The sequence below is a fragment of the Adiantum capillus-veneris genome, chromosome 16 (genome assembly GCF_014529385.1).
Source record: "Adiantum capillus-veneris isolate H3 chromosome 16, ASM1452938v2, whole genome shotgun sequence".
NCBI classification, from domain to species: Eukaryota; Viridiplantae; Streptophyta; class Polypodiopsida; order Polypodiales; family Pteridaceae; genus Adiantum; species Adiantum capillus-veneris.
In genome coordinates this window covers 22519098-22663276 of record NC_140946.1, presented here as the reverse complement: position 1 = coordinate 22663276, position 144179 = coordinate 22519098, and the positions used below count along the sequence as shown (strand labels likewise).

General features: G+C 42.0%; 3 protein-coding genes and 1 pseudogene across 3 annotated transcripts; 3 read left to right on the top strand and 1 right to left on the bottom strand.

Moving 5' to 3' along the window:
- Positions 1-70828: 70828 nt before the first annotated feature.
- On the bottom strand, positions 70829-72217 carry LOC147438712 (serine/threonine-protein kinase-like protein ACR4; annotated as a pseudogene).
- Positions 72218-74063: 1846 nt separating this feature from the next.
- LOC147438711 (uncharacterized) lies at positions 74064-76271 on the top strand. The gene is made up of 4 exons (XM_086483921.1): positions 74064-74118; positions 74580-74754; positions 75431-75637; positions 75859-76271. The coding sequence occupies exons 1-4, from the start codon at positions 74064-74066 to the stop codon at positions 76082-76084; spliced, it is 663 nt and encodes a 220-aa protein (XP_086340047.1). The 3' UTR covers positions 76085-76271.
- Positions 76272-76417: 146 nt separating this feature from the next.
- On the top strand, positions 76418-117657 carry LOC147438709 (uncharacterized). The gene is made up of 2 exons (XM_086484710.1): positions 76418-77106; positions 113223-117657. The coding sequence occupies exons 1-2, from the start codon at positions 76598-76600 to the stop codon at positions 113242-113244; spliced, it is 531 nt and encodes a 176-aa protein (XP_086340836.1). The 5' UTR covers positions 76418-76597; the 3' UTR covers positions 113245-117657.
- LOC147438710 (pentatricopeptide repeat-containing protein At4g18520, chloroplastic-like) lies at positions 113339-116517 on the top strand. Its single transcript, XM_086483920.1, has 4 exons — positions 113339-113476; positions 114270-114335; positions 114404-114549; positions 116244-116517. The coding sequence occupies exons 1-4, from the start codon at positions 113339-113341 to the stop codon at positions 116515-116517; spliced, it is 624 nt and encodes a 207-aa protein (XP_086340046.1).
- Positions 117658-144179: the final 26522 nt, after the last annotated feature.

Below are 144179 nucleotides of genomic sequence, written 5' to 3'. Positions count from 1 at the left end.
GATCTATTGTTACGCCTATGGGAATGCTAAAGGATCTCAGGATCAAAGTCTTGGGACACAAGGTAAGGCAGACTTTCATTGTTATGGATTTTTCCAAGCATCCTATGTCATTTGAGATTATCTTAGGGCTTCCATTCATGAGGGAAGCAAAAATGGTGCATGACTGGTCCAAAAACCACGTCTACTTACAGTTCCAAGACTCTGTCATTCGAGTTGATCTTTTAAGTGGTCGAACGCATCCTCTAGGAAATAAATTCATCATTGATAATCGATCAGACACAACAATTCACTCAGCTCCATTACAGTATTGTTACACGTGTAACGAAGACACGGATATTGGGGAGAACTCTCCTTATATGGATATCCTACCCGGAATGGCTGAGTCAGACAATGTCGATTGGGTACACCTAGCGGCAACTATAGATACATGGGGAGCTAGAGGAACAACCTGGGTAACACCAGATGGGGAAGAGATACCACACATTGCACCAGTAAACATGTTAGGTGTAGCGCATGTAACATCCGATGATAAGAAAGAGGCACACCTACCTGAGAGTGAAACCGATGATTCCTCAAAGGCTTCAGGCCAATACACATCAGAAACGGAATCTCAAAGAGAAATGGATTCAGAACCTGAGGAAACATCGAGTGAGCCAAGTATAGAAACTGAACACTCAAGATCTAGTACGACCATCTATGGTAATTTATATGAGAGTGAACAAGATACAAGAGAAGACCTATCAAGCGAGTCGAGTTCAAACATTTACCAAAATCAAAACCTTAACAAGAAACAAAGGTCATATAAGAGACGACGATATCGAGCAAATGTGAGAGCTAGGATAAACAAGGAAAGATCTACTGCAGAATGGCTTAGCTATCTAGGGGCATGTGATGCTCATCAAAAGCTAGTAGACAATTGGGGTGAACATCTCCAGAGTGTCATGTGGTGCAGCCCGCGACCCATTGACCTCGCTCAATTGGAGGTTACAGAGCCGAAATTGAGTCGAACTATAAGAAGACGTCAAAACCGAGAGTTAGCACAACAACAAAAGGAGGCAGAACTAAAAGAAAGGTCTCCGTCAGGACAAGAGCCTGTTGACTTACATACGGCTCCTGAACATTTTAAATCTTATACCATGGGGGAGCGAAAGGTTGTGTATGCCAAGGCCCAATGAACACCTACCAATGGAAGCAGTGGAGTCTATGATGGTCCAGCGGTAGTTAAAGAGATAGAATTAGCAGAACCAGGTGAGGAGTCTAAACCAGTCTTTATTGCTCAAGACCTTACCGAAACTGAAGAGGCTGTACTTAAGGAGCTCCTCAAGGAATACAAGGATATCTTTGCTTGGACATATCATGACATGAAGGGCGTTCCACCTTCTGTGGTGCAACATACAATTCCCATGATCAACACTGCTAAACCCGTCCAGCAACGACCCTATCCAATGAATCCTAAGTTGTGAAGCTTTCCTAGACGACCTTTGTGTTTATTCTTCTTGGGAGAAGCATTTGTTATATCTACGAAAAGTATTTGAAAGGTGCAGATTTTATCGCATCTCATTGAACCCTTTCAAATGCCAATTTTGGGTTAAGCATGGAGTCATTCTAGGGCATATAGTGTCCAAGAACGGGATATCCACAGATGAGAGTAAGATTAAATCCATTGCCGATTTGCCACCACCTACTAACTATAAAGGAGTTCAAAGATTTATGGGCCATGTTGGTTATTATCGAAGGTTTATTTTAAACTTTGCCGAGATAGCATATTGATGTGCATATTGATGCATCAAATTTTGCTATTGGGTGTGTTCTAACTCAACCAGGAGAACATAAATTGGACTACCCTATTAGCTTTGCAAGTCGCCAATTAAATGATGCCGAGATGAACTACACTACTACAGAGCGCGAAGGTCTAGCTATGATTTACGCAGTAAAGAAATTTCGCTATTACCTTCTTGCTACCAAGTTTGTGTTTTATGTTGATCATCAAGCATTGCTATATTTGGTAAACAAGCCGTGTTCCACAGGTCGAATTACACAATGGTTGTTAATTCTTCTTGAGTTTGACTTCACCGTTGTTGTGAGGCCTAGGAGAAAACATGTCATGGCGGATCATTTATCTCGTATCCCTAATGGCGAAGCTCCTACGGGGGTTGATGATGAATTTCCTGATACTCCTTTGTTCATTGTTGAGACAATGCCTGAATGGAGTGAAAAGATTGTTAACTTCTTAGTTAATGGTTTTCCACCCAAAGAGCTGCGAAAAGATATAGCTCAAAAATTAATCAAGGAATGCGAACCCTATTGCTTACTGGCTAGAACTCTCTATAAGAGAGGAAAAGATGATGTTCTTAGACGCTGTGCCCGCGAGGATGAGTATTTATATATTCTACAAGAGGCACACATGGGCGTAGCTGGTGGTCACTTTTCAGGAAAGTTGACTGCCCGAAAGATCTTACAGTCAGGCTATTGGTGGCCCACTCTGTTTAAGGATGCATCACTTTTTGCAAAGGGATGTGATGAATTTCAACACTTCAAGAAGCCACAAAGAAGTGATAGGATGCCTCTACATCCCATCAAGGTAACCCAACCATTTGAAAAGTGGGGCTTAGACTTTGTAGGACCAATTAGTCCGGCTGCACGTAACACGCAATCACGATATATCATTGTGGCTACTGACTATGTAACCAAATGGGCTGAAGCAAAAGCAACACGAAAGGCGGATGCAAAAACAACAGCTAAGTTCCTCTTTGAGAACATTATCACACGTTTTGGATGCCCCTTTGAACTTGTGAGTGACAATGGAACTCATTTTATAAATGAAGTAATAAAAGAACTCACATCAAACTTCATGATATCTCACCACAAGTCTACACCCTATTATCCCCAAGCAAATGGCCAAGCTGAGAGTACCAACAAAACTCTCATCTCCATTTTGACAAAAACAGTCGAGGCTCGTCGCAGTGATTGGGACCTAAAGCTTACATCAGCTTTATGGGCTTATCGTACTGCGTATAAAGTTGTTATTAATTGCACACCGTTTAAGATGGTGTATGGCCAAGAAGCAGTTATGCCATGGGAGTTTGTCATTCCTAGTCTTCGAGTAGCTTCTCAAGAAGGTTGGGATGGTAACCCCTTAGTGGAGCGATTATATATCCTGGAAAGGCTAGATGAAGAGAGGCAATTAGCTGTGCGAAATGCTCTAGTGGAAAAGGATAGGAGAAAGAAGTGGTTTGATAGCCATTTAAAGGATAAAGACATCAAGGTTGGTGATAAAGTTCTTATGTACGGGGTACGTAATGAAAAGAAGAAATCGAAATACGCTGGTAAGGGACCATATCGAGTGTGTGAAATTACCCCGCAAGGTACCATTCGTGTGGAGACTCTAGATGGAGTTGAAACCATTGGATTCCTTAATGGGATTAAATTCAAAAGATATTATGATCCTCTAAGCCAGGAAGAGTTGCAAGCCATCCATCAAAAGAAGGCTGCCAAGGAACAAGCAGAGCTTTAAAAAATCCAAGCAAGAGTTGAGGCTCGAGAACGACAACAACGTCTTAGACGCCAACGAGAGGCTAATCTGGGAATCACGCAAGCATTTTTCGAGGACACAGATGACTACTCATTAGAATCTGAGCCACCCCTACGATACCCAATTGAGGTAAATAGCCCCTATGGGAAAGTACTAAACAATGCCTTATTAGATACGGGAGCTAAACACAATTTGTTATCCTATGGAGTTTGGTGTCAATTACGGAAATCGACCCTATCCCCGAGTACGATGCAAGTCAAGGGCATTAATAAAAAGAAAACTGCTATTCTTGGAGTCCTTCAGACCCCTATTGTCTATGACAATGGAAGCATAGTGCAGAGGTTTCTAGTCATGCCCGCGGGAGCTATGGAAGGCAACGTAAACCTGGGACGCACGTGGATGTTGGCAACCAAATGCACTATTGATTGGGATGCTGGTAGTGTCACGACGCGACCACCGACTCTTACCCCTATCATTCAAGCAAAGTCACCTACGTTGCAAACTCTAGCAAAGTTGAAGGATGGCCAACATTCACAAGCCAAGGTGGTTAACTCGTCTTTGCCGGCTACCCATGAACCTAGCACTTCAACACTTGTAGTTGCAGCAAGCAATAATATTGCAAGTACTCAACCTGCACGACCTAAGAGTACATATCAATGGGTTCCCAAGGCCTTACTTCCAACTACCTCAACCCTCCATCCATTCCAAGAAAAAATTCCCCTGGAAAACCAAGAGCGCGCTGTAGGAGAGCCAAGACCAAATCACGATGGATTCCAAAATGACTATTAGAAGCCCAAGGCTACTATGATGGAAATGAGCAAATCTGGGTACCTAAATGTAAAATGTGTCCTTCCCTATCGACAACAAACCCATATGAGTCAAACAGTGTAACGCTAAAGCCAATGGCAGACCGTGGGAAGGGAAAGATCACAAAATACTACACACCTAGTCCAGAGCTAGTTTGGGCTCCAAGGAAAAACCAATTTATTCCACATAACTCAGGAAGGGGGGAGTTCCATGAAGCTTCTAGCTCCTCATGTAATACATCCATAGAGGTAAAAGCTTCTACACAGCCTCCATCTATAGTAGAGGACCTCCATGAAGCTACAAAAGAATCCACACCTCCCAGTGTTCAAGAATCACCTGATGAACCACTTCAAGTTCGATCCTGGGAGAGTACCTTACCACCCTTGCAACTTGATGAGGCACCTAGGGTAATAGAAAACTACTGGCAAAAATCCTCACCTATTACCAACTGGAACAATTGGTTTCAAAGGGTGACGACATCATTTCAAACGGTATGATCTACCCAAGGAAGGGGGGAGTGTTTGTGGACATCCATCATTCACTTGCTTCCCTCTCAACCTTTCTCCCTGACCTCTTAATCTCCAATCTTAGGGAATGTATATATAAAGCCTTATACTCACAAAAACAAGATAAAAAAGTAAAAGAGCAAGAGCCATAACACAAATCATAAAAACAAATTATGCACAAGAACACGACCCTTGTAATATTTTCACTCTAACCATCATCTATTTGCGTGTACAGATATGACTAGTACGCTAAAGTCATCCACTCTTGCCTTGGGTGAGAGGTACCCTCGTTACTTTTCACAAATATTTCACATGGTCTTTCCAGTGCTTGCATGTGAATGGGATTTGATAGGTACGCTAGCATGTGAGAGGAATTTTGAGGAGTTAGAATGGCTGATACGTCTCTTGACCACATCTGATCCATACTTAGTAGAGAGCGTTTCTCCCATTGCACAAGCGTACCCTTTTGACCAAGATGACTATAGGCGTCTAGTGACCTTCTTAGTAAACATGGGCACCTATGATGAAGAAGAAAATTTACACGACTACACGGATGGCACATATGGTCTCATGGATGATGACTTTGTTTATCTCGACGACGAGGATAGGGGTTTAGCCTTAGGGTTTCCCCCCAACCTCTACAATATCCTATTCCCTTGACTCTCTAGGGGGAGTGCAAATAATTAGGTTAGGGTTCCTTATGTTTTTTGTTGTGTTCAATAAGTGTTGGTACCTTTTTCCACTAATGCCATGCCTCCTGGAGGTATTCCTTTTGTTTCCTAGTGTGTACAGGAGCGTGTTGCTATTGGTAGGATTTGGACCTTCATGGAATCTTTATCTCGACTCACTCTTCAAATCAAGCGCGACCATCGACACAAACAGGTGTTTCTTGTCCATTAGCATTGCCCCTTATCTTTTTTGCATCTATGATTGTCTGCTTTAATTGTGATTGGTAGCCTAATATTCACCGCATTTGCTTAGTATCAAACATTTAATTCAATGTAATTTTTTGTCATAATCACTTGTCTAGGTTTAAAAATCAAGCAGTCCGACAAACTAGTTTGACCAAGTTAGGTGTTAGAAATCTTCTCTTAATACCATGGGGAATGCCTTCCTAATAATCAATGGTAAATTAGGTTCTTAATCCGATTTAGGTAGCATTGTGTGAAATGTACTAGGGCTTTCTAGTGGGCTTGACCCTATTGACCTTTCGCTTAAGTATTATAAAGGGAGTTTACTAGTGTGATGAGCCTGGGGAGGTGTATCAGTGTTATATGACCCCCAAAGTTACAAAATTAAAATGCTGAAAATGAACAAACAAAAAATCAAAGTGCCACACTGTAAAATCTTAAGCTGGAAGAGAAATCTCAGCTTGATTTGGTACTTCACTCACATGTATTGCCTATGGTACTAGAGAACTAGAGGTTCCCAGTGTGGGCGCTTTTCCTTGAAAAGCAAAAAACCCAAGGCATACAAAATAAGCACACACATCAAATTGAATCATTGTGAAAAGACTTTGGGGGGTCAAAGAAAAAGTAATCAGTCAGGCGATGATTTCATGAGAAATTCCTTTTATGGTAGCTTAACTAAAAGGTCTTCTAGATATAGCCTCTAGTCAGCCCTCGAACATGAATACTTGGCTCTCACGATTAAACAACTTAATTGACCTCAGAAAATTAAAAAGCTTACCCATGGTATTAATATTCGATCTCTAGTGCCTTTCGACCGTTAAATTAGCGACCCCAGACTTGTTTAATTTTTTACCTTTACATCTGTTTATGCATTTGATTACATTGCAATTTAATGCTTATTGCTGACAAATTGTTTAAAATTCTGTTACCAATCAATTGTCTACCTAAAATTGCATATGCTTTTTAATCTCTTATGAAAATGCAATTACTGTGCAATGTTGTTTGATTTTGCAGTGACTAATGAAGGCTAAGGACATTCATCTCAAATGCTCTTCCACCTCGACCAACGAGCTTCAACTCAATAGCTTCCGAGGAAGGAATCTACATCAGGAAGGGGGGCATGTTAACCCTCACGGCTCACGGACACCCCATCACCTACGACGGACGTGTATTATGTATTTGGTAGAGTCAGGTACCGGGCTTGTCGGACCAATAGGAAAAGGGTAAGAGTGATCGCCGATGAGAGGCGCACTCTAACTGGGACATTCAAGGGATTAGTTGGCTAAGCATGGGCGCCCAAGTGTGAATGGGGTGAGCTCATATAAAAGCCAACTAAACCTAAAATTCACTCATTCTCTCATTTGTGCAATAGAAGAGTGCTCTTGCTCCATCTCCATCTCCATCTTCTTCTTCTTCACCTCCTCATGTGTGTGTATGTGTGAGAGAGAGAGAGAGAGAGAGAGATTTCGATCGAGCATTGCGGCGGCACGACGGCGGTGAAGCGGTTGAGCGCGATGTAGTGGCGTCTCCTTCTTCTTCGCGGTGAGGAATCCTCCACGGCAGGAGCATAGAGCGGTGAGTGACACACCATTGCCCTCTTTTGAGCTTACTAGTTAAGCTAGTTGTGTGCTTGGAGCCGTGTATGGCTCGCACATAGTGTTAGGCAAGCCCCTTGCTTCGACAGTGCGGCAAGGAGCGCACAGAGGTGTATTTGTAGGTCAATTGATTATCTAGCCACAACCTCAGACTCTAGTGCCTCCCATTCTCCCATTGTGAGCTTTCATCTTCTATAGGGAAAGACCATCGACAAGATTTGCTTTGCAATATGGTATCTCAACACACTTTGTTAGCAGCTACAGAGCACTTGATTATATCTCCCTGGTGTTTGACCATCTTAATTTCCCATCCAGCTGCAAGAAATCCGTTGACGGCACTTCCCCCTTCTCATGTCCACATTTTTGGTGTCATTTGAACACTCTTAAGTTAAAATATAAACACAAACACATGAAGAGACATCAACCATGCTACCGTGGCTTTGTGGAACCATAGGTGCACTTCATTACTGCTTGCACATCCACCTTGATTCTCCTTTTGGGTGATGCAATCAAGGCACTGTCTGGCTTACGCCATTCCAAACTCTCCACGGTTGGCGAGTGAACCGGAGAAAGATTAACATATCCATTTTGCCTAGGTGTGACATAAGTATGATTATTGAAAAAATGTCACGTGAGGAAAGCTGAGAGGATGGACAGCTAGCACAAAGCAACTTGCCAAGCTCACTGTGGATGGCCTCAAAATTTCCTCTGAAGGACTCTATTGGCGTCCACTCTACAAAATCGGATGGAAAAACATCTACAAACATGAAAGAGAAATGGAAATCTTACAGTCATCAAAAGCAACACACAAGGAAAAAATACTAAATAGACGACCAAAAAACTCGAAAGAGGAGTAAAATTACACTTTGCTGGGAACCTCGATGGAGCCGCTGTTGTCTCTAGCTGCAGTTGTGAAGCAACATACACATGTTGCACCTTCGCAAGCCTCTTTCCATCTTGTGTTTTCTTGAACTCCATAATTCTTCCCTTCCAATGGTGTTCTCAAGAATCCATGTGTCTCCTTGAGACCTTGTGCGCACCTCTTGAGTTGGGATGCATTGTCCCCCACATCATTCATTTTAACTCCATCGTCACCCAATATCCATTGTCGTCTTGTACATTCCTTCATGAAATGGAGTCAATGTCACTCCTAGGTCGTCGAGTGCTTGATGATGCCATGGGGAATAGTGGCACAACAGTAGACAAACACTTATGATTAGACATTGCACATCCATGTTCTCAGCTGTATAAAGAGCAAGATTCTTGATGGCACACAAAGGTGAAGGATGCCTCTTACTGCTATAATGCTCCACTTGCTTGTTGGCTTAATGGGGAAGATAATGTTGCAAATCTTGAGAGGGAAGTAGATCCTCTCTAGAGATCTTAATGGAGATGGAACAAGAAACCTGTTGAGGAAAGAAAGAGGGATGATCTACCAGAAGTACATGTTGCAGATCTTTAGCTTTAGCTAGAGGTGTTTAGTGACTCCCATGGAGATATGGAGAACTTCATCTTGAGGAGATTGAAACCCTCAAGAATGCAGTAAGCTTGAGGAGGGAAAGGAGGTTCAAACTTCTGTTGCAGAGCTTTTGGGAGGGAAAACTCAAAGGACGGAAAGAGAAACAACTTGCAAGGTGAAGTGAAGAGAAGTGAGAGATGGTACAGTAGAGAGAGGGCGGGAATGATCAACACATTTTTGGAGGGACCCCCTTTTAGGAGAGAGGGGGGGAGAAACTAGCAGCCACTAGAGAGAGAAAGGATTGGTTTTTACTCAACTATTTAGAGAAAATTTTAGTTTTTTGAATTTAAAAGAGATTTTCTCTTTATATTTTATAAAAATGTACAAGTTTGACCACTTACTTTTAGGCCCTACCCTACCCACCATTTTAATCCACATGGCATCCACCCATTTGTCCCTTCCATAATCTCCTTTTTAATCACATGGCAAATAAAGAGGCCCCCTTAGACACTATTCCCTTCCTAACGAGAATTGAAATTGGTGGGGGATTTGTTAGAGGTGTGCGGTTGGCATGATTTAGTGGTGCGAGATCACCAAAAATTTATCGCATGTTGGTTTGATCATCTAGATTCGATGGTTGGGGAGGTTGTTGGGTGTCGGGAGTGGGTTGTGGTGTTGGGTTATCCACATGTGGCTAAGAATGTGCATTTGAACCCATAGATTTTGCATGAGGTGCTGGCTGCGGATTATCAGTGGTGTGAGTGGTTGTGGTGGCATTGATGTGCATAGTGGTATGCTCGTATGAATCGTCCATGTGGTGAAAGATATGAGTGTGTGCTCATTTGTGCTCTAGATAATCTTCTATAATGTGCAAACAAGAAATGACTTCAACTTAGGATTTTTGACTTATATAGTACTTATTTTTATAAAAAAAAACTTAAAAACTCAGTAATACTAATAACAATTTAAAAAAACTCCAAAATAGACAAAACTTGACCCACAGGACGACTAATTGGGGCGTCAACAAATCACTTGGCATTACAATGTATGTTTACAATAGAAGTGGTTAGTGCCAAAAATTTATTTTTTTTCCACCCAACGCCTGCCATTTCGTAGCCTTGTCTCCAACCATCATCAAAATCGATCTTTTGCACTCGAAGCATGATATGATTGTGATTGCCTCACGTTAACCACTTTCTCTATTTTGTGTTTTAAACTTCTTTGCACTATAGTATTTTTCCTTTCTCTCCCCGCTAAAACTCTATAGAACCAATTGAACATCTAGTATAGGCGATTGCTCTTTTTTCTTCCACCTCCATGCCGTGTATTTCTAAAATACACTACGTTTTCTTGATAGTGTGAATGCTCCATTCCTTGGCTACTCCAAATTCCCAATGAATCGTACGTGTTGAGAAAATATGAACTATGTGTAAAAAGAATGTGCAAAAAAAACAATTAAACTTTAATTCAAACACATCTGTTTTTTTACTGCAAAAATGAAGTGTTCAATCCACCATTTAATGTGTTATGTGTTTCTCCCACCACACATCCATCATTTTTGTTGTGAGACTATTGATTACAAACATTAAGGTGGGTATATCAGCACAAGTTAGCTTTGCCTTCTCAAGAAGACGAAAAATATCATCTACAAACTGTCACACACGAGTATGCTTAATTCCTAGGGCTGCTTTGTTACCAAATTCCAATCCATCATTTGCACCAATTCTAATCCATGAATTGTCTGTCCTGATACTAAGTCAGAATTCTCCAATTCTACCTCTTCTTCTTTCTGTAAGATACTTTCAACATCAACTTCAAAAATTGGTACAATGGTTGGATTGGCTCTTAAAAATGATTCTTCTTGATCAGGCTACCACTTTTTCTGTCAAATTAATTGTTTGAGCATACAATGGTCTTTCTTGAAAAGGAATATTCTTTCTCCCCAACATAGGGATTGCAATTGCCTGCTTCCCTTTCCTAATAACAACTTCATTCTCTCGCGAATCCTGCTTGACTTTAGCCAATCTGAACCAAGGCCTTCCCAACAACATATCATAGGAGGTATTATCCTTCTCCATCTTCAACACAACAAAATTCACGTGAAATCTAATACCTGCAATATAAAGAGGTTGATGCCTCAGAATTCCTAAGGGTTGAACTCTCCTTTGATCTGCCATCTTCACCTGAAATGGTGATGGTCCAATTTACCCAACTTCATTTTATAATAGATAGACTCATCCAATATGTTAACTCCAGATCCACCATCCAACAATACTTCTTCAAACAAGGTGCTTTGAAATACCACCTTAATAACTGTAACCACAAAGTCCACATCTACTGGATCAACATTTTTCACAACAATCTCAAGCACATGATTTGTTGGAATTGGAGACTCGCTTGATAACAATTTATTCAATAACTTTTCTTTGAAGGCTGGAACCAGACATAATAATTGATCCAAAGATATTTGTAAAGGAGAGTTTATTAAGACCTCAAACCAATTCTTATCATCCTTTGATACTAAAGGTCTCTCATAGTGCTGCTGCAATTTATCCTCTTCAATATCTGAAGTAATGTCACCCACCTTCTAATTCTGTTGGTCCTTCAGAACCTGTTTCTGAACTCGATCTCTGATGCCTTTTTTCTCCTTCCAGTCAATAAGACCTTTTTCCTTAGACCTAGTAACAACCATGACATCTATCTCCTAATCCTCCCAAGCTTGATGACAATCACAAGACCATTCATCACAATGCTCTTGAGGTTGTTGCTTCCTATTTTCTTCAAGTAACTCCCTTGCTGGTTGTTGCTCATCAGTATCAATGATGACTACATTGGCTTGAACTGGTGGTTGATTTTGCTATTGTTGTTGTGGGTTAACTTGCTAATTATCCTGATTGTAAGGTACCACTGGCGTTCCTCTTTCCTCTGGATGTTTAACCCACAAGGCACAATTTAGACCAACGCAATGGTCTGGTGCAGCACAATACACACATGGCATAATATTTGGTGGTCGTCTTTGATTATTTTCCTAATTCCTCCAAGGTGGTCTTGGAGGTTGAGGAGGTCTTTGAAATGGTGGTTTCCCTCTAAAAGGAGCTATTTGATTGGTTTCAACATCATTTCTCCCTCTTCCTATAGTAGGAGTGGATCTACCTCTATTATTGGGATTGTACCAACACTGAGCTGTGTTATGTCCTTCCCTTTCACAAATCTAATAGTATTACTTTTCCTTGGGGGCTACAATGGAATATCCAATTTTCTTCAGCTGATTAATCAATTCCTCTTCTTTACCCTTCTTATCCTTTCTCTTCTTACTACCATGCTTCTTCTTCTTGTGCTTCCCTTTGCTACTTTTAGCCTCACCGTCTACTGATGACCCCTCAGAATCATTTTCTGTATCAACTTCAGACTTAGTATTGGACCCATCCTCAAACTTAAAACTATCCTTGCTTCTGGTTTTTGTCTTGGTCATACCAAGTCTTTTTTCAACTCTCGCTGCAGCTGGAACCAAATTATTGAAGCCACCTACAATGTCAATATTGGCCACAACAATCTTTAATCCTTTTCTCAAACCTTTCAAGAAATAACCTGCCAACATCTCATTTGTGGGTCTCTCATTTCCATGCAATCTCTCCACCAAAATTCTGAATTTTTGAGCATAATCTTCCACCAACATATTCCCTTGTTTGCTGTCCCCGATTTTATTTGAAATATCAGTCAGAGTCTTCTCCTTTTTGAATCTTTACAAAAATGCCACTTTCAGCAACATAGGTTGCAAAAATGTGCTATTCCATATTGGCTAAACCAAATCATGGTGTTGCCCTCTAGTGTTGCTACAAATTGCTACAGTTTTATATCATCACTATATACAGTCTGATGTCCACTTGCTTGCCACTTGGTCTCAAATTAAACTAAGCCACATGACAATCTACATCCTCACCAGACTTTCATCTGACCTTTGTTGCCTTAACCTTGGGATTAGGAGGTGGTTGAGCCATAAGGGGGGGCTGAGATACTCTCCTAGGTCTTTGCCTAGTAGATACCTGTAATGGGTCAAAGTGTAGTCTTCTTCTACTTCTTGAAGATCTTGCTGTCAAGAGTAAGAGTCATATTTTTCTCCTTGTTCCTCTATGATTGGACCATTGTTGGACGGGAGAGACTCACACACCCATGAAGTGCATGCAAACACTACCTAGATCAACATAATGTCAATCGAGGACACAGATGACACGATAGGCACACGGAGGAAATCTCTTAAGCTTGTCAGGTTGAGACCATCCTACACATACAACACTCAGGAAGGCCAACTAAACCACAATCAAGAACCTCACTACTCTCAACTACACCACCTAGCCACATACACACATACGGAAGGTAACTCACCTAATCATGCCAGATTCATACGAAACTTAAGGAACACCATCCCCTCACTAGGATACACCTGTCCCTAAGCTTCTACACTCAAAACCCTCACTCTAAACCCATCTGCGGAAAACGCGTAGGATGAAAGAGCACAATTTTGAAAGTGCCCGAAACTGAAATTTATGAGTACCTATGCGTAGCTTATATCGCCACAATTCTATAGACTACTAGCACGCAGAAAACGGACATCGTTTGATACACTTACGGCCACAAATAGCTCGTAGATGCGTCGACGTGTGTGCTTTGTCTCGCGTGGAATGCTTGGCGTTGTCGCGTAGCTCTCCTCTAGCCTATAGCAATGGTGCAATCGGATCTCCAATGTGTTGAGCAAGCCGGGCGTAGCGAGAGGATGAAGCTCACGCTCACTCTCTTTCTCTCTCACACACAGTAGACAGCAGTGCTAAGTTTTGATTATGAAAAATTCTTCTTTACAAAATGACCTAGGTACCTTATATACTAAGGCTACCGTAGGTTTAACCAAAAATGGGGTTGTAAGGGTCAAATGGTTTTGTATTTACAATCTAGAAGTGCCATTGCACCCCGGCTTCTGAAACTAGAATAACTACTCATTACAAATGACATTTATAGCCATAATCCGCAGCATTTCATAACTCGCAAAAGATAAGACTTTGGGACGAAACTTGAGTTATGTTGTGTTGTTGACCCAACGGTCAACATTCCCCCCTTCCGCGTTCATGTCGTCCCCGACATGACCTGATTGTCGATGGCGATGTGGTCTTTGCTGTCATTTTTTTGTTGGAAAGAAAGTATAGACTATAGCCTTTGCAATAGCTTGTCTTGTTCGTCCAATCCGATGTACATAGTCTTCACATGATTCAGGAAAATCATAATTGATGACGAACTTTATGTCTTTCACATCCACGCTCCGAGCTGCAGCATCTATTTCGATCATTATAGGTCTACTGCCAGATCTAAATTCAAAAAGAACCCAATGTCGTTTAACTTGACTCTTATCATCATGGATAGAGAAAGCTCCATCCATCATTTGCTCAAGCAAATCTGTGAATTCGGAGTATTTGTGATTCTCAGAAACAACTTCTACAATCTGTAGAATTGAGTGATTGGCTTTCTGATCTTGTGAGCCAATGACAACTTTGTAAGGATTTTATAGAAATTGTATGGCTAAACCCTTAACTTCTTTAGGCCAAGTTGCACTCCAATGCAAAGTCTGTCTGTTAGGCCGAATCCAGGACTTAATTATTCTAATTTGAGGTTCAAAACCCTGCCAAGCATTCGATGCGCATTATCAAGGACAAGCTTTTGAGATCCTCTGATTACTTTTATGTCTGCTCTTCTTCATTGGGGACTTCTTTGTTCCTGTGCAATCATGTTGTTAGTGTTGTCTGCAGCTTTGTCATTGTAGGCCATTCTTCGACTCGCCATTGAGGAGAAGTATGCTATGATCTGAAATTGGTGCTCCAATTCATTTGTCAATTGATTTGAGTAGCATTTCCTTATTGTTGATGTAGAAGGAATATGTACAAGAGGATGGTGATAGGTGTCTTTAGATTAGGGTCTAAAACCTAGAATACCAAAGGGAAAAAAACCCAGTGGGTAAAAAAATGCCTTTGGTATACGCTCTTATTGGAGTTGAGCAGTTGAACGTGAAGTACATGTTCATGAAAGGTGAGTGCTTGGGTGAAACACGAAAAGAGTGCCTGATGCAAGTGCCATTTATGGGACACTCTATATGCATATGAGAAATTTGTCAACAAAAGCATGCAATGTGAAAGAAGGAGATGATGGGTGTTTCGAGGAATAAATGTAGTACATATAACATCAAAAGATGTCTCAATAGCTTCCACCTTTCCAAGAAGGGTTGTCGATGTAGAAGTTTCTCCACTTGTATCTCACTGTGCTCAGTACGTGAGTGTCTTTTGGACCTTCTCTTTAACTTCACCAGACTTAAGTACTTAAACTTCGACTCTTTTGCTCATCTATACCAACATGAGCGACACAACGTAAATATGCTCAACTCTTCCAGCTTGAGCAGTACCTAGAATAGCTAAGACGCGTAGACCACAAAGAATATTACTTGAAGCTTTGGGATTAACAACTCACTCATTTTGTGGCTTAGCTACTCGACTCTGACTTTTATGACTTGTCGGTTGACTGTTGACACTGCTTTGTGACAAGTTCTTCGGCTGTTGTAGTGGCTGCTGAGACATACTTCGTGAAGTTTCATCGTTTCCCTGTACCTTCTTCTCTTTGTATTGCTCAGGCCTCTCGTCAGTCTTTTCTTCATGTGGATTATGGATTTTTTTTTCTTAATAATAAACAAAGAAAATCTTAAAAAAACTTAACAAAAGAAAAATCATTCAAATAGAAATCTAAATGCTATGTACACTATACACATGTCCCTAGGGGCTCATATATGGATTTTGTCCCCATACTCCTCTGTAACACTACTATGAGGGCATATACTCTAAATTTCGTCAAAAAATTATCACAATAAAACGCAAAAATTCAATGCATCTCACAAAACATTGCCCTCTAATAGTCATAATGTTAGGTCCGCATTCAGAATGCCTCCCCCCTTCCTATTTGGAGTCATCCTTATGACAGGGTATCGCAAAGGGTATGTGTTGTGCTTGGAATTTAAAAGTTGTGCCTATGCAGGCCTTGTAATGTAGCCCTATTATGCATACACAGTCAATGCATGGAAAAGATTTATGTTGTGCAAGATGTGGGTATAAGCAATTTGCTTATTGGCATTTGTTGGTGAGTCTTCCTATTCTAAGCAATGTAATGGTCTTTGAAGCTCCTGTATCGTTGCTTGATTGAAGCAACTTTCTCTCTTCTAACTGTACTGTAATCGTAGGAAGAATTGTAAGAATTCAAGCGGCGATGCACTGACAGCAGTTTTGTTGTTCTTCTTTGGGACCCATTTCTTTGCGATTATTGGCTGTTTTGTTGTTGGCTCTCGTTTGGGAACCCATACTTGCCCGTGCTTCGTTTGTGTTTGAAGAGACTTCTTTGGGATCCACCTTTTTGTTGTGTGAGTCGACAGTGGTCTTTGCTTCAGCCCTTGTACGCTTGGTTGGGGACGGGATTCAGGCTTTGAAAGTTGATACTGTGGTTGTTTTGGAATGCAAATGAATTCCTGACTTTTTTGTGCTTGAATAAACTTCTTTGGAGCCCAAACCTGAGTTGTGAAAGCTTGCGACTTTGTGATATTCTTACCCGTTCGTGCACGCTTTCCTTGTTTTGGTGTTGGATCTTGGGATTTGTCATTAGAGATCTTTGTCTTCTTGATCCATATCTGTTTTTGGCCGATCTGGCTTTTTGGTATCCAGATTTGTCGAGCTTATTGGCTTTGACTTGTTGTCCTGTTCTTTTGACCTGTCATGGTTGTTGTTGAAGGGGTTGGTGATAGTGATAGCATGAGTTGATGATAGGGGATGTCGTAAGATTCATCACTATCACTACTATCCTCAGCAAGGTTGACTTCTTGTACTTTCCCTTTAATTTTTTGGCTGGTAGTGGAAAGTTGATGTCTGTTTGCTCGTGGGTGTCAGTTTCTTGGAGGACTTTTCTAGCCCATTGATTAGAGCATTATTAGCTCGTTGCTCTGGTCATATTCCTCCTAGCTCAGTCTTTGCATCCTTATTAGGAGCCATGGATGAGGATGCTTGTGGTGGTTGTGTCTTCACCGAGGACTTTGGAATCCACTTTTGATGCACTTTATTCGTGTAGCGATGACATTGATTCCCAGGTCGTTGATCTTCTTGAAGCTCGAAGTGTTCTACAGAGTCATAGAACTCGTCGTCTTCTTCATCTTTTGATTCTCCACATTTCTTTGTTTTCTCCTTATTTCGAGAGCTTGTTGATGTCTGGATCTCTTCGTTTTCCTGGATTACACTCACTGCAAAATAAGGAACGACATCATAGCCATTTTCATCACAAAACTTTGTTGTGGGAGCATCCTCCACGACTCACACGTCCAGAGTAGCCAAGATGTGTTCCCATCCAAAAGGCTCTAACTCTTCTTCAGGAAATGGTTTTGGAATATAGTCCATATCCTCTATAACTCGCTCTAGGATACATTCCTCACGTTTCAAGCTACCACATTGTGAAGCTCCACACATCCACAGTTCTTTAGGCTTACCCAACCAAGCTGGAAGTTCTGATCCTGCTACTGTGGCGGAATCAAACTCCTCAACCGGTGTTCTCGTCACATCCCTATAGATATGGTCCCTCAAGTTTACCTTTGTTATGGTTTCCATATGTCTCGGGTATATATGGTCAAATCCCCAATCTTGAACCATTTTCAATTGTCGCATGAATGGTCTTCCCAGAATGATGTCATAGTTGTTCTTCTTGCCAAAGTCAACAACAGCAAAAGTGTGTTCATATTCAATGCCACAAGAAGTAACAAGTACTTTTTCTAGCAGTACTAGGGGCTTTTCCTTATGTCCATCTGCAAGCTGCAGGGTCATTCGTGTGGATATCAAGGCAGGTTTTCCCCATTTTTTCCAAACCTCTTTGGTTGCAATGGCCACACCAGCTCCACTGTCAAGGATTGCCATGGTTTTTACATTATTGAATTCCACAGGAAGGGTGGTGTTTCCATCTTCTCCCTCGTAATACTTGCCTACCTTGTTTAATGGCACTGGCCTAGTATTTTGTTGAGGCATTTCAAGCTCCTTGATGCCTTCCTCGATTTGAGTCATTGGGATTTTTACACCAAATTTCTCTAGACATTTACCCACATTAGCCCACATGTTTGGTCTTATTCTGAGCAACTCGGCTAACATTATTGTACAGGTGACTGGGTTAGATAGAATATATACTAGCCCCTTTAAATCGATGGCCTTGTTGGGAGACAGTCTCTGTGATGGGACTGCAACCACATCTGACTTGGTTTCGTACTCTCCCATGTAGGATGGTAGTGTTCTTAACGAATGGGGTTGACTATCCATAGATTGTACAGATCCTTTGTCGCCCCAATACAATCACACATCTAGATTCGTTTGAGATCTAGTCTCAAATTCCTCTATTGGTGGTAGAAACACTCCTCGTTCATCACCAGTCTTGTCTACTCGTCTTCTTAGGTCATCGGCTTCATTGGCCTCTCTGACTTGTTTCCACAATTCGTCAAGACCATCTATCTCTTTACAATCCTCAGGTATAGCTTGGTGAAATCCATCGGAAGAGTTATCCATGGTATTCAGTACTATCCTTGGTTCTAACGCAGGGTCTTTGAGGTTTGGTCTGTGCTCATGACTAGAATCTGGCTCTTTTAGTTCCTGGTTTGGTGGGATTACTTGTGTAGGCATGACACGGATCACATCCTCAGGTTTTGCAACTTGTGGGTCTAGTAAAGCTTGGGTTGTTTGAATCATTTTCTGGCATATTTCAAACCTTTTCTTTTCTAGTTCCGCATCGGGATATGTCATCCACATGTGTTCTTGGGTTTGGTTGTTTTTGAGCCTTTCATCATAGGCTTCCAAGAGGGCATCTAATGTCTCATTAACCTTCTCTGCCAACACAGATCCTCCTGAACTAGCACTTCTCGGTTTCTCATCCGTGGATGGTTCTTCTAGAGGTTTAACCATCTGTGTAAGAGAAGGTGCCTCCTTTTCCTCATGTTGTTTTATCTTCTCCTCAGATTCGGTAAGCTTCTCAGCTAGGGATTTTTGCTCTTGTTCCCTGCGTGCTTTTATCCTAGTCTTTCTAGCTTTCCAACTATTTCATTTGCTCTTGGTTTTTTGACTAGGTGCGTCTGTCTTTGGTCCATCAGCTGTCTTTGGACTCGTGTCACTTTCCGTGTTCTTTGTCTCTGGATTCTCGTCAGCTTTCTTTTGAGCTTGTGCTCCCGTAACTACTTGAACTGGTATGACATTTTCATTTTCTGAGCTACTAGGGAGCTAAACAATCCCTGATACATTTGTCGTGATTTTCCTGATTTGGTTTGGGTTTTTCGGACAATCGGGGATCAAGTGAGTGATGCCACACTCAAGACAATAGGCATTTACTTCAGTGATCTCCGTATGAGGACATTGTTTGACCAAGTGGTTGTCACGACTTTTGTGACAATCTGTCTCTAGTTGAGGAGATTCTTTTAGCATTTCCTCTTGGCTATAAGCAAGCTTTGACCTAGATAAGCCGCTATTTGCAATGAATTGCAATGTCCTTTCGTCCATTTCATACCTTCTTTCTTTCGCCTGAAACCCAGGAGGTGGAGGTTGTACCGGCCTCACCACTCCATGTGTTTCTCTCACATTTTGTTGCTCCGAAGGGTAGTACCCACTTTGGTTGCTATACCACATTGTGGCTGGTACTGGCGTTGGTTTATTTTATGCTTCCATCATTGGCATGTATCTCATGTCTACCGGCATTCTAGCACCTGGCAGCGGAGGTTGTTGTCCTAAGACAAGCTGTGGCCTTAAAACTCCTACTGGTCCTGGCGCATTCCCCGTAATGTATCTAGGTGGAGTAGGTGCTTCTGGAATAGGTTGTACATACCTCTCCCTAGCATTTTCCATGCTATAATAGCACTCTTCCCCCGTATGGTTCGTCCATTTTCTCTCAATTTCACACCACTTCGGCTCTCCCGAATCAGACCTTACAAGAGGAATCAACCTCTTGACCAAGTCGTCGATAAGCTTTTCTTCATCAATAGGTGTCGTTGGCTTGTCAATAGACTCACTTATCTGTGAAACACTGTGCTGAGAGAATGTGTCATCTCCTTGACTCTTTAAGTCCTTTTCTTTGTATGCCTCACAGTTATCCACTAGATAAAGAGCTTCTTTGATCAACTCGTTTAGCGTCATCCTCCTTATCATATGCAGATCCTTCTAAAGGCCCACATGTCTCATTCCCTGGATAAAGATTAGTATCAGTCGTGCTTGCGTAGGTAATTCCGCTCTCGGACAGAGCTTAACATATCTCTTGAGCCGTAATGATGCTTTGCGTACTGATTCATTCTCTTTCTATTTGAATCTATGGATTTGCGAGACCGTGTTGTGAGCAATGCCTTTTGGCGAGAATTCTTCAATAAAATCCTCAAACAGCTCATCTAGGGTCTCAAAATCCCATTTTTCCACCGAGTCGAACCATGTAGCTGCATCATCTTCTAGAGTCAATCCAAATCCCGCAAACTGTGTTGCAAAATCTGAAACTTCCTCTGCTCTAATCACTCTTCTAAAAGCCGTTACGTGATCTCTCGGATCTTTATCTCCGGAGTATTTTCTGTTTACCCATTTCTGGACTTGGGATGGTCTAACTCGTCGATTGTCTACAAGTCTATCCAGAGACTCTCCCAAGCCTTCTCTCGTTATCGCTCTTGAAGGGAATCCTGGTGGCTCTCTTCTTGGAATTCCTATAGGAATTCTCGTGTTTGGTGGAGGCATTTGTGGTCCCTTATTGACCAAATATCCACCTCTTTCTAGTACAGTCTGTGGATTTGTGCTTTGTACAACTCTGTATTCTCGTCCATACTTGTCGACAACTATAGATCCCCATTGACACTCGACTCTGTATGTGTAGACATAAAAAGAGCTTGTAATCCGTTATCTCTTCTAGGTATGGATCTGAGCACCTATAAAGATTGACCTCATTGTCGTCAATGTATCTATATAATCCTTCACTCTCATGATCAATCATCCAAACTCTCTCAACAAGATGGGTCTTTATCAATTACAAGTTTGGAAGATCCATTGTGGGAGGATATTCCTCTATCGTCGGGATCTCCAAGCTTGTGTAAGCTGCGTTTGAATCTAGGGTAGACATGATTTCTAGGCTTAAGAGCTTTTGCTTGGTTCAAGTAGACTTAGTCCACTGTGTTCAAGTTCTTTGGTTAGGGAAAAGTCGAAACTATGTCCAAAACCGCAACCGTTTCGTCACAATTCTCGCAAATTGTCTCTTTTAGACACCCCTAACTTGCGGATGTATTTTGAGGCCTCAAACGACGTTTTTTTCAAAGTTAAACTACGTTTTGATATAAAAACTTTTCCAATCCGATACCGTTTGTGAAAGTTATGGCCAAAATAGTGAAATGCACTTTAGAATGGTCAAAATGAGTCCAAATTCAATTTTGAAAAAAGATTTGGGATCTCTGTGACTCTGTGAACACTCCTGTATGGTCAAAAGTACAGCTGGACCCTAAAACTGGCCTAGAGACATCCTATGCGTAGGATGTCTATATGCTCAGAATTTAACAAAATTTGGTCCAGATACTCCCCTTAAGTCCAGCAACACAATGGTATGCTCAGAATTTTATTTGGGCCTGAAAATGGCCTTGAGACATCCTACGCGTAGGATGTCTTTTTGCTCAGAATGACTTGAAATTTTCACCCCAGCTTCTCCTTGATGTGCTGATCACAATGGTGTGCTCATAGGTTGGTTTGGAGTCCTAAATCAAGCTGGAGACATCCTACGCGTAGGATGTCTAACTGCTCAGGTTTTGTCCAAACTTGATCCCAAGATTCTCCTAGTGCTCAGCAACCCAATGGTATACTCAAAATTGAATTTGGATGCCAATAGGTCAAGATTTAGGCTGCAAGAGCTTCTAGTGCACTCCAAGAGTAGGATGTCTGACAATTCTTGTCTTTGCTTGGTAAATAGGCCAAACAAGGTCCAAATTCACTTTTGAAAAAAGTTATGGAATCCTTGAGACACTTAGAACCTCTCTATATGGCCAAAGTAGAATTTTGACCACTTTATGACCCTGGAGACATCCTACGCGTAGGATGTATTTTTGCCCTGTTTCAGCTCAAATTTGCATTGTAGCTTCCCCTTGATGTGCTTAACTCACAGCTATTTTTACTTTTTGATTCTGACACCTATAGGTTGGTCAAATGCTCAAGAATCTGTTCCAAAAGCCTGATGTCTGTTCTGATGAATTCCTAAGTCAAATCAACTCCAAATTGGACCAAATTTGCCTAGGAGGCTTATCTAAGGCTATATTACAGCATGGTATGATCACAAGAGAATTTTGGTCTCAAAATCATGCCTTAGACATACTACGCGTAGGATGTCTAACTGCTCAGAATTGCCCAAATTTGAACCACAGACTCTCCTTAAGGTGTTGATCACAGTGGTATGCTCATAATTTTGTTTAGAGTCCAAAATCACACAGAAGACATCCTACGTGTAGGATGTCTTTTTGGCCTGTTGGACCCCAGACTTGTCCCACAGCTTCCCCTTGATGTCAGTAACCCAATGCTATGCTTAGATTTCTATTTGGATGTCAAAAGACCCCAAAACTAGCTGTTCTTGCCTTTTTTAATCAAAAATGCTAAAGTCTGTTCAATCTTCCCTTTCACTGACCCAAATGAGTTGAAATTTATCACATGCACTCAATACAACATTTAGAACATGCCTATGGAGTCATCCTATGGTTTGGTCTCAAAATTAAGCCTTGGACACAATTTGGGTAGGATGTCTAGAAGTTCTCGTCTTTTGGCTTTGATCTGTCAAAATTTGGTCAAATTTCCAGTTTCCAGGTGAAAATAGGGTAAATCCTACCTTCTAAACACACTAGTCAACTCAGAATTTCAAAATTTCCACCAGATCACCCTGTAGACATTCTACGCGTAGGATGTCTACTGCTGATTTTTTGAGACTGAAGTGTCCCTGATGCTTCCTTATGCTCTCAGCAAGTGCAAGTATGCTTCACAATTGCAAAAACATGCAAAAATCACTCAATTTAAGCCTTTTCTGAAATTTTACGTTTTCTGACTCCGTCTTTTGGCTTTTGGTCAACAAAATTAGGGAAAAACACCCAAGTCAATATGTTACTAGGGTAAAACCTACCCTCTGAACCCACTGGTGCAGTCAGAATTTTCAAATTTGGTCTCGAGAACCCCCTTGAGACATCCTACGCGTAGGATGTCTATGTTTACAGAATTGCAGGTTTTCTTCACAGAACCCTTGCAAATGCTCTTTTATATGCACAGCATCAGTCAGTCATACAAAAATATCCACAAAAGCTTGTTTAATGCATTTTTACCCTCAAAAGCACACTTTTCTGTGATTTCAAATGCAATCAAGCACTTTAGAAAATAATTCAGTGTTGAATAGCTCTAGATCAGAATCGGATCACTTACCTAAAGCTACTCCTACAAATCATATGGGGTTTTGCATCTATGAGTAGAAAAACGCTTCACTGCCACACACGGACTAGTAAACGCTTTTATCACCTCACAAACCACTCGACCACCAACAACTACTCTAATCCACAAATCCTAACTAAACCTATCTAGTCGTAGACCCTCGGCAAGACACACACTTCCTGGCTATCCACTTGATCGCGGAATATCCTCTTCCGGATCCACTTAAGAAAAACGCTTTCTTTAGCCGAAACTAAATCAAGAAACCATCACATGAGTGTTAGTAGGAAACCTACTTAGGTCCTTGTGTCCCCAGCAGCGGCGCCAATGTTGGACGGGAGAGACTCACACACCCATAAAGTGCATGCAAACACTACCTAGATCAACATAATGTCAATCGAGGACACAGATGACACGATAGGCACACGGAGGAAATCTCTTAAGCTTGTTAGGCTGAGACCATCCTACACATACAACACTCAGGAAGGCCAACTAAACCACAATCAAGAACCTCACTGCTCTCAACTACACCACCTAGCCACATACACACATACGGAAGGTAACTCACCTAATCATGCCAGATTCATACAAAACTTAAGGAACACCATCCCCTCACTAGGATACACCTGTCCCTAAGCTTCTACACTCAAAACCCTCACTCTAAACCCATCTGCGAAAAACGCGTAGGATGACAGAGCAGAATTTTGAAAGTGCCCGAAGCTGAAATTTACGAGTATCTATGCGTAGCTTATGTCGCCACGATTCTATAGACTACTAGCACGCAGAAAACAGACATCGTTTGATACACTTACGGCCACAAATAGCTCGTAGATGTGTCGGCGTGTGCGCTTCGTCTCGCGTGGAATGCTTGGCGTTGTCGCGTAGCTCTCCTCCAGCCTACAACAATGGTGCAGTCGAATCTCCAATGTGTTGAGCGAGTCGAGCGTAGCGAGAGGATGAAGCTCACGCTCACTCTCTTTCTCTCTCACACACAGTAGACGGCAGCGCTATGTTTTGATTATGAAAAAGTCTTCTTTACAAAATGACCTAGGTACCTTATATACTAAGGCTACCTTAGGTTTAACCAAAAATGGGGTTGTAAGGGTCAAATGGTTTTGTATTTACAATCTGGAAGTGCCATTGCACCTCGGCTTCTGAAACTAGAATAACTACTCATTACAAATGACATTAATAGCCATAATCCGTAGCATTTCATAACTCGCAAAAGATAAGACTTTGGTACAAAACTTGAGTTATGTTGTGTTGTTGACCCAGCGGTCAACAACCATGTTGAAAAGGATCATTATTTCCTACTTGGGCATGAACCCTCGTGTAATACACTCGAGATGCCCTTCTCTATCCCTCCGACATACATCATCATTTAATGACACCACAAACCAACCCTGAATGTTATCGGAGAAGATAATCGGACTCAGCAGGATCACCAAATGTGTCGGGGTTCATGAACACAAGAAACTATACTCACACACATACTTTCACACAGAGAAATGGACACTCAAGTCATGATCAGATTACTATATAAGATAGTATAAGCAACTTCAGAGACTAAGTAAAAACAGAGACAAGACGAGTTCAAACATCAAAGTACTTCATTTCTGAAAGCTTGTACATCCCTTTTCTCTTGTACCCCCAACTACTTATATCTTCAGTGAGTTGTAACTACTCTAACTAAAACCTTCTTGACATGAACATCCGACTTACCAGAATCCGACTTACAACATCTGACCAGACAGAAGTCCCACTGAACAAACAAAAGTGCAACTAGCAAAATCCGATTCAGATCCGATTCAACACAAATCCAAGTGAGCATCATTTTACTTAAGTAATTACCCTTTCAACATTGAGATTCACACACACTTGTAAATTACCGTTCTTTTTGGGTATTGGCGACACCCATTTTGTGTGCTCAATCTTGTAGATAAACTCTCTTTCCTTGTGTTTGTCTATCTCTTCTTTGAATTTTTTTGTAAATGTTTCATTGTAAGTATAGAGACATTGGCTTCACAGCTTAGCATCACTCTTAAGGGGTATTGTATGTTGACATATGCTCGGGTCAACTCCCTTAAGATCTTTGTACGACCAAGCAAATACTTCTCTATTTTGTTTGAGGGTAGCTATCAAAAGTTGCTCTTTCTCTTTCATAAGATCCATGGCTATATAGGTCAGTCTCGGTTTTTCACGTGATTTAGCTAGGTCAATTTCTTTGCATTCTTAGGCCCATCATACGATGTACCTAGCTCCTTAAGTTTCCTCCTTGGTTGTTGAATTGTGATTTGTCTGTCATCATGGATGTTATACTTTTTATAGTAAGAGGGTGTGTCAAATTTCTCAGTGTTGGGTTCCTCTTTACTTTCCATCTCACTTGTCCAAACTTCTTTTAGTATATGTTTTGAATTTTGGTATTTGTATTTTTGTTCAGTTTTGGACATTTTTGTTGATGTTTTTACCGTGTCCTTGGGTTCCCTTTTGTTTCGCTTCTTGGGATTCGTCTACAAAGAAACTTGTTTCAGTAATTTTCTTGTGATTTTTCTAAGGCACAGTCATCTGCTCCCACGAGCATAAGATACTGTATTTTGCTCATTAATTTTGGCATTGGATTCTAAAATTGGTTGCATTGGTTCTCACCCTTTTCCTTGATATCTCCTTTGTCTCCCCGATTTTTGGTTGGAAAACTCATAGAAGATTGGCTCATCTTGTTTTTGTACGTTGGTGCAACCAAGGCATGTCGACCATAGCAGAGGATATATGCAATGATATGTATGCTTACAAATGTAGGCATGGGTGATAAAGCAAATACGAAGGCCCATTACAAGCAAGGAGATCTAGGAAGTGTATGTTTTATGTGGTTGTGAAGGCCTAAGCGTAGAGATTCCATGCTTGAAGAAAAGTGTTTTACATGTGAAAAGGCACTTACGACATGCAAGGAAACCTGGATAGAGGAAGACATGTGGTCAATTTTGGTGAAAAGGAACGTGTGTGAGAGACTTTACACCTCTGCATGAGGGAGGCCAAAAATTTCTTAGTCTATTTATTTTTTTTGTAAATTTGGTTTTTCCTAAAGACAGGACGCATAGGGCAAGGAAAATGCCATTTTGAGCATTTTTGTGTCTCACATATAGAGGCTAGTTTCACACCGATTAGGAGATATTTAAGTTTTTGTACTCTGCTGTGTTAGGGAGGGCTACAGATAGAATAGAGAAGGAGAGATCTCTGAGAGAGCTTTGGTTATTGTATGCTCCACCATAGCCCATCAATTGAAGAAGAAGCAAGCTCTGATTGCATTACTTTTGGTATTGTTTCCCCTCCCTTTTCTTCTCTTATGCTCTGTTGCGTGGTGTTTTTGGGTGTGTAGGCAAGTGACCTCCCCCCCCCCCCCCCCCCCCCCCAAGGGTGTGATGTGCAAAGAGAGAGAGAGAGAGAGAGAGAGAGAGAGAGAGAGAGAGAGAGAGAGAGAGACAGAGAGAAAATGAGACAGAGAGAAAGAGAGAGAGGTGATTGTGTACAAGGGCCTTGAGCACATGCTCTTGTGGTTTTTGGCCTTGTTTCAAAGACAACTAGTTTATGCGTCCTAGGGGTGACATAGTATTGGTGGACTGGCCCTCCAAAGTACGTATATCCCTTGAGCTTTTTACCATCTAGGATAGATTATCTCCGGCCTTACTTGTCCAGCATGATCACTTGAGCATCTCTCTCTACTTTGTACGTGAATACATATAAGCATTTCTGCTCTGTTAACTCCCACACATTGGGTTTATCACATCTTTAATAGAGCATTTGTTCTTTGTTATTGTACTTGTACAAATCCACGTGCATGTTGTCTGTGTTGACGTGAGTAGCTACATTCATTCACCTAAGCTTTGCATTGGGAATGTCCAGCTTCGACGGCTTTTCCTTAGGCTCAACATCAACTTTATGTTTAGTTCCTATCAATCCCCACTTGTCCACAATAAATGGATTTTGCATAACTAAATACATGTTTCCTTTCTCATCAAAGTATCAATTGCTGTTATAATCTACACACACTATGAGCTTGAGCTCACTAGGTCTCTCTTCTATTTTAACACATTAATGATCCATACCATCTCTGTAGCTTTTTAAAACTTGTTCATTTTCAAATTGGTATTTGTAATGGAAATGGCATATGAACATTGAGAATAGCAGAATTAAGAGAATTCATTAGGAAGAGGATGGGGTCTAGGAGGCCCTCTTTATTTACCATGAGATATAGAGGTGATTAACTTTTTGACGAAGAGATGCATGCCATGTGTGCAAGAATGATGGGGTCTAGGAGGCCCTCTTTATTTACCATGAGATATAGAGGTGATTAACTTTTTGACGAAGAGATGCATGCCATGTGTGCAAGAATGATGGGTGTGTAAGAGATGTGTAAGAGTGGTCAAAAGATGCACTTTTCCCCCCAAAAAGAAGTAGACAAACTTATGAATTTTGGCCTTCCATAACTCTTATGTATGATCTCCAATTTGAGTGGAGGTTATAGATCTTTAATCTACGCACTGAGGTCTTTCCATAGATATGTTACATGATATACTTTTGCTCGCTAGATTTTAAATTTCATTTTTGGGGGAAATTTGAATTCAAATAAACTAGCCATTTTACCCATTTGAATTCAAAAGATGTCCTTTGATTGCTTCTTAATACTTAAGGTTTGACTCCCTTAAATTGCCAAATAAAGAGGCCCTTCTAGACTCCATTCTCTTCCTAATGTATAGTGAGAATTTTTATGAGATTACTTTGAGAACATAGAGGGTGAGCTTAATTAGTGGTAGCAACACAACCATTCTACTTAATTAACTTGGCATGAACAATACTTTTGCGAGAGAGAGAATTAAAGAACATGATGACAACAATTGAGGACCGGATTTATGTGGATCTGGTCCCCCCTCCAATAGGCTTTTGTATTATAGTTGTAAAAGCATGAACCATCCTCAACCTCAGTCCCAAGGCCTCAAACACCTTCACAGGTGGAGAGAGCTAGCGGGAAATTAGGGTACATAAGAGAAAGAAGAAACATTCATACGAAATAGAAATAGTTCCTCAGTTATCATCATTCTTCTTGCTTAGCATAGCATAATAGAATAGTAATGAATTTGGAGAAGATGGCAAGATTAAGCATTGAAGCATAGCTCTTGGTTGGATTTTCATTCCATAGCCAAGAGTGTTGGTGTAGGCTCTCCACTTCTCAACAAGCTTGGAGAATGAGATGGAGTTGTTGCACTTTACCCAAGTGAGAATGAGCTTGTGAGAGTGTTTTTGAGAGAGTATACCCCCCAAGCACACCCCTAGCTTCTCTTGGTCGACCCCTTCTTGTAGCTCAAGCTGAAATTTGATTGGACCCCTACAAGCCTAGCCAATCACGTGCTTTAGTCATATCAAGCAACCATGCTAGCATTAGGAAAAGTGTCCTAATGCTAGCATTAGGACAAGTGTCCTTCTTACCCCTTTGAGAGAGAGGGCGTGATGAATGCTTTAGATAGTTAATTAAATAACTAAATGCTTATTGGACCCCTCTTTAGCCTAGCCAATAGGATTCAAGCACCCCATGTGGCTAAGCATAGGGATAATTTGAAATGTGTCCTTGTGCCCCTTGAGGAAGGGGTGTTCTTTGGGTGAGTGAGGGGTTGGTCAAATCATTCCCCTAGGTTTGGGGCTCACTCCCTCCTTTGTAGGGCACCTTTTTGACTCAAGCCCCTCAAGCACCTTACCCTCCAAGCATGGGAAGCTTCTCAAGCACCTTATTCAGCAAGTACAAGCTTAGAAAGAGTATGCTCTCTCTCTCTCTCTCTCTCTCTCTCTCTCTCTCTCTCTCTCTCTCTCTCTCTCTCTCTCTCTCTCATGCCCCTAGCTTCAAGGTCTTTCCCCCTCCTTGTAGGGATTGATTTGAATTTTCAAGCTCATGCCTAGCTTAAGCATGCACCTTAGTTATCAAGCATCTCATGCACTTTAATCATCAAGCACCTCAAGCATAGGCGTAGCTTAACCTAAGGTCTAAGTACTTTTACACAAACCTTTGGACATATTTAATGAAGCTAACCCTAAGGTCTTTTAAGCCCCATTAACTAGCATCTCGCATTTGGACCTATTACCTTTGGTCTCAAAGCCTTGGTCATTAGTCAATGTTTCGTAGCGGGTAGAGGATCCCTTTTTACCCTATGACATGGTTCCAAGATGGATGACTAATCCATTTGGGGTTTGGGAGGTTTAGCTTGTCTGTTCTTTAGTCCATATCATAGTTCCAAAGTAGAGTGACAATTTCTACTTGGTGTTTGAGAGACGTCGTCAACACAAATATGATTCTAAGCATGCATACTACTTAAATTTGTACACAAAAAAAAGAGCATTAGTCTTATAAGACAAAAACATGATCATTTAAAAGAAACTTGTACATTTGCTTACTCTAATGTAGCATTGTAAGCATTGACAAGGTTCATACTATCCTTAAGCTGTATGCATTGCATCCATCTAGTATTTTCAAAAGATAGTTTTTGAGCTTAATAAGATACCGTCGGATAATCTTACCATGTCATAGTACCTTGTCTTCATGCCGAAGGGTAGCTTTGGATTGTAGCACCTCTTTTTGGTCTTTGATTTTTGGGGGGTCTTCAATAATTGGTTCACTTGGTGGCTCTCCTTTGTAGGGCTTAAGTAGGCTCACATGAAACTTGAGTTGATAATCCATGTCACTGATTGGCTTCATGATTTGAAAAGGACCGTAGTAGCTTTTTGCTAGTTTAGCATAATACTTTTGATGGCCCATAAGATTTTTTCTCATCGTTTTCCTCAATCGAGCCTCGGGAAACTTAGGTAAGACCTAATCAGTTTTCTTGAACGTTAAGGCCCTTTTGTGCTTATCAACAACAACCTTTTGCCTTTGTCACCTACAAGAATCTTTTGGAAATATTCTTGTAGGTCACCGATATACTCATCACCAGCAAAGATCTTCCCATGTACTTTAAGTAGCAAGGGACTTTTAGGTCTTCCATCTATGATCTCATAAGGTTCCTTTTTCGTAGTAGTATGGACATTATTATTGTACACATACTCTACAAGGGGTAGGTACTTTTCCCATTGTGAGCGTTGATCTACTTCTGTAACATAAATCTTTAGTAGATCGAGTATCGTAAGATTGGCTATCTCACTTTGGCCATCCGTTTGTGGGTGATAGGCCAAAGAGAAATTCAATATTGTACCTAGATTTTTAAAGAGACCTTTTAAAAAATTATTGTTCATTCTAGGATCTCTATCTGACACGATGGATGTTGGGAATCCATGGTGTTTGAAAATCTGAGATATAAAGAGAGTTGCCATTTAATAGTCTTTTTGACAGGAATAAAGTGTGCTTGCTTGCTAAACTTGTCACCTAATGTCTATATTCTTGTATTCCCATGGATACTTGGGTAATCCATGGATATACTCTCCGATCGTGAATTAGGAATTGGCAATGGCTAGAGTAATCCTGGTTGCTTACCTCTATCATACTTGGTCTTTTGGCATACCACACATTTTGAAACATACTCTGTATTTCTACTTTCATGGTAATCCAATAGAAGTACCTCCTTTAGAACTCGCGTTATATGTTAACTTGCTTACATAGTGCACCCCCGAGTACTCCTCAAAGAGTAGGTTGAATGCCCCACATAGGGAGGAGCGTGGGATTCGTACAGGAATTTCTCACAAAGGGAGTGGGTAACACATAGCTTATTTCCATGGAGAAGATAACCATCCTGCAAGGTGAATGGTCTTCTTTCTTCCCCAATGCAAGGGCTAACATTATATCTTTAAAGTCAGGGCTATTAGAATGCCCATCTATCATAGAAGATAGGTACTTGTGAGTTGCTATAGACACCACATTGACTCTTGGTCATTGTGAAAGTGTATCAGCCACTTGATTTTGCTTACCAGCAACGTGAGCAATATGAAAATAAAATTGCAAAATAAAATATTCCTACCTCATTTGTTTGTCGAAAAGCTTGGTTTGAGTCATGAAGTACTTGAGACTCTTGTGGTCCGTTCATAAAATAAATGGAGTCCCCAATAGATAGTGCTTCCATGTATCTAGGGCATTTAGAACAACATATATGCCCAAGACCCCTTCATCCGTATTAAGCCTTTGCATGTCATATGCTATGGCATGCCCTTTTTGAAGCAAGACTGCTCCAAGGCAATCACCACAAGCATCACATTGGACCTCAAATGGATTTGAGAGATCCAAAAGCATAAGCATTGGTTGGGAGGTAAGCTTCTCTTTGAGCTTGTCAAAATAATTTTTCTCTTTAGCAATCCATGAGTACTTAATGTTCTTCTTTGTTAAGTCATGTAATGGTCCTGCTATTTGAGAGAATTTTTCTATGAAGCATCTATAGTATGCACATATATCAATAAAGCTTTGTAGCTCATGTAGAGTCCTTGTGGATTAGGCCATGCTTTTAATACCTCCAGCTTTGATGGGTCTATACGGATACCATCTTGAGAGATAATATGACCTAAGTATTGAATCTCTTGAAGGAAAAATTCACTCTCCTTTTGATTGTTGATAAAAAGCTTCTTCTGCCTCAAAGCTTGAAAAATTACCTAGAGATGTTGCTTGTGCTCCTCCAAGGACTTGCCAGTGAATTTGCGGTAGGGTCTAAAGATTTTCTCCATTGAACAATCGAATGTGGCGGGTGCATTATTCAAGCCAAAAGGCATGACTAGATATTTATAAAGACCAAACATTGTACGAAACACGGTCTTTAGGATATCTTCATTCACTATCCTTATTTGATGATAGCTACTTTTAATGTCAATCCTACTGAAGTAGGTCAAATCTTGTAGCTTATCAAACAAATCTTCTACCCATGGTACGGGAAATCTATTTTTGATAGTGATATGGTTTAGTGCTCAATAGTCCACACACATGCGGTATGTACTATCTTTCTTTTGCACACTAAAAGGACTCGAGAACAAAAGGGGAGAGGAGCTAGGCCTCATCATCTCTTTGTCTACCAATTCTTGTACTTGCCTCATGATCTCCTCTTGTTTGGCTTGGGAAACTCGATAAGGATGCTTGTTAGGCGGTGAGCTTCCTGGTAGGAGCTCAATTCAATGGTCATCATCCCGTCGTTTTGGAGGTAAGTCCATAGGGATATCATTGATAGAACATATTGGAATCTATATAGAAAATTAGACAAGTCTAGCTCTACTTGATTCCTACCATTTTGTTTTGTTAGAACATTAGCATCATTAAGAGAATCTTTGACAAAAATCATATACCAAAAAATTGAGCTTTTTATTGAGTTATCAAAAGCAGGTGAATTTACAAGTGGTATAGTATGACCGGACTCATTAGCATCTATACACATGCTCTTTTTCCTGAAGGTGAAGTAGATTCTCCTTTCAGGGAGCTTCATGGTTGCAGCCATGAGATTGAACCATGGTGCCCCTAGGATAACGTCCTCATGTTGGAGAGGAGAGATGATTTTTTTTTCTTTCTCGACCTAGATTTGGAAATGAAGCCTCGACTTCCCAATCAAGGGAGTAACGGAAGCTTTCTATCCCTTGAAAGCTCCATTGGTAGTTACAGTATCTCCCATCTCAAAAGCTTGAATGCCAAGCTTAGTGTCCAACTCCGTTGATTTGAAGTTGTGAGTAGAGCCAGGGTCAAATAGGATGAAGGCATCATGCTCCCTTACATTTTCCCAAGCATAGGAAAAAGGTGATCCTTTGCAATGAGCATCCTCTTTTGGAGCTTTGATCATGGAATCTCTAGGAGTCTCATTGCAGGCATTTCTTTTGGGGTAATAACGGTAGCCATGTCCTTGCTCCCCACACTTGAATCAGTTGTGGTCCTTACAAAAAGATTCTAGCTCTTGAGGGGAGAGTTTATTTTTACCTTTGTAAATTCCCTTCTCCTTGGACCAACTTTTGTTGTTGTTGTTGTTGGAATTGTCTTGGGAAGAGTTTTGGCATTGTTTTTCCCCTTTGTATTATTTCGATATTTGTTTTCCATGGGATTGGGATTCCTTTTAGCCCCTTGTTGGAAATTGATACACAAAGCAACCATAGTGTGGTGGATTACTTTGGTGATAGAACTAGTCCGTTAGAAGTTGACATACTCGACCATTTATTCAGGTAATCCTGCACATAATTGTTGTTTTTTCTCGGTGAAATCTATCGTTTGAAAGACAATAGCCTTGAGATGTAAATCCCAAATCTTGTCCACATATTTGTGGATAGACTCGTTGGAGAGCACCTTCAAACTCTTCCATTTGGTAAGGACTTTGTCCTTTGCATCGCTTGCAAGGAATTGCTTCATGATGGAAACTCGTAGAGTTTTCCATGTCATTAGGGCTTTGCCGTTCCCATGAAGGCTAGCCCACCATTGACTAGCAGATTTTTGGAAGTTCATAAATACATGATGTAGCTTGGAAGACTCTATGAAGCCCTCATCTCCAAAGGCAGCATCAAATTGCTGGATGAAGGCCAATACTTTGTCGATAGCACCAAAGGTGCCATCATAGGCGAGAAAAGAGATACTCTTTCCTCCCTCTTTGAATTTCTTGATATTTTGAAACCTTTGCCATGTAGGGTAAGATTTGTGATGTCCTCTCCTCTTGTATTCTCTAGGAGAATAGCTGTTGCTTTCGTCAGAAGAGGAGGAAGGTGACCTCTTTCTTGCCCTTTTCTTCCTTTGTTTCCTCTCTTCTCTTTTGGAGTGACAAGGAGAAGGACTAAGGGTTGACCGTTTCCTCTTGGGAGGAGTTGGCGACCATTTAGACCACTGTCTTTGTGGAGCTACATCTTCAGAGGAATTTAGGGATTCACTTCTTTCTTGTTCTTTGGATTCCGCCTCTCTTATGGAGAGAGTCGTCTTTTGGGAGTCTCATCAAGAGGCCTCCTACTCTCTCTTCTCTTGGAGAGGAAGGGAAATCCCATAAGCACAAAGTTGTTAACTTCGGCTTGCAACATAGGGTTGTCCATAGCTTGTTGCAACCTAGTAACAAGATAATTAACAAACATGGGGGCATCATCATTAGCACCTTCATGTGAAAAATCAAAGTTGTTAATATTCATTCTACTCTCTTGGTTATTGTCAGCCATGCTTATTAAACTTATGTATAGATTATTTTGTGCATTGGTACCCTAAAAAACCTTAGTCGCTACTCTTCTTTACCCTTGAAAATTAGTTCTCAAGGAGCCACACCCATAGTTTAGACATCGTTGATTGCAAAGACAAGTAGACATTGCTTGGTTGATTATGGTTCCTCTTGAGCTTGCTAGGAGCTCAATAATGGTTATGCCAAAGGCAAGCCCTGAGAGATTCCATTATTAAGACTATAGTTTGTAACGATGTACCTCAAACTAAGTGCTTTTCAACCAAGATAATAGATCCCTGTCCCACTTACCCTATTGCAATGAACATGTCCAACCTTTTATGAACAACTTAAGGACCTCTCTTCTTAAGTAAGAAAAGAGAAACCAATAGCTCTGATACAAATGCAATGGAAATGGCATATGGACATTGAGAATAGCGGAATTAAGAGAATTATAGTGAGCATTTTTATGAGACTACTTTGAGAACATAGAGGGTGAACTTAATTAGCGTTAGCAACACAACCATTATAATTAATTAACTTGACATGAACACTACTTTTTTAAGAGAGAGAATTATAGAACATGACAACAATTGAGAGCCAGATTTATGTGGAGTCGGGGCCTCCTCCAATAGGATTTTGTATTATAGATTCTCCCATAAAGAGAGACTTGGTACAATACAATATTTGTGTTCCTTGTGACCTAGGTGATGCAATGAAGATGGAAAGATTCATGCATCACGAGCATAACATAAACTTTGTGAAAGAATTAACCATCCTCACACTCAGTCCCAAGGCCACAAACACCTTCAAAGGTGGAGAGAGCTAGAGGAGAATGAGGGTAGGGAAGAGAAAGAAGAAACATTCATAGGAGAAAGAAATAGTTCCTCACTTATCATCACTCTTCTTGCTTAGCATAGCATAGTAGCATAGTAATGAAGATGGCAACCTTAAGCATTGAAGCATAGCTCTTGGTTGGATTTGCATTCCATAGCCAAGAGTGCTGGTGTAGGCTCTCAACTTCTCAACAATCTTGGAGGAGGGGATGGAGTTCTTGCACTTTGCCCAAGTGAGAATGAGCTTGTGAGAGTGGTTGTGAGAGAGTATACCCCCCAAGCACACCCCTAGCTTCTCTTGGTCGACCCCTCCTTGTAGCTCAAGCTGAAATCTGATTGGTTCCCTACAAGCCTAGCCAATCACATGCTTTAGTCATATCAAGCAACCATGCTAGCATTAGGACAAGTGTCCTTCTTACCCCTTTGAGAGAGAGGGCTTGATGAATTCTTTAGACAACTTGACATGTGTCCTTGTGCCCCTTGAGGAAGGGGTGTCCTTTGGGTGAGTGAGGGGTTGTTCAAATCATTCCCCTAGATTTGGGGCTCGCCCCCTCCTTTGTAGGGAACCTTTTTGACTCAAGCCACTCAACCACCTTACCCTCCAAGCGAGGGAATCTTCTTAATCACCTTAGCCAGCAACAAGTACAAGCTTAGCAAGAGTATGGGATCTCTCTCTCTCTCTCTCATGCCCCTAGCTTGAAGGTCTCACGCACCTCAAGCAGATGCCGAGCTTAACCTAAGGTCTAAGGACTTTTACACAAACCTTTGGAGGTCTTTAATGAAGCTAACCCTAAGGAATTTTAATCCCCATTAACTGGCATTTCTCTTTGATAGACCATCTCACATTTGGAGCCATTACCTTTGGTCCTATGCTGAAATACATCTAAACTCACATGTCTATATTCTAACTCTTGTTCCCGTTTATTCTCCCACATTGAATGATCAGTTTAATATGAAAAAATCATTTGGGTATAGCTAGATATTAGATCTTATGACAGTATTGCAGGTACAAAAATTTCATGTTTGGTGCTATTTGTAATGGCCTCGCTCTCATATTGGTTTACTCCTTGAAACTCACATTCTTGAATCCTTCAGCCATATAGGTATAGGATCTCTCTCAAGAAGTATTAGAAAGTCTCTCCTTTAAGATTGGCTCTAGAGTTGGCAACAGTCCCTCATTGACACTTTCTTCAGTTGAAATACGACTAGCTTGGTCTCTAACGTTAGGGTTTCTACTGGGGTATAATCTACCTTATCGCAAATACATCAAGAATTCACTTGGAAAAACCCTAGCCTATTACCCTTACGATGCATCCGTGTACTCCAATTGAAATCACTTTGAGCTGCATACTCTAGTTCTTGCAATCTATACAAAAAACACTTGGCGGCTATGAGCTTACATCCGCTCTGTTAGTCAAAATCCAAAACCAGCAAAATTTTATCGCACTTGTGGTAGAAATCCTTGTTTTGCTTGTAAAAGCCATATTAAAATTCCATATTGAATTATTAAAAAGACCACTATGATCCTAGGGACTAGTGCTAGCTATGGTATCAATCAGAGCTCAATGTGTGACAAAGGAACATGGATCACGATCCCATGTACCTTTGTATCAGATTCCACTAAAACTTGGCACACAGTTGTCCCTTAGTCCATTGATTCTTGCTACATGGTTTTTATGTGATCTGGATCAATTTAGGTCACCCAAAAGTCAAACTTTAGGTCCGTCGATGGTTTTTGGACTTGAATTATTTTTGTCCTTTTTTGACCCACTTTGTAAGGTTTCCAGTTTCTGAAACCTTAAAGATTGTATAAAGTTTAATTCAACTGATAGGATTATTGAAAAAGCAATGTAGAATTGCCCGACCGTGGCAAATATTGGTATTTTTGAAATCTGAAGCACAGCAAACCCCGGGCTAGAAATTTTCAGAATCAGATTCCGATAAAATCTGGAAAAGTTATGGGCCCTAAAAGGTTACACTAGGAATTCAATTAGTTAAGTAAAATTGGATGGTTTCAGTAATTATTATTAACAAAAACTTTTTTATCCTAAGGCCAGAATTTACTGATATTTCCAATTTTCATCCATTAAAAGTCAGTGAAAATAGTAAAAATCGATTCTGGAAGCTAGGGGGGCTATGTGGAGCTATGGGGAACCTGCCCGGGACTAGATTTAGCAGCAGGGGACGTTTTTGGACTTGTAGGGTTGCTTGGGATGCAAGTTATTGCCATTTTCCAGCCTGTGAGTGCCCAGAAACCTATAAATATGACCCTTGCTTCATAATTTTGGACAGACTCGGAGCCTTGACACACTCTATCTCATCTAGAGACACCGCTACGCAGAAATCACTAGAGATTAATCTCTAGTTGGTTAAATTAAACGGTAATTAGCCTAATCCTTCTTAATTAGCAAAGCTAGGTTAACCTATTTTCTTAATAAATTATAGATTAATCTTATATATACTCAAAAATCCTCTCTTGATTAAATATTCTCTTCTGATTGTTGTAATTAAACTTAGGGATATTAAGCTAATTAATTATTATATCATATTAGGGCTGAAATTGTCCATATTAACCATAAATTAATGGAAATTATATTAATTAAGTTTAGATTATGTTGAGATAATTATCAGAGATGCATTGGACTGTCATTAAACTAGGAAAATTATCTTATAATTTTTTGAGTAATTCTCATAATTAATTTAGCAGAATTACACTGTTTTTTAGAGAAACATTAAGGGGAAAATAATCAAATTCATTCAAAATGCTTTGAGTTATTTATCAAAGGTTAATTACATGTTAGGAAACCCATGATAATTATTTTAACCTTAAATAATTAATTTTCCTAATTATTTTAGAAGAATTACACTATTTTTAAGACAAATTAAAAGGAGAAATAAGCCAATTGATTCAAAATGCTTTGATCTATTTATCAGAGCTTAATTACATGTTTGGGAACCTATGATAATTATTTTAATCTCAGATAATTAATTTATCTAATTATTTTGGCAGAATTACTCTGGTGTTAAGACAAATTAAAAGGGGGAAATTAGCAAATTGATTCAAAATGCTTTGAATTATTCATCAAAGGTTAAATACATGTTAGGAAATCCATGATAATTATTTTAACCTCAGATAATTAATTTACCTAATTATTATAGGCGAATTACTTTGTTTTTAGGACAAATTAAAAGAGAGAAATTAACAAATATATTCTAAATGCTTTGATTTATTTATCAGAGGTTAATTACATGTTAGGAAACCCGTGATAATTATGTTAATCTCTAATAATTATTTTTTTTTAATTATTTTAAAAGAATGACTCTGTTTTTAGGAGAAATTAAAAGGGGAAAATTGGCAAATTGATTCAAAATGGTTTGAGCTATTTATTAGAGGTTAAATACATGTTAAAAAACCCATGATAATTATCTTAAATTTAAATAATAAATTTACTTAATTATTTTAGCAAAAATACTCTATTTTTAGGACAAATTAAAAAGGAGAAATTAGCAAATTGTTTCAAAATGATTTAATTTATTTATCAGAGGTTAATTACATCTTAGGAAACTCGGGATAATTATGTTAACTTCAGATAATTAATTTACCTAATTATCTTAGCAGAATTACTTTGTTTTTAGAACAAATTAAAAGGGAGAAATTAGCAAATTGATTCAAAATGCTTTGAGTTATTTATCAAAGGTTAATCACATCTTAGAAAACTTGTGATAATTATGTTAACCTCAGATAATTAGTTTGTCTAATTATATTAGCAGAATCACACTGTTTTTAGGACAAATTAAAAGGAGAAAATATAAAATTTATTTAAAATGCCTAAAGATAATTATCAAAGGTTAATTACTTCTTAGGGAACTCGTGATAATTATGTTAACTTCAGATAATTAGTTTACATATTTATCTTAGAATAATTACACTGTTTTCAAGACAAATTAAAAGAGAGAAAATTGCAAATTGATTCAAAATACTTTAAGATAATTATCATAGGTTAATAACATTTTACTCAATCTATGAGAATTATCTTAGCCACAGATAATTATTTTAGGTAACTATCCTAGTAGAAAACCACTATTATTGAGGGTAAATTAAAGGGGGGAATTAGTAAATCATGTGCTATGATTACATGCTATTTATCAGAGCTATATTATAGGATAAAAAGGCCGTGATAATTATGTCAAGGTTAAAAAAGTAGTATAGATATTTATCTAGGTCAAATTATACTAATTCTAGCTAAAAACTAAAGAGGGAAATTAGTCAATCATGCTATATGATTACATGTTATTTATCAAAACTAGATTACATGAGGAAAAGGCCATGATAATTATTTCAAGGTTAGAAACTTAGTATAGATACTTATCTAAGTCAAAATATACTAATTCTGGTTGAAATTTCAAGAGGGAAATTAGTAAATCATGTTATATGATTACATTCTATTTATTACACTTAGCTTACATAATCAAAAGGTCGTGATAAATATTTTAAGGCTAAAAAAGTAATATAAATATTTATTTAAGTCAAATTATCCTAATTTTAGCTAAAAATTGAAGATGGAAATTATATATTTAAGTTGAAAAATAATAAGATAATTACCATAGGTCAAAAATATCCTTATCTACTTGTGATAATTATACCATAGTTAATTAGTGAGGTTAGGAAATTATAATTGACCAAAAGTCCTATTTTTAGCAAATGATTAATTAAAATAAATAGACTTTGTGGTCAAAAGTTTTTAGGAAAATTATGGTAAGTGTAAACCTATGATATCAAGTTGAGGAAATGAAATCTTTAAGATAAAATAAATAGAATAAACATTAAGCCTAAAATAAGTAGATTCCAAGCTTAAAAGTCAATGGGAAAATTAGAAAAAAGATATAGACAATTATAAAAAAATTAGGAGAGCTTAGAAAACCCTCATGGAAGCGGTGGAAAAAGTTATCATGCCTATGTAGACAAATAAGAAATTACTAGGTCAAGAATTAACCCATTAAGACTATAAATTTAACCTTGAATGGGTTACGGTTGAATACAAAGCTTAAGTCTAGATTTCAAATAATTTACCTAATGATTAGACTTCCTTTTTATAAGGATAATAAATTATGGCACCTAAAAGGACCCGAGAAAATCCTACATCTGATGATGAGGACATAGCTCCAAAGCGAACTAGAGCGTCGCACGACGACGAAGCCGGGCCTAGTAGTAAGCCTACAGAGGAGCGTCTTCAGGCGGCAGCGCAGCAGCAGATGGCCGATCAATCTCAAGTGGGTTTCCCATTATTCAATTAAGTCTTTAAATAGTTTATGTTGTTTTATAAGTTAACATTGCATACGTAAGAAATGAATAAGAATAAGAAAAGGAATAATTGACCAAAAATGGAGGGTAACTTCAAACGTGCACTGTTTATAATGTAGGAAAGAATTGTTTGGGTTTAACTTGGTTGAATTAGGAAAGATATGATTGATCATCCTTAAAACAACTTGTCTCAAGACACCTCCGACTCCTTGGTATATTTTGATGAATAATGATGGCTTTCTAGCGACGGATAAGTCGGTTACCCCCATGAACGTTGAGTTTCTACTCCGTGTCATGTCTTGATGTTTCTACATAAGTTAAGATACCGTCTTTTATCCTAGGAGAGCCGCCCGGTTGTATGGGAAATTGGTTTGGTGTATGGGCACCCGGAATCTTGGGTGGGGGTTTATCCACTCCAGATTGTGAATAAGGAAGGGGCGCCGTTTTTTCACCCTTAGGTGGTCTTGAGACAAGAAGAGTACCGGTCATGGTTATTATAGACAATGTTTTGATTGACAGTACCTTGTCTTGAGTTTAAAGATGTCTGTCCAATTAGCCAGTCCAATTGCACTTTTGACCACATAGGGGATTGAGAAATGATGTGTTAAGGTTGCTTGCAAAGTTTCAACTCATTTGGTCACCTACTTTGGCATTTAAAGAGAATTTTGTAATTACAAGAAGGCAAAGGTGAAAAAGTAGTGATTTTGAGCAATTTTGACATCCAAAATTTGTCATGATCACATATTCTTCTTGTATGCATCAGGAGCACCTTGGGTAGAAATATAAGCATAATTTGGGCCAAAAGACATCATACGTGTATGATGTCTTAGGGATCAAATTTGGTTCAAATCAGACATTTGAGTATAAGTTAGTGTCCTAGAGCATAAAAGAAGTCCCTATCCAAAATTTCATTGCATTTGGAGCTCATTTGACCATAACTTGCACAAAAAGTGTTCAAATTGAATTTTGAATGTCGCTGAGAGTTGCTTGAGTAATAACGAGCCTATGGGACAAAACTCACTTCATATTGCCACAAAAAGGCATCATATGCTTATGATGTCTCAAGTGCCAAATTTGAAGTCAAAACATGCATATGAGCTCATAGAGATGTTTGCCATCACAAAATAGGCCTAGAGACCAAGTTTCATTCAATTTGGATCACTTTTGGCGTAGTAAACCTTCTCGAGAAGTTGCAGGAAATAAATAGAAAAAGGATTGATAGACCTGTCTAAAAGTGTTAGAATCACAAATTGAGACTTGGAGTGGTTAGAGTACATTAAGGAGAGTCTAAACTTGAAGTTTGGAGCAGTTCTGAGTTAGAAGACATCATATGTGTATGAAATCTCCCGGCACATATTGACTGTTTTGGCCATAACTTGAGCTATCGATATAGGATCCAAAAACCTTTTTTATCAAAACAAAGCTCCATAGTAGCTCTACAAGTTTTAGTGTCAACCTTGAACAAAACTTAAGGACTCTTTGGGTCCAACATGGTTGGTTAGCGTCCAAAAAAATGTCATTTAAGGCCTCAAAATTCATTCGAAAGTTAGGGTGTCTAAAACTAACAATTTGAGAAAATTGTGAGAAAACAGTCGCAGTTTTGGACATAGTTTTGAATTTTTCCTAACCAAAGTACTTGAACACTTTGGAATAATCCTTCTTAGATCAAGCTAGAGCTGTTAAGCCCAAAGATCATGTCCTCTTTAGAGTCAAACTCAGCTTACATAAGCTTCAGGATCCCAACAATAAAGGAGCATCCACCCACAATGGATCTTCCAAACTTGCAGTCAATAAAGACCCATTTTTTTGAGAGAGTTTGGATGACAAATCATGAGAGTGAAGGACTATATAGATATGTTGACAATAGTGAGGTCAACCTTTATAGGTGCTCAGAGCCATACCCAGAAGAGCTGATATATTACAAGCTCTTATATGTTTATATATACAGAGTCGACTATCAATGGAAGTCTATAGTTTTTGACAAGTATGGACAAGAATACAAAGCTACAGAAAGCACAAATCCATGGATTGCATTAGATATAGGTGGATATTTGGTCAATGAAGGACCACAGATACCTCCACCAAAAATGAGAATTACTACACGAATGCCAAAAAGGGAGCCACCTAGATTTTCTTCTAGAGCAATAACAAGATATGAAATGATCACAAAGATGGCAGACATGCCTTCTCCAAGACCATTCTCCAACAAAATGACCAATCCCTTTAAAGAAGAACCTAACCATAGTAAAAGAACTAAAGCGAGAGAAAGATTGGGAGAGTCTATGGTTAGACTTGTAGACAATCGACGAGTTAGAACATCCCAAAACCAGAAATGGGTAAACAAAAAATATGCCAGAGATAAAGATACAAGAGATCACGTAGCTTCTTTCAGAAGAGTAATTTATAGCAGAGAAAGTTTTGGAATTTTCAACTCAGTTTGCGAGATTTGGACTAACTATGGAAGATGACACTGCTACATGTGGTTCGACTCAGTGGAAAGGCGGGATTTTGAGACTCTAGATGAGATGTTTGAGAAATTCATTGAAGAATTATTGCAAAACGGATCTACATATAATAAGGATCTTGAAACTAAAGGAATTGAGCAAAGAAGCTCTTTGTCTGGTGGATAACTGTGAGGAATATAAAAAAAGGATTGGAATAGTCAAGAGAATGACACATCATTTCAGCACAATGTTTCACAGATGAGTGATTCTATTGCAAAACCAATGACACCTATCGATCACAGGAAATTTTATCAACAAAATGGTCAAGAGGTTAGCTCCTCTTGTAAATGCCCAAGGGAGCTTAAGTGGTGTAAAATTGAGAGGAAATGGACAAACCATACGAGGGAAGAGTGTTACTATAAGATGGAATATGCTAGGGAGAGGTATGTACAATATATTCTAGTAGCACATCCTCCACTTAGATACACTATGGGGAATGCGGCAAGTCCAATACAAGTTGCAAGACCACAGTCTCTGTCTTAGGACAACAACCTCTGTTGCCAGGTGCTAGAATGCCTGTAGACATGAGATACACACCGATGATGGAAGCATCTAATAGACAAGTGCTAGCACCAACTACAATGTACTATAACAACCAAAGCAGGTACTTCCCTGCAAAGCAACAGAAGATGAGAGAAACAAATAGAGTGGCGAGGTCGATACAACCTCCACCTCCTACGTTTTGACCTAAAGAAAGAAGGTATGAGTTGGACAAAAGAAAATTGCGGTTCATTGCAAATAGAGAAATGCAAGAAGAATCTCCTCAACCAGATTGTCACAAAAGCTGTGGCAACCACTTGGTCAAACAATGTCCTCAGATGGAGATCACACAAGTAAATTTCTATGTCTTGATTGTGGTGTCATTCACTTGATCCTCGACTGTCCAAAAAACCCAAACTGAGTCAGAAAGATTACAGTGAACGTCTCAAGAATTGTTTAGCTACCCAATAGCTCAAAAAACAAAAACAATGTGCCAGTTCAAGTAATTACGAGAGTGCAAGCTCAAAAGTAAGCTAAGGAGAAGCAAGAGATAGAGAAAACGAAAACTAACGCAAGTCTAGATATGAGTGAACCAAAGACCAACACACCTAGTAAAAAAATCAAGAGCAAATGGAATAGTTGGAAAGCTAGAAAGGCTAGGATGAAATCACGTAGGGAATGAGAGGAAAAAGCCATAGCTGAGGAGCTTACCCAAGCTAAAGAGAAGATAAGACAACATGAGGAAAGTGTTACACCTTCTCTTGTGAAGACGTCTCAACCTCCAGAAGAACCATCTACAAAGGAGAAACCGAGAAGTGCTAGTTTAGGAGGATCAATGTTGGTTGATAAGGTTAATGAGCCATAACACGCCCTCCTAAAATCCTATGAAGTGCGGCTTAAAAACAACCAAACCCAAGAATAGAGGTGGATGACATATCCATATGTGGAACTAGAAAAGGAAAAGCTTGACATGTGCAAGAAAATGATTCAAACAACCCAAGCTTTACTAGAACCACTAGTTGGAAAACTTGAGGGTGTGATCCTTGTCCCACCTACACCAATAATATCACCAAAGAAGGAACGAATAGAGTCAGGTTCTGGTCACGAGCACGGACCAAAGCTCAAGGACCCAACATTAGAACCAAAAACAGTGTTGAATATCACGGATAACTCTTTCGAGGGATTTAACCTAGCTAAACATGAGAGTTGTAAAGAAATAGATGGTCTTGACAAATTGTGGAAACAAGTCAGAGAGGCGAATGAAGAAAGTGAGCTAAGAAAACGAGTAAACCAGACGAGTGATGGAAGAGGAGTATCTCTTCCACCAATAAAGGAATTTGAAGCTGGATCTCAAATGAATCTAGAAGTGGAATTGAATTGAAGAGACAAAGGATCTGTACATTCTATGGAGAATCAAACCCAATCACTAAGAACAGTACCATCCTATATGGGAGAGTACGGGGCCGGAGGTTGTTGTAGTCCCATCACAGAAAATGTCTTCCAACAAGGTCATCGATTCAAAAGGGTTGATAAACATTTTTTCGACACCAATCACCTGTATGATAACATTAGGTGAGTTGCACAGAATACGACCAAACATGTGGGAAAATGCCTAGAGAAATTTGGTGTTAAAAAACCAATGACTCAAATCATGGAAGGGATCAAAGAGCTTGAAATGCATCAGCTAAACACTAGGCTAGTGCCATTAAACAAGGTGGGAGAGTATTATGAGGGAGAAGATGAAAATACCACTCTTTCTGTGGAATTCCAAGGTGTAAAAACCATGGCAATCCCTGACAATGGAGCTGGCATTTCCATCACAACAAAAGAGATATAGAAAAAATAAAAAAACTAGCAGTAAGGGCTACCAAGTTGAAATTGCATCTTGCAGAGATGGACACACAAAAAGGCCCCTAGGACTGCTAGAAAAAGTAGTTGTTACTTCTTGTGGCACTGAATATGAGAAAACCTTTGCTATCATTGACTTTAGCAAGAAGAATAATTATGATATAATTATAGGAAGATAAGGATTATATCCCAAAACCCTTTTCTGAGGAAGCTTTAGAGCCACTTGAATGGGAAGACATCTTGGCTACTCTCAATGTGTGCGTTATTCAAGACTCTCCAACAATGAAGTTTTGTGATGAAGATGGATATGATGTCATTCCTTACTTTGGTGTGAGTGTAATCCAGGAAAATGAAGACAAAGAAGAAGACGAGTTTTACGACTCCGTAGAACACTTGGATCTTCAAGAAGATGCTACCAACAAAAATCTGGACAACCCAGTAGGTGACAAGAATGAAACTTTAACAAATGTACGGTTTTCTAATTGTCCACATCAAAGACCCAAGAACCAATGTCACCACTACAAGAATAAAATGCATCAAAAGTGGATTCCACATTCCTTGGTGGAAACACAATTGCAACAAGCATCCTCAAACATGGCTCCTATATATGAGAAAATAACTCAACCAAGAAAAACACAACCATGTCAATGGGCTAACAACGCTCTGATCAATTTGATAGAAAAGACCTCCCAGAAACAGCAATTCAAGAGCAAACAAATAGTAACTTTTCATAACCAGCCAAACCACAAAGGAAAAGTTCTAGAATGCAACCTTGCCAAGGATAGCAATGATAGTGATGATTGTCACCATATACATGTGGTAGTGATGTGTGTGAATACACTAGGACGGCCGGAGCATTTTTTCCCTCTTTAGGAGGTTTCTTCCCCCGTGCATTGTATATACGTCCATCACTCTAGGGCTATCTATCTTTCCATTTCACACTAAGTAACACACTCTCTATTGTGTACCTTGAGCTTCCTTCATCTTCTCCAAGCTGTGTGCATTTTTCTGCTACCCTAATCCCAACAATTGGTATCAGAGCAGGTTGCATCCTCCCGAGCTTAGTCGCCAGCTACTCCAGCACACGCCTGCTCACTTTCTCCCATTTCAGTGAGGTTTGGCGAGAGTTGGCAGGTCGACAAATATTTTGGGGGAACTAGTAGAGCTCAGTCTGCTCAGATTTCTGATTCGAGCTCATTTCGGCCTTCGTTTCCACTACAGACAGGTCTGCACAGGCAATTTCATCATTTTGTGCAGAATTTCTGTCAATGTCATTTTTTGCATAACAGGTGCCTTATAGTCTTCTACGGTTTGTGCTATATAACACTTGTTGTTCGAGCTTCGTTTCTCCTCTTTTTGGGCAGTTTTCACATCAAATGCAGCATTTACCATGGTTGACAACAACATAGATGTGTTCAAGATGTTTGTTGCTGAGGACATGTTGGATGGGGATAATTACCCTATGTGGTCTTATATGATGCAACATGTTCTTGTGTCAAAGCAAGTCTGGAATATTGTGCAGGGCATTGATGTCGTCCTGGTTCTGAGGATGTAGGCGATGTTGAGGATGTTGCAGGTCTTGTTGCAAGGATTGCTGCTATTAGAGTTGTTTTGCCTACGACAAAACAAGCTCGTTGGGATGTAAAGGATGCACAGGCTCATGCATTGATTGCATTGTCTGTGAAGCGCACCATTACTCCTCACATTTGTTCAGTGAAACCTACAAAACAGGCTTGGGATATTCTAGCAGGTCTTTATGCAAGCCACAATGAGGCTAAAATTGCTTTGCTGCGTAAAGAGCTGGAATCAAAGATTATGCATGAGGAAGATGATATGGACACTTTCCTTGCTGGTGTCAAGGATATCAATGAGCAACTTATTGCTGCAGGTGAAGTCATTTCATATAGTTCCCTTGTGCAGACTATTCTTGATGCCTTACCAGATTCTTACCAGACTTTTGCTAGTACTTAGAGACTTATGACCCAAGGAAAGCCTGAAGTTGTCAAGTTTGATGCATTATGCACATTGCTATTGCAAGAGTCACTTTCGAAAAAAAACAAGACTAGGCAGCGTGCAGTTGAATAGGCTTTTATTGCTTCTCAAAGAAAGGGTGGTAACAGCAATGCCGCCACTTCTTATGGTTCTACTACAAGTGACAAAACTTCTGTTCCTAATGCTTCTGCTGGCAGCAATTTGTTTAGAAAGTCTGGTGATAAGGGAAAAAAGAAGATGCGTTGCCATTATTGTAAAGCTAATGATCACTTGATCAAGCAGTGTCCTAAGTTGAAGGCCAAAGAGGCTAAGAAGAAAGAGGGTCGTTCCACTACAAATGCTGGTTCCACTACAAATGCAGCCATTGTTGAGTCTTTTGTAAAAGGAGACTGTGATGCTGATGTTGATGTAGAATGGGCTTTTAGTGCAGAGTGCACTTACAATCCTGTTGTCCATGATGCATGCATGTCAGTTGTTGTAGATTCACATGTGTGGTATTTTGACAGTGGTGCTACAATGCATATTACCTCACATCGTGAATTGTTCACCTCTCTCAAGTCTATCCCTCATGGGAATTCTGTCCCTTGTGCCAACAATGCCTCTTATCCGGTTCAGGGAGTTGGAAAGATTGTGCTTACTGCTGCAAATAGCAGTTTTCTCACACTTATTGATTCACTTTATGTACCTGGGATCAAGAAAAATGTCTTGTTTGTACTTGCACTTGCTAAACTTGGAATTGTAGTCAAGTTTGTGGATGACAGATGTACAGTTCCTGATCTCAATTTTGGTGATAAAATTGTTGCATGTGGCCTTTTGTGTCGTGGGTTGTATAAGCTCACTTTGAATTACAAGTGTGGACAAAATTTTGCAAATGCAGTTGCAGATTCAAGGGATGTTTAAGATGCAAAACTATGGCATGCACGTTTTGGGCATCTGAATTTTGCCAGTTCGCTACATTTTCAGAGATTTAATATGGTTGCTTCTTTGCCGCCTCTTGAAGCACCTATCAAACATGTTTGTGAAGGCTGTATTTTGGGTAAGATGCAAGGTTCAAAGTTTCCAAAGGATGGTTCACTAGGGCCACATGCAGGTTGCAGCTTGTGCATAGTGATGTTTGTGGACCCATGCAAACTCCTTCCTTGGGCAATTACCTTTACTTCGTGACTTTCATTGATGATTACTCCAGGCATGCATGGGTATTTCCACTTAAAGCAGAGTCCGAAGTTTTTATGTGCTTCAAACAATTTCTGGCTATGGCTGAAAATGTATTGAAATGTACTATGGGTACCCTCCGTTCTGATCGAGGGGGGGAGTATATGTCTCATGAATTTAATGTATTTTTGGCTAGTCGTGGAATAAAACACCAATGTACAGTGCCTTATACACCTCAAAAAAATGGTGTTGCTGAGAGGAAAGACAAGTCACTTATGGAAATGGCACGATGTATGGTCAAAAGTTAAGCTTTGCCGCATTTTTTTTGGCTTGAGGCCATCATGTGTGCCACTTATGTACTTAAAAGGTGTCCTACAAAAGCTTTGTAGTATATTAGTCCATATGAATTATAGCATGATAGAAAGCCTTCCATTGAGCACATGCGTGTTTTTGGCTATTTGGCATATGCTTTGGTGCCACAAACACAGCGCAAAAAATTGGATGATAAGGCTGTCAAACGTATTTTTGTTGGTTATAGTGCTGAAAGCAAAGGTTACAGGTTGTGTACCATCTACAAAGAAAGTGTATTTTGGTTTCACAGGATGTAGTAGTGTTTGTGGAAGATTTTGTTCAGCCCTTGCTGAACAAAATTTTGTTCAGCAAGGGATGTAGTAGTGTTTGTGGAAGATTGTGTTCAGCCCTTGCTGTCATGTACTAGAGACAGTAATGTAGCTCAAAGGACATTTATGACACTTTGTTGCCTCTTTTCAGTGGTGGACGTTCAAATGTAAATTCCAATGAGGCAAATGTACAACCTATGGGGGTTTCCAAAAATGTTACAGATAAGCCTATTACTAATGCAGATGTACATGATGTGCTTGATGAGGAAAGGGCTGAAAATGAGTAGGCTAGAGGTATGCCAAAATGGCTGGTGCATACATTGCATGATAGTAAATTGGATGCACCTTTGTCTAGTCGTACTCATTCAGGCTCTGGCCATGCATCTTATGGATCATATTGTTATGCTTTGGATGTGTCTAGCTTACATGATGTTGAGGAACCTCTGTCTTTTGATGAAGCACAGAACTCAAAAAATTGGATGGCTGCCGTGCAATCAAAATATGATGCATTTATAGAAAATGACACATGGACTTTATGTGATTTGCCTCCTAGGCAAAAGGCCATTGGTACAAAATGGGTTTACAAGTTGAAACGCAAGCCAGATGGTGAGATCGATCGCCATAAGGCTCGACTTGTTGCAAAGGGTTATGCACAGCAAAAAGGCATAGATTATGGAGAGACTTTTGTTCCCACTTGTCGTATGACTATTGTGCGTTTTCTATGTGCATTGGCATCTCATTTTGGTTGGGATGTACATCAATCAGACATTGTTATTGCTTTCTTGAATGGTGACATTTGAGGAAGTTTATGTAACGCAGCCTCGTGGTTTTGTCAAGAAAGGACAAGAGGACAAAGTGTGCAGATGTAATAAGGCTTTGTATGGGTTGAAGCAATCTCCTCGTGCTTGGTATGAGAAAGCTGACACTCATTTGGTCAAACGAGGCTTTCGTAAAACAGTCCAACAGAAATCACATTGTATGTAAAGCGTGAAGGTGATGTACTTCTCATTGTAGTTCTTTATGTAGATGATTTGCTAATCACTGGACCATATGAGAGACATGTTGCTGAATTTAAAGATGATTTGAATGCTACTTTCAAGATGAAGTATTTGGGGTTGTTGCATCATTACTTGGGTATACAGTTTAAGTAGTGCGATGGTGGTATTTCCTTGTGTCGGAAAAGTTACATAGAGACATTGCTATGTAAGTTTGGACTTGAGGATTGCAAACCTATTGCCACTCCCATTGAAACAGGCTTGAAATTGAGTCTTCATGATGCTGGTGATCTTGTTGATGTCACTCTTTACCAAACTGTTGTTGGATGCCTCATTTATGTATGCAACACGAGGCCGGATATTCAGTTTGCAATCTCACAAGTCAGTAGATTTATGCATAGCCCAGGGTCTAAGCATTGGCAGGCTGTCAAGAGGATTTTTTGCTACCCTAGTGGCACTTTACATCTTGGCTTGTTTTATTCCAAGGGGGGATCATTACCGCCAAAATTACATGCTTTTGCAGACTCAAATTGGGCTGGTTGTTTTGACACACGAGTGTCCACAACTGGTTTTTGTTTCATGCTTGGCAGTTCATGTATATCATGGTTGAGCAAGAAGCAACCTACTGTGGCCACTTCGAGTTGTGAGGCTGAGTACATGGAAGTCTTCATAGCTACGGTTGAGTGTGTATGGCCCAGACGCCTTATGGTTGATTTGGGTGTTGGACAAGACACTGCCAACACTATCTATATTGACAGTCGGAGTGCACTGGCAGTTGCAAGGAACCTAGTTTTTCATGCTCGCACAAAGCACATTCAGGTGCATTACCACTATTGTAGGGAGAGGCTCTCAGCAGGAGAGATCAACTTGGTTTATGTGCCAACACAAGACAACCTTGCAGATCTTTTCACAAAGGCATTGTCTCGTGAGAAGTTCAAATCTTTCCGCAAAGCTTTGGGCTTACTCTCCTTTGTGGACTGATCATGTCCTCAGGGCATGGCACTTCCCTTTACTCATGTGCTAGCTCTCATTCACCACATCACTCCAGGGGGGATTTGTTACCATATACATGTGGTAGTGATGTGTGTGAACACACTAGGACCGCTTGGGCATTTTTTCCCTCTTTAGGAGGTTTTTCCCCCCTGCATTGTATATATGCCCATCACTCTAGGGCTATCTATCTTTCCATTGTACACTAAGTAACACACTCTCTATTGTGTGCCTTGAGCTTCCTTTGTCTTCTCCAAGCTGTGTGCATTTCTCTGCTACCTTAATTCTAACAATGATTCTTATGAAATATCCTATCAGACACTCAGGTTGTCGCTATCACTAGCAGCTTCCGTAACAACCGAAGAAGGCCAAAGAAAAGAACAACAAGTCAGAGTCAAAAAGCTTGACAAATCTAGATACCAAAGAGCCAGCTTGGCCAAAAGCAGGTATGGATCAAGAAGACAAAGATCTTTGATAAAAAATCACAAGATCCAAAACCAAAAGGGAAAAAGTCAAAGCCTACAAAAGAATCTAGGAAAAACACAAAGTTGCAAGCTTTTGCAACTTAGATTTAGGTTCCAAAGAAGTTGCTTCAAGCACAGAGAGGTGAAGAGCTTATTTGGATTCCTAAACAGATATATCATCAACTCCCAAAGTCTGAATCTCATCCCCAACCAAGAGTACAAGGGCTGAAGCAAAGACCGTGGAAGACTCACACAAAGACAAGGTGGATCTCAAAGAAGTCTCTTTAGAAAAAAACGAATCAGGGACAATTATAGGTTCCCAAATGAGCAGCATCAACAAAACAAACAGCAATCACAAAGAAGTGGGTCCCAAAGGAAAACAATTAAACTACTTTCACTACACCGCTTCTTGTATTCTTTCAATTCCTCCTATGGTTATAGTTAGAAAAGAACCAAATTGAGGGACAATGCCAAATACAAAAACCAACCACAAGGCTAAAATAGATCCCAAAGAAGCATCAACAAATAAGCAAGCCTTCAAAAAAAAAAAGGCTCTACAAAATTCAATCAAGCACATTGCTTAGAATAGAATAGAATGACAATAAGCAAACTACCCAAGCACAACACATACTTGTGGCGATACCTCGTCGTCAAGGAGGACTCCAAATAAGAGGGGGGAGGCATTCTAAATGTGTACCTAATACTATGAATATTAGAGGGCAATGTTTTGTGAGTTCTATTGAATGTGTTTGATTGTGATGATTTTTTGACAAAATTTAGAGTATATACGTATCCTCATAGTAGCGTTACAAGAGAAGTGTAGGGACAAAATCCATATATGAGTCCCTAGGGACATGCACACAATGTACATTGCGTTTAGAATTTTCTATTAATGAATTTTCTTTTTGTTGAGTTGATTTTTGGTTTTATTTCATTATTTTTGAGATTTTCTTTATTAAAAAAAACCCATAATCCAAGTGATGAACAAACTTAATATATGCTGAGCAATACAAAGAGAAGCAGGTACAAGAAAATGAGGAAACTTCACGAGGTATGCCTCAAAATACATATGCACAATCAGAGGTAAGAAAAGAATGCCGATCAGCCTTCAACAACAACATGAGGCCAAACATGACTAAGGATGGTCATAAAAATCCGGGTTGGACTACAAGGACAAGGGAAGTTGGTGATGCGACTAAACAAAATCACCCATCAAGTGCAAAGTTTCCTATCAAACACTTATGCGACTACAAGGCCGTATAAGGAAGTAGATCTTTATACTATAAATCTTCTATCTTGTATGTGACTTAATGAATCCTAACAAACAAAAGGGACTAACAACATTGGAAAAAACAAAAGGGGCAAAATGACAATCAAGTCATTTATCGTGATAAATGTGTGCAGAAACAACCAATGGTCAAGCAAAATTTTGGTCATCATCATTGATTCTACATGTGTTTGGTAGCCAGAAGGTGTCAAAGATGCCTGTCAGTCGTTTCCAAGACTGAAACCCAAAAGGTTAGCTTGTAAAGCCAAATACAAGTCCAAATCAAGCCAAAATGTTTTAGGAGGCTATGAAAAGAGGAAACAAGCTAAGGGTTTTTTTTTTTTGTATTATAACCCCTAGCCAAAGATGCAAGTTTTTCAAATTTGAAGCCATGTAGCCACCTACATACCTTGTACATCATGTATATCAGCTTTGGGGACAAATGGACAATGATACCTCATCCTTGTTCATCTATCACGAATGATGTCGGATAAAGCCCTTTTGAAGTAAGTTACTAACTTGGGGCACTGGGGTTTATCGGGCTTTAATTAAGTCATGTATGAAGTAGAATTAGTATAATGATTTACAAATCACACAAAAGCTAATAGTGGTAAATGAAACTTTGATCACCTTGATGCAAGAACAAAAGAGTCACCAATGAAAAAGAGAAAACACAAGTGATAGACCAACCAACCTTCACAGGGTTACATACCTTGTCCTTGATGATGCGGATTGAATGTTGAACATGGGTGTTGAACCTCAAATTAGAAAAATTGTCTCTAGATTCGGCTCGACAGACAGACTTTGCATTGGAGTGCAACTTGGCCTAAAGAAGTTGAAGGTTTAGCCAGACAATTTCTACAGAATCCTTACAAAGTTGTCATTGGCTCACAAGATCTGAAAGCCAATCATTCAATTCTACAGATTGTAGAAGTTGTCTTTGAGAAGATCAAATACTCAGAATTGACAGATTTGCTGGAGCAAGTGAAGGATGGAGCTTTCTCTATCCATGATGATAAGAGTCAAGCTAAACCAGATAAGGTTCTTTTTTTAATGAAGATCTAGAAATAGCCCTATAATGATAGCAGCAGATGATGTAGCTTGGGGCTTGGATGTGAAGGACATAAAGTTCGTCATCAATTATGATGTTCATGGATCATAGTTCTTCTTGTGGTTAGACCTGCTAAGTATGGAGAATGATTTACCCCTTGTAATTTTCTGTGTTAAAAACGCACACTTGTAAGGCCCCCATTGTGAGGAGAAGCCATCGTGCGTGAAGAAAAATAACTCGCCAAAAAATAAAATCACTCGTCGGAAACCAAAATTTTAATGCCCAGTCTCGAGCCTAAGCTCGAGACTAGACTCGTCGGAATATTCCTTTTCGCCAAAATATTATGGCCAGATGGCGACGACCAAAAAGTCGTCAGAAAACGACCTGTCGGTTGGCCGGTTGGTCGTGGTCGGTGGTCGATGGTCGGAAATCAATGGTCGGTGGCCGGTGGCTGAATTCAAAAGCCGACTTGTCTTCTCAAGGGCGGCCACACATGGGCGGATTGGAGGGTCCGATTCGGACTTATCTACACAAGGGCAGCTACACATGGCTGCCTCTCATAAGAGAGGGCAGCCCTTTTGGCCTATAAAAGGAAGACATTACACATATTTCATAGTCTGAAGTTGATGCAACAAGGTGAAGGTGAGGTGGTGAGAGTGAAGCAAGGTGGGAGCTCCAAAAGGGTATAATCCCTTTGTAACCTACTTCTTGTTTTGAGGTACTAAAGCCATTGAGTGGCTACTTTCCCCTGGACGTAGCCCACATTGGGTGAACCACGTATATCGTGTGTACTCTCTCTCTCTCTCTCTCTCTCTCTCTCTCTCTCTCTCTCTCTCTCTCTACTCTATAATCTCATGTGTGTGAAAATTATCTCTTTCCATTAAGTAATCTACTCAATTATCTACTTAGCTACGTCATATTTCCTAACAAATGGTATCAGAGAAAGCTTTGCTCGTAGCTAAAGTATCTCAAGGAAAGGATTCCTTGAATTGAGTGGGAGTTATGGTGGAGGAAGGGAAGCTCAAGATTGAGAAGTTCAACGGCAAAAACTACCAACATTGGAAGATGCAGATTGAAGACTATCTCTACCAGAAGGACCTCTATTTTCCACTAGGTGGTCTTGCGAAGAAGCCCGCAACAATGGCAAATGAAGCATGGATTGTCCTTGATCAAAAGGCACTGGGAACAATCCGGTTAAAGCTTGGCATCAGCAATGGCCTTCAATGTTTCGGAGATGAAGACCACGAAGGACTTGATGAAGTTACTTGACGACTTCTACGAGAAACCATCGGCATCTAATAAGAAGCGCTTGTTCCATTTAAAGATGGCAGAGAATGGTTCAGTTGCAGAACACCTAGATGACTTTAACACAAAAATAAGTCAACTTCAATCGGTGAGAATCAATTTCGATGACAAAGTGCGAGCTCTCCTTATACTATCATCTCTATCAGATACTTGGGACAGCCTTGTGATGGCTGTAAGTAATTCTATTTCTGGCACAAATACTCTTAAGTTTGATGATGTTGTGGGTGTTCTCCTAAGCGAGGAAATACGAAGGAGAAGCACAGGAGAATCATCAAGTGTTGTACTATCAGTGGAAACAAGACGAAGGCTTAAGGAGAGGTTCAAAAACCAAAAGGGTCATGATCGCTCAAGACGGAGTAAGTCACGCACAAAGTGAGTTCTTGAATGTTGGAATTGCGGTAAGAAGGGCCACATCAAGAAGGATTGTTGGTCTAAGAAGAAGAAGGAGACAGTCTCAAGACAACAAGCCAACATCAGAGGCCAATGCGACAGGTAAAGTAGAGCAAGATGCTCTAATTCTCTCATTAGACAATGTGTCTAATTCTTGGATAGTAGATTCCGCGGCTTCATTCCATGCAACACCACACAAGCAACATTTCCAAGATTACACCAAAGGTAAAATTGGGTATGTATACTTGGGAGATGATGAAGCTTGTGAGATTGTCAGCAAAGGTAGAGTTTCTGTCAAAACTGCTAACGGAAATGAATGGAAGCTTAAAGATGTTAAGCATGTTCCTTCTCTTCGGAAAAATTTGATCTCTACAGGACAATTGGACGATGAAGATCACAACATTGCATTCGGAAACAAACGGTGGAGGATTTCAAAGGGATCTTTGGTGGTTGCCAAGGGAGAAAAGGTCGGTACACTTTAGTTGTGTACTATCAACATGCAACCTTCATCTTGTGCAACAACTACAGAAGTTGACAGTGCGGTGTGGCACTACCGGCTTGGGCATATGAGTGCCAAAGGAATGCAAATCCTTCAAACAAAGAAGCTTCTGCCAGGTTTGAAAGAAGTGGACATAGAGTTCTATGAAGATTGTGTTTACGGTAAACAAAATAGGGTAAAATTTCAAAAATCAAGAAATGAAAGAAAAAATTAAAAAACTTGAGTTGGTTTATTATGATGTTTGGGGTCTTGCAAGTACACCATCACTTGGTGGCTCATTGTACTATGTAACATTCATAGACGATACAAGTAGAAAAACATGGGCTTATGTCATGAAGAATAAGTCCGATGTATTTTCCATATTTTAAAGGTGGAAAGCCTTTGTGGAGAATGAAACAAATACCAAGGTTAAATGCCTCAGATCCGACAATGGAGGCGAATATTGCAGCCAAGCTTTTGTGTTAGCAATGGTATTCGAAGCCAAAGGACAACCCCAACGACATCTCAAAAAAATGGTATTTCAGAAAGGATAAACAGGACAATCATGGAGCGAGCAGGAAGCATCCGCCTACCGCTTGAGCTTTGGGCGGAAACTGTAAGTACGTCTGTGTACTTAATCAACCGGTCACCCTCAACGACATTGTATGGGGGAGTTCCAGAAGAGGCATGGACAGGTAAACAGGTGAATTATGCATTTCTCAAAGTGTTTGGGTGTGAAGCTTTCATGCACATAGATAGAAGCCTAAGATCAAAGCTAGATGCAAAGTCCAAAAAGTGTTTCTTCATTGGCTATGGAGAAGGTGACTTTGGATATCGCCTATGGAATCCTGAAGATGGTAAAATCTTAAGGAGTAGGGATGTAATTTTTAATGAACAAAATACGTACAAAGATTACTTGGAAAGAAAACAAACAAAAGAAACAGGTGATGAGTACATGGAGCTTGAGGACGATGAAGACTGAAGGACTGCAAACGGTGACAATGTGCAACAACGTCAACCAAATGAGGAGCCTCAAACTATTCCCCAAAGATCTACAAGAGCAAGTAGACCTCCAGAAAGGTTTGTTCCTTCCTTCAACCATCTCTTGATCTCAGATTCTGGAGAATCGGAATCATATGAAGAAGCTATGCAACACGAATCCAAAGAAGAATGGACAAAGAGCATGCAAGTGGAGATGAACTCACTACATCGCAACCAAACATGGTAGTTGGGTGAGTTGCCGAAAGGTATGTGGGCACTTCAAAACAAATGGGTGTACAAGCTGAAGGAAGAAGAAGATGGGAAGAAAAGGTACAAGTCTAGGCTTGTGGTAAAAGGGTTTTCTCAAAAGAAAGGTATTGACTTCAATGAAATATTTTCTCCTATTGTAAAAATGAACTCAATTAGGCTTGTCTTAAGCCTTGTGTCTGCTCATGATCTAAATCTTGAGCAAATGATGTAAATACGGTATTCCCTCACGGTCTTAGAGAAGGAAATTTACATGCTTCAACCAAAGGGGTATGAAGTAAAAGGTAAGGAGAAAATGGTTTGCAGATTAAAGAAAAGCTTGTATGGTTTAAAGAAAGCATCGAGAAAATGGTACTTGAAGTTCGATTGATGGATGTTAGATCATGGATTCAGAAGATGCAACTCGGATCATTGCGTCTACACAAAGAATTTGGGAGATGGGAAGTTCATCATCCTAATGTTGTATGTTGATGACATGTTGATTGCCAATGCTAACATGCAGGACATCAAAGACCTAAAAGAGGAGTCGTCTAAATATTTTTCAGTGAAAGATTTAGGTGCTACAAAGAGGATACTTGGTATGAAGATATCAAGGGAAAGGACGAAGAAGACAATAAAGCTATCTCAAGGGGATTACATAAAGAAGGTACTAAAAAGGTTTGCAATGCAAAATGGAAAAACGGTTTCTACACCTTTGGCTAGTCACTTTAAACTAACCAAGGATATGTCCAAAGACACAAGAGGAGATAGCCTATATGTCTAAAGTTCCATATGCTGCAGCGGTAGGTTCTCTTATGTATGCTATGGTCTGGACAAGGCCAGACATTGCACATGTAGTGGGAGTTGTAAGTAGGTTCATGGACAACCCAAGTAAAGAGCACTGGCAAGCTGTGAAGTGGATACTTAGGTATCTGAAAGAGACAACAACAAATGCTTTGTATTTTGGAGGAACTGATATTTTTCTAGAAGGGTATGCTGATGCAGATATGGTAGGTGACAAAGATGCTTAAAGGAGCACTATTGGCTATGTCTTCACGGTTGGAGGCACAGCAATAAGTTGGGCTTCAAAGCTGCAAAAAGTGGTCTCACTTTCTACCACGGAAGCAGAGTATGTAGCAATGACAGAGGCAAGCAAAGAAATTATGTGGCTTCATAGATTCTTAGAAGAGCTTGGATTCAAACAAGACAATTGTGTCTTGTACAGTGATAGCCAAAGCGCTATCCATCTTGCAAAGAACTCAGCCTTTCATTCAAGGACAAAGCACATTGAGGTGAGATATCACTTCATACGCACTCTTTTGGAAGAGGGACAGCTAAAGCTAGGAAAGGTACATACAAGTGAAAATCCTACAGACATATTTACAAAGGTGGTCAACAAGGAGAAATTGAGCTTTTGCTCATCTTCAATTGGCATTCAAGGATAAGAAGCCAGGATGGAAAGCAGTCACAAGTTTGGTTTGAAGATCAGTCTCCAAGTGGGAGATTGTTAAGTATGGAGCCTGATTTACCCCTTGTAATTTTTTGTGTTAAAAATGCACAATTGTAAGGCCCCCATTATGAGGAGAAGCCATCGTGCGTGAAGAAAAATAACTTGCCGGAAAATAAATCACTCGCCGAAAACCAAAATTTTAATGCCAGTGTCGAGCCTAAGCTCGAGACTGGACTTGCCAAAATATTCCTTTTTGCCGGAATATTATGGCCGGACGACGGTTGAAAAGTGGTTAGAAAACGACCTGCCGGTTGGCCGATGGCCACCGGTGGTCGGAAGTCAATGGCCGGTGGCCGGTGACCGAATTCAAAAGCGGACTTGTCTTCTCAAGGACGGCCACACATGGGTGGATTGGAGGGTCCGATTTGGACTTATCTACACAAGGGCAGCTACACATGGCTGCCTCTCATAAGAGAGGGTAGCCCTTTTGGCCTATAAAGGAGGCCATTTCTACACACATTTCATAGTGTGAAGTTGATGCAACAAGGTGAACGTGAGGTGGTGAGAGTGAAGCAAGGTGGGAGCTCCAAAAGGGTATAATCCCTTTGTAACGTACTTCTTGTTTTGAAGTACTATAGCCATTGAGTGGCTGCTTTCCCACGGGACGTAGCCCACATTGGGTGAACCACATATATTGTGTGTACTCTCTCTCTCTCTCTACTCTATAATCTCATGTGTGTGAAAATTATCTCTCTCCATTAAGTAATCTACTCAATCATCTACTTAGCTACGTCATATTTCCTAACAAGACAAAAGTACAAGCAATGGAGCAAACAAACCAAAAACGATAACAAAAATCGCACCGACATTGACAACCATTCGGAGGGGGGAGTGTTGACCCATGGGTCAACAACACGACATGACTCAACAAAGCCTTATTTTTTAAAAGTTATGAAATGCTACGGATTATGCTTAAAAACATCATTTGTAATGAGTAATTTGTCTAGTTGTAGAAGTCGAGTGCAATGGCACTTCGAGATTGTACATATAAAGCCATTTTACCACTTGAACTCTATTTTAGTTTTAACCTATTGTAGCCTTATTATAAAAGGTACCAAGGTCATTTTGTAAGGAAACTTTTATCATAATCAAGTTTTAAGCTGTCGTCGACTGTGTGTGTGTGTGTGTGTGTGTGTGTGTGTGTGTGAGAGAGAGAGAGAGAGAGAGAGAGAGAGTGAGTGAGAGAGAGAGAGAGAGAGAGAGTGAGTGAGAGAGAGAGAGAGAGAGAGAGAGAGAGAGCTTCATTGTAGCGCTACTCCTTGCTCGCTCATCGCATTGGAGAACTGACAACACCATTGTGCTAGGCTCAGTGAGAGCTACGCAACAATGCCAATCATTCCACACAAGATGGATCACACACATTGACGCATCTACGAGACATTTATGGTCTTAAGTGTAACAAATGATGTCTGTTTTTTGCTTGCAACAAGTCATTAGAATCATGGTGACATAAGCTACACATAGATACTCTTAGATTTCAGTTTCGGGCACTTTCATATGCATTTTCCGTAGATGGGTCTAGAGTGAGGATTTTGAGTGTAAAGGCTTTGGGACAGGTGTATCCTAGTGATGGGATGGTGTTTCTTCAGTTTCATACAGCTTTGGTATGATTTAGTGAGTTTCCTTCTGTTTGTGTGCATGTGGGTTGGTGGTGTAGTTGAGAGCAGTGAGATTCTAGATTGTGGTTTACTTAGCCTTCCAAAGTGTTGTATGCATGGGATGGTCTTAGATTGACAAGCTAAAGAGATTGCCTCCATGATCCTATCATGTCATTTGTGTCCTCGATTGACATTATGTTGATCTAGGTTGTGTTGCATGCCCATGGGAGGTCACCTAATAAAAATGTAACCTATCATATAGAAGGGTATTATTTTTTCAAATTTGAAAAAAACTTATAGATTTTAAAAGAAAAGGGTACATTATATTCCTAACAAAATTCACAGATAAGGGTTTCACAAACATGTCTTGAATGCACGTGATATGGTAGTTTTACACATAGTGAACCCCCCGAGTTGCATTTACTTTATAGGTGTTGTGACTCGCTCTTGCAAACAGGTACAAAAATACGATCCATCATTATCAAGGTCGTGAAATCTGCAATAACACTTTCTAGAAAGGTTTCCCTATCGTCTAGGAACATTTTTCTATGGCCACAACGTCAAAAAACAACCATTTATGCACTCAAAACAACAGACGTAACTCACAGTCAAACCACAACAAAATTGAGTATGATTACAATTAACTTAAAGAGCATGAGATAAGGAACACAATGCACTTGTTAAAATCAAAATTTGATTACCAAATCTTGAGAAAAATAGATCACAAAGTGCTTGAGAGTAGCCGCTCTCAGTCATACATGTCAGAGCTCTCCAAAACTTTAGATAGTGATACAATAATTGTGTTCACACTTGAAAATTTGAACTTTATACGTAGGGCTCATTTGGCTAGTGGCTGGCTTACAAGGTTAAAATCTTAAGACAAAGATTAAAACTTAGATTTTACAATGATATGGCTCAATAATCATAGTTCAACTTTTTTACAAGGCTTTCTTGGAGAAAATAATAGGATTACAAAAAACAACGGCTTTGTGAAGACGTGGCCGACTAGGAGGGTGCCCATTGGATCCATCTACTAACACATGATATGACATCAAAAGAGAATTTTTGTGGTGAAAAACCAAATGTATCAGATTTCAAAGTATTTGGATGTATTGCTTATGTGCATGTGCAAGATGAGCTAAGAAGTATGCTTGTTCAGAAATAAAAAAAGTTGTGTGTTCATTGGATATTCCCTTGAGCAAAAAGGGTATAAATGTTACAATCCTATTACATGTAAAGTTAGAGATGTTGTTTGTGATGAAATGGTGAGTTGGTATGCTAATGTGAAGGATGACCTAGGGATTGATGTAAGATAAAATGTGATAGTAGAAAATACAAATGCATAGTCACATGTTTTAGTGGACTACAAGGATCACCTAGTGCAATTATGGTGAAAAGCCATGGAATGGTAGGTTTCGTGATAGAAAAAGTCCCGCTAGCTTATCAAATATATCAAGCAAAGGGAAGCAAAAAGTTGATTAAGTTGCAAAATTTGAGTGCCAGTCATGATGATGGTATGGATGAGGAGTTTAGTATACCCTCTATCAAGAATCTGGGTGTAAGAAGGATGCAAGGAGGAAACAAGACACTTAAAAGTGATCTTGGACCACACATGTTCAAGAAAGTAAACAATCCTATGCAAATATTGACTTATGAGAGCTATCTGACTCCTCATTGTGCATATATGGCAAATATTACATAGGAAGTGGAAGCCACTTGTTTTGAAGATGCCATTAGGGAAAGTTTTAACTCAAAGTTGGTCCTTTTAGCGCTTAAAAGAAAATGTTGGGTGATGAATGAATGGCGGGATACTGTAAAAATACCTAAAGAGTTTTCTTATTTCTATCTCAAATTTTTACAATTTCAAAAATCATTTTTTTGTTGCCAACCTATTGTTGAGATAAGGACATCTCAATTTCAAAGTTAAGAAGGTTGTAATGTACCCACTTTCTTTTACACTAAAGCTAGCATTATTCTATTATAAATGGCTAAATGGAACTCCAAACTGGGTAAAGTATGATATTTTAAGAATCTTAGGTTGTGCATTACTTCACACAAATTCTTTTTTCTTTGAAATCAAACAAATCTAGACCCTTGAAAGCCATACTAAAATATTAATGAAAATTTAGACTTTTGTAGATTGTTTGGGAACTATAAGGGTTGAAAAATATGAAATGCTATTGGCTATAATGGATAAGACATCACATGGGCTGCACATGGAGTCATTTGGGAATAGTGTGACACCCAGATCAAGCATGGAAGCAACATCAAGGCATGAAATCCCTTAAACTTGACCAAGTGGGTAGTGTAGAAGTAGTGGGTGACCTGTAGGACCTCTCTAGGCTTAACTTAGCAAGCTAGGAAGTTTTGGGATTACGCCTATAACAATGATCATCTTCTAGTAGACCTCGTGCTTAGCAAAAGATATAAATAAGCTCTGAGTTCTCACTTATTTACACAATGTGTTACAACACTCAAAAAGCATACTTCTCTTAAGAGAAGGGCATCCACAAGCCACTTAGAGATCAATAACTCAAGTGGATTCACAATATAACTAAGAAATAATGGAAATTTATAATAAATTTTGTTAAGGAAAGTTTGAGATCATTTTTTACCCTGTAAGAAATTATAGAGAAAGAAAATGCTTTTCATTTTTGAAATTTTGAACAAGAAATTTAAAAACTCAAAATTGGGAAAAAACTCCATCTTTTTACTGGGTACACAATGATGTCACTTTTTGGGGCCCTACATGTAGTGCCATTTTAAAATCTCTTGGGAATGTGTCCCATTCCCAAAAAAAAAAATCCCTCCCAAGCACCATTTTTCTCTATTGATCTAAGTTTCAACTTTTCTCCCTGCTCATTCAACTGTCCTTTCTCTACACCTTTATCTACACCCTATCCAACCCATCATCTTCCCCATATCCAAGCTTTGACCATGAATCTTTCTAAGAGGGGTATCCATCATCTCCATGTTGAGCTAGAAGATGAATATTTCCCTCTTCAAAATAGAAATTGACTTTGTGAAATTCCTCCTTTAGCCATTGAAGCAATGATACTAGACGAAAAGAAGCACATTGACCTATGAACGAATGGTAGATTGTATCCCATAGACCCCATCACCAAATGCACCCCACCATTTTTCAATTTCTCTTCATTGATGTAACATTTAATGGCTTAGTAACTTGTGTGTAGTGGAAAATAGCATGAACATAGTGAGAATTTCATTAGAATAGCTTCCTAATGAGAATAACAAGAGTGCTTGGGTGGAGAGAGCAGCAAAAAGTATAACACCTAGTTAGATAGCATGAACAATACTTCAAAAGAGAGAGAAATTAAGAATTTGACAACAATTGAGGACCGGATTTGCATGGAGCCGCTACCCCCTCCAAAAGGCTTTGTATTATGGTTTCTCCCATCAAGAGAGACATTTTACAATACAATCCTTTGTGTTCCTTCAATACTAGCTAGTGCAATGAATATGGAAACTTCATGCACTAAGCAAAAGACTTATCAAACACAACATCAATTCCCTCACGGTCTCAGACCCAACACCTCACGCACCTTCGAAGATGGTGAGAGCTAGCGGGGTATGAGAGTAGATTGAGAGGAAGAAGGAGTATTCTTACATGGTAATTACCATGGTAGAGGAGATGAGCATGCATTGAAGCTTGGCTCTTGGTTGGATTTGCATCACAAAGCCAAGAGTTGTTGGTGTAGGCATCCCTTCTCACAAGCTTGGAGTAGGTGGTAAGCTTTCCATTAAAGCTTGAGAAGGAGAGAAAGTCTTCTTTGCTTCACACATGAGATTGTGTGAGTGTGTGAGTGAATAATTCCTTGCAAAAATCAGCCTCCTCTCTCTCTTGGTCGACCTCCCTTGCTAATTACTCATGCTACAGCTCTATTGGACCTCCCCAGGCCTAACCAATGGAAATTAAGTAGCATAAGTGATAGTCTTCTGACATGTGTCCCCCTTTCCCCTTTTGTGAGAGCTTTATGTAATTAATAAATGCAACTAAACTCTCATTGGACCCCTTTGCCTCCTGGCCAATAGGAATCAGGCAAGCCATTTGGCTGTTGAATGCTCATTGGTCCCCTTGGGAGACTGATTAATAGTCTTCTAGAGAGCTTAATTCTTATTGTCTCTTTTATTAAGTGTTTTTAATTTAATTAAACTAGATTTACTCTAGCCTAATTCTCATTGGTCCACCTCCATGGCCATCCAATAGGATTTGAGTACACCTTGTGGGCATCTGGCCTAGGGAGTTGACATGTGTCCCTCTTTCCCCTTGTGTACAAATGAAGCTTGTGAGTGTGTGTGTGTGTGGGTGTTTCTCTCTCATCCGCTACTTCTTGGGCTCGCCCCCTCCTATGTAGGGCTTGACAAAGACTTTTTGGGACACACACAAAGCTTCCAATTCCCCTAATGTTTGACCTTTGGACACAACCTATGAATTTTGGAACCTTAGCATTTTGGAAGTCTTAATGGGCTGAACCTTAGGGTCTTTTGAGCCCATTGTTGCACATAGCTCTTTTCTTCCTTAAACTTGAAGATCACCAGTCCTTTTTATCGTCCCCTCATTCTTTTGAACCCATTTGTGAAACCGGACAATCCATAAAGCTAATAAAAAATGACTTGTTTCAACTGTCATGTATGGGTAGAGTTTATCGATCTTCCCTATTTCATATGGTCTTGCATTACGTAAATAGTTGGTTCATTGGAAAAAGTCATATTTGTCCCCTTTATCAAGTCCCTCAACATGAATAAATCTTGCATCTGTGGTTGACTTATTAAAAAAAATTTAGTGCTCTAGAAATGGAAATCCCATGTGTGGGAAGGGTTGTGATCTACTTAAAGTGGGGCAACTTGGTTGGTTCCTATTTCCACTATGGAAATCTTGGAAATTTTACTAAGGATTGCTTCAAATATGTCTCTTATCGATAGTTCTCTTATCTAGTCCCAAAAGAACAGATTTTTGGTAATCAAGGTTCTCTTGATAGACCCCCCCCCCCCCCCCCAAAAAAAAAAAAGAACTTCCAAGCACCCTCCCTTCAAATTTTTTCTCACTTTGCTAAGCCACATGGTGTAAAAGCTGTAAAATAATCCCTACCTCTAAAACAACTCTCTTCTAGGAAAAACTCCACCAGCCTTCGACTCCCCATCTTCTTCTAAAGCTTCTACGAAGGAGGACAAGGGGAAAAAAGTCCTATTGATTCAGAGGCTTTCATACCCCTCCACTAAGAAGAACGTTTAAACAAGTCTTTTCATCTAGATATGTGTGACCTCATCTTAATGACATATTGAATCACCCCCCTTTCCTACCTCTTTGGCTCTCATTGAAGAAGGTTTGAATATTTCCTTACTTAGTAAACACTCCAAAGACACTCAAGGTATCAATATATGAGGTGAATATGAATGATGCTCAAGAGGAGAGTACTTGGCTTGTACTCAGTGTTACCCAATAATCAAATGAACGTTGTCTCCTAGAGTGTAAAGGGGTTGGATGACCCAGTAAATCCTTTGTTTTTTTACAAGTGGCTCATGAAGTTAATTCCTGATATTGCTCTCATACATGATTCTATTGGCACTCTTACTTTCATAAAATCTTGCCTTACTTTCTTCTTGGTTTTTAGATCATCCTACTGCTGGAAGATGTTCAATTTTCTCTTTAACTTATGAAAGTAAACCTCTCTTCGTTTTTGCTTCTAATAATTCTGTGGAAAGATCAGAGCTATGAAGATGGCTCTCAACCTTGACATTAATAATGTTGTTATCGGAGGGGATTTTAATATGGTCCTTAAACTATCATGCGCTACATCTATGGTTGTATTGCTAGATATTTTGAAAGATAGCAATGAAATACTTGTGAATATTTGTTCCTCATTCATTACATTATGTTTTTTATCCCTTTGTTTGATTGGAAACCCAATCATTGTTGGGGTGGTAAAGCCCAATGTGATGCGCCTAAGTGTTGGGCGGCCGGAGACTAGCCAGGAACTAACACTGACCATTCATTCTACAGAAAAACAATGTTAAAACCATGTAATTTGTGTAAATGAGCAGCCAAGTGTTTCTTTGTGGCATCGTCGGTTAGGACATATGTCTCAAAAGAGAATGAAAACCTTGTCTCATTTTGGTTATGTTCTTGGCTTCAATGTCTCAGACTTTTCAGTTCGTGAGCATTGTCTTTATGGTAAACAAACAGAGTCACCACACAAAAGGGGAAGCACTCGAAAAAGTGAGCCATTAGAGTTAGTGCATAGTTCTATGCCTAGTATCCATGGGAGGTTCATTGTACTTTGTTACATTCGTTGATGAATTCTCAAGGAAAGTGTGGGTATATCCTCTTAGGAAGAAGGATGAAGTTCTTTCAAAATTTCAAATTTTGTGGCATTAGTGGAGAATCAGTCTGGCAAGAAATTCAAGTGCTTAAGGTCAGACAATGGTGGTGAGTATGTCACTAAAGCCTTTCAAAAATTTTGTGATTCCAAAGGCATCAAACGAGAGTTGACTGGTCCATATAACCCTCCACAAATTGGTGTTGATAAGAGAATGAACCGTACCATACAAGAGAAGTTATGTAGCATGTTGTCTAATGCAGAGTTGCCTAATGGATTTTGGGCAAAAGCGTTAGCAACTGCTGTCCATCTTATTAATAGTCTCCTAACAAGGCTTTAGATGAGAAGGTACCTGAAGATCTTTGGTCTGGGAAGCCACCTTCTTACAAGCATCTTAGAGTCTTTGGCTGTGAAGCGTATTGCCATGTTCCAAAGGAGTTTCGAAGCAAGTTGGCTCCTAAGTCAAAGAAATGCATATTTCTTGGCTACGGCGAGATGGGATTTCAGTTATGGGATCTTGAAGCTAAAAAGATAGTTTGCAGCAACAATGACATATACTTCAATGACGAAAAGATGCATAAAGCCTGTGCATACATTGGAGGTCAGAAGAGTTATCTTCCAAGAAGATGGAATTGTCCACAATAGGGCTGAAGTGCCTAATGTCAGACAGCAAGTACAGAATCCTCCTGTAGTACAAGATGTTGTTGAGGGACAGCCGGCTCAAGCAGTTAATAGAAGGTCTACAAGAGTTTCAAGGCCTCCTGATAGATTTACTCCCTTATTGGACTACATTATATTGACAGATTGCGGAGAACCTTCCTGCTATAAGGAAGCCATGTCAATGGGTGACAAGGCAAAGTGGGAGAAAGCTATGCAATTAGAAATGGACTCGTTGCATAAGAATCAAACTTGGAAGTTGGTTCGGTTGCCTAAAGGTAAAAAGGTATTACCATGCGAATGGGTGTACAAGCAAAAAATTACACCTCATGATAATAAACCCAAGTACAAGGCACGACTTGTAGCTAAAGGATTTAAGCAACAGTAGGGTATTGAGTTTGATGAGATCTTTTCTTCGATCGTCAAGATGACTACTCTGCGGTGTGTACTTGCATTGTTGCTAAAGACGACATGAAACTTGACCAGATGGATGTCAAGACGACATTCTTGCATGGTGATCTTCAAGAAGAAGTTTATATGCAACAGCCAGAAGGGGCAATGAAGACTTGGTGTGTCAATTAGAAAAGACTCTTTATGGTCTAAAACCGTCATCAAGGGAGTGATATCGTAAATTCTACTCGTTCATGCTCTCTCAAGGCTACAAACATAGCGATATGGACCATTGCCTCTACACTAAGCGAGCTAAAGATAATAGTTTGCTGATTTTGGTCCTTTATGTGGATGATATGTTAATTTTTGGGAAATGTAGGGATGATATTTCAACCTTGAAGTTAGAGTTACATGCAAACTTTGAAATGAAAGACATGGGTGAGGCAAGCCATATCCTTGGAATACGCATTAAGCGAAACAGATGCAAGAAATTGGTCTATTTGTCTCAATTTGAGTACATTGATAAAGTGATCAAGCGTTTTAATATGGAGAGGGGGAAGGCATTGAGTACTCCATTGCCTCCATATGTGAAACTTTCTAAAAATGATTGCCCTGAGTCTGAAGAGGAAAAGGCTGAAATGGCACAAGTGCCTTATTCATTTGCAGTTGGGAGTTTGATGTATGCTATGATTGCTACACAACGTGATATTGCTTTTCCAATGGGAGTTGTTAGCAGATATATGTCAAATCCAGGCAAGAAACATTGGGAGGCAGTGAAAGGGGTTATGCGATGTTTGAATGGTACAAAAGACATGTGCATTTGCTTTGGACGAAAGGAAGCATGTGTAATGGGTTACACGGATGCAGATTACGCAAGAGACTTGGACAAGAGAAGGTCCACTTTAGGCTATGTTTTTGAATTCACTAAAGGTGCAGTTTCATAGCGATCTCATTTGCAAGATTATGTTACCTTGTCTACTACTACAGAGGCTGAATATGTTGCAGCTTCAAAAGCTTGAAGGAAGCTATATGGCTTGGTCAGCTGTTGGGAGACTTGATTAATCAATGTTGAGATGCATGTGTTACATTGTGATAGCCAAAGTGCTATACAATTGGCAAAGAATCCAGTGTTTCATGCAAAGACAAAGTATGTGGATGTGAAGTATCACTTCATTCGTGAGGTGCTTGAGGACAAGCGATGCAGCTTGCCAAAATTCACACCACTGAGAATCTTGTTGATCTTCTAACAAAGGGCTTACCTTCAGAGCGGTTTGCACATTGTCGGACACTCATGGGCATTGGGTAGATGATCATGGTCATTTGTCTACCTGTATTGTATGTATATATACATTGTCACCTCAACTTAAAGGCACATTGTTTTTTAAGTGGGAGGTTGTTGGGGTGGTAAAGCCCAATGTGCCTAAGTGTTGGGCGGCCGGAGACTAACCGGGAACTAACACTGACCATTCATTCTACATAAAAGAATAGGGACTCATAACCGTAACAATATTGTGCTTGGAGTCCACCCAAACCTGTGTCTTCTCTCTTCTTCTCTCTTCTCCATTGCTGCACACACACACACACGCGCGCGCGCTCATTTGCAGTCTTTCCAATCTACTCTCATTAAATTTTTTGTGGAATTCCTCTAAGCTAGGATTTGTTGGACCTTCCTTTACAAAATGGAGGTTTAGGAATCCTGCAAATATTGCACCACACTTATGCCAAAAGAGCTACAATGATTTAAGATATGATTATAATTGATACCCTTTGGGTTGATCTCATGTGGACCATGCTTGAATCTTCAAAGGTAATTTTCTCAGGTCACTGGGATCTCTCTAAATCGGGATGAGTTGCTTTCACATCTCCCCAACCAAATGTTAGTTTATTCCTGGAAATCAATTTTGTTACATCTCACTTGGTCAGGTAGGCAAAGATACAATAGAAACTCCTTTTGGAGTTTTATCTTTGAAGTTCCTCCCGCCCTCTCACTTAAAGAAAGGGATTTTGTGGTTCATCTAGCTGACCACAAATGCTTGGATTTTTTACCAGCAACATGCTTTCATGTACTCCTTTCCTTGGAAAATGATGAAAACTAAGGTTTTGGAAGGCTGTATTGTTTTGTCTAATGAGGCTTTAAAAAATCAATGCTTCCAATCCATACATGCACTAAGGGAGCTGGATGGCAATTTATGGTAGATTGCTGCAAATGTTGCAAACCCTTGCTCTAAGCACTGTGGGATTATGTATTGTTGGTGTACAGATGTGGCAGATGTTATATTGATTGCATGATGATGCTTGCGGAAGTTACACAAAAGTATTGTTGCTGCAGATGATATGGCAAACAATATGTTCATTATGTGATGATGCCTGCATAGATACAGGAGATCTATTGTACATGAGATTATGGTAACAGAAGAGATTTAGAGAGAGAGAGAGAGAGAGAGAGAGAGAGAGAGAGAGAGAGAGAGAGAAAAGAAGAAGAAGAATAAGAATGTTTTAATGTCGTAGGAAACTATCCTAAGAGACATTAACAAGTGATAAAATCACGAGACCTGCCATTGAAAAGGGCACATCAATCTAAGCGTGGCTTTTGAGTCATATTAAGCTTTGCAAAAGAGCTTCTAATGCCAATCTTCCACATTAATGCAAGCATTGTAGTCTTTCATGATGATCTTTCCTATGAGGCAGAGCTAGTTGAGACAATGCCACTCTAACAAGATTGGAAGAAAAGAACTTTGTCATCACTAAGTTGCCAAGTGACACTGGTTGATAGGCTATACCCAATGGTTCATAATTTCTGCCGAGCATTCCACACTTCACTATGGCCTTATCTAGGCCAAAACTTAGGTACTAAAAGGCCATATATAGGATAGAAGAGACCGGGGCCTTCCCTATCAGCTGCAATATACAATACATGAACTCGACTCAAAATTTGGAGCTCAAAAACAACTATTGTGGAGAAGCTGGGTAGATCTCAGCTTTGCAATGCGGAAACATAAGCTATTGCCGCTACTGTTAGGCCTCTACATCATGGTATATAGATATGGTGATGTCAACACTCCCGCCCATTTCATCTTCAGAGAGGGATCCCCGTTGCAGCGAGGAGTTGATGCTTGGGAGGAAGGATTCTGTGATCTTCATGCTCTTATGTGGTCTCCAAGGAGTCGACAGAAAATGCAGACCTGCACAAAGATTTTTGAGATGATTTGTGGTGCAAACAGTTGCTTCCTAAGACCACCTTCGAGGGCAAGAAAGGTTGGCCTTTGAGTATGTGCCCATCAACATAGCAAGGGCCCTCTCTAAAGAGGTGGTAACCTTGTCCATAGAGGGGCGACCGGTGCCCCTCTTCTTTACACACTATGCCACTACACATGCAATCTTGTGAACTGCATCCAAGTTTGGGGGGGCCTCGAGCCTCGAATCCAATACACATTGCACGTGCCCTTCCTTAATGAGAGGAACTGCTCACTCAAAAATGTTTCCCTCATCATAATCCATGTCAATAGCTTTGCAACCGCTCATAATCTCCAAGAGCAGGACTCCAAAACTGTACACATCATGGTTGGTTGTCGAGTAGTGGAGCCTATAATACTCTGGGTCTGCATAGCCCAAAGTGTCTATTGGAATCTCCAACAACGGTGAGTCATTGTCGGTGGGACCCAATAAAGATAAGACAAAGTCGGCCACTTTATGTCTTTGTGAAACTTTAGAGGGCACGCATAACCATGCAAGTATTCCAATCCGTGGGGTGCTTGAACCACGACAGTTACTCGCCTCACCCACCCAAGGTGATGCCTGTTGCCATGAAGCTTCCCATGCAAAATCCCATTGGCCATTAACTCATGAAGATCAAGCTCATTACGCCACTCATTTGAGTCTTTCTGCTATTGGCTGGGCATGGGCACTGCTGCAGCTCGCTTCACTACTACGTCTACATGACCATCGCCAACCACTCCTCTGTATACAATTGAGAAGCTTCCTTTTCCCATCTCATTCCCCTTGTCAAAGCCACAAGTTGCTTGCTCCAGCTCTTGGTATCTGAACCCCTCTTCTCTTGACATCTTGGGTTCTTCGAGCTCTCTTGATGTCAGCCTCAACTCCTTCATAAAAGAGAAGTCGAAAGAGCTCGTCTTGTTGCCCGCCCCTCTGCTTCTTGTTGATGGACCTAGGCATACTTCCATTAGCGGTGGCAGCTGCAAGCTTGGCGAGCTTGTACCTGACAAGAAAATGGCTCCCTGTCTCATCACTCCAGTAGATGGGCATCCTGTTTACCGCAAACAATCCACAAGAAAAAAGGGAGCCTCTTGTAATGGATGTTAAAGTGGCACCTTCTGCAAAAGATCCAGTCATGTTGTAGCCATAACAATCCACTGCTTGCTGAACTTCTACCTGATCTGAGGGCATAAATAGTTGTCGCATGCAATTTATAATGGATCCAAACTCCCCATGCATACATCAAAATAAAATACCTTGTAAAATGACACAATAAATGAAGGCAAAAATCATTTAAACTATGGAGAACTTCACTTTACAAAGCAGACTGAGTTTGCGGAGACAAATCGCTCAAGCATGCCACCAACACAAGGAGTTGTGTTGACGTGTTTTTTGGCTGCGAGGAGATCGGACACCGTAGATATTGTCACGAAAATAATCTCCATGACCCGTTCGCTCGTCAAAAACCGATATAGACACCTACATTTCATGAAGTCGTGCATAGGGAACATGGGCGACACATAAGCCTCTAATTGCCCAAGTTTTGGGTCCAATGCTCGGAGGTGAAAGGGGAGGCAAGGGGGGCAAAGTAGTCTCGGGTACCCAAGATTACCAATTTCCCAACATTACTTTGCACGAGATCTACAATGGTCATTCATTGCACCACCAATCCTAGCAGCCCATGCCCGTGGAAGATGAAGTGGAGGGAATCAATAGCACAAACCTTAAAACTGCGTGGCCTTTTCAATGTTGATCTCAATGCTGACAAGAAGTTAAGTGAGATTAAAAGAAATGTGCTTAACTCTCATTTCAATTACAACACAATTTTGCTAAAAAATGCACCAAGGAAACAAAAAATTGATTTTATCTTGGAACAATTACCAAAATCTCACAAACACAACCGATTTTAAGCCTTCCTCTACATTTTTTCATTAACGATGGAAACTTGAAGGTAACTCTCAATTAAACAACATAATCAATGGTCACTTTTAATATGTTGCGAACAACCAGATGTCAAATATGGTATGATATTCTTGATATCTGAATACAAATGTGCTCCAAAAAAATCATGAAATGGAAATAATATTAGTGACTAAAACATGTAAATTCCCTCCTTTCTACAAAATGTCTGAAAATGACACCATGGGAATAGATTTACATGCTTTAGAGAAATAAGGCTCCACTCTACAATTCGTTGCGTGCCTGCTTCTTGTGAATTTTGCCTGCTCACGATGATGTCAGCATGTCTCGCAATAAAATTTTCTACGCCACACTCGTATTACTCTGACGATTGTCCATTTCTAACATCACATCTTGTCCCCCATTGCCTTCTGGAAATAATCACATCCTGTCCTCCATAGTTGAAGATGCATCGCTCAAGTCTGGTATCTATATTACCTTGTACTTTACCCTAGTGCCCACGACGAAGAAGCTCAGTAATTAAAAGGTACTTCCCCTCATAGAAGCATGAAGAGTGCTTGAAAGTACAAAATAATTCATTTCGATATAATATTCTTTCTTTCTCTCTCTCTCTCTCTCTCTTGATGGATTTTGCAACTTGCAAGGATCTCATTGACCTGCAAAACAGGATATCGATGAGTTAATATGCACATTGAAGATGCATGAGAGGATGACGGTGAGGTGGGTGGTGGTGAACTAGGGCTTAAAGAGGAACTCAGTGACAATTTAGGCAGGCTTTGACAGATTAGTGACATGCTTAGCAGAGAGAGCGAGGGTGTTGAGGATTTAGTCAGAGAGGGAGGGCGATATCGGATGATGGTAGGCAGCTTGGGGCTTGGTTAATCGCTACTTCTTCATGTGGCGATGAGGCAATGATAAGGAGCCTGATTCATGCTTTTGTCCCCACCTCAATAGCGCCGGCGTCTCATGTCCTCTCAAGTTCAGCGCGCGTTATAGCTGGAGAAGGAAGGAGATTTGATCTATGAGGATAACGAAGCTCACGGGGGAGGCAGTGGCGGATCAATATTTATGACGATTAACATCCAATGTTGAAGACTCGAGGATGAGCACCGCTTTGATGGTAGCGATCGCATGTCATGGTTGCAAGAGGAGAGCAGAAGAGAAACTCACAGGTAATTTGGGAACAGTAGCCACGAGGGTTCGAGGAGGACATTACAAAGAGGACGTGTAAAAAGCGTAGGTTAGGTTTTTAAAGATTAAAGGCCCATGGCATGACAAGGAAGGCACCACTGCTTTAGGTCCAAAAAATTCAACCAAAAATCTCATCCTGCAATTTTTAAAGAGGAGATACCAGAGCATCACCCAACACTCACTAGCATCATTGCCTTATCTTGAAAGCCAAAATACAACCAAACGCTTGAATACATTTGCTTCATATTTTTAGTCTGCTCACACACATTGGATCCTTCACATTTTTCAACGATTCTTTCTTGAATGTCGCAGTGCACTCACCAATCAAACATTTTCATCTTTTATTTTATTTTTTAATTACATATGAGATTTTTCACAACCAAATAGAGAACACATCACTATGGCCTTAGGCCTTTGGGCAGGCCAAGAGAGAGGGGGTGAGGCTTTGATTTTCTTTGCTCATTCAGCCAAGGCTGTTTCGTTAACAAAGACTGTTCGCTGCTTAACCTTACACAGGGCGCTCTCTCTCAGAACAGATTAAGCGATGCGGTCCTTTTCAGGCTTCAACGGCTAGCGAGCCTTCCAGACGCACCCTCTCCCTCTATAAATTTGATCAGGTAAGTGGTAAGCGCAGGCATCCCATCTGCAGTTAGCTGCGTTTAGTTCTGCTGTAGTTGCTGTAGTTGCAGAGAAAACTAAAACCATGGTGAGTTCTTTCCTTTTTGCATTACTTACTGTTTCTGTTTCTGTTCTCTTTGTTGCAGTACTTGCTGTTTTCCTGTTTTCTTTGTTGCATTACTTACTATTTTATTAAGGCATTACTTATTGTTTTCTTTGTTGCATTACTTACTGTTTTCCTGTTTCTGTTTTCTTTGTTGCAGTACTTACTGTTTTCCTTCATTCTTTGTTGCATTACTTACTGTTTTATTAAGGCATTACTTACTGTTTTCCTGTTTTTGTTTTCTTTGTTGCAGTACTTACTGTTTTCCGATTTTCTTAAGGCATTTCTGGGGCAGCCTACTTACCGTTTTCTGCATTCTTTGTTGCATTACTTACTGTTTTCCTGTTTTCTTAAGGCATTTTTGGGGCAGTGTACTTACTGTTTTCCTGTTTTCTTTGTTGCATTATTCACTGTTTTCTGTTTCTGTTTTCTTTGTTGTAGTACTTACTGTTTTCTTGTTTTCTTTGTTGCAGGTACTTCTTAAGGCATTTCTTGGGCAGCCTACTTACTAATTCCCTACTTTCTTTGCTGCATTACTTACTGTTTTTCTGTTTTTGTTATCTTTGTTGTAGGTACCTCTTAAGGCATTTCTTGGGCAGCCTACTTACTGTTTTCCTGCTTTCTTTGTTGCATTACTTACTATTTTTCTGTTTTCTTAAGGCATTTCTGGGGCAGCATACTTACTGTTTTCCTGCTTTCTTTGTTGCATTATTCACTGTTTTTCTGTTTCTGTTTTCTTTGTTGCAGTATTTACTGTTTTCTTGTTTTCTTTGTTGCAGGTACTTCTTAAGACATTTCTTGGGCAGCCTACTTACTAATTTCCTGCTTTCTTTGCTGTATTACTTACTGTTTTTCTGTTTTTGTTTTCTTTGTTGTAGGTATCTCTTAAGGCATTTCTTGGGCAGTCTACTTACTGTTTTCTTGCTTTCTTTGTTGCATTACTTACTTTTTTGTTTTCCTTGTTACATTACTTATTGTTTTCTTGTTTTCTTTGTTGTAGGTATCTCTTACAGCTGGTGGCAGGCAGCAGAAGGAGGTCTTCTCTAGTTGTAATGAGGGAGGAAGAGGAAAGCTATTCCGAAGCAATTGTGGCGATTGAGGAGACACAATCTGAAAAAAGGCCCCGGATTCTTGTGACTTCTTTGAGTCGTGCAAGAGCAATGCTTGAGCGGATCGCTACTCTCAAAGAGGAGGAAGAGCCAAGCGTAGCTTATGCAAGGCGATAACGATGCATATCCTGAACACGACACTTATGGAGCAAATGGTAGCTACTCTCAAAGAGGAGGAAGAGCCAAGCGTGGCTTATGCAAGGCGAGAACGATGCATACCCCGAACACGGCATTTATGGAGCAAATGGTGATGCATACCCTGAACACGACACTTATGGAGCAAGTGATGCATACCCTGAACACGACACTTATGGAGCAAATCACCATTTGCTCCATAAGTGTCGTGTTCAGGGTATGCATCGTTTTCGCCTTGCATAAGCCACGCTTGGCTCTTCCTCCTCTTTGAGAGTAACCATCCGCTCAAGCATTGCTCTTGCACGACTCAAAGAAGTCACAAGAATCCGGGGCCTTTTTCCAGATTGTGTCTCCTCAGCCGCCACAATTGCTTCGGAATAGCTTTCTTCTTCCTCCCTCATTACAACTAAAGAAGACCTCCTTCTGCTGCCACCAACTGTAAGAGGTACCTATACGGAGCTTGGAGTGTCGTTGCATATCCTGAACACGACACTTATGGAGCAAATGGTTATTAGCTCCGATGTGCTGATTCCCATCGAAGGACAGTTTCAAGGCAAGGTGGATCCCAACATTTTCGGAGGCACTTTTTCCACAGTCGCCATTGACGTTGATGTTTCGCAATCCATGCGCGATCTCCAAAGCAGGCTTAATGTCTATCAAGTCATTCCATCGCTCCAGATTTATCTTACCATCAAGCGATATGGGTCGTCTGCAATGTTAGCTGTGTGCTTTAGCAGGGCGAACAATTGGCACCCAACCTCAATCATCTCTTTCGGACCGCAACCACTTCACCCTACTGCGATGGATTATCTTTACGAGCAGAATTGGGTGGCATTGTGCACAGACGTAGGGTTTGGTGCAGATCCTTGCAACGCTGCAAACATTCCCCTGTACGTCATCCAGCTTCTAGCAAATGTTGTCTTCACAGGCCTTGTCGGCGGTGTACCAGCTGCTGCACCAGCATCATACAATCTAGATCTATTTAGGATTCAACACTACCTTATGTAGGTTTTCGTTGTGTTAGATTTTGAATGTATCCACGTCCTCTATATACTCTCTTTAGAGGCATCAACATTTTGCTCTTTTGATCTCTAGATATGTATTTAGTTCCTTGCTTTATGGTTGGGCTCTTTTGATCTTTAGATATGTATTCAGTTCCTTGCTTTATGGTTGGTTGGACGTGTTTCTTTAATTCACATTCGGTGGTAAATTCTATTTTCACACTTGTGCAAGGCTATCATTGATCTTGAATGCACTTGCATATTGGTGGTTGGAGGCAGCCTTGTGTGAAACTGTCTCAGTAGTAGCTGCATGCCAAGGGGAGCTCTCTTTCAATTGCTTGTTTTTTATGGGCTCATCTTCAAGAGCTTTGTGGTACACTTCAATTGCATGCAGATCAGGGCATCTCATGGGGTGGCTTTCTTATGACACAACTACTAGTATCAAGATCCTTCGACACAGTTCTCGACGAAAAAGCAAAGGATTTCCCGAGGGCGAGATTTGCAGCTAAGAGTCTCATATTCATGGGTAGCAGCCACGAGTCTCACATTCATGAAACTAAGGGTGCCCTCGTGTACTAGGTCTCTAAGTAGTAGCTGATACCAATGTTATTTTCCATGTTTTGGGAACTAGATTGTTGTTTGATGTGCTTATTAGCCCTTGTTTGTGACAATTCTCGGACAAATTTTCGTGTTCTTTAGCACTATAAATTAGTAGCTTGCGGAACCAGGTAGAGCTTGCTCACAACAAGCTGAATTACTGTTATTTCCATGTTCCAAGATTATAGGTAACTTTGCAAATAGATGAGTATCTACTGTGTTGCCTTTGTTTTTTTTGCAATCAGAGCTCTTGCGTATATTTTCTTGTGCATTACATGATTACCCCTCTCGGAGGGAGGTTTGCACTCTCAAAAAGTGAGGGGGTGGTGATTGACCTACGGGATTGGCGTGAACGTGAGCATAGCGATAGTTTTGAATCACAAAATTCAAGCTGATTTAACATTGAGCTTCGAAATATGGGGCAAAATGTCCAAGTTTGTTTAATGATGATGGTCTTACATGCTCAAGCTTTCACACCTCTCATGTGTCAACTGCCACTCCCAAGCTCTAAGATACGGTTCCAGCAAAAGAATCTTTGCATGTCCCAATGCCCGTTGTACACAGGCCCTAGTCATGCATCCTCTCTTTCTGTCGAAAGGCAGTGCCAACAATTAGGCCATAAGAAGCTATTTTCCTTGGTAGGCCTACTGGTTTCTCTTGCTGTTACAATGTGGTAGTAGCGTTGATGGCATGGGCTGGTGTAGTGATTGTCGGATATGCCCAACAGGGACAAGGACAAGGCGGGGAGGCTCTGGGCTCTTTTCTTCAGATGCAAAGAGATGGCATCTCGCCGAATGTAATTACCTACACTTGCATCTTGAGGGCATGTGGCATTACACTAGACGTTGATATGGGCAAAAGAATTCATGATGATATTTTTAGGCAAGGGGTGTTGAATACAATCGCCGTGCTTGGAAATGCCACATATGTTGAATACTTCAAAAAGCTTGATGAGCTTCGTGTTCGGACTGTCATCTCTTGGAAAGCACTAATTGCGGGATATTCCCAACAAGGGCAGGGCTAGGAAGCTCTGAGCTGAAACCCGTGCAATGTCCCAGCCCGTCGCCCGTCGTTGCCCTCAGCCAAATTTACCTACGTTGTCCCTGTCACGAGCGTGTGACTACTATCTATCCTTTTTGTTGATTTCTTTCTTATTATCTATTTACTTTCACTTTTTGGAAACACCCCTCGGGAAATCTAATTGCCTTGCATTGCATAGCTAGTGTGGAACTGTCCAGAGGGAGTCCAGCCCTGAGGGCAAGAGAGCACTAAAGTTAGACAAGGACTATGGTTAGCCAAGTGGGGTAATTGACTAGCCAAACTGGAATCCTTTGTTACAGAGGCTACATTTCAGTTATGGGTGTGGCTGCAGTGTACAAAGAGGGTCAGATGACCTAGAAAGATACAATGGTAGCATCTCCTAAAATTTAGGGAACTGCTATTTTGGGACTTGAAAATGTGTTTGCGTCATTACCTCCGGAATGACAAGGGGAACATTTTCTTACTCTACCGTGAAGTCAACTGGGCAACCGGCTGGGAGATTTTTAGGCGGCAACCCCGAAACGGGAAAATGCTTATAAATGTGCCAAGTGGCACCTTCTGGTGCACTTGCCTCATGCAACAAGAAGTGGCGCTGATTTCTAAGCTGGGAGAGGCTCATTTTCAGCTTCTGTCACAGGTTAAGAGCTATGGAGTGCTTGCTTTCCCTCCTATGTACAGTGCGGTGCCAGGAGTGATGCCCTGCACGCTACGCACTGCCCTCTCTCCCCTATGGCAGTATGTTATGCCCCACTAGTGGGCTTTTCATTTGACCAACGTACAGTTGTGTGGGTTCATGCGCGATTGCCGAGGCAAGAGCCTCTTGCACAGGTACTGGGTTAGCTAGCGGCTAATCCCCCGCAGGTACAGGTGAATTCGGAGAGGTTTCACGCCAGAAATCTCGTCCGATTCAAAGGGCAAGTAGCCCTACAGGTACGGGAGCTCAAGGACTTGCTACGGATGCGATCGGCACGCGAAACGGAGTCCGAAACAGTAAATTACAGCCTGCTGTGTATTTTTGCAGGTTTAGGGTTTTGACCCTAAACGGTTCCTAATACTCCTAGGAGGTTCGGGGACGCGAGGGGACCGTTGTACAGGTGATCTGGCGCATTTTCGGGGCTGAAAACAGAGAATTCAGCGTGCTGCAGATTCTCGCCAGGTTTTGCAAAGTGACCGTATGCTTCGGGAAAGTCAGTCAATGCGTGGGAATAGTGACTGTGAAGGGTCCTAGTACAGTTATGCTGCGGAAATCGGGCCGGAACAGTTGAAATTCAGTCGAGTTTGTGTGGGGCAGCTGGTAGGGAACCACAACGTTTATTCCCTCTTTTAAACAATAAAGAAATACCGAAGGGAGCGCCTAAGTTAGGGGCCAATCTGGTGTCGGTCTACTCATACAGGTGCAATCTAGCAGCCTGTATCCCTCTCCCCTTTGTTGTGTCTTGAAAGTACAGGTAAAGTGGACGACAAATTAAATGGGTGAAAGCAAATAAGGTTTAAGTTTAAAGTCTACCGCCCTTTTTGGATTGAACAGGCCGTTTACATGGTTCCATCGACGGGATTAAATCACTTTTTCCCATAGAAGTGAGCCTTGGTCAGTTTGGGCTTGAAGACACAGGGGATCATAGACCAGACACAGGGAATTGTAATTATGGCTGACAGACCGGATGATGTGATTGAAGAGGTTTCCTCTTCACAGGGTCAACAGACACATGAAGTGGGTGAGTCCTCAAGACCACCACAGACGGATGATGATATATTCAGGACCCAGTTGGCTACTACTGTGGCTATGTTCACACAAGTAATGCAGAATCCGAGGTTTTTAGCCTTTATGCAACCTCCTGTTCTGTCTCAGCAAGTTGGGTCACTGGATCATATTCAAAAGCCTGTTAAGGCTCAAGCACAGGTGATTCATATTGCACAGTCAATAGAAACGCCTGTACACTTGATGGAGAACATGCAGTCTCCACAACCTGTGCCTAAGGTGCAAGAACAGGTGGCTGAGATGTCAGTCTTTCAAGCTGTATCAGTTCAGCCTGCCACCTTTCAGCAAGCCTATAGCTGGTTCTAATGGGCAGGGAAGCAACCTACAGGCTATGCAACAGGTCTTCTCACCACCTTTAGTACACCCTGGCTATTTTGGAGGTGGATCGATATTCCAGAGCATGGCTGGTCATGCACCTGGAAATCAGTTTTATACGCCAGGAACAGTGTTTGGGGGTGCTCAAACGATGATGCCTAACCCCATGTATGGTGTCACGGACATGCTACCAGGGTTTCAAAGCACTCAGGGCCAATTTAGGATGCCACATGCAAATATTGGTATGGCTGGAATTACAAATCAGCAGCCAAATATGGCATTTCCAGGTCAACTTAATTGCGGTCAGGGAACACAAATGAATCCTAACAGTGTTCCCATGTTTCAGTCACTTCCATATGACAATTTAACGCCGCTGGAGAGGCCAACTCCATACAAAGAAGGTAGCAAAGGTGTGACATTCACGACCTTTACAGGGTTTGATGACAGGAAGAAGGCTCTCTCATTCCTCCAGCAGTTTGACAAGACCTATGCAGGGGGAAACTTTACAGAGGCTTCAAAGGTCCGCAAGGCAGCCACTTTCTTGACAGGGAATGCGGGACAATGGTGGACAACTTTATTGCTTAAGGGCAAGCTCCGTCCACATGGATTTACTTCAAGCAGATTTTTGCAGCAGCATGGTTATCTGATGACTTTGAAGCAGATGTCATGACAGAATGGTACCAGCTTAACGTTGCCACTTGCAAGAATCTGGATGACTACAATTGGAAGTTTTGGAAAGCTCTACCTCAAGTAACTTCCTATAGGTTTGTGCCATTGACAGAACAGATTGAAAAATACTGTTGTGGCCTACCCAAAGGATTGAGAAAGTATTGCACGAAGACCAAAGTCACTACTTTGACGCAGCTCATTGAGGTAGCAAACATTGGCAATGGTTTGCTCAAGGGAGAAGATTGTGAATTCAATACTGGCGTCAAGGAAGGATCAGCCAAGAAAAATTCAGCGAAGAAGTATGTTCCCAAGAAGGCTCCGAAAGTGACTCAGGAGCCAGCCAACGCAGGGAAAGGCAAAGCTACGGCTGAATCAGAAAAGGGACCAGCGAAGAAATGGAAAAGACATTTTCCTCGCAAGTCGGAAGAACAAAAGAAGGTCCTGAGGTCAGAGAACAAATGCTTTATCTGTGAGCAGCCTGGCCACATTGCTTACAACTGTCCTACAAAGAAAAGGCCAACTGAGTCTGAAGACAGGGAGGACAAGAAAGGAAAGAAGCCCATGGCTGGTCTAGTGCCAGATATGGTGGGCGATAAGCCAAATTTAGATGCAAGTGAGCTTTGCAGAGCATGGGGAAAGGTCAGGGATCAAACAATGCTTATCTTCTTTGATCCAGGTGTCAAAGCCAACTTCATTTCCCCAGAATTGGCTTCAAAGTTGGGAATCAGACCTAAAGAGATGGGGTATACAACAGAGGCAGGTTTGGCATGTCCTGCCATACAGAGACTGTGACACCCATCATTGGAAAGTTGCGCCTACATATCCAGTCCTATGTAGATGCTGAAGAATTTTACATCATGCCACTGGACGGATGTGATGTGTTGTTAGGTATTCCTTGGTTATTTTGTGTACAGGGAATCATGGATGCCTACAACAAAAAGATCACTGTACAGAGCAGGGGAAAGACTCACATTCTGGATGTAAAGCTTAAAGGGGAGTCTATTCCCACTGTATCAGCTTCTGCTATTACTTCTGTAATGAAAAAGCATCTTTCTACGTACTTGGTTTTTGCACGTGAAGTGTCAGATTGTGATGAATCAAAGTTATCTATGCTAGATAAAGAAAGGTCAATGTTTTTACAACAGTATAGTGACTGTTTTTCTGATTCATTACCGTCTCAATTACCGCCAGAGAGACCCGAGGACCATGCGATAGATTTGGTGCCAGGCAGTAGCCCACCAAATAAGCCTCCGTACAGGGTTAGTGCGGCTCAGCAGAAAGAGATAATGGGCCAAGTACAGGAGCTATTAGAAAAGGGACTGATTCAGCCGAGCTCATCTCCATTCTGTTCTCCAGTGTTGTTGGTGCAGAAAAAGGATGGCTCATGGCGTATATGCATCGACTAGCGAGCATTGAACAAGAATACCATCAAGAATAGGTTCCCTATACCTAGAATTGATGATATTATGGACAAATTAGAAGGAGCAGCTATGTTTAGCAGGATAGATCTAAAGAGTGGGTACCATCAGATCCGCATTAGGTCAGAGGATGTGCACAAGACTGCTTTTAGAACAACGTTTGGCCTTTACAAATTTTTAGTGATGCCCTTTGGTCTCACAAATGCTCCTGCTACGTTCAATAGGATGATGGACAGAATTTTCCGTCCACACCAGCAGTTTGTTGATACATTCTTTGATGACATGATAGTCTACTCAAAGAATGAAGAGGAGCATAGGCATTACTTGGCCATTGTGTTCGAAGAGCTACACAGTCATAGGTTGCTCATCAATGCAAAGAAAAGTGAGTTTTTTCTGGAAGAGATTCACTTTCTGGGACACATTGTATCAAAGGATGGTGTCAGAATGGATCCTGCAAAAGTTGAAGCGATCAAGTCATGGCCAGATTTGAAGACGATACACGATGTCCGAAGTTTCTTGGGACTATGCTCCTATTACAGAAGGTTTATCCGAAATTTCGTTGAGATTGCTTCACCTTTACATGCTCTTCAAAAGAAGGCAGTCACCTTTAGATGGACACAGAAAGAGATTTCAGCTTTTAATCTCTTAAAGGAAAAGATAACTTCAGATCCAGTCATTGTGTTGCCTGATCTTAGGAAGTCATTTGTGGTCCAGTGTGATGCCTATGGTAGTAGCATTGGTGCAGTGCTAATGCAAGATGGCAGGGTAGTAGCCTATGAGAGCAGAATTTTGCAAGGGCCAGAGATGACGATGCAGGTCTATGAGAAAGAGTTACTGGCTGTGATTCATGCGCTCTTAAGTTGGAAACACTACCTGCTAGGTGCAGATTTCGTTGTTCAAACGGACCATCAGACCTTGCGATACTTCTTGACACAGACAAAGTTATCTGAGAAGCATATGCGATGGGCAAATATCTTGTCCATGTTCCATTTTCAGATTGTGCATGTGGAAGGCAAGAAGAACGTTGTGGCTGATGCCTTGTCAAGGAAGCCACAAATTTCAGCTGTCAATTCCTTATCATCATGAACTTGATGATATGAGAGAACAGTATGCAAATGATGAAGATTTTGCAAGGGTCTTCGAACAACTAATGAATGGACAACGTCATGAACACTATCTTCTCAAAGATGGGTTCATGATGATGCATGGCAGATTGTGTGTCACAAAGCCATTGCGACGCAAAGTTATGGAAGAGAGTCATGTCCCACCGTATGCAGGGCATCGTGGTATCGATGCTACAGTTAAAGCGGTTGAGACATTCTTCTACTGGCCTACATTGAGAAGAGATGTGGATGCCTTTGTGCGAGAATGCCTAATTTGCCAGAAGGTCAAGTTTGACAGGCAAAAGGCACCAGGGTTATTGCAACCACTACCTATTCCAGATAAACCATGGGAAAGTATTGCTATGGATTTTATCTTTGATCTTCCGAGAACGCAGACAGGAAACGATGGTATTTGGACCATTATTTGCAGATTCAGCAAACAGGCTCATTTTATTCCTGTCAGGAAGAAGATAAAGCCAGATCAGATGGCACGCTTGTTTATGAGCAATATTTTCAAGTATCATGGCATGCCACAGTCGATTGTTAGCAACCGTGATCCACGCATGACAAGTTTGTTCTGGAGAGGCTTGTTTGAGAATATGGGCACAACGCTCAAATTCTCTTCGTCATTTCATCCTCAAACAGATGGGCAGTTAGAAGAGGCAAATTCTACTGTCCTAGATTTGCTGAAGTGTTATGTGTCAGAGCATAAAGGAAAGTGGGAGCAGTATTTGCCATTGGTGGAGTATGCATACAATAATACAGTGCATTCATCAACTGGCAAGGCACCTTTTGAGATAGTTGAAGGTGGCAAGAAAGTTCCTCCCATACTGCATACAAAGGACAAGATATTTGAACTAGATAAGTATGTTCAGGACATGGATGAAATGTACAAGAAGGTCAAAGTGGCCTTAGAAAAGACTCAGGCAAAGCAAAAGAAAGCAGCTGATCGTCACCGTCGTGAAGTGGTATATTCACTTGGTGATTGGGTGCTTTTGCGCTTTGAAAAGGCAAGGTTAAAGAAGATGAAGAGCAAGGAAAGACTGTTTCCAAAGCTCAGCATGCGTTACTATGGGCTTTTTCAAGTGTGCGACATAATCAGTGATGTTGTATATAGGCTGAAATTGCCTGACAGGTGGAAGCTTCACAATGCGTTTCATGTGAGTCTTCTCAGACCCTATGTGGGTGATGTGCCAGAGGATATGCCAGCTGAAGATCAGCCGGAAATCGAGCAACTTGACGAGATCTTGGTCCCGGAACAGATTTTGGCACATAAAGAAAGAAAAGTGAAAGGCAAGGTTACTAGGCGTTACTTGGTAAAGTTCAGAAACTATCCACCAATGGATGCTAAGTGGATGGAAGAAGGTGAACTTGCAGAGTCACCAACTGTGTTATCACTTTACCTTGAAGCCTTCGATTTGTAACCTACCTTGACCCCTTGAGTTTCAGAGCTACATGGATTGTCAGTGCGACAATGGCTTTTGAAATAAATGATGTATATGGTATTTAAAGTGAGCTCAAATGAAATACCTGTTACATGAATGTTACAGCTGTACAGATTGTCAGTTTGGCAATTGCTCTTATGGAATGTCCAAAAGTTTGGTTAATGCTATAGAAGTGAGTATTTCTTGTCAGTTTGTCAAGGATACAGTAATTGCTTCTATTAAAGAGTACATGTGTAACTGTATTCTTAAACTGTCGGTTTGGGTATGCTCGAAAGTGTTACGGGATCCAACGTGTACTATAAGACAGTGGCAAAGTGTGCAGCTACCATTTTGTCATTGGAAAGTTAGTGACTCAAAGCAATGGCAAAGTGCGAAACTACCACTATGTCATTGGGACAGGGTTCACACGCAGGCAATACATGAGCCGACGAGGTGTTGAATACACCAGGGTTGACAATGAGCATGTATGTGTCGTACATGTGTCGACAGGTGTTGAATACATCAGTGTTGACCGTGAGCATGTACGACATAGATGCAAACGAGGACGTTTGAGATTTCAAGAGGGGGATATGTCACCAGCGTGTGACTACTATCTATCCTTTTTGTTGATTTCTTTCTTATTATCTATTTACTTTCACTTTTTGGAAACACCTCTCGGGAAATCTAACTGCCCTGCATTGCATAGCTAGTGTGGAACTGTCCAGAGGGAGTCTAGGCCTGAGGGCAAGAGAGCACTAAAGTTGGACAAGGACTATGGTTAGCCAAGTGGGGTCATTGACTAGCCAAACTGGAATCCTTTGTTACAGAGGCTACATTTCAGTTCTGGGTGTGGCTGCAGTGTACAAAGAGGGTCAGATGACCTAGAAAGATACAATGGCAGCATCTCCTAAAATTTAGGGAACTGCTATTTTGGGACTTGAAAATGTATTTGCGTCATTACCTTCGGAATGACAAGGGGAACATTTTCTTACTCTGCCGTGAAGTCAACTGGGCAACCGGTTGGGAGATTGTTAGGCGGCAACCCCGAAACGGGAAAATGCTTATAAATGTGCCAAGTGGCACCTTCTGGTGCACTTTCCTCATGCAACAAGAAGTGGCGCTGATTTTTAAGCTGGGAGAGGCTCATTTTCAGCTTCTGTCACACAGGTTAAGAGCTATGGAGTGCTTGCTTTCCCTCCTATGTACAGTGCGGTGCTAGGAGTGATGCCCTGCACGCTACGCACTGCCCTCTCTCCCCCCTATGGCAGTATGTTATGCCCCACTAGTGGGCTTTTCATTTGACCAGTGTACAGTTGTGTGGGTTCATGCGCGATTGCCGAGGCAAGAGCCTCTTGCACAGGTACTGGATTAGCTAGCGGCTAATCCCCCGCAGGTACAGGTGAATTCGGAGAGGTTTCACGCCAGAAATCTCGTCCGATTCAAAGGGCAAGTAGCCCTACAGGTGCGGGAGCTCGAGGACTTGCTACAGATGCGACCGGCACGCGAAATAGAGCCCGAAACAGTAAATTACAGCCTGCTGTGTATTTTTGCAGGTTTAGGGTTTTGGCCCTAAACGGTCCCTAATACCCCCAGGAGGTTCGGGGACGCGAGGGGACCGCTGTACAAGTGATCTGGCGCATTTTCGGGGCTGAAAACAGAGAATTCAGCGTGCTGCAGATTCTCGCCAGGTTTTGCAAAGTGCCCGTATGCGTCGGGAAAGTCAGTCAATGCGTGGGAATACTGACTGTGAAGGGTTCTAGTACAGTTATGTTGCCGAAATCGGGCCAGAACAGTTGAAATTCAGCCGAGTTTGTGCGGGGCAGCTTGTAGGGAACCACAGTGTTTATTCCCTCTTTTAAACAATAAAGAAATATCGAAAGGGGCGCCTAAGTTAGGGGCCAATCTGGTGTCGGTCTACTCATACAGGTGCAATCTAGCAGCCTGTATCCCTCTCCCCTTTGTTGTGTCTTGAAAGTACAGGTAAAGTGGACGACAAATTAAATGGGTGAAAGCAAATAAGGTTTAAGTTTAAAGTCTACCGCCCTTTTTGGATTGAACAGGTCGGTTACAGTCCCCTGCAGCCCCTTCTGCTTGCCCTCACAGTTTTCCAGCACACACAACCCCCCCCCCCCCCCCCCTCCCCCAACCACCTAGGGCAGTTTCATCGCCTTCCAACATTGCCTCAGTGTCTAGTCCGTACAGCTTGCGATTTGCGAAAATCTGGCTTGTCTGCCGCGTCAACAGCTGCATGCCATTTTCTTTTAAAATCCTTGTGTCCCCCTGGGCCCCATCAAACGGAACCCCCGTAAGTTGGGACAACTTATTAAAAGTCATTTTATCCATCAGTTGGACATGCCACGTTATCATTTTGTGACATACTCCCTTCTTGAAAGAATTGTAATCACCCTCGATTACGCATGCAAAATCAAACATAATCCGAAAAATCAGTTCAATAGACACCGACTTTAAGCACTGACGCATTGGACAACAGATATCCAGCACTTGCACAAAGACGAGAGTCACTGAACATTCAAATCACATACACATCACAACGTCCATTGAGATATTGCATCATGATCTATTGACAACGTGTTTAGCAATCACATTTAGATCTGTCCCAGATCTCCACAGATGTCTTGATTGACTAATTCTTATTGCTATCATGTCCATTTCATCTTTTTGGAATCACAAGACCAAAATGTTGCAGTCATTTCGTCTTTCAAACATGCACTCAAAACACTATTCACATGAGAGAGCACAAGTATATCAGATTCAATCCGGGAACTCCTAGCTCGAAGTACTTCTGTCATAAAGTCATACAGCAGAATACTATCAGTCCATCAGTATTCCTGAAATCCAAAGGAAAGTCAATGGCTTTATTCCATCTGGGTAACCTGTGACAAAGGAGCGGAGTGACTCCCCTCTTGTGTAGTCCTGTTTGCACCAGATTCAACCCTGCTGATTTCCAAGATCTCTCGGAGTAGTCGAAGCTAGATCGAAAGCCTCAAGGTAAAGTTCCAATATCTGAGGAGTGTCTGCCAGGTCCTCCTCCTCCATCCACTTCATATCCAATGCCAGATAGTTCTTGGGTTTAACAATGAATCGCCGAATCACTTTACCTTTACCTTTGACTTTCCTTTCCTTGTGAGCCAGTATCTGTTCTCGAACGAGAATCTCCTTGGTCTCTTCTACTTAAGGTTTCTACTTTAAGGTTGCTTCTTAGACTCCTTGTCAAGTGGTACCTCACCCTTGAAAGGTTTCAATAGACTCACATGAAATGCATTGTGAATCTTCCAAGTATCTAACAACTTCAGTCTGAAGGATACATCATTTATCTTCTCTAGAAATTGGAAAGGGCCATAATACCGCATACTTAGCTTTCGATAAAGCTGCTCCTTTTCGTTTCGTTTCCTTAGGCGCGCCTTCTCGAACCGTAAAAGCACCCAATCATCTTCCTTCAGCCGCAAGTCGCATCGATGCTTGTCGTTTGCCTTTTTCATGATGTGCTTGACACTTCTCAAGAGCCTCGCGAACCTTGGTAAAGGTAGTGTCTAGATCTCGCGTGTACTGATCCGCTTTAAAAATCTTATCTTTGGTGCTTAGAGATGGTGGTAACTTCTTAGCACCCTCGATTACCTCAAATGGCGCCTTCCCCTTTGATGAATGAACAGTGTTGTTGTAGGCAAACTCCACCAAAGGCAAATACTTTTCCCATTGAGTCTTCTGATCTGAAATATAAGACTTCAATAAATCAAAAACCACTGAATTGGCTATCTCAGATTGCCTATCTGTTTGCGGGTGGAACGAGGACGAGAACTCAATCGCGTGCCAATGTTCTTGCAGATTTCCCTCCAAAACAAACTAGTAAATCGGGGATCTCTGTCTGAAACAATGGATTCAGGCATGCCATGTAATCGGAAAATGTGTGAGACAAATGGTTTCGCCAAATGATCGGTCTTAACTGTCTTCTTTACCGGAATGAAGTGAGCCTGCTTACTGGATCTGTCGATGATTGTCCCAATGCCATCATGCCCACTTTGAGTCTTAAGAAGATAAAAAATAAAATTTATGGCAATGCTTTCTCAGGGACGGGAGGATATGGGTAAAGGCTGTAGGAGTTGTGGTGCCTTATGCCTGTCAAACTTGACCTTTTTGCATATCAAACAACTGCGAATAAATTCGTCGACATCCTTTTTGAGCCTTGGCCAGTAGAAGTAACGCTCAACACTCTTCAAGGTGGTATCTATGCCGCGGTGGCCTGAGAAAGGTGAACAATGGCACTCTGTCAAAACTTTTTCTCTCAAAGACTGTGTAACACACAACATCGTTTTCCGCATCAAATAGCCATCCCACATGGAATAGCCCATAACTGTCTCTCCACTCTGCAACCGGTTGAATTTGTCATCAAAATCAGTTTCGGTGGCGTACTGATCTACCATATCCTCGAAGCTTCTGTGACGAATCGCAAAAATAGCTAGAACCAAGGGCTTGCGAGACAACGCATTTGCTGCTAAATTCTTCTGTCCTAGAACAGGGACGATCTGGAAATTAACTGTGATAGAATATTAGCCCACCTCATCTGCTTTTCGAAAGCTGCTTTTGAGACAAGAGGTAGCGTAAACGCTGATGATCTGTGAAGACAGTAAAGTCGGCACCGAGTAGAAAATGTCGCCACTATGTAAGAGCATGGATAACTTCCAACAACTCTTTCTCATAAATCTGTGCAGCCCGTTCAGGAGGTGAAAACATCCTGCTCTCGTAAGCTATGACATGGCCCTCTTGCATAAGGACTGCTCCCAAACTGTGACCATATGCATCACAGTAAACTTCAAAGGGATTTTGCAAGTCGGTAAATACAATAGTGGTCGTGTTGTTGATTTTTCCTTGAGAGTCTGAAATGCTGCAATCTCTGACGGTCCCCAAGTAAAAGGAACCCCTTTCTGAATTAACACATGCAAAGGAGAAGCTGTCTTTACAAATTTTAAAATAAACCGCCGATAATAGGAGCACAAACCCAAAAGGCTTCGAACTTCATGAACATTCTTCAAATCGGGCCAATCACGAATGGTCTCAACTTTGACCGGATCCATCTTCACACCTTCCGCTAAGACGATGTGTCCCAAGAAATGTATCTTTGGCAAGAAGAACTCGCTCTTTTTTGCATTTATAACCAATTTATATTGCCGCAGTGCCTGTAAAACTGTAGCAGATGGTGTCGGTGCTCTACCTTACTCTTGGAGAAGACGATGATGTGGTCAAAGAAAGTGCCCACAAATGATCGGTACTCTTTGAAAATCCTATCCATCATGCGGTTGAATGTAGCTGGAACAGTCGTGAGGCCCAAGGGCATCACCAAATATTCGTATAAACCAAAAGTCGTCCTGAAAGCTGTCTTGTAGACGTCTCCAGGAGCAATTCGGATCTGATGATAACCACTCTTCAGGTCAATTCGGCTAAAACAAGTAGAACCTTGAAGTGTGCCAAGTATATCATTGATCCTCGGAATAGGGAATTTGTTCTTGATAGTGATTTTATTGAGAGCTCCATAGTCAATGCACATTCTCCAAGATTCATCTTTCTTTAAAACCAGCAATACCGGCGAACAAAATGGTGAAGTACTAGGCTGGATGAGAGCCTTCTCAACTTCATTATTTCTTCATTTTGGGCTCAGCTAACTCGGTAAGGTGGTCGCTTCGGTGGTGTACTACCGGTGTAGCAGGGCTATAGTGTCACTTTCATAGGATATATAGTTAGTATAGTTGGTCTGGTCTAGCTCACACTGGACGGACTCTCTGGGCTAGACAATGACACGTGGCAGGATACGGACGGTGGTCTAGTGGACATCGTGGCCAGGTCACCACCACTTAGTTTCGGGATAGACTTAGATGGCTGACATTTATGAGCCGTTGGTGGCTCTTTATGGTTGTACATATGAGTAGTAGCGGTTTGGTCATTGATCATCTTCTTTTACATCTGGTCCAGCGTCGTCGCCCCGAGCATAGAGTCTAGACACACAGCACGTCTTCACTATCCCTGCACATTTGAGCCTCGACACCCCATTGTACCTGAGAGTCCTGGGCTGGAGCTGAGTGTGCTGCCACGCCAGAGTCTGTATCAGTTCTTTGAGATAGTCGAGTCATTTGTTGTGGTCTGTTGCTGTTGTGTCGCTGTGAGCTCAGTTGTTGTCTATTGTTCTTGTTTCAGTCTGTTTTGAGTGAGATTGTCACGCACATTGCACTGAGGAGCACCCACTATAGAGAGCACGACACACTCTCTGCGCTACAGGTGCTCTCATTTTGGCGATCACGGTGGGACTTCAACTGAAGTCTCACTCTCTGTGAAGTACAAATCTTGAAGCTAGTTGGGTTTATCTAGCTTTGCCTAATTTGCCTTGCACTGTGTAGCCTGTTGGTCTGGTCCTCTCTCGCCCTGGTCCAATTGGTCTGGTACTCTCTTGCCCTGGTCCAATTGGTCTGGTCTCTCTAGCCTGGTCCAATCAATCCTCGTCCCCGGTCCAGTTCCTCCTCATCCCCGGTCCAGCCTGGGTCTAGTAGAGTCTAGACTTGTCTTCAACAAGTCACAAGTTTTCTTGCCCAAAGCTTGGTTGGATTGGTGGTCACTGCATGACACATACAAGGCGGTCAGCTGAGCGTCAAAGCGCACTATTGAGCCCTCTGAAGTACTACAACAGAAGACGACCCTTTGTACCTAGTAGCAGTCCATCAACCTCATCACCCATACCTCCACATACGACATCACCCATTCCTCCATCTGGTTCCACATCTTCCAGATCACCTTCTCCAGTAAAGCTCTCTCCTATTCTGCTACAGCAGACTATTGAGCAACAGGCTCAGCAAGGGGCCATTGAGGCGTTGGCTAGTGTCACGAGGACGTGGCAGTTATTAACCATGTCACAGAGATGTGGCAACTGCTAACCTTGGTTGTTGGTTTCTTTCCAATGGGGTTTATTTTATTTGTTTTGAGATCCTCTTTTTGAAGTAGCAAACGGTCGGACATTGTATGGCCAATGTGAACGGTAGATTCACCCGCAGACGGGAAGTGGTCGGCACTGGAATTCGTATGGTAAGAGGATGTCTAGGCTCAGAGCAAGATCATATAGGTCCCCCCGTCGCACTTAGCAAGTTGGTGGATACTAAGAAGTGAACTCAATTAAGGCGTAAAGTCAAGGTGGGACTACCAACAAAAAGTATCCGACAGTTGGGCCACATTGCACTTTTGGATGCGGTCCCAATGAGGATAGATGGTCAGAAGACCAGTCGGAGCCCAACGGAAGCATCTCCTAAAATTTAGGGAGCTGCTATTTTGGGCCGTGAAATGTGTTCGCGTCATTACCTTCGGTATGACTAGGGGAACATTTTATAACTCTGCCGCGGAGTCAACTGACGCGTCGGTTGGGATATTTTTAAGCGGCGAACCCGAAACGGGAAAATGCTTGAAAATGCGCCAAGTGTCGAAATTTCATGCAGTTTCCTCTTGCAGAAAAATGGGCGCTGATTTTTAAGCTGGGAGAGGCCTCATTTCAGTTTTTGTCACAGGTTAAGAGCTATGGAGTGCTTCCTTTCCCTCTCATGTACAGTGTGGTGCTAGGAGTGATGCCCTGCACACTACACACTGCTCTCTCTCTCCCCTACGTGCAGTTATGTGATGCCCCACAAGAGGGCTACTCATTTGATTGATGTACAGTTGTGTGGGTTCATGCTTTTGTGCTGAGGCAAGAGCCTCCTTGAGCAGGAACAGGGGTAGCTAGCTGCTATTCCAAAGCAGGCACTGGTGAGGGTCATAACCTCACCATACAGGTGTAAAATCAGCGCTGTGTATGCGCTGTAATTTTACTGTTTTTCAGCCATACGGATGCCAGGACCATTGGGAATCGTGCCCCACTGGCAGAGGACAGTTAGGGGACTGCTTGGGGCTGAAAATAGGGCAAAAACCAGTAAATACAGCGTGCTGAATTTACTGTTTTTGGACAGGAATCAGAGGGTATACGCCAGTAGAAGCGAGTTCCAGTAGGGGAATTGGTTTCGCGCAAGTTTTGGGGCTGTTATGCTGCTGAAATTTGGCCAAAACAGGCGGTATCTAGTGGGATACAATCAAAGGATTCCCAAGACTCTTCTTTGTACTTTACCCTCCTAAAGAATAAAGAAATACCGAAAGGGGCGCCAATTTTGGGGCCTACAGGTTGTCGGCATCTGCTCGGAGCATTCTAGCTTCCGAGTTGTGTATGTGATTAAGTGTTAATTCCCGTTACAGGTATCTTTTGCAAAGTGCTCTGTGTGTGTGTTTAAAGTAAAGAATTTCGGGTGAAAGCCAACGTCTACCGCCCCACGGGCCGGTTTCAGCTAGTGTTTTGGCGAAGGTAAACATCAAGTTCCCTACCTTCAAAGGACTCTCTTCAGAAGATGCTGATGACCATGCAAGGAGGTTTGTATCTCTCTGTAGGGGTCGAGGTCTTAACAGGGAAGATGCTTCTTTGGTACTCTTTCCATTCACCTTGGATGGCTTAGCAAACAAATGGTACAGCTTGTTTGCAGAGAACCATTTTGCAACCTGGGCAGCCTTAAGACAACAGTTTTGTGCAGCTTTTAGGCCAGGTGACTACCAGGAAAAGGTGTTGTAACAGACTTGGACACTCCAAGTCAAGAATCAACCGCGACAGCACCAAATAACCACTTCAAAACAATTCACAGATCACAATAGATTTGCACTGGCCCGGCGGAGTTCCGTGCCTAGAGATATTGGCCCCAAAGACTGGCGCCCCTTTCGGTATTTCTTTTTGTATTAATCAATCATCAAAGTACAAGAGAGCGGTAGGGTTTCACTCTCAGACTCTGCGTCCAGATGCTCTGAGAAGTGAGGCCCTCACCACTAATTTAAAGGTTACAAGGGATGCCCAAATGCAGAGCCCCAAAAGCTTCAAATCAAAAGCAATTGCTCTCTCTCTCTCTCACAGAGAGTCAAAACATGAAAGCAAAAGCATTCTCTCTCTCTTTCTCATTTAAGTAGAGAAAAAGCGAAATTTGCGTCGCTCATCATTTTTCAAAAAAATTAAATTAAAAAAAAAAAAAAAGCCTCCGCGATTTTTGGAAATTAGGGTTTCTGGTAGAAATTAGGGTTTGCAGGAATTTTAGGGTTTCTGGCAGAAATTAGGGTTTGTGCTGTCCGCCACGTCATCACTTTGTGACATACCCCCCTCTTGAAAGCATTGTAATCGACCGCGATTACGCCTGTAAAACCGACAAAAGCCATAAACCGTCTTAGCAGACACTGACTGTTAGTACCTACGTACTAGGAACACACATCTAGCACATGTACAAAATCGACAGTCACATCACACGACATCACAGGACATCACATGACATTCAACATTCATTCGGATCTTAGACCATGATTTATCGGCAATGTAGCTAGCAATCACATCTAGGTCCAATCGGGACCTCATCGATGTCCGATTGACTAACCCCTATTGCAACCATGTCTATTCGAGATCAATCAGACCAAAATGCTGCATTCATTTCGGCTATCAGTTCCTGCACTCACAAGAAGTCAAGAACAAATCAGTATCATAATCAGGAATTCCATTTCATAAAGTCATCCAGCAGAATACTGTCAGCTCTCAGTATCCCTGAAGCTCAAAGAGACATCAGTGACTTTAGTATCAAAATCGAGGCATCTGTTGACAAAGGAGTGGAGTGACTCCCCTCTTGTGCATCCCACTGCACCAGATCTCCGGCCAAGCTGAATTCTGGGTTCCGTTTGGAGTAGACTATGCTAAACCAAAACATCGAGGTAAAGTTTCACAATCCGAGGAGTATCTGCTAGGTCCTCCTCCTCCATCCACTTCGCATCAAATGCAGGAAAGTTCTTGAACTTAACCAAGAACCGCCTTCGGACTTTACCTTTCTTCGTATCATTATGTGCCAAAATCTGTTCAGGAACAAGGATCTCTTCGTTTTCTTCCACTTTGGGTTGCTCATCAGGCTCCCCATCATCAGGCACATCACCCTTAAGAGGTTTCAAGAGACTCACATGCAATGCATTGTGAATCCTCCAAGTATGTGGCAGTTTCAATCGGAAGGTGACATCATTTATCTTGTCAGTGATCTGGAAAGGTCCGTAGTATCGCATACTAAGCTTTGGAAAAAGCCTCTCCTTTCCCTTTTTCTTTCTTAGGCATGCCTTCTCAAAAGTAAGAGCACCCAATCATCCTCCTTCAGTTTCAAGTCGCGACGATGGCGATCCGCTGCCATTTTCTGTCGTTCTTGAGACTCTTGCAAAGTCTCGCGAACCTTGGCAAAAGCCGTATCCAAATCTCGCGAATATTCATCCGCTTCAAATATCTAATCTTCATGCTTAGGAAGGATGGAACCTTTGCAGCACTTTCAACAATCTCACATGGCGTCTTCCCCGTCGAAGAGTGTATCATGTTATTGTAGGCAAATTCCACCAAAGGTAAGTTCTTTTCCCATTGCGTCTTCTGATGCGAGATACAAGACTTCAATAAATCTAAAATCACTGAATTGGCAATCTCAGATTGCCCGTCAGTCTACAAGTGGAACGATGACGAGAACTGCAACCGCGTGCCAATGTTCTCCCAAATTGCCTTCCAAAACAAACTCATAAATCTGGGGTCTCTATCGGAGACAATCGTCTCAGGCGTGTCATGTAATCGGAAAATCATCGTGATCATTCTGTATTCTCGGGAGAAAAAAAAAAATGAAATCCATTTCAATATTTTCCCAGGGGTGGGTGGGTATGGGTAAAGGCTGTAACAATCCCTGTGCCTTATGCCTGTCAAACTTGACCTTCTGGCATACCAAGCAACTGCGCACAAACTCTTCCACATCCTTTTTGAGTCTCGGCCCAAAGAAGTATCTCTCTACCCCCTTCATGGTGGTAGCAATGCCGTGGTGACCCGTAAAAGGTGGACAGTGGCATTCAGTCATAACCTTATCCCTCAACGGCTGTGTAACGCACAACATAGTCTTTTTCATCAAGTAGCCTTCCCGAAGGAAGTATCCAGCTACTGTCTCCCCATCCCGTATCCGTGTGAAAATATCTGCAAAATCTGTACCTGTGGCATACTGATCGACCATATTCTCGAAGCTCCTATGATGTATCGCGGAAATAGCCAGAACCAACTGTTTCCGAGACAAAGCATCTGCCACCACATTCTTCTGTCCCTGCACATGTACAATCTGGAAGTGGAACTGTGACAAGATGTTCGCCCACGCATCTGCTTTTCCGAAAACTGCTTCTGTGACAAGAAGTAGTGCCAACTCTGATGGTCTGTAAAGACAGTAAAATCCGCTCCGAGTGGGTAATGCCGCCACTGAGTAAGAGCATGGATAACCACCAAAAGCTCTTTCTCATAAATCTGTGCTGTCATCTCCGGCCTAGAGAACAAACGGCTCTCGTAAGCTATTGACATGGGCTTCTTGCATCAAGACCGCACCCAGACTACGACCACAAGCATCACAATATACTTCAAATGACTTCTGCAAGTCTAGCGAAGTCAAAATAGGTCCCGTAGTCAATTTCTCTTTCAATGTCCGAAAGGCAGTCACCTCTGTGGGTCCCCACGAAAAGGGTACTCCTTTCTGTGTCAAGGTATGCAAAGGGGAAGCAACCTCTGCAAACTTTCTATGAACCGCCTGTAGTACGAACACAGTCCCAAGAAGCTTCTAACTTCATGGACATTCCTCAAATCAGGCCAATCACGGATAGTCTCTATCTTGGTCGGGTCCATTTGCACTCCTGCTGTGCTGCTGACACAATGTGTCCCAAAAAGTGTATCTCTGGTAGGAAAAATTCACTTTTCTTTGCATTAATCACTAACGTGTGATCTCGTAATGCCTGAAAGATTTGAAGCAGACGATCTCTGTGTTCTGCCTCATTCTTGGAGAAAACAATGATGTCGTCAAAGAAAGTGCCAACAAATAGCCTGTACTCTCAAAAAATCCTGTCCATCTTCCGGTTAAATGTCGCAGGAGCATTGGTTAAGCCAAAAGGCTTACCAAAAACTCAAATAACCCAAAAGTCGTCCGAAAAGCTGTCTTGTAGACATCTCCTTGCGCTATCCTGATCTGATGATATCCACTTTTCAAGTCAATCCTGCTAAAGCACGAGGATCCCTGTAACCTGTCGAGTATATCATTGATCCTAGGAATCGGAAATCTGTTCTTGATGGTGATTTTGTTGAGAGTGCTATAATCGATGCACATTCTCCAAGATCCGTCTTTCTTCAAAACCAACAACACTGGAGAGCAATACGGTGAAGTACTAGGCTGGGCAAGACCCTTTTCCAAGAGGTCTTTCAATGAGTTCATAATCTTTTCATTCTGTACTTGGCTCACACGATAAGGTGGCCGATTCGGTGGCGTGCTTCCAGATATCAGATCAATGGTATGATCTTCAGGCCCTCTCAAAAGCAATTGACATGAGCATGGAGAAAAAAATCTTGGCGTTCTTTTCTTCAGGTCAAAACATATTCAACTTTTATCCATCGTTCAATTCTCCCAAAAGAATGAGTAAGAAAACTGAAGTTCATCAAGTACAATCTCTAAGCCCTTCATTTATCAAAGTCGCTTTCTCGGCCCGGTAGTCAACCACGGCGTAGTTCTTGTGGTACCAAGGGATCCCCAGTAGAACGTCACTCGCGTGCCGTGAACACCCCTGTCATTGCAAACGAAGTTTGCCAATGCTCGGTGTAATGGCAACATCCCATCCGGGTGCCAGTTGAACTACCTCCGCCTGTGGCGTCAGTCTGTCGGGCGTAGTTCCAAATCGAGCCGCCAATTCCAAGTGAAAAGAAGTTGGCCTTGGCTCCTTCAAAAGAGCTTCTTGATCCTTCACTTTGCCCCGAAAGCGGCAAAGTTTGTACTTTCATTCATTAGATTCGGTGCAGGTCCCACGCCATGTGGTACCAGTTCTGCTTTTCTATCTGTCTTTTTTGCCACATTCCTCAGCTGCTCTCTAACTCTCAGACCTGTCGTCGTCTTTATCATTCTGTTCTTTCTGTGCCTTTTTTAGGGCACTTCGCGGAGATATGTCCATGTTCCCCGCATCCAAAGCACTTCCCCTCTCTGATGAAGCGAGCTCTCTCCTCAGGAGTAAGCTTGGGTTGTGCATCCTTTTTCTCTGGCTTGCTCTTTTTCTTTCTACTTTCATTCCCAGAAGTCTGATCGGCTCATTGTGTCATGGCCTTATCTGTGGGGTAGGTCAAACTGCCAGAGTGAATGGCAAAGCCCCGCTTCGCATGACTCATCAACTCCTGAATAGAAGCTGACTTCTGTTCCAAGCAGTGATCTCGGATCTCTGTAGGTAGACTCAAGGTAAACTGCTCAATCTGTTCTCTGAACGAGATCTTCTTGAATGAAGAGGCGGGTAGAAAAGAGCTCCAGAATCTTTCACAATAAGAATTCACTGTATCGCTCTTGGTCATCCGGAGATGGTTCCAAGCAGCTCGTATATCTCGCTCAAACTCTTGAGTCAACCAAGAAGAAATAAAAAGCCTCTTGAATTCAGCCATGTAACTGGCACAGTCTTGCTTAATAGAAGCGTGGACCACCAAGTACGAGCATTCCCCTTAAAGTAAGAGGTAGCTCTCCGAATCTTGGAGTGCTCTGAATAGCGTCCTCCCGCGAAATCGATGTCAAACTGCTGTATAAAAGACAAAGTCTTCGAAGCATCTGAGTATCCTGAAAAGTATCAAACTTGATCGAGTGGCCACCTTCCATAAACTCTCGAACTTTCTTGCTTTTATCTTCGAGAAAGTCATACTGGTTGGCTTTGTAAAAATTCTTCTTGTTCGCATAAAACTTTCCGTCATCGAAATCTGAGCTGTCTGTAGACGAGTCCTCAGTAGAACTGTCAGTCTCTGGGCGAGATTTAGCCTTCTTTGCCTTTCTCTTGCCCTTTCCAAAGCGTTGCTTCTTGCTTCGCTTTTTACCTTTTCTGTCTTCTTCGCTCGAATCCGAGGAGCTAGAAGAACTGTCAGAAGAAGAAGAGGAAGAACTGGGTAGGTCTTCAAACTTGATGCGCTTCTTTAATTTCTTTGCCTTGTCAAATGTTGACGACGATCCAAATAACCCGGGAAGTCAATGCCTTTCTTCTGCTTTTTGCCGTGCTTTTTGGCTTTCTTTTGCGTGTCAAAAAGCTGAGCAATCCGTGCATCAACCACGTTCTCCAGTTCCTTCTCCGTATATTTCTTGGAGGCAGAAGGTTTCTTGAGAGCGGGTTTCGGGAGTGGTGTTGTGGTTCTCTGCCACTCCGTCTGTACCTCTTCCAAAGAGGTCTGGTTCATATATTTTGCCATCTTCGGGTCCTTGGCAAAATTGAGCATCATCTTTGTTGCATCGCCGATCAACTGGCGACGCTCTATCGCTCGCCGCTCCGCCTAAGTAGGCCAAGGCGGGCCATACTCTCTGCCTGAATCTTCGTTGTGATCCCAGCCCGCATCTCCAGATGCAGAGGAAGTCGACTGATCATTGCCTGAAGCCATAGGTGCCGCGGAAAAAAAATTTCGGGGATCGGATTTCCCGTAGAAGAGAAATCGGCCGTGCTCTGATACCACTGTAACAGACTTGGACACTCCAAGTCAAGAATCAACCGCGACAGCACCAAATAACCACTTCAAAACAATTCACAGATCACAATAGATTTGCACTGGCCCGGTGGAGTTCCGTGCCTAGAGATATTGGCCCCAAAGACTGGCGCCCCTTTCGGTATTTCTTTTTGTATTAATCAATCATCAAAGTACAAGAGAGCGGTAGGGTTTCACTCTCAGACTCTGCGTCCAGATGCTCTGAGAAGTGAGGCCCTCACCACTAATTTAAAGGTTACAAGGGATGCCCAAAAGCAGAGCCCCAAAAGCTTCAAATCAAAAGCAATTGCTCTCTCTCTCTCTCACAGAGAGTCAAAACATGAAAGCAAAAGCATTCTCTCGCTCTTTTTCATTTAAGTAGAGAAAAAGCGAAATTTGCGTCGCTCATCATTTTCCAAATTTAAAAAAAAAAAAAAAAAGCCTCCGCGATTTCCGGGAATTAGGGTTTCTGGCAGAAATTAGGGTTTGCAAGAATTTTAGGGTTTCTGGCAGAAATTAGGGTTTCTGCTGTCTGCCACGTCATCACTTTGTGACAGGTGTTGGATGAGTTGGCCAACATGGTGCTCCAGCCAAAGGAGACTTTTGCAGAGTTTATGACTAAGACCAAGTCTTTGGTTGCCAAGCTTCCCAAGCAACCCGGTGAATTCATGGTTAAGAAGTCGGTGGAGAAGGCGCTTCCCAAAACTTCTCAGCAAAAACTCCGAGAGAGTCTCCGACCCGACGCCACTCTGGAGGAGTTCATCGCACCTGCCACTAGGATAGAGGGGCTAGGAAGTTGTTCAACAACTCCCCTCACATAGAGACCCCCTTTGTGTTTTCGGAAAGTCCTGCTGATCCATTGACTTCTCTACGCTTTGGATCAAATCAAGAGAGAGCTAGAAGAGCTTCGGTCTCAACAGGAGACTAAGGCTATGGTATGGTGCAGCTCGTGTCGCTCTCTAGGACATCCTCCACAGGACTGTCTCCTTCGGACTTATTGCCACTTCTGCGAGAAGTCTGGGCATGAATACAAGGATTGCTACTATATCAAGGGATTACGACAGATACAACAAAGTCTAGGTCCTTCTCTCCAACAAGGGCTAGCACCTGGATCAAACATGGTGTCACCCTAAAGCCATCAGAACCCGATGCCACCTCTGCTGACAACACCTCCTATGCAGGGTATGCACAACAACTTTACATCCCCCAACTTTTATTATGCTAGTACTCCTTCAGTTCCCCAAATCTTCTACATGTCAGCATCCGGTCCCATGCAGCAAGGGTCGAGACCACCTCGCCCCTCAAATAGGCTAATTTTGTGCTACAGGTGTGGGGAGTATGGACACTATAAGAGCAAATGTCCGTTACTAGAAGGATCCCCTCCTTGCTGACATTGCCCTGAAGCTAAGGATCACTATAGTAAGGACTGCCCAAAACAACGAGCATCCACATCTGCAAGCAAAAGCCAGAACCAGCAGGAGTTTACATTTCCAAAGCTTAACCTCATCACAGTAAGCACCATTCCACAGGCCCCGCCTTCCACTCTTGTAGTTGCCTCTCGAGATGGATTGAAGCAAGTGGAAGAGCTGGCTGGGGTGCTCACACGGGCACAGAGAGCTGCTAATGGTCTCAGCCTCCCTGGCGATCCAATTTTTTCATCTCCAGTCCCACAAATGAGTCAAACTCCCGTAGTAGCTGATAAACCAGTAGGTAGTGCCAAGAGCCAACCTACCTCTCTTCTATCAGATATTGATGGTGCTTTCATGGAAGCAGTAGAGGACTTGCAAAAGATTAAGATACCAGAGCAAGATTTAATCAAAAGAGAGAAGCCTACAGCATAGTCTATCTTGAAGAACACCTTTTAGCAAGTGTCACTGTACGACATGCTTCGACTTGATACAAATTTTAGAATTGACACCCTGTCATCATCCAGTCTCTGTACCCTGGTGCAGGGCCTAGTGGCGGGCACCTACTTGTGCAGCCCTTGGAGTCCTACATGATTTCTTATCCAGTTGCTCCCCTCATCGACTACAAAAGTCCTCGTCTCACTCTGTCTATTCTTGGACATAAATTCTCAAGCGTCATCGTGGATGGTGGATCTGGGATCAATCTGATGCCAGAATTTACCATATTGGCCTTAGGTCTGCAGCCTACCCGCCCTGCTCCATTCACTGTTACGTTGGCAGACCAGAGGACAGTCTACCCTGTGGGCATAGTAGAGAAGGTGCCTCTGATGGTACAAAACTTCACATTTAGCTTGGATTTTGTGGTGGTTAGTCTTCCTCAGGTGGAGGGAGGATTTCCTTTGCTTATTAGTAGACCATGATTGCGGCATACTAAGGCACTTCATGATTGGGGAAATGACGCCATGTGGATACATACTCCTGGCTCCCCTATGCAACCAATTTGGCTTGAAGGAGGGATGGATCGAGTGGTTCATCACAGCTCATTGTCAGTACAGTCCAACCCCGACCCTGAGCAGCCCATCCCACCTGACGGGTCTGACGAAGACCTGCTGCAGTGGTTGGAAGCTACCACCTCGATCCCATGCTATGTGGTCTCTATTCAAAACTCAATTGTACCGGTAACACTCTCTCTCCCAGCTCCTCAGGCAGACACCAATGTCCCAAGTCATACAGCAGACAATAGTCCTACAACAGACAGTGTACCAATCCCAGATGGTTTTTCCACACCTTTCATTGAACGTGTGCTCGAAGATGTAGCAGAGCATGTATTGTACAGTTTCATGGATGGGTTCAGTGGATACAATCAGTTGGACATCCATCCAGGTGATCAGCTTAAAACGGCCTTTGTGACTCCCTGAGGTATTTATGTCTACACTAGAATGTCTTTTGGGTTGAAAAACGCTCCACCTTCTTTCAATCGGGCGGTATATCTCATCTTTTGTCCTCTGCTTACGGATCATCTTCGCATCTTCATGGACGATTTTTTGACCTTTTGAGGTGCTCAATGTTCAACACCAGTGGAAAATCTAGAGGAACACCTCGCTCAGCTCTCTGCTGTCTTCCTCAAGTGCAGAGAGGCACGCCTAAAGCTAAACCCTAACAAATGTCATTTTTTGGTCACTGAGGGCACACTTCTAGGCTATGTGGTGTCTGCTAAAGGTTTAGCGCCTGACCCTGAGAAGATCGTGGCAATCTTAAAGTTACCACCTCCCATCAACCCAAAAGGGGTGCAGAGCTTTGTAGGCCACACAGGCTATCATCACAGGTTTATACGCATGTATGCACAGGTGGCTCAACCTCTAATCCGCCTAACCAGTGCTACTGTTCCCTTTCAATGGTCAAATGCAGAGGCTAAAGCTTTTGCATACCTCAAAAAACGCCTCACTGAAGCGCCTATCCTAGTAGCTCCCGATTGGTCTCTCCCTTTTCATGTGCATACTGATGCCAGTCAACTGGCTGTGGGTGCTGTGCTGACTCAGCCTAGTAAGGAGTAAAACCTGGATCGCCCTGCTCACTATGCAAGTCGCCTACTCACCAAGGCAGAACGCAACTATAGCACCACAGAAAGAGAAGGTTTAGCTGTTGTGTATGCTTTGCAAAAATTTCGGCATTATTTATTAGGAGTCCACTTCATAGTTATTACTGATCACCATGCCCCGCGCTATCTGCTCAACAAGCCGCAAGTTGCAGGTTGAGTATGGCGATGGCTACTCTTATTTCAAGAATTTGATTTCGAAGTGGTACTCAGGCCCGACAAACATCATGTCCTTGCCGACCACCTCTCTCGCATTCACACGGGCGAAGAAGCAACGGGGGTTGCAGACGACTTTCTAGATAGTAGCCTCTTTAAGGTGGATAACACTCCGGAATGGTATGGCGATATTTTGCATCTGCTTTCTACTGGTGTGTACCCAAAGAATGCTTCTCCACTGCAGAAGAGACGATTGTTGTTGAAGTCTAGGCCATTCACTCTGATTGGGGGCAAGCCATACAAGTCAGGACAGGATGGTGTTCTGAGGCGGTGTGTCTCCTCTCATGAAGTGGAGTATATTTTGGAGGATGCCCACAGTGGTCCCACTGGTGGCCATTACCCTGGTCATATTACTGCCCAAAAGATTCTCCAGTGTGGCTTATGGTGGCCCTATATTTTTCGGGATGCAATCGCCTATGTAAAAGTATGTGATGTGTGTCAGCATTGTGGCCCTAAACCAAGCAAGCTGTCAAACCGTCCTCTGCAGGTCTCTATGGCATGGCAACCCTTTGAGAGATGGGGCATTGATTTTGTGGGTCCAATTACTCCCTCCGCCCAACCAGGCAATCGGAAGTATCTACTAGTGGCTACAAATTATGCAACAAAGTGGGCAGAGGTACTGGCAACAATGGATTGCACTGGCACTACTGTAGCCAAGTTTCTCTATGAAAATATTTTGTGCAGGTTTGGGTGTCCCCTGGAAATCACGAGTGATAGGGGTAGTCACTTTGTGAATGAAACGATTTCAACCTTGCTTGCCAACTACAAGATTTTTCAACGAAAATCTTGTTCCTATTACCCTAGAGCAAATGGGCAGGCCGAGAGCACTAACAAGGTTCTGATAGCACTTCTACGGAAAGCATGTCATTTCCATCCTGCGACTTGGGCTCAAGCTATGCACGGTACGAACTTCTTTCAAAGCCACAACCAATCACATCCCATTTCAATTAGCTTTCGGTTTGGAAGCGATAGCACCCTTCGAATTCAACTCAGGATCTCCACGAGTGTGTAGTCTACGTGCCAATGGAGATTTGGGGTCGGCATCTGTCTCTCGTCTTTACCTTTTGGATAAAAGTCGAAGTTTGGCTTCTTTGGCTCTGGAAGCAGAGCAGCTTCGTCGCAAAGCATGGCATGATCGCCATCTCCGAAAGCCGCAAATAACTCAAGAAGCACTGGTGCTACTTTATCAAGCTAAGTATCTGAAGAAAGCTAAAAAGCTGGTTCCAGCCTGGCAAGGGCCATTCAGGGTACATGAAATTTTGCCACAAGGAGCAATCCAGTTAGTAACTTTGGACGTTGTTCCATTGCCTCTGGTAAATGGCTCCAGAATCAAGTGCTATTACTCCTCTGAGTGAACAGTCTGCTACTATTCCGCCATCTGTAGGTTCTAATATCCCATCCCTCTCCTCCCCACTACCTTTCCTGCAGAACGGGTGTTCTGTTACTGTGTCAGTCTCTCCAATACTCTTTAGTCTCTGCTATGTCTGTAGAAGATTCCACCTTTCCTCCTAAGGTATCCTTTCTCCACTCAGTCTCGATAATTGGGTATTGTCTTGAACTTCTTACACTCCGATCACTCTTTCTCTAATTGTTTCTATCCTCAATGTTATTTGACGTTAGTACTAAGGTCTTTCCAGTTAAGCTCCTAGTCTGTTTTGTGATATTTTCTTTAAGTTTACACGCTTCTCTCTGTCGCTATTGGGAGTTGTCTGTCTCTATTGTAAACCCTTCCCGTCTCTACTCTCTAAAGCCCAAATCGGGTGCCTTGGCATTGGTGCTTTCCAAGCACATCCTCGGCTGTCTTTAAGACAAACTTCACCTCTACTTACTTCACGGAGCTATAGTTGCAGTCTCATTCCAACCAACTAACAGACTCTTATCCTCCAGAAGAACAACCACACGTGCAAGTGTATCACCCAGTCTACCTCTAATCTAGATGTCTAGCAAAATATCAACTGTCATGCCCATCAACAGGCTGCTTTAAACTCTCACAATTATGGCCATCGCATTCGTGGTTACAGCTAGTAGTTTGAGCAAGAAGATGCTACCTTGAATTCACATCGTGATCCCAGCATTCGCAAGAGTGGAGCCGCTAATATATTCATTAAGAATCTAGATAAGGACATTGACAACAAGGCTTTGCATGACACTTTCTCCATTTTTGGTCCAATCTATCTTGTCGAGTGGCTTTGGATGAGGCTAGAGTCTCCAAGGGTCATGGTTTTGTTCAGTTTGAACAAGTGGAATCTGCCCAGATGGCGATTGTTAAAGTGAATGAAATGTTAATCAATGACAAACCAGTTTATGTGGCCCCTTTTCTTAGAAAACAGGAAAGCTCAGGCTCAAAATTCAATAATGTCTATGTGAAGATTATTGCAGATGCTATGTCAGATGAAGAATTTAGGAGCGTCTTTGAAGCCTTTGGTCCCATTAGCAGTGCGGTTATTATGAGGGATGCTGATGGCAAATCAAAGTGCTTCGGTTTTGTGAATTTTGAGAGCGCAGATGATGCTGCAAAGGCAATTCAAAGTTAGAATGGCAAATGGTTCAATGAAAAAGAGTGGTATGTGGGTGGAGCTTAGAAAAAGTCAGAGAGGGAGGCTGATTTAAAGGCCAAGTATGAACAACTTCGGAAGGAAAAGATTGAGAAATCGCAGGGCGCAAATCTGTACCTGAACCATGTATCATCCTGGAGCTCCAGGAATGGGCCAACAAATGTTTTATGGCCAGCCCCCCCTCTTCCCCAATACGCCCAGCTTTCTCCCCTTTATCCCAACTCGTCCCCTCCCTCCCCATTCGTCCTCATTCAATTCGTCCCCCTCCTCCCCTCTCCCTGTTCGTCCCTATTCCCTTCTCCCAATTCGTCCCCCTAACTCCCTCCCAATTCGTCCCAATATCCCATTTCCCAATTCGTCCCCCTAACTCCCTTCCCAATTCACCCTCTTTCCCCCTCTCCCAATTCGTTCCCCTCTCCCTCTCCCTATTCCGACCCCTCTCTCCTCTCACAATTCATCCCAACCCTCCCCTCCCAATTCGTCCCCCTCCCCTCTCTCCCCCAATTCGTCCCCCTCTCCCAATTCGTCCCCCCCTCCCCTCCCAATTCGTCCCCTCCCCTCTCTACCAAATTCGCCCCCTTTCCCCCTCCCAAATTCGCCCCCCCTCTCCTCTCCCAATTCGTCCCCTCTCTCCCCAATTCGCCCCCCCTCCCTCCCCCCCCCCCCCCCCCCCCCCCCCCCCCCCCCCCAAAAAAAAATAAAAAATAAAATCGCCCCTCCCCCTCTTTCCCCCTCCTAAATTCGCCCCCCTCTCCTCTCCCAATTCGTCCCCCCTCCCCTCCCAATTCCCCCCCCCCCCCCCTTCTCTCCAACTCGTCCTCTCTCTCCCCAATTCGTCCCTCCCCCCTTTTCCCAACTCGCCCTTCTCCCAATTTATTTTCGACCTTCTCCCCAATTCGCCCCCTTCGCCCCAATTGGCCCCTCCCCTCCAATTCACCCAATTCGACCTGCTTTCCCTTCTTTCCAAATTCGCCCACCCGTTCCCAATTCGGAAGTTTTGAAATTCACCCACCCGTTTCCAATTCGTAACCCAGTCGCCTCGGCCATCTCGGGTTCGGGTTCGTATAAAACAACTCTAAATTTTCAAGTGGGTAAGCATTGCTTCCAAGCGTCCCTGATAGCGAGCATCGAGCATCTGTCGCCGCGCTACCCAATTCGACAGCTTGGCCTCTTCGCTTTCTTTCAGCAATTCGGATTTTCGGCTTTCTCTCCTTCTAAACGCAATATACAGTAATTGAGATAACAGTATACAAAATTGAAGAATTATCACATAATTATCACATGTATGCAAGTGTGGATATGCAATTGTGGATCAGTTTTTGAGTCTGTTCAGTGTCTGACGTTCTTCTGCTCTGCATTGTAACAACTTCAATCTCTGGACAGGGTGTGCACAGCAGTTAGTGTCAAGAAGGATTGCAATTATCATGGCAAGTACCAGCAAACCCTCTAGGAAAGCAGTCAAGAAGCCACCACCTCCGCAGCTGAGTTCTGCTGAAGAGGAGGAGGATTCGGAAACTAACAGCCAAGATGTGGATGACTTCACTTCTAGTGATGCCAGCGATGAAAGTTGCAAAGCATCCCCAACTTCGGAGTCGGATTCAGAAGCTGTCTCTGAATCGGATGCATCAAAAGAAACAAACTTGAAAACAACAGGTAAAAAGAAACGCAATCAGGAAATCATCCATCAGGAAATCAGTAGGCCGGCTACATCTAAAAGTCGCTCACCATTCTCCTTGGTTGTTTATCTACAACCGTCTCGACCGTCTCTCAGCCAAATCCTCTCCAAGGACCAACTACAGACTATGGGTCTCACAACATTGGCCGAAGATCTCCCAACCACTATTCCTGTACAGATGATTCATAATCTTTTGAAGAACTTTCCCGAGGTCAGGGGTCATAAACTCACCACTACAAGGTTAGGCCATGCTATGGGTATGACAACCTTTCCAGCTGTGGAGCCTGCTACTCGAACCTTCTCTCAGATTTCTAAGGAGATCACAATTCAGTCATGCGAGGAAATGCTCAGTACAAATCACTCGAATTATGAAAGAAATAAACAGATCTTGGCAATCTTTAGATACTACTTTCTAGCTAGAGATGCCAAAGAAGATAAAGGGAAATGTGAACTGCCCACTACATTATCTCATTGGGACGGTCTTTACTGTTTGCTCCATGCCCAACCCTGTGGATTTCACCAGATCCTTTTTTCATCTTTACATTCTCGGACCAAAAGGTTTCGGACCCAGGTGAGATCTATGCAGCTCAGCTTCAAATGCTTTGCAGCCCCTCTCTTGGCGTGGGTTGTAAGTATACATGTTACACCACACGAAGTAGAGGATGACACACGAAGTGTGCAAGGGAAAAGAAAATCCCTAAACATTCATGCTGATCCTACAATCCACAAGAAAAAGAAGATCAAAGCCAAGGTGGCCAAAGATACAGCAGAGTCTCTACTCTCTTTGCCAATATCTGAGAGCCAACAGACTAAAGTAACACATCTTCCGCGGCGTTCTCTGTCTTCCACCCCTCTCTGTACGCCACCACCAGTGTCGACTCTCGAATTTCATGACAAATCGGCGGCTTCTACCTCGGAGATTCCTCTACCTTCTTCCCCAATATTCACCCATAGGCATCTGACTCCACCTGCAACTACCATCTCAGCTCCCGTCTCAGCTCCTACTTCAGCTCCTACTCGACCAGTAGTACCTTCTCACAGCGAGCCACTTGTGCCACTTGGGACTCCTCTAGTATCATCATCAGGGGTGGCCGACTCTACTTCTCTGGTACATCTTTTGGAGAAAGTATTACTTTTGCAAGTCCGGCAAAGTCAAAACTGGTCCTGTAGCCAATTTCTCTTTCAATGTCTGAAAGGCGGTCACCTCTGTGGGTCTCCACGGGAAAAGGACTCCTTTCTGTGTTAAGATATGCAAAGGGGAAGCAACCTCTTCAAACTTTTGAATGAACCGCCTATAGTACGAACACAATCCCGAGAAGCTTCTAACTTCATGGACATTCTTCAAATGGGGCCAATCACGGATAGTCTCGATCTTGGCCGGATCCATTCACACTCCTGCTGCTGACACAATGTGTCCCAAAAAGTGGATCTCTGGTAGGAAAAATTCACTTTTCTTCGCATGAATCACCTTGTGATCTCGTAATGCCTGCAAGACCTGAAGCAGATGATCTTTATGTTCTGTCTCATTCTTAAAGAAAACAATGATATCGTCAAAGAAAGTGCCAACAAATAGCTTGTACTCGCAAAAAATCCTGTCCATCATCCGGTTAAATGTCGCAGGAGCATTGGTTAGGCCAAAAGGCATTACCAAAAACTCAAATAACCCAAAAGTCGTCCGAAAGGCTGTCTTGTAGACGTCTCCCGGTGCGATTCGGATCTGATGATATCCACTCTTCAAATCAATCCTGCTAAAACACGAGGATCCCTGTAATCTGTCGAGTATATCATCGATCCTAGGAATCGGAAATCTGTTCTTGATGGTGATTTTTTTGAGAGCTCTATAATGGATGCACATTCTCCAAGATCTGTCTTTCTTTAAAACCAACAACATTAGAGAGCAATACTGTGAAGTACGAGAGCAATACGGTGAAGTACTAGGACAAGACCCTTTTCCAAGAGGTCTTTCACTTGGTTCATAATCTCTTCGTTTTGGGCTCGGCTCACACGGTAAGATGGCTGGTTCGGTGGCATGCTTCCAGGTATCAAATCAATGGTATGATCTTCAGGACAAGCAGGTGGTAACTCGCCTGGCAGAGACTCGTCCTTAAGTTTAAAATCAAGTACAATGGTTCTGTTCTTCTTTGTGGTCAATGTCGCTTTCCTCGCCCGATAGTCGACCACGGCGTTGTTCTTGTGGTACTAGGGAATTCCCAAGAGGACATCAAAACCTTCCAAAGGCATTATGTAGAAGTCCTCATGCCCTGACAATGCAACCGAAGTTTGCCAATGACAGGTGTAATGGCTACGTCCCTGCCGGGTGCCGCTAGAACAGCCTCCGTAAGTGGTCCCATCCGATCGGGAGTGATCTCGAGCCGCGCCGCCAATTCTGGTGAAATGAAATTGGCCTTGGCTCCTCCATCGAAGAAGATCAAGGCTTCTTGGTCTTTCACTTTGCCCCAAGCTCGACAAAGTTCTGTACTCTCGTCCAACGTGCTGGGATCGGTACCCACGCAATCTGCAACCAGTCCTGTTTTCATCTTGCCTTTTCTTCCACGTTCCTCAGCTGCTCTCGAACTCTCAAGCCTTTCGTTGTCCTTGTCGTTCTGTTCTTTCTGTGCCTTTTTAGGGCACTTCACGGAGATATGTCCAGTTTCCCCGCATCCAAAGCACTTTCCTTCCCTGATGTAGCAAGCCCGCTCCTGAGGAGTATGCTTGGGTTGTGCATCTTTCTTTTCTGGGTTGCTCTTCCTCTTTCTACTTTCATTTGTCGAAGTCTGTTCGGCTCTTTGTGTCATGGTCTCATCGGTGGGGTAGGTCAAACTGCCAGAGTGAATGACAAAATCCCGTTTCGCATGACTCAGCAACTCCTGGATGGAAGCTGATTTTTGTTCCAAGCAGTGATCTCGGATCTTTGTAGATAGACCCAAGGTAAACCGCTCAATCTGTTCCTTGAACGAGATCTTCTTAAATGAAGAGGCGTGTAGAAAAGAGCTCCAGAATTTCTTGCAATAAGCGTCGGCTGTATCCTTCTTGGTCATCCGAAGATGGGTCCAAGCAGTTCGTATATCACGTTCATACTCTCGAGTCAGCCAAGAAGAAATAAAAAGCCTCTTGAATTTCAGCCATTTAACTGGCGCAGTCTTGTTTAATAGAAGCTTGGACCACCAAGTTCGAGCATTCCCCTTAAAGTAAGAGGCAGCTCTCCGAATCTTAGAGTGCTCTGAGTAACGCCCTCCCGCAAAAGCGATGTCAAATTGCTGTACAAAAGACAAAGCCTTTGGAGCATATCTATATCCAGAAAACGTGTCAAATTTAATTGACTGCCCACCTTCCTTAAACTCTCCCTTAAACTCTCGGACTTTCTTGCTTTTGTTTTCTAGAAAGTCATACTGGTTGGCTTTGTAAAAATTCTTCTTCTTTGCATAAAAATAGTCGTCATCAGAGTCTGAACTGTCTGTAGACGAGTCCTCAATAGAACTATCAATCACTGGGCGAGATTTAGACTTCTTTGCCTTTTTCTTGCCCTTTCCGAAGCGTTGCTTTTTGCTTCGCTTTTTGCCTTTTCTGTCTTCTTCGCTCGAGTCAAATGAGCTAGAAGAACTGTCAGAAGAAGAAGAAGAAGAAGAACTGGATACTCCTTCAAATCGAACACGCTTCTTTTGCTTTCTTGCCTTTTCAAAAGTAGACTGACGACCCAAATAACCTGGAAAGTCAGTGCCTTTGTTCTGCTTTTTGTCGTGCTTTTTAACTTTGTTCTGCGCGTCAAAAAGCTGAGCAATTCGTGCATCAACCACCTCTTCTAATTCTTTCTTTGTATACTTACTGGAGTAGGAGGTTTCTTGAGAGCGGGTTTGGGGGGTGGTTTTGTGGCTTTTGCCATTGCATGTGCACCTCATCGAAAGAGGTCTCGCTCATATATTTTGCAAATTTTGGATCCTTGGCAAAATTGAGCATCATCTTTGTTGCGTCGCCGATCAATCGTTGACGCTCCATCTCTCGACGCTGCGCCGGAGTAGGCTGAGGCGGGCCGTACTCCTTGCCTGAATCTTTGTTGTGATCCCTTCCCGCATCTCCGGAGGTAGAGGGAGTCGACTGATCTTTGCCTGAAGCCATAGGTGCCGCGGAAAAAAAATTTAGGGATCGGATTTTTTGTAGAAGAGAAATCGGCCATGCTTTGATACCATTGTATTAGCCTTGGACACTCCAAGTCGAGAATCTACTGTGACAGCACAAATAAACACTTCAAAACAGTTCACAGTTCACAACCTTGGCGCCCCTTTCGGTATTTCTTTATATTGCATCAACACAGTACTAGCCGGTACTCCAGACTCTGCACCTTCTCCAGGAAGCATGCCAAAGAATGAGCCCATGGCCTCATATTTTAAAGCCCTAGGCCCCAAAAGCAGTTTACATGAAAAGCCTTCAAACTCAAAAGCATCTGGTCCAAAAGCGATGCCCAAAAAACTGCCAGCGTGATTTACAAGAATCTGTACAACTGCCACATCAGCAGCACAAATCGCGGACATCCATACACGCTGTCACGTTAGCATGTCAACGCAATTTTAGGGATGCCCGTACGATTGCCACGTCATCGGTTCATGAGTGTGTGTGTGGGTCCTGCTTTATTTTAATGCCTTTATGTCACTTGGGCCCCATCGCACGGGGTCCCATAAGTTGGTAGCACTTCTTCTTCTGCTGTTGCTTGTCCTTCTTAGGGTTTAGGCCCCTCGGCCATGATGTGAAGGTTGGCTCTGCTCTTCAGTGACTTGACACGTCAGCAATTCGTGATGACAGCTTTCGTCTTGAAGGCATGTCGCACTATGCTAGAGGCTGATATGGGCAAAAGAATTCACAATGATAGTTTTAGTCAAGGGGTGGTTGAGAAAAGAAGCCCTGCTTGGAAATGCCTTGGTTGACATGTATGCCAAATACTTCAGAAAGCTCAAAACGATCTTCTTGTGCGGAATATCGTCTCTTCGAACACATTGATTGTGGGGTATTCCCAAGTAGGGCAGGGCCAAGAAGCTCTGGGAATTTCTCAAGATTTAATAATCTATGCTTGCACCTTCAAGGCATGTGGCATTATGTAGGACTCCAATATGGGTGACAATGATATTGTTAGAGAGGGGCTACGTGCTTGGCACTGCCTTGATCTGCATGTATTTCATATTTGGTGTGATTGAGGAGCTTTCTGTCCAGAATGTTGTCTCTTGGAACGCACTGATTGTGGGATATGCTCAATAGGGCCAGGGCCAGAGAGCTTTGATCTGTTTTCGGCCGGTGCAAAGTTAGGGCATTTCTACATATGCGTCACTTATGCTTGCATCTTGAAGATATGGAGCACTATGCAGAACGCCGATATGGGCAACATAATTCATGATGATATTGTTAGTCAAGGGGTGTTGAAACAAAACATCGAGCTCGGCATTGCATTGGTTGACATGTATGCCAGATGTGGTGTACTGCAGAAAGCAGAAAACGTTCTTGAGGAGCTGTTTGTCTGGAATGCTAAGTCCTAGAATGCACTAATTGCATGATATACCGAATAGGGGTGGGGCCAACAAGCTCTGGGCCTTTTTCAGCTGATGCAAAGCGAACTCATCTCTCAAGGTTACCTATGCTTGCAGCTTGAAGGCATGTGGAAATTTGGAAAATGCTGAAATTGGCAAAATTTGGAAGACGCTGAGATGGGAAAAACACTCAGGATGATATTGTTAGTCAGGGGCTGTCAACGTTATGCTTGGCATTGCCTTGTTCGACATGTATGCCAAATGTGGCAGGGCCGGGAAGCCTTGGGCTGTTTTCAGCAGATGTTCATCTCTCCTAGATGCAGTCACCTATGCTTTCATCATGAAGGCATGTGGCACTACGATAGATGCTGAAATGGGCAAAATAATGCATGATGATATTTTTAGTCAAGGCGCTGTTGAAAAAAGAAGTCTTTCTTGGAAATGCCTTGGTTGACATCTATGCCAAAAACTTCAGAAAGCTCAGAACGACCTTCTTGCCCGGAATGTGGTCTCCTAGAACGCACTGATTGTGGGGTATTCCCAACAAGGGCAGGGCCATCAAGCTCTGGGCTGTTTTCAGCGCATGCAAAACTAGGGCATTTCTCCAGATGTAATCACCCAGGCTTGCATCTTCAAGGCATTTGGTAGTATGCAGGACTCCAATACGGCAACGATGATATTGTTACACGGGTTGTGTGCTTGGCACTGCCTTGATCTACATGTATTCCAGATCTGATGTGCTTGAGAAAGAGCAAAAAGTGTTGAGGAACTTTCTGTCCAGAATGTTGTCTCCTGGAACGCACTGATAGCGGGATATGCTCAACAGGGGCAGGGCCAGAGAGCTCTGGTCTGTTTTAAGCGGATGCGAAACGAGGGCATTTCTCCATACTTATCACATATGCTTGCATCTTGAAGGCATGTGGCACTATGGAGAATGGCAATATGGGCAACATAAATCATGATGATATTGATATTGCTAGTCATCTATGCCAAATACTGCAGAAAGATCTGAACGAGCTTCCTCTCCCGAATGTTGTCTCTTGGAACGCAGTGATTGCGGGGTATTCCCAACAAGGGCAGGGCCAAGAAACTCTGAGCCGTTTTCAACGGATATAAAACGAAGGCATTTCTCCAGATGCAATCACCTATCCTTGCATCTTCAAGGCATGTGGCATTATGCAAGACTCCAATATGGGCAACAATGATATTGTTAGGTAGGGGCTGCATGCTTGGCACTGCCTTGATCTACATGTATTCCAGATTTGGTGTGCTTGAGAAAGCTCAAAAGTGCCTGAGGAGCTTTTTGTCCAGAATGTTGTCTCTTGGAACGCACTGATTGCAGGATATGCTCAACAGGGGCAGGGCCAGAGAGCTTATGTTTGTTTTCTGCAGATGTGAAGCGAGGGCATTTTTTCGTATGCATCACCTATGCTTGCATCTTGAAGGCATGTGGCACTATGCAGTTAGCCAATATGGGCACATAATTCATGATGGTATTGTTAGTCAAGGGCTGTTGAAACAAAACGTTGTGCTCTGCCTTGCCTTGGTTGATATGTATGCCAGATGTGGTGTACTTCAGAAAGCACAATGAGTTTTTGAGGATCTGTCCATCCAGAATGCTAAGTCTTAGAATGCACCAATCGCGGGATATGCCGAACAAGGGTGGGGCCAAGAAGCTCTGGGCTGCTTTCTGCTGATGCAAAGCGAGCTCATCTCTCAAGATGCAATCACCTATGCTTGCATCTTGAAGGCATGTGGAAATTTGGAAGACGCTGAAATGGGCAAAATAACTCATAATGATATTGTTAGTCAGGGGCTGTCAACGTTATGCTTGGCACTGCCTTGGTTGACATGTATGCCAAATGTGGCAGGGCCGGGAAACCTTGGGCTGGAAGTCGTGCTTGGAAATGGATTGGTTTACATCTATGCCAAATACTTCAGAAAGCTCAGAACGAGCTTTCTGTCTGGAATGTTGTCTCTTGGAACGTTGTGCTCTGCCTTGCCTTGGTTGATATGTATGCCAGATGTGGTGTACTTCAGAAAGCACAATGAGTTTTTGAGGATCTGTCCATCCAGAATGCTAAGTCTTAGAATGCACCAATCGCGGGATATGCCGAACAAGGGTGGGGCCAAGAAGCTCTGGGCTGCTTTCTGCTGATGCAAAGCGAGCTCATCTCTCAAGATGCAATCACCTATGCTTGCATCTTGAAGGCATGTGGAAATTTGGAAGACGCTGAAATGGGCAAAATAACTCATAATGATATTGTTAGTCAGGGGCTGTCAACGTTATGCTTGGCACTGCCTTGGTCGACATGTATGCCAAATGTGGCAGGGCCGGGAAACCTTGGGCTGGAAGTCGTGCTTGGAAATGGATTGGTTTACATCTATGCCAAATACTTCAGAAAGCTCAGAACGAGCTTTCTGTCTGGAATGTTGTCTCTTGGAACGCACTGATTGTGGTGTATTCTCAACAAGGGCAGGGCCATGAAGCTCTAGGTTGTTTTCTGTGTATGGAAAACGAGGGCATTTCTCCAGATGTAATCACCTATGCTTGCATGTTAAGGGCATGTGGCATTATGTAGGACTCTAATATGGGCAACGATGATATTGTTAGACCGGTGCTGCATGCTTGGCACTGCCTTGATTGACATGTATTCAAGATCTGGTGTACTTGAGAAATCTCAAAAAGTGCTTGAGGAGCTTTTTGTCCAGAATGTTCTCTTGGAGAGAACTAATTGCGGGATATGCCCAACAGGGGCAGGGCCAAGGATCTGTCCATCCAGAATGCTAAGTCTTTGAATGCACTAATTGTGGGATATGCCGAACAAGGGTGGGGCCAAGAAGCTCTGGACTGTTTTCAGCTGATGCAAAGTGAGCTCATCTGTCAAGGTGCAATCACCTATGCTTGCATCTTGAAGGCATGTGGAAATTTGGAAGACGCTGAAATGGGTAAAATTTGGAAGATGCTGAGATGGGCAAAAGAACTCATGATGATATTGTTAGCTAGGGGCTGTCAACGTTATGCTTGACACTGCCCTGGGGTCGTTTCGGCAGATGTTAAGCGAAGGCATCTTTCTAGATGCAATCACCTATGCTTTCGTTTTGAAGGCATGTGGCACTACACTAGACGCTGATAAGGGCAAATGAATTCATGATGATAGTTTTAATCAAGGGGCTTTTGAGAGGAGTACTGCTTGGAAATGCCTTTGTTGACATCTATGCCAAATACCTTAGAAAGGTTAGAACAAGCTTCCTGTCGGGTATGTCGCCTCTTGGAACGCACTGATTGTAGGGTATTCACAACAAGGGCAAGGCCAGGAAGCTTTTAGCGGATGGCCTTTTCTGTGGATGTAATCACCTATGCTTGCATCTTCAAGGCATGTGGCATTATGTAGGACTCCAATATGGGCAACGATGATATTGTCAGACACGGGCTGCTTGCTTGGCATTGCCTTGATCGATATGTATTCCAGATTTGGTGTGCTTGAGAAAGTTCAAGAAGTGCTTGAGGAGCTTTCTGTCCAGAATGTTGTCTCTTGGAACGCATTGATTGCGGGGTATGCTCAACGGGGGCAGGGCCAGAGAGCTCTGGTCTGTTTTTGGCGGATGCAAAACGAGGGCATTTCTCCATATACATCACCTATGCTTGCATCTTGAAGGCATGTGGCACTATGTAGAACGCCAATATTGGCAACATAATTCACGATGATATTGTTAGTCAAGGGTTGCTGAAACAAAACGTTGTGCTCCGCATTGCCTTGGTTAACGTGTGTGCTAGATGTGGTGTACTTCAGAAAGTAAAATGAGTTCTTGAGGAGCTGTGTATCCCGAATGCTATGTCTTAGAATGCACTAATTGTGGAATATGCCGAACAGGGGTGGGGCCAAGAAGCTCTCGGCTGTTTCCAGCTGATGCGAAGCGATGTGACAGGTTTTAGGGTTAGGGTTTCTATGTCAAGGTCAGACACATTGGTCCAATGCATTTCTTTGGCCTACCTCAGACTCACTCTCTCTAGCAAGGTGGTCCATGCCAATCTCTTAGTCAAAGCCAGGATCCTTGGTGCCATCATGAGTTCTCTTTATGTGGTATTTGCATCTGTGATCATTTGCACTAGGACATCTGAGTGACCTTAGGGTCTTGAACTAACTTGATTGAGTTTTGCAGGAACCGATGCAAGGGCCTAAAACCTAGAAGAAGAAGTAGAAACGGAGAAATACCAACTTATAAAGTTCTGACGGGGGGCCTAAAACTAAAGGACACATATTTTAAAAAATAAATAAATCGTTGGGATTAATTTACAAGTGGGAAACCTCAAGGCGAGGAAAACTCACAGAAAAGAGCAAATACAAAGGCGCGAACATTGAAGTGTTCATCCGCGAAATAGGGCTAAAAGCATTCATATGCAAGTTGATGCATGGCTGAAGTGATATCAGCCACTTCCCAGGCAAAACATAAGGATTGCCTATGGGAAATCTTGAAAAACTGAAGTGGATTTGCATCAGCATGAGAGAACATGCAGCTGCTGCATTGATGCACAGGGTCCAGTAGGCCTAAAATTTGACCCACATAAAGAAAGCTGCAAACGGTCGAGCGGAAGGCGGGTGAATGCCGAAGCCCAAAACTTTTTATGGAAAACCATCAAGGGGAATCGGAGCTGCATGCCAGCTGCTATACCATGAAAAAATTCTCTAGTAATGCAGCAATCCCAAAGGAGGTGACTAACAGTCTCCTCTGGAACTGAGCAATGAACACAACGGGAGGAGCATATATGATGCGCACTGAGAAAAGAACCCACTGGAAGAACTCCAATTAAGCATCGCCATAGAAACAATCGCTCCTTCAAAGGCAAATGACTCTTCCAAAGGGCAAAGAACGCTTTCTTCCATCGAATGTCAGGCTTGTGCATTGACCACAAGGCATTACAATGATCAACAATCCAGGGCTGAGGTTGTAATGCATACCCAATCCAAACCGACTAGCAACAAAGGGAAACTGGAAAGTGTACCCCGCATCATCAACCACGTCACCAACCACTCGAAGGCCACGACATGAGAGAAAGTAGGCATGGCGAGGCGAGCAGTCGGCCAAAGTAAGAGAGAACATCCGATTCCAATGAAGACTCTCTAATCGAATCGAGTTCCCGTCCTGCTGTTGTCGACATTGCCATGATAAATGCACCGTAACTTCCTTCCAATCAGTAATGAGGCTGGAGGTGATAGGGCATCCAAGAATACGCCCTTCTATCTTGCCAAACACAACCTTTCGTTTCTAGTGGCCAAAGGAGGAAGTAACAACATGCTGACACAAGGAGGCAAACATAAGAGCACACGGCTGAGTTTGTTGGACGAGATTCGGTAACAACATAGCTTTTTGGGCATGAACATGGCGGCGCAAGTCCAATATATTGAGTCCACCATAGCGCTTGGGAGTACAAAGCTTCTCCATGGACATCAAATGCAGACCTTTCTTGTGAGCATGAGTACGCCACAAGCGAGACAAAATCGATGACATGAGTGAAGCGAGACAATATAACAGTAGTATATAGAAGTGTACATAAACCATCAGGATACTTTGAATAATTCTCAAATGAACATGCAATGGCCATGTAGACAGTTGCAAGTAATGCAATTTAGCATTTAAACGTTGCATAACCCAATCCACTTTTTGAGCACGAGTGACATTCCAACCGATTGGATACTTGAAATGTCTCACAATCACATTTGGAGGAACAATCTCTCTTGGCCACAGCGACTCATGCCAATCACAAGAATTGAGCAGGAGAAGCTTTGATTTACGAAAGTTGACTCGAAGACCAGCCGCAAGCCCATACAGGTCCAAAGCTTCCATAGCCATCCGAACATCAGTCTGGCAGTTATGGGGCGTAAACAACGAGTCGTCAGCATATGCCTCACCAACAAAATTGCACCCCAAAGATAACTGCAGGCTATGAAGACAACCGGTAGAAGTCAAGTGATCTAGATGCATCAACAAAGGGTGTGTGGCAATGGCATACAACAATGCACTAAGGGGATAGCCCTGTCTAACCCAGCAACCAAGAGGCCAGGAATTTGTTAACTCACCGTTAAGAAGCCCCGAAGATGAACTGAAGAAATAAACAATATTGTTCTAATTTAGGACCAAGCCCAAGACAACCCATTGTGGCTGCAATGTAGTCCCATTGCACAGTGTCAAAAGCCTTTTTTATATCAACTTGCATTACAAGTACATCCTCTTGTGTGTACTTTGCATACTCCATGCCAATCAGAACATTAGCTAAGTTATCATTGATTTGATAACGTGGTATGAAACCATATTGAGCTTGATGTATTCCTTCAAAGAGATGATCCTAATCCGGTTAACCAATTACTTAGCCAATATCTTATACACTACACACACACACACACACACACACACACACACACACACACACACACACACACACACACACACAAAAGATGCACGAAAGTGAAGGTAGCAGGCTGTACGAACATTTTTGCAATTTGCGATGGTTGATGATGTGGCATGTTGTACGAATTTCCACAAATCACGTTGATTGATTTGGGCAAATTTTTGTGCTAGCTTTTGAGAACAGTTGCTTTTGAGTTTTAGTGCATTTAGGACTGATGCTTTTGGGGCTCTGCTTTTGGCATCCCTTGTACTCTTTAAAAGTGCCCACATACCACTCTCTAGAGGGCATCTGGACGCAAAATCTTGAAAAAAATCAGACCCTCGGGAGTTGTACCCTTGCAAGTCAATACTAAAGAAATACCGAAAGGGGCGCCAGTCCTTAGGGCCAACACGTCTTGGGTCGTGACTTTGCTGCGTCGTGTTGTCTACTCTCTCTCTCTCTCTCTGTCTGTCTAATTATTTAAATTGTTTTGATGCACGAAAAGTATTGCCAAGTGTGTAGATTGTAGTTATCTTTGTGTTTTTGTTCGATCCCTCGTCGGAAGTAATTACAACGGTATCAAAGCTTCAGGCGTGTGCTTTTTGAAAGCATACCGGTCCTACCAAAGAGGAGACAGAGAAAGACGACGCTTCTAGATTTTAAAAAAAAATCAAAGAATCCTTGGTCCGGACTTACTAGCCACTCCCACCCTTAGTCCATCGCACATCGGGCGCGCTCTAGTCTTCATCACTCTGTCCTAAGGGGCATAAGCCATAAAGAACCCAATATCCTATCGACATGGATGGAGCACCGGGAGATCACACTATTCAAGGAGGAAATCCTGAACCCATCCACCCAGAGGCTTCCTGACGAGACACATGCCCAGTATGTGGTACGACAATTGGTATATTTAGGAGAACAACAAAGACAGAGGCCGACGAATGACATGATTGACTTGGAAGCTTTGCATAGCTATTTGAGCACCTTGAATCCCTCTGCTAACCCTGTCATGCCACCCTAATCTTCCCAGGCTTACTCATCTGATCGTCTCAAAATTACCCGACTACTTCATGAGGGAATTCTGGAGATGTCTCTCAATATTTTTAAGAACATGGCTTCAGGAGAGCGACCGCGTGTGGTTTCCGAAGTACCACTACAGATTCCCACTGCACCCCCGCTCTATGTTATCCCCCCACCAACTGCACCCACTTATGCAATGGATTGACACCATCACTGTTATTATTATAACTCAGCAGAATCAGGTCCAAAACCCTTCAAGAATGGTGGTTCCACGGCTAAATTTTTCACCTTCTCAAGCATCCAAGATTCCCACAATGCACTCAAGTTCTTACAACAGTTTGATGTTCTGTTCAGTAACGGAAATTTTACACAAGAATCCATGTTGCTAGGAGTCACATCTTTTCTCAAAGATAGTGCTTTGACATGATGCGTTGCCCTAACCAAGAAACTAGACAGTCCAAAAAGACCTGGCATTATTTCAAGCTTGCTTTCTACCCAAGCATCCTTGATGAGACATTCGAAGTAGATATAATTGCAGCATGGTCTAGTCTCAAGATGTACCCTTCGGACACTCTTCCAATCTAGAACCAAAGATTTTGGGACGCCTATCTGCCAATTTCCACCTTTTGAGACATTACTTTTGCAGGACAGATTGAGAAGTACAGTGTGGAACTACCTTTTCCACCACGAGATTACCGTCACTAAGAGGGGTTTTTGCATCACAAGCACCCCTTACACTTCCTCATATTAAAGTGAGCTTTGGAGAATGTCTTTTAGTTGACAAGTATTGCAAGTAAGCTTGTGTCAATTTCCATTTCCAACATTATAGGTATTCACAAAAAATTGACACTTCAATGTTTTTACGAAAGAATTTCTGAGTTCTTTTTTATGGATTGTTCTATGTAGAACATGTTATTTTCTTACGTTTTTCCTCTACACATGCACGGCAATTTTTCATGTGTTTGTTGAGGACAAATTAGATGGAGACAATCAACCAATGTGGGAATATATCATGCAACATGTTTTGGTTGCAAAGGGCACGTGGAACATTATGCAGGGATGCATGTCTACCTGTAGGTTCTAAATTTTTTGCTACTAGAGCTGTTCACAAGCTCTCTTTTTGGATTGTAAAGATAAATATGCTCTTATAACACTACTCACTAAAACATTTGGAATTCAAATGTTTTGATGTTCAATCATAGCATGAGCGAGCACTAGTTTAAGCTTTAAGTGAAGGTGAAAGGCTTCTAAGCTTCTAACTGTTTCATCAAGCTCTCCAATGCTGCATATGGAAAATCTCAACAAACCAACAATGCGAGAAACAAGGCCGTCTGATCCTCAATCGATGCAAACAATGCATTAGAGCTCTGATTTACTATCAACGGTGGTGCTAGCTTTGGTTGCATCCCTTCATCTCTGCTCTTCTGAACATCTTGGTCCGTAGCGATGTTCTATCGGGCCTTCTTCGCTTCCTCTCACATACAACACCGTCTCTATTCACCGTCAACGACAGCGCTTCAACCAATTGAAGCCCATCTTGCGCAGCTCCCTTGGCAAACTCTAACCGTGTAGATCTGTCATCAAGGCCATGGTGAACCCATCACTCGGTGTCTCGAAGCTCATGGCCCTCAAATGCAAGCAACAGTCGTCGTCGGCTCCTACAACGTTGAAGTTTTCATTTTTTATTTTTTATTGAAAAAGTTTGTAAGGCTACATAAGAGCCCTATCCCATAGGGATTTAGCTCTAGTGACACAAACTGAAGTCGTAGGACTCTCTTGCATTATCATCAAATATCTTGAGAGGGTTTACTCACTTCCCTAAATCAAACAAAGAAGTTTTTTTCCCTACTTTCAACTTTTGTTTGTAGAAGGGGTTTGGACGTCAAAAGCTAAGAGGATTTGACCTCACGATCCTAGTGTACCATGAAATTGATTTTACCAACCGGCCTTGTAAGAGAATAGATACTGCCCTTGCCATAAATCAAGGGGTAAGACTTTCTTAATTAAGCAATTAAAATGTGTGAGGGCTCATCTTTGTCAAGCACTATCACAAATGAAACCAATCAATTGTGACGAAGAAGTAACTTCCCGAACTTCACATATACGTGATCCTAGAATTTATACGACGGCTAGAAGGAAATTTTTTCTATCTTGTAAAAGATGGTATGTCGAACCACAACAACCTAAACGAATTTCTGTTCAAGAAGCACTTGCCAACTGCAAACAAAAACCTTTCTTTGTACGGAGTTTGGACAGTGGTAGAGTAGTACTCTGCTAAGGCCACTTCTAATATGGAATCCAGTGACAAATTTAACGGCACAAACTTCTTTACATGGCAAACACGAATAAAATTCAGACTTATGAAAAAGGGGTTATGGGACATTGTAGAAAGAGAACCTTTAGGGACTTCAACTAGAGAAGCTTCCTTAACATTTGAGCAAAAAAATCTAAAAGCACTAGGCATCATAGGGGAAGGGTTGCAATATGTCTTTATACATCACATTGGATCTTGCACTACTGCACGAGAAGCATGGGCCTTACTCGAGAAATTGTTTGGTACTACTTCCAAGGCATCTAAAATCATGCTCTTTATAGAGGTTTTTTCACGTATAAAAACTGCCGACACTACTATGTAAGCTCACTTAAGCAAATTCAAAAGCTTATACTATTACGACGATAGTGCGTATAATCAATAAGTACACCATTGAACTACAAAATTCCACAAGAGATATGGACAAACAAGAAGCCTAATTGTGATAGATTATGTATGTTTGGGTGTGAGACATTCTCACATGTTACTCAAGAGCTTAGAAAGAAGTTGGACCCAAAGTCACACAAATGTATCTTCATTGGCTATGGCACAAATGGGAAGATGGGTAATTGTTCTGGCACCCAGAATTCTAAACATTATTTGGATCTCACAAGTGATATTTAATGAATCAACGATGCATAGACATCCCATGAAAGAGGTTGAGTATTGCAAAGTGAGATTCCATGATGTAGCCTCAAGTCAGTTACTCATAGAGCTTAGTATATCAGTGATATACCTATTATTAATAGTGCTCCAGAGAGAGCTAGTGATGCTCCTAAGAGAACAAAGTCTAGAATTGTAATCATGAATAAATCGAGTAAAGCTTTGAGTACAGCTTAATCAATAGCCAAGGCAAGCCACTAACGACACCATCACTTGGATTATCTGAAAACTTAGGAGTTTAAGCATTTTTTACAAAGATTAAGCGGGCCGTTAACGGCTCCATGAATTATCAGTCATGATCAACAAAGCTTAAGCCGATGACGGTGATGGAGATCTCCTCCATGTTTCTCACTTCTCTTCAATTGTCTCTTGAACTCTGTAAATTTCCTTCTTGCTCTCTATGTTGTTCTTTCCTTGCGTTTGACCCATGGGCTTACTCTCCTGTTATCGAGAAAGAAAGAATAAGCCCTTGTTGCCTTCCTTAGCCGCCGATAGAGAATTTAATTGAGAGACGGCGAGAGATTTTGGTTAAGAGCCTGGGACAGAGATCCCTCGCCTTAGTTGAGAGTTCTCCTTGCGTTCCTTCATCCTCTCTTCCCCTGCTTCAACCCTTCTCCCCTACCTTCCATCATTCATACCATCCATTCTTGCTTCAACCCTCCTCTTACTCTTTGCCCGTTTCTCCTTTTTTAGCCCAAAATATAATACCCCTTTATAATGCATCCCCTCGTTTTTGCTTGTCAGGGTGGCGTGACAAGCATCTTGATGATGTGGCAAGTCGGGGCGGTCGACAACACCACAACCAGCAAAACTGGCATCGAATGAGGGCACCTCGAGGTCCTCAACATTTCTCGCTTCTTTGCGGCGCTCATCCGAGCAGCGTGGTGCCTGATGCGAGTGCAAACGTTGCCTCCCTTCTCCTGCTCGCGTTGCCGCCACGCCCCTCCTTCCTTTGTTTTCTTTTCCCCTTCCCCCATTCACATTAAAACCTCACATTTTAACTCCTTTTTGGGCCGCCAATTGTGCATACAAAACCGTGGGCGACCAATGCAAAGATTCAAGATGCAAGCTGGTGGTTTTGCATTTGGAGAAGCTCCTCCTTTTTGCATCCAGTTAAAATTTCCCACAAAAATCTTGCCACAGCCAGGTTGGGCATAGCTTGCAATGGACGTGTTCCAAGAGACCGCATTTTCAGGAAAATAGCTCTTCATGTGCTTTCATAATGGCACCATACTTGACATACATAACAACCCAAGCATTTATAAGAAAATCAAATCTTGTGGCTTCTTGCCACGTCCATATCGGGCATTGCCAAATCACTACATCACACATATATCTCGACCACGATAGTGCCGAGCACAAGTCCACCCGCATACCCAATTATCACGGCACTGCAAGGGATCACATTCTGGACAAGATGCTCCTCAAGCACTTATTGCTCTATTAAGTGCACCATATTCTAGTACCTGGTTGAAGCCCCCAAACTCCTAATGGCGCACTGATCGAGGCGACCAAATTGGTACAAAATTGGCCCCTGTGAAAGTTTAACGGGCAATACCTTGGCAACCAGGACTTCGATTGTCGATATGAAAGACCTACACGCTCCACAAGATGAGCACTTCAAGTCCATGCATTCACTTCTGCCTCGATCCCTCATTTGGAATTGCCCAATCTAGTATAGATCTGCAATCCACTCAAACTTCAAGCTGCCATAACATCCTCATCGTAGCTCCAATTGACGAGCCGTAAAGATAGGTATGTAGAGCACTTTGAGCACTACATATCTTAGATCATAAACTTCCAATTCTAACAACTTAAAACATCTCCACTATTAGCATTAGCAACATAGTTTCTGGCCCCTTAAAGCCACATATGGCATACATTTAGCATTAAACCTGCTTGTTATCAAGCCCTTATCACTGCTTAATAAACATAAAGCCTTCAAGTAGGATTAGCTTGTATCCTTTTTCCCTTTTTCCTATCATTGAAGCGGAGCCGTACGACATCCACCCCCTCTGAACCTGCACAACCTCCGATATGTGCCAATCGGTCTTCAATCTGCATCTGCTATGAGCACTTTAAGCTCTTTGCCATCAAACTCACATAAGTGGTAAGTACATGCAAAACTATGTAAGATTTAAACCATGTCACTAATGGTCTAGCTTTATCATCTGGTAACTACCCATCACAAATCTTTGAACCATATTCATCGTATCTTCAACACACTCAATTACGGAAAATCCTTATAGTGAGCCCCGCCAAACTCAAGTATTCTCGAGTCAGTTTTTCACACGTCTTGACCATCAAGCTTGATTTAGGAAACTCTGTCAAGCTCAAGTATTTTTGCCTGTCTGCACACAGAATGGCCATGATGTCCTTTACTTCAAGTTTTGACAACGGAACCAACCCAAAAGATGTGAAGATACTTCATCAATTGTCCAAAGAAGTCAGATGGAAGCTAGCCATGTAAGCTTACTAGCCTCAAAAAGTAGAACTCTTCCCACATAGAATAAATCCAAAAACATAACCTACTAACAAGCAACCTGCTACAAGAAATAATTGATATCCTTTGAATTTGCAACTTGCACTTCAGTAGCCCCCACTAGGATCAAATGGGATAAGAAGGAATTGCTCAAACATTGGAGCAACATAATATCCACATAAGCATACATTTCCTGTATTATCAATCAACATCAAACATTTTCGGTACAAGCATGCTATTCGTGGATCCAACAGTAAGCAACCACTATCATTAGGAAATATGTGGACTCTCCTTGGGCCATATAGGATTAAGGTTAATTAGGCTCCAGCCAATAGGAAGAGAGCAATGTATATAAGTTTAGAACCTAAGAAAGTAGAGAGAATAATAGGGTTGTCCACTCATTTATTGCTTTGTATCCTAAAGGGAGGTGGATGGGTAAAAGAGGGAGGGGGAAAAAGGGGGGGGGGGGGGGGGAGTGGTGGGTCCATAGATACGTTTTTGCAAAAACCCTAAAATTTCAAAAATTTCAAAAATTTCAAAAAAAAAATAAATTCAAAATATTCCATCTAAAACTCCCTCCAAACCTACCCTATGATCAAAAAGTCATTTTCTCACTCTAGAACCTTTTTCCCAAGACTCCCTTCTTCCATAGCCCCTTTCCATAACACAAAGCTCTCACTCTCTCTCTAAACTCTTACACCTTCCTCCTTCTTCAAGCTCTCCATTGCAACTTTAAGCTCCCACTCTCTCTCTAAACTCTGTCTCCCTCCTCCTTCCTCAAGCTCTCCATTGCAACTTTAAGCTCCCACTCTCTCTCTAAACTTTGTCTCCCTCCTCCTTCCTCAAGCTCTCCATTGCAACTTTAAGCTCCCACTCTCTCTCTAAACTCTGTCTCCCTCCTCCTTGACCAAGCTCTCCATTGCAATTTCAAGCTCCCACTTAAGCATCCATGGCAAACAATGGTCAAAATAGACGTCCCAAACCCATCATTCAAAGTACGGTTCTCCACAACTCGAAGAATAAGGAGCAGCAATGGGAACCTCAGGTTTTTCAAGAGGTGCGTGGGTCTACATGCAACCTTCCGCAATCGGTCCCCATCGTGTTCGTGAAAGAACAAACGTTGATCTCCATTGGAAGGGAAGACTAATAGGCTTCAAGCAAGTAATGTCAGGACACGGGTCCTGTACCCTAAGAACTAGGCTAGGCACAAGGACTACGGCCACGGGCCGGGCTAGGCAGTGTGGACAGGGGATCCGTCTAGGGCAAGGGGCTAGGAGTCCACCCTATAAAGGGAGGTTGGGAGGAGGATCCATGAGAGCCTAGTTGCCTAGTTCATTACACTGGTATCAGAGCCAGGGACTCTCCTCCACTCTCTCTCTCTAGGGGTGGTCATCTTTGGCCCCTAAAAACATGCCTCTTTCTGTGAGAACCACTGCTTTTTAGAAACTTTTCCAAATTTAGCCCGGCCACTTGCCAGAACGGGCGGAGTTTCCTGTTTTGGACGTGGGCCTACGGTGCATAAAAACGAGGGGATCTTGGCTTGAACGGGGCGCCCTCAGGCTACAGGGATTTGCGCCACTTCTTCTTGGCCGTAGCCGACCTGTACAAGGCGCACGGTGCCCGACTTCACCCTCCTCGTCGTCGACCTCGCTGCCTGCGCTCATCACAGTAAGCATTTCAAACTTAAAAAGGCCTTTGAAGGTCTTTGGCCATTCAATTTGGTCTCGGCCATCATAGTGGACCTTCCCACAGGAAAACCAGGTGGGCCTTGCTCGGCAAGCCTTCTTTTCGCCACTGTTTTCTTCTCCGATTTGGTGGCCATCATCAACATAAGTTGCTGATTGATTGCGACATTCTTAGCAGTCCGAATTTGCTGCACACAACTTTTGGACGTCTCGACAAGCCATCACTTGGTCAAATTTTTTTTCGTTTTGCCTTCTTGCATATGATGCAAGCCCCATCAGAAATAACTCCACAGTGATTCGTCTATTCACGCTTCTTGTCGGCTGCAAATTTCGTCGACACGTTTCAAAGATTAATTGGGTATTGCATACAACGCAAACCCGATTATTGGCCGCTCGAATTTGCTCCGTACGTTCGAGCGAATCATCGATTGTCGATTTGCTCAATATTCCAAGGGACTCTTATTCGGTTATGGTGCAAGCTACAACTACGGAGTATTTTAGCACGATGCTTCACTGCTACGACACACAGTAGCTATACTTTACAAGTACTACCGATATCAGGTACTGTTCGCACAACACAGATTCGCCATGAGTGCGGAAATTGATGATCAACACATGTTCGACTTCGAATATATCGAATGGGCTCCACCTGTGGATGTCATGGGGCCGGATACTCTCACGGAGAGTACCCTCATGGCAACAGGGATGGATGGTGCAAACCCAAGTGATCCATCTCTGTCTCCTCGTTTGTCAATCCCTCCTCCACAGAGCGTGTTGGACATTCTCGAGGATGATAGTCAATTGCCAGATACCAGGGAGTTTGTCACTCGACAGGACTGGAAAACTTTTGATGCCCGATTTCGCAAGCTCGCTGTCAGGGTTCAAATCTTGGTTACACAAGTAGAAAATCTTACACAACTAATTTACAGAATGCTACCCGAATCAGCTCTCCACTTGCCAGCAACCCAGGGGGTTGCCAATTTACCAGTTATGACCAAAGAGGTCCAACATGTCCACAATACTTTGATTGTCGGAACCAATCGGGGCACGACCAACGTGGTGCCTATCGCCATCTGAATTTCAACGTGCAAAAAGTCAAAAATTATGCTTTATTTTCTTAGGAATACATCAAAAAAAGTAGTGCCCACATGTCGGAAAACTTCAGCATGATGCATGAGTTTGTGCTTTGCCATAAACTCCAGTTTTGGTGCACGGCACCGTAGTTATATGGCTTTTTGAATATGTTAGGAGCAACCATTTTCTCATACTTCGATATGGAATTTTCAGCATATTGTACGTTTTTTTTGAATTGGGTAATGTTAAACCCCAATTGTTTTTTGCCACAATCATTTTTGGTACGACCAGTCACATCATCTCGGCTTATCTGATCTGCCGTAAACATTCTGAGATGCATGCAAGATCACTGAATTACGGTGTATATGATACACGTGTCCTACAACTCACGCTTCGCATTTTCGTGGATAGTATTATGAAAAACCAAATGCTTGACCTATTTTACATGCCATAAGGCTTTTCCTTCGTACTCCGATTACCTCGGCGACAAGAGCAGTTGGAAACCAAGTTTGGGGCACCTACATTATTCAGGATATCATCTCATCGAATCCTTACGAGTCTAACCGATACAAGGCACTTATGGTTTTGGGCTCTCACCTTTGAGGCCGTCACTCTCGCCAAGGGCTTACCACTCTACATGCACGTCATGCTAGCTAGGTAAAATGAATTCCATCACTTGTTGGTTTATGCTTCCGCTATAACACCAGACACTCTGTCAAGGACAAGATAAGTTTTTGATTGTTTGACATGATTTTTGGGTTGTTGTCAATGCACAACAACACTAAAAGAACCTAAAACTTGGACTTGATTCATGGGCAAAGTGCCAATGCTAAGTTGTCCTCATACAATCACGACCCCTGCAAGATAAGGGATTGGAATGAGCTTTATGTTTTTCTGTTGCCTCTCTTGATGACAGTGTTACACAGACAGATTGTGGAATGCTTTTAGGATAAGCTGCAATTCAGGCATAAGATGTCTAAGAGCACACATTCTGGGCACACACTCTAGCACTTAAGGCAAGTTCCTCAGCCCGGCATACTCTTCTTCTTCTTCTTCTCTCTCTCTCTCTCTCTCTCTCTCTCTACGGGAAGCATGAAAATCTTCTAAGCAGCTTTTGATACATGTTTCGCTCGTGAGTAAGCCTGAGCCAAGGTGCTCTAACTCTCAGCTAACACGTGGCTAAGATGCTACTCAAATTAGTCTTCATCGGTTCGTTGATTGAACACTATAAGGGCTAAGAGCCGATGTTAGGATAAGGGTAAGACCCAACTATTGGCATTCTTTGGGTGATTGTTCTCAAGATATACCCACGGAAGTACACATCGACGTTAATGGACAAGCAAGAGTATTGTCATTACGTAGGTTTAGGGTGTCATTTTTGCACTACATTTTTTCTGTGTGACACTCACGTTGAGTTTTTGACAATCTTCAACTCACAGGCAGCGCTAATCTCTACAAGGAAGTATAGATACAGCAATCAGTTCCGAAAGCATGGCTATCCACAAGAGATCGGTAGTTCACTTGTGTGGGTCTCCTGCTCTTTCTATAGCACTACGGAGTATCTATGGACATACTGTTTTGGGGTAAGACCCGACAGGTTATTGCTACATCACCCCATAGGTATTAAGGATCACAGTTTGATCTGCATTGAGGATCACAGTTGATCTCTCCCAATTATACTTTCAAGGAAAGAATTCCGCAATCTACCACGCGGTAGCAGACGAACACACTTTTCAAGTTGATTCCACTCAATCTGTACACGATTAACTATGTTGGTTACCGTTGTCTGCTAGTTGAACAGTTTCTACAAAGAGTCTTATCAAGGGGTTTGACTATGTAGATTCTAATCCAAGAGCTTGGATTGCAAAGGCAACAACCAGACTTCCCAGTGCAATGCAGTTTGTTTTTTCAAGTAGAAGACGTGCTCCTTCCCATTTGAATGCGGGTAAGTGAACATTACGTTCGAATCTCCAGGTATGCATCTATTGATTTGGTGTTATTCCATTTTTAGTATTCTTTGCTTGGTTTTTCAAGATGTATAAGTACGCTTGAAAGTTACAAAGTCATGCCAAGGGCATGTCGGCACAGAGTATTTTGGGCCAAGTAGCCAATCTATCTTCCTGCCTTATGCTGTTACGAACCTACTTCTAGGGTTCAATTTGGCACATGTTGTCACATGGGATACAACATGGTCTAGGAACTCAAGGAGTTCGGTTTAGCCAGTGTGGAGCAATGAATGAGGGTCCCTCTCACTCCTGTCGTAAAGTGTTTAGAGCTACCTCCACACACAAGTACACCTTGTACTTGTAGGATGTTCTTTTTCAGACATCCTTAGTTGAGACATATTCCACATGTGGCGAATATGAGTCTCTGGGACTGACACTGGCGCCCCTATTTCAACATATGTGTCACGACAAAGTCCCTAAGTGCTGGTCACATCTATTTTCTAGACCAATTTTAGCACGACGTATCAAGAGCAATTTCGTGGCCAGAAATTGTCGGATACTTAGAATGACTTGTTAAGGTACAAGTATTGCTAAACAACATTACAGATGATTGTTTACACATATAGCAAATGAAAAAGTTTCATTGTTTGTACCTAGAAGTGATCACTATTTCACCTTCTATTATGGTTCAGACGTTTCCGCAAGGCTGGCAAAAAGGTTGCAACTGAAAGTATTTAGTTTCTTTTCAGAACTATTTACATTCCTCTTTACTGTGTGCTAGGCGCATCACATTGGCCATAAGTATTGGCAAGCATCATAATGGATATACATGTTCGGTTAGTTTTTGCTAAATGCATGCACACTAGGTGTTATGGGCCCTAGTGTTTAGCAAGGGCTGATTTGAAATGGCATGCATATTCCACAGATTGTTGCTTATGAAGCATTTTGGCACTTTATGTGCACTATCTCTATGAGATTACCTTTGAGTCTATAAATCACCAATAGAGGTCATGGCTCGGTTTGGGCGTTTGTGGATTTTTTCAAGTTAACCACGATGGTTATTTTGGAAATTGTTGATTCTTCACCAATGTTAAACACTACTGTGATTTCCCGTTCACCAGTCATCTGTGACGACTGTTTGTAAACCGTGAGGAAAGCATACCTCAGCACTGTCAGTTATCCAAGGGGATAGGCAGATTACAAAGAGTAATTTTGTGCTAAAGGATCTACTAAGAGCATACGTTAACACAACGCATTTCTAAATAGATGAGTTTCTCCCTATTATAGAATTTGCTTAAGTACAATTTTCGACTTTGAACACCTCTTGTGGTGGGGTTGGAGATTGTGTCAATACTTTCATACGTCAAGGACTTACAAGGTGTGCTGACAGAACATGTTGGCAAGTACCCTTCATTAGGAATGCACATGTAACGGACTGTTCAAGATACTCAGGCGAGTAGGAAATTTGTCTCACACCTGCATGGAAAGTTATGCCAAGGTTTCCTTGCATTATTCCAATCCCTTCAGAAGATCTGAAAACTGGTTCTGCCTTTGGACAACTCTTAGTTGTGGTTACTCCTTTACAGTACTCAAGTGAGTTATAAATGGAGTTACCATTTAGACCCAAGTGGTTGCAAACGGACAACAATGTTGAAAATCAAGATATTCATCTTGGTTTCATTGAACCTCCTCACTGCACCAATTATCGATCATACAGACCATTGGCTCACTTACGGGACGTCAATAAAGAGAACACCAGTATTCTTAAGAAGATGTTACTACTTGTGTTTTCGAGGACGAAAATTCTTCCTTAAGGGGGAAGTAATGTCAGGACACGTGTCCTGTACCCTAAGAACTAGGCTAGGCACAAGGACTACAGCCACGGGCCGGGATAGACAGTGTGGATAGGGGATCCGTATAGGGCAAGGGGCTAGGAGTCCACCCTATAAAGGGAGGTTGGGAGGAGGATCCAGGAGAGCCTAGTTGCCTAGTTCATTACAAGTAAGAGACAAGGGTACGGTGGCAATCGTTTAACATGTCTTCATGTTTAGACACATGTGTCTACGAGGGATCACCAACCCAAGGGATTTTCCTTGTAATTGTATGTCCCTTGCACTTCAATGGTTTTGGTGGTAACAAAAAATTGGACTTTTTACATCTCACGGACTGTTTTGTTTCTATGTAGATGTTTTCCCTTCTAGCCTTGTGGAGGAGCAACCGTTCTTGTGCCTTTCAGACACATTTACGGCCATGCATGCAAGTCTTGGGGATATGATCTTCTCCAACACAACTTCATCAAACCTTGCACGACAAAGGGTGTTCTTCTACACCCACAAGTACATTGTACCTACAGATGAGGAAGGCTACGGAGAGCTACAACCTTTGGAGGCTACAACCTTGCGTGGCATGGAGTGGCCAAAGCCAGATGCGTTCACTGTAATGTCTTTGAAAGCCAAGATTGTAGCTGATGTGAGAGCATCATTAAAATTTGGAAAAGCCTCGCGTTCCGTTGGGCTTGGATGGTGTTGTCCTGCTCATGTCTTCGCTAGCATATTCGGATCTTTGCCTTTCCATCATACAAATACTATGTATGTTTGCAAAGATCTACATTACGATTCATTGGAAGCCATCCTTGGCGAGAAGTGGGGGTATCTTGAAGGACTTCACAACGCAGATCGCTTTCAGTGTCAGGTTGGAAGTTTCAGCATTGCTATCCGTTTCATCAAGGTGCGCTCCACCCTTTACGTGCGGTACTTCTATGAAAGATGGATGTATAAGCTTGGTGAATGGATTCCATTGCAATCCACCGATGCTACAATTGAGGTATTTGATATTGCAATCAAATTGTCGAGTGGTGCCGCTGAGACCGTCCAAGTGAACAAGCATTGGACATTGGCCAATGTGCGGGAGCACTTAGTGATAATGGGTTTAGAGCATGGAGAAGATACAAAATTTTGCATCGGACGACGTAAGGTGAATGATTTTTCTCTCTTGATTATGTTATCTTTATGTTCTTTGGATTATTCCCTGCTTTAAGGTGGGTATGCTATTTCTTTTTTTTTTTACTAGATTGGTAGCCGCATGGAGAGCACGATTCAAATTGAAAAGGCGTGGATGACGGAAGAGAATCTGATTTTATCATTAGAGTAGTTATGTTTTGTACTTAAATTTCTTATAATATCACAATTGTAAGTTCAAGCAGATAGTTGTATCAAATTTTGCCAATGCACATTATCTTAAAGTCGTAGTGATGTGTTTTTAGAGTTAAATGATTGTAATTTAATTTGAAAGTTTTTTATAACTTCTTGTTATTTGTGTTACTTTATAAAAATTGTTTAATATTTTAATTATTGTTATTATTTTATTTTATTTTTTTTTGGGGGGGAGGACGCTATATAAAGCCTCTTAAACCCTACCATTTTCACAATTCACCTACATAGCTTGTTCACACTCTTATTTGAGCTCTAGCACTCTTTGCATTCCTACCTTAGGAGCTAGCATTATGGCATCCTCCTCCACCCCTCTCGAAGCCACGACGTTACAACGCTTCCAAGTGTTTTTACAAACAACCGAGTGGCAAGATCGTGACGATCTCCACAATTTCTTCACCCAATTCCCTGATGTGAACGTAACTATTCACCTAAACAACCAATCTTTTCAGCCTATCTTGGAATTTTTTGAAATCTACATCGACAAGTATGTTGTACCAATTGTCGGACAAGGGGAATTGTGGATTCCATGCGATTTGCTTCACTACATACACAAAGGCGATCGGCCTTTCACCCAGCGGCTTCAACGACTTTATGTAATTGCGGGTGAGGCAGGTCAGTACATTGAAGATTCACGTTTGAAAAAGAAGAAGGTCAGCACCTAGTTTCTAAGTCGCTTGGCGAATTTTGTGTTTCTTCTTGCAGAGGAGCCTGAAAGATCTGAGGTGAGTTTGCCTCATTTGCGCCTTGGGGGTGTCGTCAAGGACACAAAGGAGCCCATTACAGCGCCCTGGGATGCAAGCAAAGAGGGCAATATTCTTGCCCTAACCTACCCAGGAGGTGTCATGGATGCCGCCAAATCCATGGGTGATGAGGGTGCAGAAGCATCCTTTAAGCCCGCTGCAGATGCGCCGGAGGAGACATTAATTCCGGAGGTTTTTTTATGAACACCTCTCCCCAATTGTCATAAATGGGGAGGAATATTTGTTTTTACGTGATCTTGAAAAGACTTTTGACATCCGCATGGATGAGTGTCTGTCCATCCTCTGTGCCACTGTAGAGTCCTCTGTCATTGACCCCTCTTCCGACCACTGGATCGAAGCCTCCTACCCCTTGGAGAGAGTGTGGTAGATACAATGGAGTTGGCAATGGTGGCGGTGAGAGATGCACCGCACTCATCTGTGTCGGAGGTTGAGTTTGTAGCTACACGCGCATTGCTTGAAGCCCAATGCACTCCTATGCCTGTTCATATAGATGAACTTGAGAGTGTTGCTATGGCTCCCAATTCATCTATTTCTCTTGACAGCAAAGGCATAAACGATGAGGACGACAAAAAACAAGAGGTATTAATTAATTTTTGTTTTGTGATTACGTTAATTTTCATTGTTGCATTCTGAAATCTTATTTACCTATTGATTTCTTTGTAGAATGTTGTGGAGCTGGATGAGCATGCAGGTCGGGGAGGAGATGGTAGGCGCCAAGCTTTTGGATGACAGTCATCTCTTGCGCATTACCATGGCAAGCTCCCCTAGGACGGCTTTGCGATAATCCACAAGGAGTACACTCCTTGTGGTCAATTTTGGGTGTCAATGATGAAAGCAATGAGCCGCATCCTATGCATGCCAACCATATCTCAAGCCTCCCAAATTATATATCTTGTAAATAAATCTCTGGCCAGTGCTGCATTTGCGACACACATTTGTGGTCGTATGCTTTGTAACGTGGCCTTAAGCCAAGCTGTAGGTCTAAGCAATGTGGAACAAATTGCTTGGGATGTGCTGCACAAACAGCTTCCCTGCGCCCAAAAGCGCCGAGAAAACATTACTCGCCATATCTTAGATGGCTCAAGCACTCAATAGCTACATAAATCTTGTAATTAACTCTTTCAAATTTGTAATGAGATATATCACATCTTTGTACTTTTCTATTTCAAATTTCGAATGGGACTTGATTTTAACTGGTACTTTACATCTTCTGTATTGAGTTTATGGTACGGTAGACAGTAGGTGATTGGTTCTCTCTTGTGATATAATTGTGCAATTATCTGAACCAAAATAAAGAGTTTTTTTCATATAAATAACACCAAAAAAGCATAATATCATTGTATTCTTGTAAACCTAGCCTAAAGAAAGTTTAAAAAAGCTGTCTGGGGGCCTGCCGCCGCAGAGGCGCGCGAGAAGGCAAAAGTAAATGTTACTTCTGCCTTCTTGCGCGCCTCTGCGGCAAGCCCCCAGACAGCTTTTTTAAACCTTCTTTAGGCTAGGTTTATAAGAATACAATGATATTATGCTTTTTTGGTTATTCAATCAACCACACTTGGTTGATAGCTCTTCTATCGACATCTCTCTCTCTCTCTCTCTCTCTCTCTCTCTATCTCTCTCTCTCTCTCTCTCTCTCTCTCTCTCTCTCTCTCTCTCTCTACTTAGTTCTACTTATATCACTTAAAACACAAATGTACACGACTCGTTATATTTGAAAAAGACACGACTCGTTATATTTCAAAAAGATATCTTTACATTGCCAAAATTGCATAAAAGTCAGATTCAATCTCTCTCTCTCCTCTGATTCGACGCGTAAGAGCTAAATCCTTGGGCATTATTGTCACCCGTTTCGCATGAATAGCACACAAGTTGGTGTCTTCAAAAAGAGAAATTAGATGATATTCTGTCGCTTCTTACAGAGCTTCTACGGCGATACCTTGAACTCGAAACGCCATTCGATAACTTTGCATGATCTCTTTCACCAAACATGCGAATGGTGCCTTGCGGATGAGAAGGTCTGAAGTTTTTTGATTGTGACGAATCTCTTGCAACAACTTTGGAATGCGTCGCTTCACAGCATGAGCCCGTTGTTGAGGGATGGTAGGATCTGGGACATGGGCCTTGCGAGGGCGAACCTTGAAAAACTTTTTCTTCTTACTAGAGGGCTTGCGAGGAGGAGCTTGCGCATCTTCAAGGCCACCATGTGCTCCGACTGGCTCTTCAACTCCACCTTGCGCTCGAACTGGCTCGTCTTCTATATCCTCAAAATCCTCTTCATTTAGTAACCCATGATCACCTCTAGGCTGATCTGACGGCAGAGCGCCGAAGCCATGTGGAAATGTCTTCCCAGTCGGGACTCGATGATTGATTGGGATCTCCTGTCCCCTCCATGGTGGGCTTTGTGCTTCGTTGTCCGTCTCGGTTTCTGTGTCTGATGTCACTACCCGTTTCTTCTTGCGTGAAGGTTGTCCATCTTGTTGCTCTTCACCTGACCATTCCCTCTCCATCTCTTCTAAGAGCTCTTGTTCGTGTATCCAAGGTGGTTTTTGAGCACCTTGGACGGATGAGTGAGGGTGAGCAAAAAAAGGTTGATCTTTTCTTGCTGTTTGCTTTGTGCGGGCCATTGTGTAAGAAGGGGCAAGATTGAAAATGAGACTCCCTCTTCTTTAAAAGCCCTCTTTTTAAAAAAAATAGGTCTCTTCACACTTGACCAGGCCACTTAAAAAAACTCTTAATATCATCAAAATATAAAAAACAAAAAATGGATAAATGGAGAAGTATTATATGCGACTCAACAAAGACATCTACAAACATAAACATTACATTGCATAGCATCATTTGTTTTACATGTTGGGTAACCAACGTTTGCCCACTCTATGGCGATTTTCACGCCACCTAGCATGATTAAGGGGTCCGGTGGAGTTTCTCCATTTCTCTTTAGCAGTAAGTCGAGATTGTCTCCTAAACTCCTTGGCAAGACTTGACTTTCGCGCTCGCTCTATGGCATGACATCTCCCCAAAGAACAACGAAAGAACCAATCAAACATCTCCTTCATGTAGTTGGATCTCGTAGTTCCACCACCGTGACGTGTATTTTTAAAGTAAACACGTTTGGCTCGATAATGTGATTTTTCCATTCCTTGTGTGCTCCACATGTCTAATGAACCATATTTTGACATAAAGAATGCTCCATGCGCATACAAAATATGCTGCATCATGAAAAAATGCTTACATCAAATAAATGTTTATGTATAGCATCAAAATTTGAACTGAACAAAGTAACTTACCATGTAGTGTGTGATATTGCTCTCTCCCCACGCTTGCAAAAATGCTTTAGTGAAATTCGAAATGTGATCTTTGAACAAATTTTGTTGCTCGCTCGTGGTTTGGGGTTTCCACATGATTTGAAGCACTAACTCCAAGTGGTGCCACACTTGCCTACACAGATTTACAAGCACGGGATTTGAATCTTGATCGGTCGTACACTTGCAAAGCGCTTTCCATAGCTCCCATGGAGCATCCTCCTCACCCCTCTCCTTTCGTATCTCTAGTTTCTTGAAAAACCTACGTACTTTCACACCATTCATATATACTTTTTGTGGCACCTCATGCATATTTTCCACCTCATCGATGATAGAAACATTGCCACCATGACATCCAATCGAATTTAGAATTTCTTCAACTATTCCAATGGCTTCCATGGATCTGGAAAGTGGTTTCATTGTGAAAACGTACTCTATGTGAAGCTTTAACAAGAGATCAAATATACGCATAAAGGCATGCAAAGTGCAAAAGTGTACATTTGTAAGTGGAAAATTGATAATGGGATGCCATGTTTTATCTTTTGTCTATCGATTGGGGACCTCAATGATAGGACACTTCAACACCAAGCACACCCAATCCTTTGCTCATCATCCATTGACCCTGTTGCCTGACTTCCCTTGACACTTTTCTTTGAAGACGTGGAGCCACGAGTACTCTCCTTGTATCCTCATACACAATATGGACAAGGAAGAAGTGATGAAGCACCTTGTTTACACCCAAGTATACATTTGATTGTTTTTAGATCACCTCCTAAGTGCCACTCAACATCAAATGTACCTACTCCATCTACTTCTAGCTTTTCTCCCTCTAGTTGTGCCTTAATACCTCTGTGATCCACGGGATCATAGAGAGGACCCATGCCAACACCTCATGAGTCTCTTTTGGAACTTCAAAAGCTCCTAACCACCATATTTCTTTTTCGGATTGTACACTAAATGATGGTTTCTGAGAATGATCACTGATAGCATCGACTTTTGCAAAAAACATTGCCTCATTCATGAGTGTCACACTCATACGTTCCAATCTCCGTCCTTTGACAATTGGACATTCATCTAGCTTAAGAATAAATATGAGCTTCTCTCCAAGTATTGAAACAACACAAGAATTGAATTGTTATACTAATGATATTCAATACAAATAAAAAATGACATTACAATTTGTATTACCTTGTGGAGACAAAGCATAAAATTTAACCATAGCTCGTTGTAGTCGTTTCAAGTCAACAAAAATATTGTTGAATTGATGATAACTAAAAGACTTTGCCCCATTAGGAATAGTATTGCCTCCTTTATATTACCACGTGACTTGGCACTCGTGGAAGAGTACATCATGGATCCTTCAATGTCGCCAAGGGATTCTCGAACGAGTTAATTTTTGGTTTTTTTGCAAGTCGGACCCTATGTGGAATAGGAAATAAATTATCGGTGATGCCTTGCTCTCGTAATGCATCTTTCATCAATCCATGAAGTGCATGGTATGCATTTGTGCTCTCTGGACATCATCCTCAGACACAAGGTTAGAGATCTTTTTTAGGATCTCCTTTGTGATGGCATCTTTCATGTGTTTGGCCTTTTCACAACCTATGATGTAAAGTATATCTTCCTTTGAGATGCATCCTAGGAGAAGATTGCAAAGGTCCTCTTGTCTAAAACTTCCACACACATCTTGTATATATGTCCTACTTCAAAAGATGAACCGAGTTACAAATTGATGGAAATTATTTGAGAGTTATGAACACTGTGAATTAAAAAAAATACCTGGTTTTCGTGATCCGCTTCTTACGTGCCCCTCCATTAGAGGCTAAGTTTTCAATGGAAGAGAACTCCCTCTTACGCTCACGCATGCCAAATGGAGTGGCTTTTAGGTGCATCATTGCAATATGTAGCTTAGTTACCTCTGTTTATGTAGCTTTCATCTCCTCTTTAAGATATTTGAGTTGTTTCTTTGTGGAATGTAGTTGTTGTTGGAGATTTGTGGAATGAATGTGTAACACTTGACATTGTTGTCAGAAATATGCCGACGCACCTGTGTGATTGGAGTCCAATCTCTTACAATACCCAAGAAGACCACGTTCTCCTTCTCCCACATATTTGATTAAGCTTGGGAGTGTACGGAATGTCGGATGACAACCCACGAGCGGATCTTTTGGATACAACCCTCCATCAAGCCACAAGTCAACATTGGTTTCTCCTCGAAACCGTCGTACGGATGCCGGTTGAGATGCTTTCTCGTCATTATTTTTTTGTGGGAGCAAATTCGATCAATAGACGCAGACTGACATTAGTTGACCTAGTAGATGACGGCACAGGTGATTCATTGGTTATGTCGTGAAGAGACATGGTGAAAAGTTATGATGGGGAAAAAAAATTGATAAGATATACTTTTTGGGATAAACAAACAATTTTTGGGATAAAAAGACTTAAAAATATATTTTTTCATATATAGGTTGAATTTTTGAGCTCAAAAGAGGGAAATTTTAAAATTTTAAAATTTTCAATTTTTAGGCTTTATTAGATGGACATTTTGATGATGTGGCATTATCTATTTATTCTTGGAATTAATGTAGAGAGAGACCCAAGGAATTTTAGATTTGAAACTTATAAAAGCTAGATTCTTCTATATATATATATATACATATAAGCTTAAAAGATCCATTTTGAAGATTTTATTAAAAAATCATTTTTTGGGGTGAATTGATGCACGAGCTGAAAAGTGGAAGATGTCATAACTACTTACTCTCTTTGTGGAATTAATGTAGAGAGGGACCCAAGGAATTTTAGATTTGGAGCTTATAAAAGCTAGATTCTTCTAAAAAAATATTGTTATATATATATATATATATATATATAATAATGTAGAGAGGGACCCAAGGAATTTTAAATTTGGAGCTTATAAAAGCTAGATTCTTCTATATATATATATATATATATAGGGATCTTTTTAAAGCTTAAAAGATTCATTTTGAAGATTTTATTAAAAAATAATTTTTTGGGGTGAATTGATGCACGAGCTGAAAAGTGGAAGATGTCATAACTACTTACTCTCTTTGTGGAATTAATGTAGAGAGGTGTTAAGTATGGAGCCTGATTTACCCTTGTAATTTTCTGTGGTAAAAGCGCACATTTGTAAGGCCCCCATTATGAGGAGAAGCCATCGTGCGTGAAGGAAAATCACTCACCGGATACCAAAATTTTCACGGACAAGAATCAGGGGCTACTTTAAAGGCCTCAGGGGCGGAGGCCCATGAGACTTTTTTTCGCCGGAATATTCTTTTTCGCCGGAATATTATGGCCGGCCGGCGGCCGGAAAGTGGTCGGAAAACAACCGGTCGGTTGGCCGGTGGCCGGTAGTCAATGGCTGATGGCCGGTGGTCGAAAGTCAATGGCCGGTGGCCGGTGGTCGGAAGTCAATGGCTGGTGGCCGGTGGCCGAATTCAATGGCCGGTGGCCGAATTCAAAAGCGGACTTGTCTTCTCAAGGGTGGCCACACATGGGCGGATTGGAGGGTCCGATTTGGACTTATTCGCACAAGGGCGGCTACACATGGCTGTCTCTCATAAGAGAGGGAAGCCCTTTTGGCCTATAAAAGGAGGCCATTTCTACACACATTTCATAGTGTGAAGTTGATGCAACAAGGTGAGTGTGAGGTGGTGAGAGTGAAGCAAGGCGGGAGCTCCATTAAGGGTATAATCCCTTTGTAAACTACTTCTTGTTTTGAAGTACTAAAGCCATTGAGTGGCTGCTTTCCCGTGGACGTAGCCCACATTGGGTGAACCACGTATATCGTGTGTACTCTCTCTCTCTCTCTCTCTCTCTCTCTACTCTATAATCTCGTGTATATAAATCTGTCTCTCTCCATTAAGTAATCTACTCAATTATCTATTTAGCTACGTCTTATTTCCTAACAAGAGGGACCCAAGGAATTTTAGATTTGCAGCTTATAAAAGCTAGATTCTTCTAAAAAAATACTTATATATATATAGGGACCTTTTGAAAGCTTAAAAGATCCATTTTGAAGATTTGATAAAAAATTCATTTTTTTGGGGTGAATTGATGCACGAACTGAAAAGTGGATTTTGTCATAACTACTTACTCTCTTTGTTTGGTGATAGGTAGAGAGAGAATGGTTCTTCTCTCTACTTTTACTCCTCTCTCTCTTTTTACTCCCCTTCTTCTCTCTACTTTTACTCCTCTCTCTCTTTTCACTCCCCTCTCTCTCCTACTTTATCCCCCCTCTTCCTCCTACTTTACCACCCTCATTCCCTACTTTCCCCCCCTCTCGTATCTAGAGAGAAGTTAGAGAGAGAGAGAGCTACAAAAGTAGCCCTATTTATTGTCTTTGTTCCCTCCATGCCCTACAAAATTAGCTTTAATCCCTTCAAATTAGGAATCCTTACATGGCCCCAAGGGGTCCATTTTTCCTAATGGAAGAGGAAGAAGAAACTTTCATAGGAGAAAGAAATAGTTCCTCACTTATCATCACTCTTCTTGCTAGCATACATAGTAGCATAGTAATGAAGATGGAGAAGATGGCAAGCTTAAGCATTGAGGCATGGCTTTGGTTGAATTTGCATTCCTTAGCCAAGACTGTTGGTGTAGGCTCTCAACTTCTCTACTAGATTGGAGAAGGAGGTGGAGCTCTTGCACTTTGCACTTCACACAATGAGAGTGTGTGTGAGTGTGTGTGGGAGATTATACCCCCCAAGAAACCCCCCTTCTTGCTTTGGTCGACCCCCTCTTCTAGCTCAACTTGGACGCTCATTGGACTTCTGCATGTTTGTGGCCAATCACATCCACAATGCATATCAAGCAACAAGGGTAGTCTTGGGACAAGTGTCCCCCTTTCCCCTTTGAGAGAGAGGACTTGATAAATGCAAAAATAATTAATTAGTTCGGCTAAATTATAATTGGACCCCTTGGGAGGCTAACCAATAGGCTTCAGGCACTTCATAAGGGTAACATGGGTAGGGGCTTCACATGTGTCCTTGCTGCCTCTTGAGGCTTGGCTTACCTTGCGTGTGTGTGTGTGTGTGTTCTCTCTCATCCCCCTAGCTTTGGGGCTCGCCCCCTCCTTTGTAGGGATGCCTTTGACTTATGAGACATAAGCACCTTAGTCAGCAAGCATGGCAAAGCACCTCAAGCTTGGGTAGTGTTCCCATAAGCACTTCAAGCTCCCTAGTCAACAAGCACCTCAAGCATCTTAGTCATCAAGCATAACAAGCACCTCAATCACCTTAGTCATCAAGCATGACAAGCACCTCAAGCACCTTAGCCATCAAGCACGACAAGCACCTCAAGCTTGGGTAGGGTTCCCACCTCAAGTGCGGCCCTAGATTACCGAAGGTCAAAGGAATTTTAATAATAACCTTTGGAGGTCTTCAATGAAGCTAACTCTATGGTCTTTAAGCTCCATTGGCTAGCCTTTCTCTTTGACAAATCATCTCTCATTTGGACCCCTTTATCATTGGACATGTCTATATTCTAACCCTTGTTCCTATCTATTATCCCACATTAAATGATCAGTTTAACATGACAAAATCATTTGGGTTGGCTAGATATTAGATTTTATGGCATTACCTCTCTCTTGAAATCATAGTCGTCCTCGACTATGAGGCAGAAGAGATAAAGCCTTAGTCATTAGTCAATGTTTCTTAGCGTGTGGAGGATCCCTTTTTACCCTACAACATCATTCCAAGATGGATGACTAATCCATTTGGTGCTTGGGAGACGTAGCTGCCATAAGCATGTCTGCTCTTTAGTCCATTTCATTCTCCCAAGTAGAGTGACAAGTTTTACTTGGTGTTTGAGAGACTTCGTCATCAAAAACAT

Coding starts and splice junctions, on each gene's coding strand:
- LOC147438709 (XM_086484710.1), top strand. CDS start 76,598: ATGGAGCAAATGGTTATTAGCTCCGATGTGCTGATTCCCATCGAAGGA. Junction 77,107..113,222: donor AGGATTCAACACTACCTTAT/GTAGGTTTTCGT, acceptor TATGCTCAATAG/GGCCAGGGCCAGAGAGCTTT.
- LOC147438711 (XM_086483921.1), top strand. CDS start 74,064: ATGGTAGCGATCGCATGTCATGGTTGCAAGAGGAGAGCAGAAGAGAAA. Junction 74,755..75,430: donor CCCTCTATAAATTTGATCAG/GTAAGTGGTAAG, acceptor TCTTTGTTGTAG/GTACCTCTTAAGGCATTTCT. Junction 75,638..75,858: donor TCTTGTTTTCTTTGTTGCAG/GTACTTCTTAAG, acceptor TCTTTGTTGTAG/GTATCTCTTACAGCTGGTGG.
- LOC147438710 (XM_086483920.1), top strand. CDS start 113,339: ATGGGCAACATAATTCATGATGATATTGTTAGTCAAGGGGTGTTGAAA. Junction 113,477..114,269: donor ACGTTCTTGAGGAGCTGTTT/GTCTGGAATGCT, acceptor CTTTCTGTCCAG/AATGTTGTCTCCTGGAACGC. Junction 114,550..116,243: donor TGGAACGCAGTGATTGCGGG/GTATTCCCAACA, acceptor TATGCCCAACAG/GGGCAGGGCCAAGGATCTGT.